The 138,823-nt window shown below is 39.0% G+C and overlaps 16 protein-coding genes and 2 long non-coding RNA genes across 63 annotated transcripts in view; 6 read left to right on the forward strand and 12 right to left on the reverse strand.

Annotated features, from left to right (window-relative positions):
* The window catches only part of LOC112288633 (uncharacterized), a 6,985-nt gene extending 4,634 nt beyond the window's left edge, over window positions 1-2,351 (reverse strand). Inside the window, exons 1-6 of the mRNA XM_090254445.1 lie at window positions 2,332-2,351; window positions 1,360-1,438; window positions 1,064-1,102; window positions 655-819; window positions 298-370; window positions 1-58 (exon numbers count right to left, since the gene is read on the reverse strand). The exon at window positions 1-58 is cut by the window's left edge and continues 14 nt beyond it. Coding sequence (XP_090110571.1) covers window positions 1-58; window positions 298-370; window positions 655-813 — 290 coding nt within the window. The 5' untranslated portion in view covers window positions 814-819; window positions 1,064-1,102; window positions 1,360-1,438; window positions 2,332-2,351. The remainder of the gene's footprint in view (window positions 59-297; window positions 371-654; window positions 820-1,063; window positions 1,103-1,359; window positions 1,439-2,331) is intronic.
* A 4,926-nt stretch (window positions 2,352-7,277) lies between these two features.
* Window positions 7,278-7,908, reverse strand: LOC141045927 (uncharacterized). Its single transcript, XR_012218519.2, has 2 exons — window positions 7,770-7,908; window positions 7,278-7,513 (listed from the first exon to the last, which is right to left on the reverse strand). It is a non-coding gene; the product is annotated as an uncharacterized LOC141045927 (long non-coding RNA).
* Window positions 7,909-7,936: 28 nt separating this feature from the next.
* Window positions 7,937-8,997, reverse strand: LOC141045977 (uncharacterized). Its single transcript, XM_073537471.2, has 3 exons — window positions 8,994-8,997; window positions 8,402-8,550; window positions 7,937-8,282 (listed from the first exon to the last, which is right to left on the reverse strand). The coding sequence occupies exons 1-3, from the start codon at window positions 8,995-8,997 to the stop codon at window positions 8,076-8,078; spliced, it is 360 nt and encodes a 119-aa protein (XP_073393572.1). The 3' UTR covers window positions 7,937-8,075.
* Window positions 8,998-9,144: 147 nt separating this feature from the next.
* Window positions 9,145-10,193, reverse strand: LOC112288570 (uncharacterized). The gene has a single exon (XM_024532863.3). The coding sequence runs from the start codon at window positions 10,140-10,142 to the stop codon at window positions 9,318-9,320; it is 825 nt and encodes a 274-aa protein (XP_024388631.1). The 5' UTR covers window positions 10,143-10,193; the 3' UTR covers window positions 9,145-9,317.
* A 467-nt stretch (window positions 10,194-10,660) lies between these two features.
* LOC112288569 (chloroplast sensor kinase, chloroplastic) lies at window positions 10,661-15,181 on the reverse strand. 2 transcript variants are annotated; one of them, XR_016505638.1, is made up of 9 exons: window positions 14,326-15,173; window positions 13,726-13,881; window positions 13,270-13,530; window positions 12,936-13,001; window positions 12,694-12,762; window positions 12,446-12,529; window positions 11,935-12,164; window positions 11,479-11,729; window positions 10,661-11,271 (listed from the first exon to the last, which is right to left on the reverse strand). XR_016505638.1 is itself a non-coding variant. In XM_024532861.3 (9 exons), exons 1-9 carry the CDS (start codon window positions 14,758-14,760, stop codon window positions 11,032-11,034), a joined length of 1,806 nt encoding a protein of 601 aa, XP_024388629.1. In that variant the 5' UTR covers window positions 14,761-15,181; the 3' UTR covers window positions 10,661-11,031. The 2 variants fall into 2 exon arrangements, 1 of the variants encoding a protein (XP_024388629.1); XM_024532861.3 differs by having other exon boundaries at window positions 11,479-11,743; window positions 14,326-15,181.
* Window positions 15,182-24,145: 8,964 nt separating this feature from the next.
* LOC112288988 (uncharacterized) lies at window positions 24,146-33,702 on the reverse strand. The gene is made up of 18 exons (XM_024533825.3): window positions 33,177-33,702; window positions 32,507-32,834; window positions 31,845-32,104; window positions 31,209-31,605; window positions 30,847-31,041; window positions 30,501-30,704; window positions 29,695-30,066; window positions 29,370-29,479; window positions 28,496-29,175; window positions 27,793-28,189; window positions 27,481-27,622; window positions 26,567-26,780; window positions 26,244-26,407; window positions 25,647-25,732; window positions 25,324-25,423; window positions 25,142-25,203; window positions 24,858-25,005; window positions 24,146-24,614 (listed from the first exon to the last, which is right to left on the reverse strand). The coding sequence occupies exons 1-18, from the start codon at window positions 33,434-33,436 to the stop codon at window positions 24,459-24,461; spliced, it is 4,275 nt and encodes a 1,424-aa protein (XP_024389593.1). The 5' UTR covers window positions 33,437-33,702; the 3' UTR covers window positions 24,146-24,458.
* Window positions 33,703-35,867: 2,165 nt separating this feature from the next.
* Window positions 35,868-46,040, forward strand: LOC112288597 (uncharacterized). Of its 7 annotated transcripts, XM_090254446.1 has the most exons (12): window positions 35,878-35,904; window positions 36,123-36,457; window positions 36,907-37,995; window positions 38,530-38,727; window positions 39,061-39,139; window positions 39,450-39,517; window positions 39,702-39,852; window positions 40,112-40,707; window positions 40,991-42,589; window positions 42,866-43,615; window positions 43,826-45,052; window positions 45,258-46,040. In XM_090254446.1, exons 3-12 carry the CDS (start codon window positions 37,113-37,115, stop codon window positions 45,809-45,811), a joined length of 6,105 nt encoding a protein of 2,034 aa, XP_090110572.1. In that variant the 5' UTR covers window positions 35,878-35,904; window positions 36,123-36,457; window positions 36,907-37,112; the 3' UTR covers window positions 45,812-46,040. The 7 variants fall into 7 exon arrangements, with proteins under 7 accessions (XP_024388695.1, XP_024388700.1, XP_024388696.1 ...); XM_024532927.3 differs by having other exon boundaries at window positions 35,868-36,457; window positions 40,991-42,613; XM_024532932.3 differs by having other exon boundaries at window positions 35,868-36,457; window positions 40,997-42,613.
* Window positions 46,041-51,867: 5,827 nt separating this feature from the next.
* On the reverse strand, window positions 51,868-56,759 carry LOC112288598 (uncharacterized). Of its 15 annotated transcripts, none has more exons than XM_073537337.2 (14): window positions 56,560-56,696; window positions 56,340-56,430; window positions 55,742-55,823; window positions 55,168-55,292; window positions 54,986-55,058; window positions 54,802-54,859; window positions 54,537-54,691; window positions 54,319-54,418; window positions 54,126-54,197; window positions 53,811-53,924; window positions 53,300-53,658; window positions 52,876-52,966; window positions 52,552-52,755; window positions 51,868-52,442 (listed from the first exon to the last, which is right to left on the reverse strand). In XM_073537337.2, exons 3-14 carry the CDS (start codon window positions 55,789-55,791, stop codon window positions 52,437-52,439), a joined length of 1,407 nt encoding a protein of 468 aa, XP_073393438.1. In that variant the 5' UTR covers window positions 55,792-55,823; window positions 56,340-56,430; window positions 56,560-56,696; the 3' UTR covers window positions 51,868-52,436. The 15 variants fall into 15 exon arrangements, with proteins under 15 accessions (XP_073393438.1, XP_024388705.1, XP_024388706.1 ...); XM_024532937.3 differs by having other exon boundaries at window positions 52,552-52,776; XM_024532938.3 differs by having other exon boundaries at window positions 52,552-52,776; window positions 56,589-56,682.
* A 5,505-nt stretch (window positions 56,760-62,264) lies between these two features.
* LOC112288949 (DExH-box ATP-dependent RNA helicase DExH18, mitochondrial) lies at window positions 62,265-67,979 on the forward strand. Its single transcript, XM_024533732.3, has 10 exons — window positions 62,265-63,500; window positions 63,736-63,993; window positions 64,175-64,319; window positions 64,458-64,610; window positions 64,802-64,984; window positions 65,221-65,304; window positions 65,602-65,991; window positions 66,253-66,308; window positions 66,477-66,537; window positions 66,922-67,979. Exons 1-10 carry the CDS (start codon window positions 62,404-62,406, stop codon window positions 67,402-67,404), a joined length of 2,910 nt encoding a protein of 969 aa, XP_024389500.1. The 5' UTR covers window positions 62,265-62,403; the 3' UTR covers window positions 67,405-67,979.
* Window positions 67,980-71,154: 3,175 nt separating this feature from the next.
* LOC112288226 (mitochondrial succinate-fumarate transporter 1) lies at window positions 71,155-73,344 on the reverse strand. Its single transcript, XM_024532211.3, has 2 exons — window positions 72,528-73,344; window positions 71,155-71,924 (listed from the first exon to the last, which is right to left on the reverse strand). The coding sequence occupies exons 1-2, from the start codon at window positions 72,933-72,935 to the stop codon at window positions 71,379-71,381; spliced, it is 954 nt and encodes a 317-aa protein (XP_024387979.1). The 5' UTR covers window positions 72,936-73,344; the 3' UTR covers window positions 71,155-71,378.
* A 2,408-nt stretch (window positions 73,345-75,752) lies between these two features.
* On the reverse strand, window positions 75,753-80,858 carry LOC112288362 (uncharacterized). Of its 3 annotated transcripts, none has more exons than XM_024532477.3 (2): window positions 80,663-80,858; window positions 75,753-79,741 (listed from the first exon to the last, which is right to left on the reverse strand). In XM_024532477.3, exon 2 carries the CDS (start codon window positions 79,500-79,502, stop codon window positions 76,653-76,655), a length of 2,850 nt encoding a protein of 949 aa, XP_024388245.1. In that variant the 5' UTR covers window positions 79,503-79,741; window positions 80,663-80,858; the 3' UTR covers window positions 75,753-76,652. The 3 variants fall into 3 exon arrangements, with proteins under 3 accessions (XP_024388245.1, XP_024388247.1, XP_024388246.1); XM_024532479.3 differs by having other exon boundaries at window positions 80,667-80,795; XM_024532478.3 differs by lacking the exon at window positions 80,663-80,858 and adding an exon at window positions 80,190-80,611.
* Window positions 80,859-82,963: 2,105 nt separating this feature from the next.
* On the forward strand, window positions 82,964-91,134 carry LOC112288173 (uncharacterized). Of its 9 annotated transcripts, none has more exons than XM_090254462.1 (19): window positions 82,964-83,721; window positions 84,121-84,802; window positions 85,372-85,491; window positions 86,023-86,085; window positions 86,276-86,552; window positions 86,670-86,808; window positions 86,985-87,102; window positions 87,300-87,359; window positions 87,521-87,573; window positions 87,833-87,975; window positions 88,264-88,441; window positions 88,630-88,684; window positions 88,892-88,942; window positions 89,104-89,361; window positions 89,550-89,614; window positions 89,767-89,823; window positions 90,016-90,109; window positions 90,277-90,417; window positions 90,773-91,134. In XM_090254462.1, exons 2-19 carry the CDS (start codon window positions 84,212-84,214, stop codon window positions 90,920-90,922), a joined length of 2,613 nt encoding a protein of 870 aa, XP_090110588.1. In that variant the 5' UTR covers window positions 82,964-83,721; window positions 84,121-84,211; the 3' UTR covers window positions 90,923-91,134. The 9 variants fall into 9 exon arrangements, with proteins under 9 accessions (XP_090110588.1, XP_090110583.1, XP_090110582.1 ...); XM_090254457.1 differs by having other exon boundaries at window positions 83,114-83,717; window positions 87,833-88,047; XM_090254456.1 differs by having other exon boundaries at window positions 83,129-83,721; window positions 87,833-88,047.
* Window positions 91,135-92,419: 1,285 nt separating this feature from the next.
* LOC112288175 (uncharacterized) lies at window positions 92,420-95,546 on the forward strand. Its single transcript, XM_073537473.2, has 4 exons — window positions 92,420-93,891; window positions 93,999-94,122; window positions 94,844-94,994; window positions 95,232-95,546. Exons 1-2 carry the CDS (start codon window positions 93,542-93,544, stop codon window positions 94,015-94,017), a joined length of 369 nt encoding a protein of 122 aa, XP_073393574.1. The 5' UTR covers window positions 92,420-93,541; the 3' UTR covers window positions 94,018-94,122; window positions 94,844-94,994; window positions 95,232-95,546.
* Window positions 95,547-103,398: 7,852 nt separating this feature from the next.
* LOC112288617 (uncharacterized) lies at window positions 103,399-109,686 on the forward strand. The gene is made up of 6 exons (XM_024532997.3): window positions 103,399-104,140; window positions 104,967-106,139; window positions 106,572-106,871; window positions 107,149-107,894; window positions 108,004-108,365; window positions 108,502-109,686. Exons 2-6 carry the CDS (start codon window positions 105,058-105,060, stop codon window positions 108,970-108,972), a joined length of 2,961 nt encoding a protein of 986 aa, XP_024388765.1. The 5' UTR covers window positions 103,399-104,140; window positions 104,967-105,057; the 3' UTR covers window positions 108,973-109,686.
* A 1,601-nt stretch (window positions 109,687-111,287) lies between these two features.
* Window positions 111,288-120,124, reverse strand: LOC112288784 (uncharacterized). Of its 8 annotated transcripts, none has more exons than XM_090254466.1 (15): window positions 119,625-120,124; window positions 118,672-118,892; window positions 117,847-117,971; window positions 117,407-117,486; window positions 116,918-117,048; window positions 116,586-116,668; window positions 116,112-116,182; window positions 115,609-115,721; window positions 115,308-115,389; window positions 115,081-115,209; window positions 114,855-114,971; window positions 114,498-114,540; window positions 113,988-114,272; window positions 113,333-113,472; window positions 111,288-111,699 (listed from the first exon to the last, which is right to left on the reverse strand). In XM_090254466.1, the coding sequence occupies exons 2-15, from the start codon at window positions 118,676-118,678 to the stop codon at window positions 111,504-111,506; spliced, it is 1,602 nt and encodes a 533-aa protein (XP_090110592.1). In that variant the 5' UTR covers window positions 118,679-118,892; window positions 119,625-120,124; the 3' UTR covers window positions 111,288-111,503. The 8 variants fall into 8 exon arrangements, 7 of the variants coding, with proteins under 7 accessions (XP_090110592.1, XP_090110591.1, XP_024389105.1 ...); XM_090254465.1 differs by having other exon boundaries at window positions 114,378-114,540; XM_024533337.3 differs by having other exon boundaries at window positions 114,378-114,540; window positions 118,633-118,892; window positions 119,625-120,090.
* A 1,191-nt stretch (window positions 120,125-121,315) lies between these two features.
* Window positions 121,316-124,542, reverse strand: LOC112288785 (uncharacterized). 2 transcript variants are annotated; one of them, XM_024533342.3, is made up of 6 exons: window positions 124,330-124,542; window positions 123,801-124,040; window positions 123,274-123,380; window positions 122,892-123,024; window positions 122,392-122,586; window positions 121,316-122,178 (listed from the first exon to the last, which is right to left on the reverse strand). In XM_024533342.3, the coding sequence occupies exons 2-6, from the start codon at window positions 123,963-123,965 to the stop codon at window positions 121,900-121,902; spliced, it is 879 nt and encodes a 292-aa protein (XP_024389110.1). In that variant the 5' UTR covers window positions 123,966-124,040; window positions 124,330-124,542; the 3' UTR covers window positions 121,316-121,899. The 2 variants fall into 2 exon arrangements, with proteins under 2 accessions (XP_024389110.1, XP_024389109.1); XM_024533341.3 differs by having other exon boundaries at window positions 123,801-124,057; window positions 124,330-124,539.
* Window positions 124,543-126,980: 2,438 nt separating this feature from the next.
* Window positions 126,981-132,706, forward strand: LOC112288853 (BTB/POZ domain-containing protein POB1). 6 transcript variants are annotated; one of them, XM_024533512.3, is made up of 9 exons: window positions 126,981-127,195; window positions 127,711-128,134; window positions 128,853-129,029; window positions 129,736-129,863; window positions 130,061-130,124; window positions 130,428-130,707; window positions 130,821-131,397; window positions 131,584-132,233; window positions 132,508-132,706. In XM_024533512.3, exons 2-8 carry the CDS (start codon window positions 127,945-127,947, stop codon window positions 131,821-131,823), a joined length of 1,656 nt encoding a protein of 551 aa, XP_024389280.1. In that variant the 5' UTR covers window positions 126,981-127,195; window positions 127,711-127,944; the 3' UTR covers window positions 131,824-132,233; window positions 132,508-132,706. The 6 variants fall into 6 exon arrangements, with proteins under 6 accessions (XP_024389280.1, XP_024389281.1, XP_024389282.1 ...); XM_024533513.3 differs by having other exon boundaries at window positions 126,987-127,318; XM_024533514.3 differs by having other exon boundaries at window positions 126,987-127,280.
* Window positions 132,707-133,594: 888 nt separating this feature from the next.
* LOC112288851 (uncharacterized) lies at window positions 133,595-137,873 on the reverse strand. Of its 2 annotated transcripts, none has more exons than XR_012218537.2 (4): window positions 135,702-137,873; window positions 134,966-135,302; window positions 134,356-134,614; window positions 133,595-133,909 (listed from the first exon to the last, which is right to left on the reverse strand). It is a non-coding gene; the product is annotated as an uncharacterized LOC112288851 (long non-coding RNA). The 2 variants fall into 2 exon arrangements; XR_012218536.2 differs by having other exon boundaries at window positions 135,677-137,872.
* Between the last annotated feature and the right edge of the window lie 950 nt (window positions 137,874-138,823).

Consider the following 138,823-nt stretch of genomic DNA (forward strand, 5'->3'; position numbering starts at 1 on the left):
TCCAAGACACCAGGAGCCGCAAAATATGAAGCCATTTCGGATATAGCTGTGGATAAGTCTGAGCAGCAATACAAGTACCTAAGTCAGAGTACTAATTCTATCACGACAATCTCATGTCGAGTACAAAATACGGGTTCAAATCTTGATTGATCTCCAATTCGAAAACCAGGAGCATATGAAGACTCGTAATTTTCAATTAGCAAGAAGTACAGAAATAGTTCAACAGGTTGGAAGTATTTATGTTATTAGCTGGTTTGTCTAAGTAATAAAATGAGGTGAAAATGAAAGAAGCTGTACCGTAAGCTCGATGAGAAACCTCAGCAGACAAGCTCACAAGGGACTCGTATTTGTTCTGCATGCCTCTAACATCCTGCGGCACAATTTATTTAGACCAGTACAGGGTTCGTGTACTGTAGACAAGTAAGAGCCAGCAGGATATTTGCAATATAAGTAAGAGTCGAAACACGTTTCACAACGGTTAGAGAAGGGATGCAGCGTCTACTCGAAAGACACACGAAATCATCCAAACGTCTACAAAAACCGGTCGTCCATCTCCATCTCTACCACAGGAAAGTCCCACCACCAACAAACCAAGCCACCTTTCAAATAAGCTCAAGTAGAACTGAAAGGCCAGTAAATGTTCTCAATAACAACCTTCATTCCCTTAGTTACGAGCTCCGCATCCTCGGTTGGCTCCATGTAGCCCACCCCATGCACCTGGTGGCGCTGCTGGCTGTCGTTGACATTGTTCTGCTTTTCCTTAGCTTTGCTCCCCTGTCGCGCGAAGTCCCGCAGCTTCTTGAACGACTTCATTTTCCCCTAAAGTCCTTCACCACGAACGCAGCTCTTTAATCTCTCTCTCTCTCAGCAGCAAAAAATAGGATTCACAAAATGACTACTTTCCTATTCTCCTACGTAATTCCCTTTCGATCTATTGCATAGCTTAACAATCGTTTAAAGGACAACCATTGCGCTATTGTTTTCTCTGTAAGCACAGTCTTATTACGTGAAACCTTAATTGTGCAACAACCAATGCCTACAAATCAATTGGGAGAAAAATTACCCCTAGAAGCCAATTTCCGGGACCGCTTGATGTATAATTCTGTGATACAAACAAGCGGATATTATGAACAGAGTCAAAAGAAGTATCTGCCATCATTTTACAGTTGAACAAGGCAGTACCAGATAAATTCATTGAATTTTCACGCCATCGACATAAGAGATGTAAAAAAGAGGCAACTTCAGAGTACACCGTTTAGAATATTAATCATCAATTCCACAGTAGAATCCTCTAAAAAAGATTCAGGAAAAAATAAATTGAAATTAAAATTAAAATTAAAAAGGGGGAGGGTGACGCACATCCCAAGAGGGTTGAACTGATTCTCTGGGAAGTAGAATGTAGGAGTATTGCAGGCATTCAGGGAGTAGTATTGCCGATCTGTCAACGAAACAGGGGACACGCTAATTATCAGGAATGACCCAATCAAATATTACAAACCTTGCCAAAGCCCAGAAAACCCTCTTATCCTGTGCCGCACTCGATTCACCTTCTAATGTACTAATTTCCCACTCTTAAAGAAGCAAGAAAAATCTGCATCTTGTCTAAACCACGGAAAATCCTTCTGGTTGAGAGAGATTCCAAAGCTGGGTAAAGATCGGGTAAGTGTTATGATTAAGCAACAGCCCTGCCTAACTCAGCTTTTTCGGGTGAAAAAATATCCTTCAGGCTGTACTCGCTGCACAAGACAACACTTTCTCAGGAGAAAAAAGTGTAGCTATCCACTACATCTCCGGATTAATTGTGAGGCAAAATGCAGTCTAAAACATATTGACCAAACACATGAACATATATCCCACGCCACATGTGCTGATAAAAAGTGGGGCTGCATCTTCTTATATTTTAATTTGATGATATCCAAACGCGAAATAGTATAGGCAAATCAATGTGATGTAATGAGTTTAATAGTACGAAGTCAGTGGCTCTAGCAGAAAGAACAACACTATCATTAATAATAAGCACTTTCAAATTTGCGTGCCAAAAGTCGCCTTTGATATGGATTACTCCCAGTCGTAGCGAACAATGAAACTAACATTAGCAGGGCCAGAAATCGGTCGGTACACGCTTCTGAGTCTAACTGAACTCAAAGTTCATCAGCTGAAGAACTAATTTCGCAAGCACTCTGCTTCCGCAAGCCTATCACACGAGCATTGCAATCTCTTCAGTACACAACGGCCTCAGAGTAGAGAATGTCCGAAATCGTTCAGCTGTTGGCATAATAAGTTGAAGGTAGGAGTGGAGCGACAGAGAACAAAGTTTTCGACAGCATTTACTTCAGTTTCAGTAGAAAAACCGAACCACCGTTCAAAGTGATTCCTCATTCATGACCCAACATTGCGCTTCCTGAAGATAGACCAACAAAAACTGCCGCCTCGGTGTTGAGATAGTCACCATCTAGCTGTGGAACCTCTAAGAGAAGAATTTAAATCTAAAGCCATTGGAGGGAACTTGAATCCGAGCGCCAGCCATCTGTTCAACCCCTCTGCATCTATCTTATCCCCTGCGGTCAACCCTACGTCTTCTCTCACACAGTGCCAGGACACATCCGGCCGCGCAAGCCAGGACGACGAAGAACTAAAAGCACTCAAAATCGCCACAGAATGAATCAATTCTTCCACAAGACTTTCCAAATTACAAACTGCGATGCACTTACCAACCCGACACCCGGTCTACTCCGTCACCTCCAAACTCCACCACCGCACTCTCCTCCCTATCTTAGCCAGCACCTTCACACATCTCGGACGTAAAAAGAATAAAAAATAAAAAATAAGGAACCTAAATAGAACACCTCGTAAGGCAAAGGCCAGAACTTCAACGCCGAAGACACTCGAAGGTACTACGTGCGGGCGTACGATGCGGCTGGTGCTGCCTAGGACCAGCGAGCGAAGCTAGGGTTTCCCCGAGGTCATGGCATGGGCAGCCACATCGCGAGTGATCAACAGAGGGCACAATGAAAACACGCAGCGCGGTACAACAAGTCCCCTCCGAATGGTCCACGAGCTCCGCAATCCGGCACTCCTCCTCCTGGTCCTGCAATGAGCTCATGGCCTCTCTCTCTCTCGCTCTCTCTCACTCACTCACTTTCATTCGCCCTGGTCCACCAGGACTCCACTCGCTGCTGCCTGGAGAGCCTTCTCTTCTGTCCATGGCGTCGTCGCTCTCTTTCTGGAGCACTCACTCTCCAGTCCTGGCACGGGCGCAAGACCAGGCTCCCTCCCCACCCGGCCCGGCCCGACCCGCGCGGTACCCTTCCTTCGTTGTGAGGAGGAGGAGGAGGAGGAGGAGAGAGTCCGAGTTGACAATGTTGCCTGCCACTTGAGAGAGAGCCACTGCAGTGGGAGTCCATGTCAGCAAATTGAATCAGAAGCCCCATCCACACCTGCATTCATGAACTGCTTTTCTACTTGTGCTGACTCTTTTGTTTTATTTTTTTATTTTTTTATTTCTATTTTTTATTCGTATGGGCCTCCGCTAACACCGTTTTATTGTATCTTATTGCCGCCGTTTTTTTTGTGATCATTTGTCAATTTTGCCGTGAGCCGAATATGGGGCTTGGTTGACAATATTAGATCTTGTTCTGTTTTGTTATTTATTATTATTTTACTTGTTTGAATGAATCATGTTGAATGTATGTTTCTCCTATTGTTGATTGATGGTTGACAACATGTGACATATGTATTTTTATTGTGATTATTAGGAATGTTGGTTTCAGCTGCTTTTGCTTGTGGGTGTTAGCGTAGATTTGATACAGTGTGTGTGTGGAATTGCTCAGCTTTCTTTTTTTCTTTTTATGTCTGTGCCTTGTTTAAATCATATGTATACTATAAAATCAAATTAGTATTCACATGTTGATTTTAGATTAGAAAATCATGGGTAATTATTTTGTATCCAATTGGGGATGCGTTTTTTCAAATGATTTTGTGAAAAAAACTAGTTATATTGCAGGTTCAAGATCTTTTTTTAAGTGTTTAAGAACTTGATATTGGATGACTTGATTACTAAAACCAACAGATAACCAAAGTGTTATATAAATGGTTTTTTTTTTTTTTTTTATGAAATATTTCCATGAAAATACTTCAGTTAAATAAAGATCAAGAAGAAAAATTAAAATCCCTTAATTTTAAACAGCAATTGAATGTTATATGTAAGCACATCTTCGAGCCTAACATTAATTACAACATTCATACACAAGGTAAAAATTAAAATTCAATCAAAGATCAAGCCCAAAAAAAGATTTCAGTAAATTCAATACCTTCAAGCATAATCCTTTTCTGATGTATATTATAAACTTACCTGATTCAAGAAAATTGCAAAAAGAATGTTTTACATACATTAAATGAGAAAAACATTTTAGAATCTTAAATGTTAAGTTGAATGTCAATTTTTTTGGTTTAAAATGTTTTAAGACTTTCAAAACTTAAAGTTTTCATCAAGTAAATATTTTTTAATTGCCTGTTAAAATCCTAACCCAATATTTGACTTGAATTATGTATTATCCAACTAAATGATAGAAAACAAAGCATTAAATCATTACATAATACCTCTCGTTTTACACTCACTTCTTCACAAAATATATTATATAAACTCCAATCATTTCTTCTTCTTTTTTCAATTATTGCAAAAACATAACATTTATTTTGTATGTTCTTTGGCTTTTACTTAAATCATGTACAATAATATATGTATATATATTATTGATGACTTAGTTTATAAATACCGACAGGTCATAGAATTGCACTTGCCTCTTGATGTCATATTTATTCTTTAAAAAGCAATTTACAATGTATAATAACTTGGAATAAATTATAATCTAGTCAGGACAAAGAATAACACCACTGTGCTAATAGTATTAAGTGTTGCTTGAGACTTTCATACAAAATCGAATATATTTTTAGCTAATAAGCTACAAAAATAAAGGCTTGATTTTTGTGTATCTTGTGTCTATCTCGTGACTCATTTAGGCTTTTGTAGAATTTCAAGGAAAAGTAAAACACAATAGCATTTCAACTAAATGAAAGTCCTTGACAATCATCCCATTTTACTTGATTTTGTTCATAAAGTTAACATGTTTATTTGGGTGTGTATAAAAGACTTATCTTTGCTAGCTTGTATTTCAATAAAATATTAGATAATAAAATAAAATAAAACACCCATTCTTCAAATGATGATAAAAATAATTCTCCATGCATTTTTATAAGACTCTAAGCTAACTATAATACTACTTCACATACATCTTTGTACACAATAATATATATTGGCTTTATATTTAAATCCTCATCAAAACATTTTAAGAATCTATCTCAAAAAAAACGAATTTCCTCAATCTATATGAAGAAATATAATCATACTTTTATAATTTTTGGATTAAATAATAAATAAATTGAAAAGAACTTTTTATTGATATTCATAGTGTTATATTCCCTTCTTTATTTTACGTCTGAAATATTTTTCTATGAAATATTTCAACTTGTCACATCCTTGACACCATCTATTTTCACATTACTTGTTGAATTCTTAACTTACCACTTTGTTTACTTTGCCTTGTAGGTTTTCTTCTTGTTTAGGGAATTTCCTTTTATATTTTCTTATGTTCTATCAATGTGGCTCAAAATTTTAAGTAGCTTAATTTATGGTCCCATTTTCTTTAACTTATGTTGTAATTATGAAGTAATTGATCATTTCTTGCTTCACCGTCTTCAAAATTATTTACACTTTTTAAAAGCCTGATTGTATATTTGAAGAAAGAGAGAAATAGATAAATAAATATATAAAATCGATGTTAAAGAATATTTGTATTAACTTAACTTCTGATCTCACCGCTACATAAACAAGTAAATAAAACACTCATTTTCTTTTACTCACGCATCTTATAATGTTATTACAAATTGGGCACAAGAGACTTGCATGTGTACCCTAAAAGATCATAAATGCCTCATTTCAATTAGTTGCCTATTCTGCCAATTTCCTTAATATTTTGGTGTAAAATGTTTTATACATAGTATTTCAAATGAGTACAAGTCAAAGTCAAAATTGCATGCCTGATTTCCTTTCTTTTCTTTCTTGCTACTTTCTTATTGAAATTCAATGACCTTTACGAATTAGGCAAAAAATGTATATATCTTTGGTGTTAAAATTTTTATTTTTTTATTCTAATATATACATTTCTTATTTGTTTGGATCCTTATGATTTCATTGGTGATGATTTGTATAATCATATTTTTTAAAACATAAAAAGGTGATGTTCTTTTTCAAAAATTATACAAAAAAAACATAATTTATTATAACTCAAGTTTTACAATAGAAATCTCAATTAATTCTAAAATGTTTATTTCCCTTCAAATTCAGATATTAACCAACTTACTGCATGAGTTGAATTTTACAATATAACCTATGAAAATACGCTGAGTTTTGAAATTCTTTGCATGCATAAATCAAAGTTTAATAACTTGAATCAATATAATTTTGTAACAAAAAATTATATGTTAACTATCTACACTGTTTATTCTGATATATATTTTAGATACATTCATTAAAACGTTTAAATTTTAAAAATCATGTAAATGTATACATTTGTTTTGAAACTAGTTGATGCAAGAATGAATAAAATTCGTGTTACATTTATTTTTTATTTTTTTATTTTTTCCCTTAAGTTACAACTTTGATTTATTTCCAAGTTCAAAAGATACAAAACTCGTTAATTGTTTTTGACTTGCATGACTAAATCAATAGATTTTGACAGTACATTGCAATTCTCATACTTAGTGGATGCTTTCTAATTAAATTCTTGATTTATGATAGAATTTCAATTATATACATGTATGTATACATGGAATCTGCGGAATGAAAATTTATTGCATACTTTCTAAGGTGATGAAATGAGATGAAGTTTTGAATAATAATAATAATCATAATTGAATCTCAGACCAACTTGAGGTTACTGCTTCAAAATAATTTACATCTTAATATCTTGATCAGTCTAATGTAACCTTTACATGATATTAATGCTTCAATTACTGATTATTTATTTTGAAACACAAGCTCTAGGAATCAATCAATGATTTTATTGTTCAAACCACATCTTGACACTTCAACTACATATCATTCAAGAGCAACATCATCTACAAGCAAATTTTTTTATGCACCACAGATTTGTTTCAAGTGGGAGTGTACTTGGAAATAGGATAAAAGAAATAAGAAATAAGAAATAATAATCAGTCAATTCCACAGAAACCATTTCATTCAACAGAATAAAATTATATACAAAGTGAAATGCCCTCTGTACAAAGGTGATCCGTCTAAGAAAGAAATATACTAAGAGCCATGCACCTACCGTTGAAATCATTCTCATTCTTTAAAGATACATGTTAAGAGGAAAAAGCTAATCCACATTTGGGCCCACTCTCCTGAAAATCAATTCTCTCCCGCTGACTAAAACATCAGCTATCTTTGACCAAACTGCAAAAATAGATTACTGTTAGATTAGCTGCTTTTGCAGTGGGCACATGAGCAACGTACAGATACGACGAGTCTAGGTTTTGAGCTTTGAAGTACAAGGGAAGCTTCTCTGTGCACATGATCATTTGTGCTGCTGGCACATCGATTTGGAACAGCGATGAGAAATATTGCCAAGCTGGAAAGTTCATTAATTCTGTGAGGAAATAATACGGGTAGAGTTGTTCGAAGAAATTCAGTGAGCTGGGCTTGTTCTCACCTTGTACAGAAGTTGCAGTCTGTTGGTGCTCCACTCTATTCTCTTCTTCCACATGCTCCCACTAAAGCATGGTTCTGAATATTGCTGAAGTCGGGAATTGGTACTTCGGAGTCATTCTTCAGCTTATCACAATTCCAAAGCAGCGTCTGAAGCTTAGCTGATTCGTAGAAGAAATGAGCAGATCTTTTGGAGAATGATGTAGAAAACGATACACAGCCACAAATGTCGTCTCGTCGCTCGTAAAATGGGTTTCAACAAGTTCAGAGGATGAGCATGACGCTGCAATCAGGACGACAGTTGGGAAAATTAGGGATGATGCTGAATTCCAGCCTGCCACGGTCGCAATGGATCAACAGGCTGTCTAGCTGGGGAGACTGATCCAGGGACAAAAGCAGAACGCTTTTCTTTCCCCATGTGCGGGACCCAGGTGTCCTGGAGATGCAGGTTTCCTCCAACGAAGCCATCAGTAGAGGAGACCAGAAATTTCATGAGCGTGACATATGTTGCTCCCATCTGTGGGAAAGTAAGAGTCAAAAATGAGGTCAAAAGAAAATCTGCTGAAGGCCGCTTGATAGACGAAGAACGAGTCTGAGGTGGAAATGACGCTGAGAGCCAAAATCAGTGAACCTTACTCGCATGTCATTTTTGCTTTCGACAAGCACAATAACCTCAGGGTCACCGTCAAGAAACTCGACTGCTGGTCCCTCAACAAATAGGGAGACGTAAAGAGCAGATACATTGGTCTCCACGAGAGAAGATACTTCGTGAATAGCCCTTGTCTCTGTGCCGTAGCATCAAAGCTACCCTGCTGACCATCCATCACTTTGACTGGCATTCAGTTGCCGCACAGGTAGCTATCTCACCGAAATTCTATCTGTTTATCGAAAACCCCAAACAACCAATAGAAGGAGCGGAATGTAGCGTAGAAGGCACGGGCAGTAATTCCGGCAGTGACTACATGCCTATCCAGCGCAAAACACTCCTTTTTTTCATTCCATACAACAAGAAAACAAAGGAAAAAACAACAAGTAAAGAAATCAACGTAGTGAAAGGAGACATAATCAATCCCAGCATTAATACATTCTATTGCATCTCTTGGTCAAACACGCCTTCCCTTCTCTCGTCTTTTTCTAGTGTAGACCAGAAGACATACTCAAAGAGTATTTTCTCAAAGAACATCAACGCAATCCTGCAGTTTCATTACTAAGAATTATCCATCCCTACCCATTAGATGAATATCAAGTACTTTCACTTAAATGATAAACCTGGTCATTTATAATGAAAATTTCTATGTACAATCCCTTTGTGTTCAGACAAGCAATGCAACCAAAGTCCCATGCTACACCACAGATGCAAAGGGCGGGGGGAGGAGAGGAACATTAAATCCCGTGTAAATTCACAAATTTTCTTCAGTGTCAAACGTGAGTGCTCTTCGCTGACATGCGATGCCCCTCTTTCACACTATTCAAGACTAGACCCAAACCCTAATCTCCATTCACTTCAAAAAAAGAAAAATATAACAAAAGAAAAAAAATAATTCCATTAAGTTTAGGTCTGAAGCAGATGCCTCAACACAGACTCCGCTCGTTGCTCGCTCTTAGGAAGGACCCACTCATGCTGCACCAAGTCCAACCCATCTTTCTCCGCGCCGAGAGTCTTGGCAGGATCCGACCCAAACCCACCCATCTGCATCGCCATCTGCGTCTGCATCATCCTCTGCGTGTCGTCCACCGCATTGTCTTCCCCGAGGATCAAACTAAACAGTCCCCGTAGCCCGAAAAGATTCAAGAAATACCACGACCGGCTGCTCACGTAGCTCACATCCACGGAGCTGAGATCAATCCCATTCTGCAGCATGGACCGGAACCGCTGGGTAAGCGGAAAGGGGATTTTGGCCGCCACGAAGCCCGAGAAGAAGAAGTTCACCCAAGCGAACGTGAGCGTCTGGGGGATGATCATCGACAAGTTCTTCTTCATCATGTCCATAGCCATGTTGGGGTCCGACAGCATCTGCGCTTGCATGTTATTGCCCTGGCCCTTCGGCACATGCAACAGCCCACTCTCCTCGTTGTTGTAGTACGCTTTGCGCATCTGGAACGCTCTGGCGGGAATATGGTTGGCACCGGCCTTCAGAAAGCGAGCGCGCAGCACGATTTGCCCCTCCTTGACAGCCTTGAGGTCGGGGTTGGGCGTGGTGCGCATCATCTTCGACACGAAGTGGCGCAGCACGCCGATCAGCACCATCACCAGCGACAAGGGCGCCAGCACCCAGTCCCGGATCTGCGTGTCCAGCACTAAATCGTTCGCCATGGCTGCTGGGTATCGCAAATAATCACTCGCCTCTCCTTCCCCTTCCAGCTCCCGCTCGTGCATAAATCGCTCGCTCGATCACAAATTTGCTCATCGATCGCTCTCCAGCTTCAGCCTTCAGCTTCCGGTGCCGGAAGGTCTTCTGGATGAATATATTACTTTGTACATTCATCCATATGTCATACATCTATGACGACGATGTCAAGATGAAGGATGTTCGGTCGTCTCGAAGAGAATATGAATGTACAGAATCTGGATGAATTTTTAGTAGTGCTCAACGTGCATAAATAGGTCGTTTGGTTGGTTAGATTTTTTCATGGTTATTTTTGCGTAATTGTTAGTCTGTTCCATCTTTACTCCAAGAAAAAATATTCTTCAAGAACATTCACAAATTTACTGAAAATGAATCATTCAATTGAAGTTTCAAAACCTGAACACAAATAGGAGGTTGTACTGAGAGAAATTTTAAAGATAAAAGAAGAAACCAAAAACGAAAATCACAAATGCATATGCAAAACGATATTTTTTAGGTGCATATACTTAACTTGAACAAGTCCAGGTAAACAATCTTTTCGCAGGAATTATACGACACAAGACAAGATATTTAAACCTTTACTAATAAATATCGTAGTAATAGGTTGAAGAATATTGTACAAAATTTGAGTTCTACCACTCCGCACCAACACTAAGCGATGGACAATTAAAAAGGCTCTAGATCAAGCAAGGGTCTGGGATCTCGAATCCAGCGCCCATATCTACGAAAACAATGGCAATAACCATAACTAATCTTGTGAACGGCAAGCATGGTCTGGCAAGGATCCAAAAACAGCCATAATTCAAACAATAAATGAAACCAATAGATATTGGAAACCCTTGGAATCCGTCACACTACTAGAAAATATGTACTGTAGTTGCCAATCAGGTGAACCTCAGAAAATCGACGTATTATGCACTAGGGCTCAGTTCCTAGGAACGCATCGTCCCCATTTTGGAAGTCTTCGAAGTTGGGAACGGCGGGAAGCCAGATTTCAACGTAAGTGCCACCACCAAGAGGCAGATCCTTCTGCACAGGAGCTAGCACCCGAAGAACACCTCCTTCTTGCTTCACAATCTTCTGAACAAACCGAAAATCTTCTCCCAAAAGTGCATACTCAAGATCTGAGCCTCTCCACGCACGGGCAGAATTGAAGCCCTGGATTTGTAGTAAGAACCAAAACATTGCAAGAAAAAAAATTAAGAGTAACACAACAATTCACATCTGTATGTACCAATTTTGTGTTCCAACAGGAAACCCACAATGTTCTATTACACTTAAGGGGAGATCAAATGATACTAATCAAGTCATTGCACATGTTGATTACAAAGGCCTAGCTACTAGACTAGTCACTTAACAGCTTACCTTGGTGCTTAGATCACCGTCCTCTATAATTATTAGGACCCCACCTCCGGGTGCCCTCATCGCGTTTGCCCTCACATATCCTCCCCTGGGTGCATGCTGAAGAGCAGTCTCAAGAATGTGACTACAAACTCGATGAAGGCTTGCAGAATTCACGGCTGCATGCAGTGGAGAACAAGATGTGATCTGAAGATTCTGCCCCCTTTTGTTTGCCAGGCCATTCGCAGCCTCTCCAAGCTGTTTCAGTACCTTAGCTACATCACATGGTCTACATTCAAAACAATTTCAAAGACTAGCCAGATGGCAGGGCGCTGGGGACAAATCGACAGCCTCAATTGAATATTAATCTGCTCATCTGAATTGCTCTTGTAAAATCAAAAGCCATGTAACCTTAAAAGCCAAATGAACACAATGGCCAAAGAGGAAGACCTTCATCTACAACAAGGCACTGATGCTAACCTCGAGATATCATACTCGGGTACAGGAGCGAGTGTCAACGGGGGCATTGGAGCTTCAACGTCAGCTCGACCATCTGAATGAGCAGCTGGAAGCGATCCTTGTCTTCTAATATTGTCAGTGTTTTCTCCATGGCTATGTAAACGCCTATTTTCACTAGCCAACTTTGACTCAGGTAACTCTTCCACATTTCCTTCCCAATCTTGAGAGGACTGTATTATGCTAGGACCACTCTGCTCAAATGTAAACGTAAGCGTCAGTGTCATACATCGTCCAAAACAATTGCACCAAAAACGCCCCAAGACATCCTCGCTGTTACTTCGGGGTGTGTAGCGAAAAAATTGCCAAGGAAAATGTCTGACGTGCAAATCTAAAATAAAGCATCAAATCTGCGAGAGTTGAAAATCTAGCCATGGCCACACGTTAGAAATGCATTAATACCTGCGATAAAATTCCTACTCCATTCTTACACTACAACCTAGTAAAGATATAGCTTCACCACACAAGTTTTTACCTTGGTAACATTTTGAAGCTGCTGTAGCACGTCTTTCATGCGGGCACCTTGCACCAGTATGTCTTCAATAAGGTCACGAGAAATCTACAAAAGTCCACTTTCAGAATCAGCCTGACCTTTGAGGGAAAAGAAAAGACCATACTTGGAACACAGCGAAGGAGAATAGAATATAAAGCAGAAGAGACCAACCAGTACAGAAGTATAGAAATATCATTTGACAAGCTTGGAGATTGGGTACAGATTGGAACCTCGCCTCTTTTGAACTGTGGAAGCATTAGTTGGCTCAATGTCCTTATTGCTTGCAAGGGCGCTTGGGCCTTTCACACGCAATCCAATTAGTTAACAGGTAGAACAGAATAAGGACAGTTTGGTGAATAAGTACATCAACAAACAATAATTAAAAGTCACGACAAAATATTAAATAAAGTTACAAATCTGCCACGACCAGTTAAGGTAGCTATACAGAATTAAGGGACTCGAGCGTTCTCACTTGTTCTAAAAGACCGTCAATTTGCTCGACTTTTTTCATGTTGGATTTCTGTAGAAGAAGTGCCCGCTGCAAAGCCACAATTCGAAAAATTCCACCATTTTAATAGATAAGATATCACTACATTCGGGTACTTGTAGTTTGTCTTCTCCAAAAATAATCTAGACATCAGTGTCTGATCCACTAACAGAACAACTCATAAAATATCATTTTTCTCAGTTCAAATTATTTTATATCAACATGATCACATTAGAAAAAGCCACAGTGATTGTAGCAGCACCGTAGCATCAAAGCGTCAAAACCCAATATCAAGCCCTAGGAGGTTATTTCAATGTACCTGATCCACAACACATGCTAGAGCCAAGGTAAGCGCAATTTTCGATAGCTCTGACAACTGCTGTTTGCTTAAAGGAATAGCAACGGGTGATCTCTCTTTCTTCGGAGGCCACACAGGTTTGATAGGTTTTAGCTTCGCTGCCTTAGGACTCGAACTCGTGCTGGACCTCGTAGTGACACCTTCCACAACTATAAATCCTATCAAAAACAAGTCCTTCACCATAGGAAGTAGGATTGCTGATCCATTCGCCACCTCCACAACCTGACCCCATATACAGTCGAGGGTTACCAGGTTATAATCGAGAAAATTGTGTCCAAGAAATATCCATTTGACGTAACATTTCCAGCCCACTAATGAGACAATTCGTTTAGTTCACTGGCACTGCAGTATAATATAAAAAACCGAAGCTGAAAAATAAACACAACGAATAAATCTTCCATTAATAATCCTCTGTACCTCTTGGTTAATAAGCTTTGCCTCAGCCAGTGAAATAGGGACAAGAGTATCTGACTGCTTCAGCACCAAAAGCTCGTCCTGATGGCTAGGGTAAACTGCAATGCAATGAAACTCTAGCTGCCCAGTGCTGTAACTTTCCGCAGGCCTGATATAAACCTGCAATTAGAAGTTCAGTCTACAGTTAAATGACTTCCAATCATGCAAGTAGAAAATACACTTCGTCTTACTCAAAATTCACCGACATCCTAGAATCAACTCACAAAAATTCGTTGATAGCGCAGGGCGTCCAGTATGTTTAAAAACTTCCAATTAGACCATTTACGAAAGAAACCTTGGTAGTCACCTTCTTTCGACAATGCTCATCACATTTGGCTTTCATGATTTGAGCTCCGTTGTTTTTAGTTGACCTTGGTGATGTTCATTCAATCCTACAGCATTCTTCTACTTAGAAACCTTACCCATGCTGCACGTCAGCTCGTGATTATATCAATTTATTCGTTTACTTCAAACTGTAAGATAGATAAACCACCAATGGAGGTTTAGACTTGTGAAACTAAAAGCATCATGCACGGACTGATGAAAACGTGTGGAGTAGTGTACCGTAAACCGAGCAGGAGTGCCCACAATGTCCTGACATAGTCCAAGCTGCTCGGTGCAGAGAGCCAAAAACTCAGCACTGGCAGTAGTAAAGAAATGCTTAGAATCAGCCGGTTTCTTAACAGCGGTAAACCCCGCTCCAATTACATCTGCAATTGCCAATGCTGAAATCGGAAGCTCCACGGACTGGGGGACAATCTTCTCTGGCACTTTCACCTCATTCGCTGGCCGAATGGAGCGTGAGTTACCGTCTGTTTGAGAAACTGGGGCTGAGGGTACACCTTGAAAACACTGAATTCCGAGTGCGAGAGCCTTAAACCGCGGACTAACCACACAGCATACTGGGTTCCGGTTCGGTGACAGATTCACGTTCAACCCCAGGGCTTTTTGAGAGAGTTGATAGTACAAAACTAGAGAGTTAGTCGTGGTGGCCGCCATAGCTACGCTTCATAAGCTTGCATGGCAGGTCAAATTCTAATCACCTAAGCATTCAATATGAATTCTCCCCGCGACCTCGTCTAAAATCCACTACTACCGTCCCTCGTCTCGTCGACATAGCAACCTCGGACGTCTCTGATACCTCCTTCGATAGGGAATAGCTTGCCCAGGCGTTTCACTTCACTAATTTTTCCCCAAATTCCCTCAACCAAACCCTAAGCGGGGTCAAACGGGATAGTGCCATCGCAAAACTAGCTACAGCTTTTCAACGAGCTCTATCAGGGGCGAGAAGAGACGGGTTCGGGCCGCATCAGTGCAGAAATCTGACAGCGGAAGGTAATGGGAGCTACACTGGATTTGGGAGACTGAGTATGAGAGATCGGTGGCGTCCAACGCCAGAATTGGTCGAGGCGATGGAGGAAGGTGGAGCTCGCTGAGGCCTGCTTGCTCAAATTGTCTTCGTCGCTTATCGACACACACCTTTTCGGATGGGAAACATCCAATTGGATGAATGTACATTATTTGGATGGATCATAGATTTATCATTGATTTTATAATGACAAAAATGATAAATTGATAAAACGATAGTAGTAATAAAAAAAAATAAAAAATAAAAACTTTCTTTGGGAGTTAAATAAAATGAATTTGTATGTGTCATATTATATATATATATATATATATATATATATTCATGATCATGGTAGTTTTATTGAAAATTAGCTTAAAAAATCAAAATCAAAATCAAAATCAAATATATTCTTCAAATACTAAGAAATATTGAAAATATTTCATTTTTAAAAATTTTAAAAATATCTCTAATATTGTATATATATGGATATCATAGGCAATGATGCTCAATGATCATATAAACAAGTATTGCCAACAATAATACTCAATGATCTCCCTTAGCTTTAAGAATTTCATGAATATCTCTTATATTCTATAAGATATTAGATATTGCCTCATCACTTTCTTTATTGGTTTTCTTAATCTTATGTCTTACATTTTGTCTCACTTATATTGTCTTATATTCAACATTATATTTAGTCTTGCTTTTATAGCCTAATGTTTTTCCTTGCATTCTACCTCACTTTTGGTCTCGCAATTTGTCTTGCATTCAATCTTCCTTTCAATATGCTTTCCACCTTGTATCCCTTTGTCAAGAACATGAACTGTAAGATGATGTATAAACCAATGAAATCCGTGTCAAAGAAAAAGTAACAAAATAGAAATAAGGAAGTACATATATTAAAAAGAAACTAGAATGGCTTATTGCCAAAAGACAAGAAAACTTGAGACTCTTGAAATAGACTAAAAGCAAAAAAAAAGTTGACAAGAATGAAGAGGGCTTCACTCTTCTCTCTATATATACTATCTAATTAGAGGCTCCGTGGCGATGTTCTATAGGACCTCCAATATGTGTTGACTTTATAGGACACATGTTTTGACTTACAAGACAAGTTTTTTTATATATGCACCACATAGTTAGCTTGTTCTTCAAGCTACCAACATGTATGGCAAAAGGTTAACTTGTTGACTAAGTTTCTAATTTAAAAGTCAATAATGGATATCTATAAAGTCAAAGCAATGTCTATGAAGCTTCTAGAAAACTTTCTTAAAAGATATTATAGAATTAACTTACTTTTATCTACTTCTATCTACTTCTACCTATTTATACAGGTAATTATTGGCTTATATGTGTATGTCTATGACATTACCCCCTCTTCTAGGAACGAGTTCCATGAAAAGTGGTTATCATATGTTGAAAAAATCTATGATGCGATAAATTTTATTTATCACATACTTAGATTTTTGTCCTCTTCAAAGATGGTTGATAGGACCTCTCAACTATCAATAGTATCCCATACTAGGGTAAGAAGACCACCTTATTATGTGGTTATTGTTGAGGCCTTCATAACTTCTTTCAAATAAAACATTTGGAACATCTTTAGGATTTGTTCATATCTCTAATAAAATGTTAGGGACATATATATTTACCTCAATAGTTACTTACATGATTAAGTAGAAGTAGGTAAAATAAAATAATTTCATAAAGTCTTCTAGTGAAGCTTCCTAGAAGCTTCATAGACACTGTTTCGACTTTAGATGTATTTGTAGGTTAGAAACTTGGTCAAAAAGCTAACTATGTATTGGTAGCTTGTGGAACAAGTTACCTCCGTGTAATAGCTTGTGGAACAAGCCAACTGTGTGGCGCATACATAGATAACTTGCCTTATAAGATAAGACATGTGGCTACCAAAGTCAACACATGTTGGAGGTCCTATAGGACATCGCCACGTGACTCTTAGTTAGATAATATATATGGAGGCAAGAGTGAAGCCTTCTTCACTCTTGTCAACGCCTTTCTAGTCTTGGTCTTGTTTCAAGACTTTTTAATCTTCTTGTTTTTGGCAATAGCCATTCTAGTTAATATTACATTACCTTTTGAGTGACTTTCTAGTTCTCTTCAGCAATAGAAGAGTGTATTTAGGATTCCCTTTCTTTGAGATTCATGTCCTTGACAGTTTGACAAGAATGCTAACATATTGTTTTTCTCTTGTTCTAGAAGTAAGTGGATAACCCCACTTCTATTATTATATTTTGAAGGTTGCAAACTACCCACCTTTAAACAAAAAATCTTATTTTCTAACACTAATCTTTTCCTTAAAGAGAGTGGATTACCCCTCTTTGTAGGATTTATTTTTAGAAGTTGTGGATTATCCTCCTCTAATTTAACTTTTGAATTTGTTTGAGTTGTCTATGGAAGGAAAGATTATGGATGCTACTCTCAATGGAAGTGAGAATAGATTTGCAACTATGGCAGACATTCATGAGCTTGTCAATACTCTAAGAATAAAAAACTCACTTATTTCCAACGTGAATCATAGAAGTACTATGCCTACACCTAGAAAAGAAATTCAGAGTCTGCGGTAAGAAGTTGTGCACTTGAAAGAAGCAAGTAGATCAACATCACAACCAAATCCAGAGAATTTTGCTTCTACAAGTATGACAGGGACAAGAATTAGTATGCATGAGAAGTTTGATGGAACAAGATCAAAATTTCGAGGATTTTTACAACAAGTCAAGCTCTATCTAAGGTTACACCCTTTCCAATATTTTGATGGATTTATCCTAGTCGGATTTATAGGCGCACTACTATTAGGAAGTATTCTTTTTTAGTTTGTACCTTTAATAGAAAAAGATTCACGACTCTTTTATAATTCAAATTCATTCCTAGAAGTGTTTACGGCCACATTCGGAAAAAGTAATCAAGAACAAGTAGCAAAGACCAAGATTTTATCCTTACGGTAAGCATCACGATCAACCACTGTATATGCAGCCAAATTCCAAAACCTTGCTTGCGACATGGATTAGAATAACAAAGCATTTATCAACTAATTTTGATATGAGTTGAAGGATAGCGCCAAAGATTTGTTATTAACAATGTCGAAAGTAGAATCTTTGAAACAATTTATTACTCAAGCCATTGCATGCGACAATCATTTATTTGAAAGGCATCAAGAACAGAGATTTGGTTGGAGAGGACAAGTCAAGTAATGGTAGTAGCTCCCAAGTTTTTTGAAATATTTTTGTCAAAGCCGGAACCAATGCAAATTGATATGACACATTTTAAACCTTTCATGAAGCAAGAAAAGACTCGACGTCGCAAAGAGAGGTTGTGTTTATATTGTGGAGAAGCTAAGCACACTGCTCAATATTGTCTAAAGAAGCAACACAATTACCAAAGAAGATAACGTGTCGAAAAACGAGTTTCTCTCGCTACAATAGACACCGTGTGGCTAGAATCATGTGCAACACCTAATAAAGGTCCTATCCTCTCTTCACACCCCTCACCTTATTTTATAATAGAAGTATATTTAGGACTTAATAATCAAAAAGTCTTTGCCTTATTAGATTCAAGAGCCTCAGCATGTTTTATAGAGGAAGATTTTGCCAAAAAACAAAAAATACCTTTAGTGAAGAAAGTTAAATCCGTACAAGTAGAAGTCATAGATGGTCATTTGTTGTCTTTTGGAAATGTTATCCATCAAACTATTCTTTTAGATATAGCAATTAAAGATCATAACAGCGTAGTACTATTTAATGTAATAAAATCTCCCTCTAATCTGATTATTTTAAGATTATCATGGCTAGAAAAATATAACCCTCAAATAGATTAGATTTCTCATAACCTTAACTTTTATGATAGTATAATCTAAGATTGTGTTAGTAAAGTAGAAGTACATAAGTCTAGTACGTCCAAACCTTTACTAGTAGGTGCAAAAGCTTTCATGTATGCTGCAAAAGAAGGATCATCTTTTGCTATATATGCTACACCCATTTCTAATGATGAAACAACGTCGAGTGGTATTCCTAAGCAATATCAAGAATTTTAAGATGTTTTTGAAAAGAAGAATGTAGATATTCTTTCCGAGCATCCACCTTATGATTGTTCAATTGATCTACAAGAAGGAGCTCAACCACCATTCGGACCAATCTATAGCTTATCGCAGAATGAGTTGGTTGCATTAAAAAAGTAAATTGATGAGAATTTGGCAAAGAACTTCATACGCCATTCTAAATCTCCAATCGGGGCTCCTATCTTATTTGTGAAGAAGAAAGACGGATCTCTACGAATGTGTGTGGATTATCGAGGACTCAAGAAGATCATCATCAAAAATAATTATCCTTTGCCTTTGATTTCAGGACTTCTTGACCAACTCAATCAAGCAAAGATCTATACCAAAATAGATCTACGAGGAGCATACAACTTAGTTCGTATCAAAGAAGGAGATCAATGGAAGACTACTTTTCGAATTAGGTATGGATATTTTGAATATAATGTCATGCCTTTTGGACTCACGAATGCACCGGCCGCTTTTCAATATCTTATGAATGATATTTTTTGTGAGTTTTTAGATGATTTTGTTGTTTGCTATTTAGACAGTATTCTAATCTACTCTAAGAATAGAGAAGAACATGAGCTTCATGTTCGTCGCGTGTTATAGAAACTTAGAGAAGCAAGATTATATGCCAAGTTGGAAAAGTGTGTATTCCACACTACTCAAGTTGACTTTTTAGGGTACATCATTTCTAACAAAGGCCTTATGATGGATCTCAAGAAGGTTCAAACTATCATAGATTAGAAGATTTCAAGAATAGTACGAGATAAGCAATGTTTTTTGGGCTTTGCTAATTACTATTGAATCTTCATCAAGAATTTTTCTCAAGTTGCAACTCCACTTACACTTGTAAAGACAAACTTGAGTAGAATAAAGAAGCAAAAGCATCATTTGATGCTTTAAAGAAGGAGTTTATTTCTACACCAATCTTATATTGCGTTGACTTCTCCAAGGCATTTTTTATGGAAAGAGACACATTAGATTTTTCTATACATGCCGTATTGTCACAAATGGGAACGAATGACAAACTCTACCTAATAGCTTTTCATTTGAGGAAATTTTTAGCTGTCGAGATTAATTATGAGATCCATGACAAAGAGCTCTTTGCAATCGTGGATTCATTTTAAGAATGGCGTCATTATCTAGAAGGCACTTCAAGTCCAATTACCATGTATACAGACCATAAGAACCTCAAGTACTTCATGTCAGCATGTGTCTTGAATTGTCATCAAGTCCATTGAAGCATGTCTTTATCTAGATTCAATTTCATGTTCACTTATGGACTCGAAAAACAATAAGGTCTATCGGATGATCTTTCTAGACGTTCTTATCTTGCACCAAAAGAAGGAGATGCATCTTTTGAACAACAAAGATCAATTCTCTTGAAGCCCGAGTATTTTCATCTTTGAGCTATAAAATCAACATTGATTGTTGATTCAATATTTGTGAAGCAAATTCAATCAAGCATGTCTTCTGATCCTCTTGTTGGAGATATCAAGGATACTTCCTCTAAGTCCTATGATACTTTCAAGTTTGAATTCAAGAATAATCTATTATATTTTGAAGGACACCTATATGTTCGAGAAGGTGAAGCGAGATTACGTCTTCTTCAAGCTCGTCATGACTTTCCAGTAGGATGACACTTTGGATAAAATAAAACTTTGGAACTAATATCCAGGGGTTTTTGGTGGTTGCAAATGTGGAAGGCAGTCAAAGATTTTGTACAATCTTGTGATGTTTGCTCAAGATCAAAAACTCCTCATCATCAACCTTACAAACTTCTTCAGCCATTACTTATTCCAGAACAACCATGGTCTTTTGTTTCTATGGATTCCATCACGAATCTTCCAATCTCAGGTTCTTATGAGTCTATATTTGTGATAGTAGATCGTTTTACCAAGATGGCATATTTTGTACTATGTACAAAATTTATCACATGTGAAGAAACAGCTAAGCTTTTCATTAACAATATCTATTGCTATCATGGATTGCCAAAGGATATTATATCGGATAGGGGGACTCAATTTGTATCAAGATTTTGGAGAACCCTATTCAAGATTCTAAAGATGGATATAAAGCTTTTTTCAGCTTTTCATCTTCAAGTTGATGGATAAACAGATAAGATAAATCAAGTTTTAGAGCAGTATTTGAAATGTACCATCAACTATCATTGAGATGATTGGATAATTCTTTTACCATTGACAGAGTTTGTATATAATAATTCGATACATTCTTCCACTCAACAAACACCTTTTTTTGCCAATTATGGTTATCATTTACGACTTGATACTTTTGACTTTTCAAAAGTTGATAATCTTGCAGCGAAAGATTTTACAAATCATTTGCCAAAGCTACATACAACAATGAAGATACAATTAAAGGAAGCTCAAGAACGACAAAAGACCAACATGGATGATTATCGCAAGGAGCAACCACAATATAATATGGGTGACAAGGTATGGTTACTTTGTCATAATATCAAGACTACTCATCCTCATGATAAATTAGATCATAGTAGGCTCGGACCTTTTCCTATTTGTAAACAAATCAATTCTGTTGCCTATCGATTACATCTACCGGAGTCTATGAAGATCCACCTTGTATTTCTTGTGTCTCTTTTGGAGCCATATAAGATAGTGAATATCTTAGAAAGAAGACAAATGCCACCTCCTCCTATAGAAGTCGATAATAACCAAGAGTTTGAGGTGGAAGAAGTCTTAGATTCAAGGTGGTGCCAAAATAGGTTAAAATATCTTGTTCATTGGCGTGGATATGATATTAGTGAACGCACATGGGAGCCATCAAAGAATCTTACAAATGCAGCTAAGAAAGTTAAAGTCTTTCATCAACAACATCCATCAAAATGAAGATAAAGAATAGCAAATCTTTGCTATAAAAGAAACAAGATCAAAGGAAAATAACATTCTATCTTCTATCTTGCATTGTACCTTCTGTGTATTTGTGATGAGATGGAACACCAACAACCAACAAATTCAATTCAAGAGCTTTCATTTGCAGACTTACCAGATGAGACATTGTGATTGTCACAACCTTAAAGACGACAGAATCGAGATGAAGATCCTCAAGAACGACATGCCTTTCCTCAAATAGATGGCGAGATACAACGTGTTTGGTATCAAGACCTTAGAAGAGAATTTTGATGTTTAGTGATTTTATTAGACGTAGGAACAAATCCTAATGGTGTTCCAAATGTTTTATTTGAAAGAAGTTATGAAGGCCTCAACAATGACCACATAACAGGGTGGTCTTCTTGCCCTCGTATGGAACACTATAAATGGTTGAGAGAACCTATCAACCATCTTCGAAGAGAGCAAAGATCGGAGTATGTAACAAATATAATTCGCCTCATCTTGGACTTCCTCAACATATGAAGATTGCTCCTCGTGGAACTTGTTCCTAGAAGGAGAGGTAATGTCAGGGACATATATATTTACCTCAATAGTTACTTAAATGATTAAGCAAAAGTAGGTAAAATAAAATAATTTCATAAAGTCTTCTAGTGAAGCTTCCTAGAAGCTTCGTAGATGCGGTTTTGACTTTAAATGTGTTTGTAGGTTAGAAACTTGGCCAAAAAGCTAACTATGTATTGGTAGCTTGTGGAACAAGTTACTTCCGTGTAGTAGCTTGTGGAACAAGCCAACTGTGTGGCGCATACATAGATAACTTGCCTTGTAAGATAAGACATGTGGCTAGCAAAGTCAACACATGTTGGAGGTCTTATAGGACATCGCCACATGATTCTTAGTTAGATAGTATATATGGAGGCAAGAGTGAAGCCTTCTTCACTCTTGTCAATGCCTTTCTAGTCTTGGTCTTCTTTCAAGACTTTTTAATCTTCTTGTTTTTGGCAATAGCCATTCTAGTTAATATTACATTACCTTTTGAGTGACTTTCTAGTTCTCTTCAACGATAGAAGAGTGTATTGAGGATTTCCTTTTTTTGAAATTCATGTCCTTGACAAGTACTTGCACTATATACATATTAATAATAATGATGAGGTTACAAATTGTTGTTTTACAAATGTGATAGAGTGACAAAATGATTATCATTCATGTACAAGGTTTTAAATGATTTGCAATATACGGCCATTTTTAGTAATATTTTGATCTAAAAATATGAACTCGCAATGTGACATGATGATTAAGAAGAGAATGTAATGATAATAGTAAAAGAGACGTACTGTTAACATTTTCAGAGAATTAGCAAAACAATTCACAATAAACACAAAAGATAGCCAAAAACAAATATGGCACTCAATCTATAAGTTCAAAAGCTATTTTAAAATTAAAAAAAAATAAAAATAAAAATTGCCACCAAATTCAATAAGAAATTTTATAGAACTGATAACATAGGTGAGAAATGTAGATAATCAAATGTATGTAAATAGTACACATATTACATAGTATGTGTTTTATTCATTTGTGCACAACATATGCAACATATTATATATATTCATTTGTACACATAAAATTTCAGAATTAAGTATAATACAATCCAGCCAACTACTCAACTTCAGGTACAAGACAATCACACGCCAAACAGGAAGCCAAACAGGAAACCAAACAGGGCACAAAGTAGGATTGACTTCTATGCACCTTTACAACGACTGCAGCATCTTTTGAGATTCCTGCGCTTCACAATGATACTTGGATTGTGCAAGATGTCAAGAATTGTTTCCATTTACGCTTGTTCATTAAAAAATCTGCCAAGGCAAAGGCTTATGCGCCGTTTTGTTCATTGAGTCTTCACAAACTCGCCGCTATTCTTGCATCCTCAAACTCTCCCTCTAAATTTAAAAAGCACGTAAAGCATTTGAACTACGTCACACAAGATAACTCACTGTAGACAAGCAACATCATTTACTCCCTGCCCCTACTGCATGCATCGCACAGTTCCGTTCAACGAGTTCTCAAGGTTAGAGAATACTACATCCCAAGCAGAATTGAGACATTGATTACACATTTGCTGAAACCTCTGCGCGAGCGCATCCTAGAAATTCCTTTTGAGTGTCATGATAAATAAGCTCCCACACACAAGATTAGCTACTGCCAGGTCTGTTTCATAACTATCATAACAATTAAAACATGAATATTGTTTTGCTGATGGCTGCTTGTTGCCATAAACCCCGGACCCAACAAGGAAATTGCTATTACGAGTCCTGAAGGGAGCATTCAAAGTGGAATACATGATTAAATCACATATAAGATACTCTGCCACTTTGATGCGATTGAAGCTTACTTGAGCATTGTAAAATTCGAAAACGTCAACTCTACTTCACCGTCTTGCCAGCTCAGATGGATTGAAACAGCCATTGTAATTAAGACACATCCAAAAATCCGACAACAATATACTGTACTGTGGCTCAGACCTTCGTCGATAAGAATACAGTTTTCGTACATGCACTTCGAATACAGATTTAACTTCAAGCACCTGTAGACATGAAATCTTTCACTTTGTGAGAGAATAGTCCCGTCAAGAAGGGTAACTCACTAATCACCATGAAAAAAAGGCATGGAAAAAGTATGTTGTTACGGTTGATTAGTGTATATTAAGCCACATGATAATACGAAATACTAGAGAAGATTGTAGTAAAAACTAATTAATCAAAATAGGTAGTGATCTCGAAAGCTGATGGCACCCGTGGTCAACAAAAACCATCATACACAAACATACCTTGTGAAATACATCATCGTTAACTGGCACAGAGTCTCCGCTGCGGTCGAGATTGGCTGAAATCAAAGTATTGCGAAAATCCAAAGTGCATTGCATGATAACGTCAATGCAAGTTTTCGCGTCTTCCATATCCTTCGATAAAAAGCACCTGTTCCAAATTATCGTGAAAATCAGACTGAAAAGACCTTTTGATGTCCCGGCATGACTATTAGCATGATGAAATAGGAATATAACACAAATACTGCGAAGGGACTAAAGACTGAAAAACAACAGAGTTCACTTACTGATGATAGGCATCATTTAGGTAAACTGAGTGCACCTTCTCCAAGTCCTGAATATCATTAACCTAGTTGATCAAGCAGAAAATTAATATCTTCTTAGCATTATTGTACTAATCGTATCAAGGATAACAACAGAAAATGCAGTGCAAACTCAATGTAAATATAGTTCTCATTCCAAAATCTACCTCATTTTCAACAGAGTAAAGAAATTTGCTCCAAATAGAATGAAGGATTTGAGACTCTGTGAAGCGTTGTAAAGTAGTCACAACATGTCCGATCTGTTGCCTGCCAAAAAGACCCACCAAATCTAGATTTACAGCAAGATCTTACTATTGAGCGAAGTCCTCCAAGCTAAAGCTCCCAAAAGCGCACAGAAGAGTTGGAGACTTCCAAAAAAAATTCCAAAAATAAAAAAATAAAAAACTTAAACAATATATATGTTTTTTTAATAAACAAAAAAAGGAAAAAGAAACAGGAGACACCCTTGCAGACAAGAATAAAGATTCACCTAAAAAGTTGGAGAGCTCGAAACTTCTTATTTTGTGCTTGATAATCTGAGGACCGTCTGGCCTTGTTGAGGGAGCTACCTATTACCTGTGGAAGCAGACCATTCAGTCAAATACTTTCAACACTCATGCTGTGTAAAGCTGTCAAGTTGACCCTGTGGGCTTTTCTGAAATGCTGTATAGTAAACTGAGAAGTAAACGGCAGGATGATTGAAATTTCTTGTAAACTAACACGAGTACGAAATTTTGCTTCATACCAACTCCTCTTGATACATATATTACTTGCAAGTGAGGCTCTATGTACGATAAATCACTAACAAACAAGACACTGCTACAAGGAATAGAAATCCACAAACAACTTTGCATAATATATTCATTTAACCCATGCTAAAGTTTTTCGTGTGCACGATTCGAAATAGTGCAAGCTTAATCAAAGAAATATTTCAGGTCAAAAAACGAAGCATAGAAGCAGTAGAAGTTTCCAATGACCTCAACGTTAAGGTAAAGAGCCAGAATCAAGATGCGAATGGTAAATGGACTAAAATTTCAGGGAAATTGATCATTGCAGCAAAGGAACTGCAGCGAAGGAAATGCACTACCTGAAGGTTGCGCCACACGTCAGCTAGAGCAGAAATTGTGAATTTCATGCGCAACAGAAATGTGAAGATCGAACTGTATCGACTTACAGCACTTGGCGTGATGATTAAACATAGTGGCCATTCTACCTTGTACCCCACTTTTATGAAGTCGAATGCTTCAATTTCTGTAAAGATATGCAATACGTGTAAGTGAGACGGTCGTTTGTTTCATTTATAATCACTACCGTTAAATTGTACAAAAACCGCGTTAAATTTTCATGGTGTGGCCGAATAGCAATTCACGAACAACAGAAACTTGACAAAACTGCGACAATGAAACTTACTGTTACAATCCACAAATGTGCCAAGAGTATGATGGTGCTTGGAGAATGCTAAAAACGGATTCCGCAAGCCCTGATTGTAGACATCAAACCCGCTCTGCACAATAAAGAGTCTATCTGCAAACTCATCTCCATCACATGATGAATTCTGCAAAGCAGTTCGCAACATACTTTGTACCTCCAGTAACTGTGGTTCACCACCTATACGATTCCATTCCTGAATACATTGCATGGTTACACCAGCTTCATTCAGAAATTGCACCAAAATTGAAGGCCAAACAGTTGCAATCAATTGTCAGCTTTTACAGGCCAGACAAGATGTAATTGAAGCAACTTAAATAATTCCAAAAACTATCTAAAGCTTCAACTTCGATTTTACTGCTTAAACTTGATATTTGCCTAGGCTCATGTGACGTCGTCTTAAAAAAATACTTCAAAAAAAAATACAAAACATTTCAGGATAGAAATAGCAAGAATTACAATAACAAAATCCATCGTTCACAAAGATCAACATTTCTTCACCCAGAATTCAAACAAAATAGAGGAGATTTAAGCACCAACACAGATCTTAAAATTTTAGAAATTCACAAGTTCAAAAGTAAAACAATTCAACACAGACAATATATATATTGGAAAGACCAATAACAAACGTCAGAAAAAATGATTGCACTAACTTCCATTCTATAGTTATCCCTATTAGAGGATTATACGATACTACGTAGGTTGTTAATTTACCACATAGAAGGATTAAGATACGCTAGGGTATACTGCAAATTTGGTACAATGAAATCATTTCAAGTTCGGAGAGAATAAACAACATCAAGAAATTTAAAGGATATTGAAATAGCCTAACCTCGAAATGTTTCTTACTAATTAAGTAACGTCAAAAGGAAAGGGGATAAAAATACGAAACTCACATATTTACAAAGTGCACCTAAGAAATACTCGGCCCAATCGCCTCTCTCCATAAAATGATATCGCCGAAGAGCGCTGAAGTGATCTTGAAGATGCAAGCTCTCCTGGAGGAGTCGTATTGTCAACGTACTTGTGCGCTTGTATCTAAAGGCTTGTTAAGTCACCAAAATGTCACGTGCACGAAACAAAGAAGCTGAATAGTTGTGCAAAAATACACCGACTATAAAATAACAAGAACATTTCAAAGTATATAGCTGTAAAAAGAACAAAAAAGAAACTAAAGCGCTGACAGACATCATTATTGTAAGGGATACTGGTTCAAAATCTCTTCCTCTATCCAGAGCTTGACTGCAACAGAGAGAGGAATCTCCTCGGCATCATCTTCATCCTCTTCGAATGAAGGAGCGTGGGAAAAAACTCCCATACCCATAACTTGCTGGTATTCGGATTGAAGATAGGATTCCCACTTGGATCCAGGTCCTGCATGACTCGCACCTGGAATGATTTGCGCACCTTCGGGAGGTCGTTCCTTCGACGATGGTTTTACTCCATCAAGGCCTGACACCTCGGAGCCCAATACAGGCGTAGGATTCAGTGCATCCACTTTCAGAGTCACCAAGCTCTCTCCATCTTCGGCCTCCAAAAGACCAATTTTCGAAAAATATATATGATTCCCGAAAACATCGCCTTCAGCAGAAGATAAGAGCTGAACTGTTGATTCAACACAGAGAGTGTCCTTCGTAATGAGCAACTAGCATGCAAGTACAGCTTTTCAAGTGCATCCACGATATAAGCGGATTATGCCAAACATCTGGCATAAACTACTCACGCTATCTTCGAACTTTTACTCTCCTCACATGAGAAGATACCTACACTTATTCAAGTAGACAGAACACTACTGCAAAAAGAACTAATAACTAGAAATGCAGAAGGTATTCAGAATGTCAATCAACACCATTTTTCTGTTCGATTGCACTTTCTTGAAGTAACCGTAAGGTAAAGAAGTCTACAACTTACAAGAATTCGGTTGCAGACGCCTCCCTATATTTCGTTGCGGTATATTAGGTCTCTGCATACTCACACTGCAACCGCCTGGCTGAAAATCAAAACTATAGGCACTTTGGTGATCATCCTCTTTCTCAAGCTGATACCCTAGACTGTCATAATCTGCCTGAAAAATCTGCTCGTCTAACCCCTGCGTAAGCTGTGTGCTCAAATAATCTTCCAAATTTTTCAACCAAAAAGGGTGATCGCCGTCAACTTTCTGGTCGTCTGATACAAACTGCGATTCTGATGAATGACACTCTTGTTCTGCCTGTACCCTGGCGACAGAGTAAGGATCCCTCCAGTGTACGTTCACATCCCAACAGCCATTGTTATCAGGAAAAATAGTATAAACGTAGCTTAAAGAGTTATCTCCTTCATCTCTGCAACAACGGAAAGGGTTTTTGGGAAGGCCTAGAACAGGCCAGCTTGTGCCCCTTTGAAATTCCGAAATGTACGAGGCATCATGTTCAGGCTTCAAACAAACTTGATTTAGTGGTCTGGATTTCAAGAACTGGCCCACATGAGCCTGCTTATTTACATCTGTCAATAAACTAGGTGTCAGCATAAGAGACTGTGTGCTTTCTGGACTTGATGAAGAACCGCCTGGAATCTCATCTACAGTTTCTGCTCTCCACAAAGCAGCCCTTGCCCTGTGAAAAACAAGTGCAGAAAAACAAATGTGCAGAGAAGATTAGAGAAGAGTTGAAAGAAAAATTGAAGCATTCGGTCAAAGTGATTACTGCAATGTGGTAGCAAGTAATCATAACAATGGAACTATGATTGAATGTCGAACTTTTGGCATCAAGCCATGCAATCGGTTTTTATATGTGTAGGTAGCACTCACATACACCCCTGATAGATGTCGACATTGACCTCTTGCTTTTTCTTCGTAGTCCAGGGCTTTTGTTCAGACCTATCTTCTGCAGCGGTAAGCCAGAATCGACTTGATGATCTCTGAACAAAAGCAAATTTCAAGTGTGCGTGACAACTTAAACGGTTAGAATATCAACAACGATGCACAGTTCCAAAAACAATGCTACAAATCAATCCCTCGTGACAATCGATCACATTCTTCCAAGGTGTTTTTGAAAACATTGCCACTAGCATTTGCGCTCTGCAACCGATGTGGAACAACGTATAGACTATCTCAGAAGAAAAATGGCACTTACTGCTTCTCGGAAGCTTTCTGTTTCTTGCTGAGGTGGACGAAATTCAACCACTCCAACAAGAGAAGCATCGTAAAACCCTTCAAAAATTTTACTGGACCTCTTCGGCTGTTGAGCATTACCCTGTCTTCCCTTTTTGCTGGAAATAGGCATCAGGCGGTCAATAGTACCCTTATCAATTCGGGTATCAGCCCAACTCGAGGAGGCTAACGAAGTGTCTTGAAGCCTGCCTGATGATTCAAATGGGGAATCAACTATCTTTGAGGCAGACGGGATATCAAGAAGCTTGGATAAAACTTGGAGTTGTTGCCCAGCTCGTAGCAAGGGTGTGCAGACTTCTTCCAAAAAACATGGTACTTTCACTCCTTTAGAAACCTGCTGCACATGAAAGAATTATTCCCCTAAACATACTGTTCAGTACTGGCTCGACCCACACTGACCAGCAACGTCGGGCAGATGCTGGATGAATAACAAAAATGAAAGTATGTCAATTTGCAAAGAGAACACGACAGACTAATACCTAAGAGTAGGATTGCAGCACGAGGTTAAAACTTCTTAAAATGCACAAAATCGACGCAAAGTGAAACGATTCCCTGCCTTAAGGTTTCACGAAAAGCACATGCCATATTTGTTTCTTAGATTCGATTTCCAAACGTACGAAAAATACAAAATATTACTTACGTGGTTTTCAAGCGTGGTCAAAATAACAAGAATCACTGAAATGAGGATAAGCCACCATCAATTAATGCATAATCAACAAGGTCAAAACAAGAAATATTAGAAATATAGCAGAGATAATGAAATCTGACCTGATATGATAACAGAGCATCCTGTTCAAATGATTTCCCTAAAGTCTTCTTTAAAGCTGTTGAAGGGAGCGCCTTTACAAAAAATTCACCAAAAGGGTCTTGCACAGAAGCAAGGTACAGCCAGGAACGTATAAACACTATGTAAGGCTGACATGCCCGCTCGAACAAAAACCGCGTAAGCTCCAAGTGGAGTGTGTCAGCAACCTGAAAGAGTTAACAGAACAAACACCACAAATAAGTATTTCTTTCTTGTGCTGTATAGATTTATCCTTCCGAAAGAATTGACGATAAATAGTTTGCCCATACTCGTGTTGCACAGAATGAATTTGAGTGCCATAAGTATTACCAAAAGCTTGTTGAAAAGGTAACTCAGCAATTCTGCTCCGCGTGGAAATTCTTTGAAAGCATTTCTGGAGGCACTAAATAAATGAGTTTCCATCTCAAACGCCAAGTCATTCACAACCCTAGTTTCGTTCCAAATGTTTTCAGAAGACCTATCTAAAGAGGCTCCTTCATTAATCCTGCACAATGCTGCAAGAGCCTGCAAAGTAAAAGAGATGAACGTAAAATTGGATGCGCAAAAGGGAGAATAAAAAGAGTGAAGTAAACTCTAAGCGTGCCAATCCATAGAAAATGCTCCTTAAGACAAAGAGTAGGAGAGTGATAGAGTAAGTCTTTAGAACACAATGCCAGGAACTCGAAGCTTGCCTGCAACTGCTCTCGTTGCTTGTGTGAGTGAAGGAATAACTCCAACAGAGTAACATCACCACAACCAAAACCGAAGACAAGCCCTGCTTCTCCATTCCCAGCCTTTGACATATGTACACTCGACCCACCCGATGCATTCCATCGCCGATTCTTGACAGATGCTCCTATCATATCAAGCGAAGCTAAATGGCCTTGCATAAAAGTTTTCACAGCTGCCGCGAAAGCTTGATTGGTATGACAGTGAGATGAAACATTCGGCCCTCCTACATCCTCCCATATTTCTGATGGAGTGTTCAAAAGTGAATCACTATTTCTCTCTGTCATAAAATTTTGACGCTTACGTTTTTTCCTGCTGGAATCCCCGGCAAGTGGATTCTGCGTTCCATTTCTCCCATCCCTGTGTCGGTCAGGAAGCAAAGAAACCATAAGCACCATAAGACTGTACGTCTCCAAGCTCAACCATAGTTAGTGAAAAGTCAAACATGTAAAGAGATGTTAAGTTAAGTTGCCCCTCTAAACAACAGCCGAACAGCTGCCAACGGATGAAGGATAACAAAATTCGACAGCTGAGCTTCCGAAGAAGATTAAGCCACTAGAGAAATGGAAATTAATTGTACAACAAACAATAGAACTCACATGTGTTGATCCGCCTGCTGATTCAAAAAAAAGCTGGTGAAAAAATCTAGCTGGCAAGCAACACGTCCAGCCTTAGCAAATTCTGTTAGAACTTTGCTGAGTGAACACGAGCTTGATGACCGTGTCCAAAGTGATGTGAATCTCTCCGAGCTTCTGTCTGCTGCTGTCGAGGAGAAAGCCGCAGCAAGTTGCTCTAGCCAGCTCACCGCAGTAGGAACCCCTTGCAAGGCACGAAGGGCAGCTCTCACCAAGTCCGACTCCTGCAAAAACCAGAGGCACACAAATGTTGCAGAGAGGTAGAGTCATGAAGATAGCCTGCATAGGATTGAAGAAAGTCCTCATCCTTATCATGCACCTCTCAGGATGCATCATAGACAAGCAGAGCGTACTCAATGACATCTTAATTTGTGATTAACGAGGTCTTGTTGAACCTATGGTTTATTCATATATCCACAACCATCGATTACAAGGACGATGTTCAGCACCTGAGCACAAAAGTTATCTTGAGCCTCTTGCATTACCGCGTACGCGATATTTCAGACATATGCAAAGACTCATTACACTCACGACGTTACGTACTTGACAATTGTTACAAACATTCACGAATGCAAATGGGTGTGATGTGCAGTAGAGAATCACTCAATGTATTGGTCCGTACATACCTGGATTGAATCGAAGTTATAATGTGCGGATGACGATTCCTCTTTTTCAACGTTGGAAGGATTAAAAATAACATCTGTGTTTTCCCTGGTCTCACTTCCACATTCGATCTTTCCGGCAATTGCAAGAGAAGTCTTGGTTCCAAGCCTTTCCTCACGCAAGTGAGTGACTTCCCAATCCGATTGCCTTGGCCGACCTTCGCTAAAACTCCCCGCCTGGAGCCAAAGGTTCGAAATATCGATTTCTGAATTCTCACTCCGACATTCAAATTCCTGACCTCGATCTTCATGATTGTGGGAATTGCCGCTATTTTGAGTCTCGATTTGGTTTCTACACACGCACTGTAATTTGAGTAGAAGAACAACAAAGGATTATAGAGTGTACGATATGCTCTGAGGCGTACTCTTGCACCAAACTTCGAACAGCAAGCAACCGTAAATTTCATGACTTCAGAACTTAAATTCCCAAAACAACAATCTCGCGCCATACTGGCACTTGGACTTTCGTTGAAACAACGATGAGCTGAACGGCTCGTCTAATGACCCCTTGAAACACTGGATATATCTTTTAGGAAAACTGAACCCGCACAGTGCAATGGGAATCACAATTTGCTTCTGACAAGGAAAGAAACCATGTAACAAGGTACTTAGCTCAGAAGGTTAGAATGCAGACCTATGACACAGAGTATCGGTTTCGATGGCAGTGTGCGACTCATTGGTGTTGGAATCCGCGGGTACAGGCAATAGCGGGAGTGAATAAGAGTAGCACGAAGGAGCGGAATCGAGATCGAAGGGGAAGGAAGGCGAAACTGATGCTGAAGTAAAATCAGACGAAGCCGAATCGGGAGAAAGCCAAGAGCCAAAGAAAGGCTGAGAGAGTTCGGGCAAACCCATGCGCAACCTGTAGTTGCGGCATTCGAAGTCGACGTCCATGGCAACACAAGAACAGAAAAAAAAAAAAAAAAAAAAAAAAAAGAGAGAGAGAGAGAGAGAGAAGTAGCAACTACAAATCCACGGCCATGGCAAAAGAAAGAGCAAAACGAACAACCCTAGCTAATGCTACTGCTGTGAAAGAAATTGAGGAATCGCCAACGATGTCGCGTGTGGTAAATGAGATACGCGATCGCTGGATAGCAATCGTCCCATTCTAGAGCTTGGTAGCAAACTGTGCGCGGAGCTGAGGTTGTGGAGACGACGCAGTGTTGCTATTGCAGCGTTGGGACTGGCAATGGCGGATGCTCGTCGACTTAACACAACGAAAATGAAATACGTATCATCTCGCAGGAAGAAATGCTCGCAGTCGTAAACAATGCGACGATGTTTTGAGGTTTGTGAAATGAAACTCTTCAGTTTTTAAGAACTACGTGAAGATAAAGTTTTATTTCAGGGTTGCATAAGTTGTGTACAAACATTTGTGTTAGTATAGTTAAAAGTAATAGAAGTGACTAAATGTGACAGTACATGGGCCGTCAATAAAAGGAGGGAAAAGTGAGTGTATATGCGTAAATGTTGTTACACATTGTTACTTACATACAATTTGAATATTTGAGAATATATATATATATATATATATATCGTATTTCTACCCTTTCAGTTGATTTTGAGCGATACAAATCAAACCTAAAATCGCATATATATATATATATATATATATATATATATGTAATGAATTTATTAGCATAAAATTGCATCACAAATACCCACAATAAAGAAATTTAGTGCATTATGAGCTTCAATTAAACAATCTGTATCTGTAACAGTGATGTGTATAATAGGTGCAATCATAACACATTTAAAGTATTAAAAAAAAGACTAATAAAACATTTGTCTTCTAAATTTTATACTTCATTTAATGATTTTGATTCTAAGGTTTACAATAAAATCTGTTCTAAACTTAAAACACAATTTTTTTTATGTTTGAGTTCTTTAACGAATTTATTGTTAATGGTATTAAGAGTATGACTAGTTTTAAATAATTGAAATGGATTAAATTTAGATATATATAAGTATATATATATATATATATGCAAATCGAGTTTAAGTATTATTCTCAAAGAAATTATCAAAATCACTTATATTAGTTACCATTTCATCTCTTGCATTAACCAAGATTATGAATTTTTTTTTTTTAAATCGATACTAAATTTTGTTCATTTCAAGTGCTTAATTATTTTTATCTTTTTAGGACTAAATTCAAACATTGAGAATATTGTTTTGAAAATTGAGGTTCTTCTTAATGCATTAGCAATTTCAAGGGACTTTTGTTTTGGTTATTAAACCAATTAATGAATTTCAATAAAACAACACTGATCCAACAAAATTTATCAAATATCCTGGTTAATCGATTATTCCATTTTTGAAAAAAATAAAATTTGGTAAAAAACTTGGAGAGCTACTTCAACACAGTTCGTTCTAAATTTGCTTTAAACATGAGTTCAACAATTGCATCTACTGTTAGTTGTACAAATTCATATTATTCCCAACAATTATCTGGTGGGAAAAGTACTTCAGGAAAATGCAAAGACTACATTATGAGTTTGGTTACACTATTGGAAGCAATAATTTTCTAGTGAATGATTTTTATATATATTTAATTATGATATTGATAACATGGAGTATAGAATAATAAAAACATAGCAAAAATGTATACATGTGTGGGCATACACAGTTTCACATATTCAAATTTTGAATGATTTAATAATCAGATCATAATAATAAGCATAATTTTATACATTTTCAGTTTTTATTTAATGAAGTAACCATTTGACATTATGGTACATTTGGGTAAATACAGTTCTCTACAATACAGGTAGATGATCTTTGCAGAGCAAACATAAGAAGTTATATTAGAATATCTTTAACAACTGAATCTACATATATTAGAATTTTCATAATTTATTCATAGTTCAATATGTGATTATTGTCAAACAACTGAGCTACTGTTGGGCTTTCTTTGGCCACTAACATGAACCCACAGGAAAGAACACAGAGAGAGAAAAAGAAAAAGAAGACATTCTAATTCGGTCAAAGAAAAAGTGAACATGGAAAGAAGCACGAGAAAGAGAAAGAAAGGAAAAAGGCAAAATGCGAGAAAGAAAGTGCAGGGGAGAAAGAAAAAGGAGAGGAGCAGGAATAGAAAGCAACGGATAGACTGCGAGCATGGATGTCCATACCGGAGATGGATGACTAATTGGATGGTTGTAGGAATGGATGGATGGACCCTGGTTTGGGATTAGGGGTCGAATCTGAAGCGGTCACGGTGGTAGGGTACACGGTAGGGGGTGGGGTGGGTGGGGGGGGAGTGGTGGGGGGAGGAGGAAGAGGAGGGCAACTTCTGCGTCCTTGCCATTCTGCATCCTCTCCGCTCTCCCTTTCCCTACCTTGCCTTTTGTTTTTTTGGGGTATTTTGCCTCCCTTTATTTTATTTATTATTTCTTCCTCCATGCGTCAATGTTATTTGTTTTTAGTTTTTTTGTTAATGTTTCATTGTTTTCTATGTATCGCTAACTTCTTTCCTGATCTCGTGTTTCTAATTCCACCTTCACTGGTCTTTCACTTACTCGCGACGCGAGCGAAACTAACCAACCAAGCTGGCCCGCCACGCTCGCCTCTCGCACAGGGGAACCGAATCCTGCCGCTGCTGATGCAGCACCGGAGGACGCGTTGGGCGGGGGATTTTTGCAGGCATTGCCGGTGACCAATTCTGCGGCTTTTGCTTTTGACAGGATGGTGGATCGGAGATGGTGGGGAATTTGGTAAGGGGAATGCGGGCAATAATACACGCGGAAACGAGGCGGACGAGGAGTGCTGGTAGTGAGGGAGGAGGGAGGTGTGCAGCAGGAACATCAGGAGGAGCAGTAGTAGCACCGGCAGAGGTGGAAAGAGGTTGAGAGGAGGAATCACAAGAGAGCTTGTGGCAGACGTCGTATGTTTCCACTGGACGGCCTTTGTCAGGTACTGACGTTAATGGCGAGGAGGACAAGTATGCTTGCATGCTTTCGAGTGGTTGTGTCTGGTCCTTGGAGAGTTTGGGTGTGATTATTATTATTATTATTATTATTATTGGTATTATTATTCTTAGTTTTTATTGCTATTGGTTTGTTTCCATTTGTTGGAGTGGGGGCACGGGACGATTGGCAAGGAGATGTTGGGTGTTATGTGGTTACTTGGAAGATGGAAGGTTGTGAGCAAGGCGGGCCTCTGTTTTAGGGTCCTGAGACGAATAGAGTGCGAAGCAGGAAGCAGGGGTTGCGAGAGAGACATGGAGAGGGGATGAGCGATAGAGGAACGAATTTTGAGCAAAGGACCCTCGCCAAGGTTTGAGCGGGATTTTATGGTCTATTAGTGGAACAATTCTTATAATGATTCGACAAGGGTTCTTAATTACGAGTTTTGTTAATCAGGATACATTAAGCAACCAATGCTTCTACTCGGCTATTCCTGGTGCTTCGCTCGTCCTTTTTCTTGGACAATTATTGCTGAGGCAATGGATCATGAAGTGGGTTTGCAGAAGTCAGTGCGGAGGATGAAGAGAAGAGAGTGGGTGCCCAAAGTGAGGAGGAACAGGTAGCAATAGTATTAGTGAAAGGGGTCCGGGTTTGATACAAGCATGGCGGAGGTGGACGTGCCTTCTTGGCTGAAAAGTCTGGCTCTGGCTCCCGAGTATCATCCTACGGAGGCAGAGTTCCTGGACCCCATAAATTATATTTTCAAGATAGAGCAAGAAGCCTCGCAGTATGGCATTTGCAAGATTGTGCCGCCATACTCGAAAGCTCCCAAACGGGTGGTGTTTCACAATTTGAATTTGTCGTTGGCCAATTCTCAAGATGTGGCGATAGCAGGAGAAGTCCCTACTGTTGGCCGGAGCATGTGTCCTGCACGGAATATGGGTGGTGGAAGTGTGCCCACCGTTGAGGAAGGATGTGGGGCGAAGTTCACTACAAGAAGGCAGCAATTAGGATGGAATGCGCGGAAAGTAAGAGGAGGAGCACCGCAGTCTGCTGTACACAAATCTGTTTGGCAAAGTGGGGAGACATACACTCTGGAACAATTTGAAGCGAAGGCCAAGATTTTTGCGCGCAACCGGTTGGGTACTTCGCAAGAGCCTCTGGCAGTTGAAACACACTTTTGGAAAGCAGCTACTGAGAAGGCAATCACAATAGAGTACGCGAATGACATACCCGGTTCGGCATTTGCTGAGCCAAGAGAGACCACCTTGCCTTCGAAACGTCGAGGTGGTTCGGCTGAAGGAACACCAACGGATTCGTTTGGGGCTAATAGTTCAGAGCGGGAAGAGGAGGACAACGTTGGTTTTGTTAAGGATGCAGGAATCTCAGGAGCTGCAGCCGAGGTGTCGAAAGTTTCAGGACTTAACGAAACCGCTGACAATGTTATGGGCATGAGTTGTAAACTCTCCAGTAGTGCATGGAACATGCGAAAAGTGGCCCGCTCTCCCGGTTCTTTGCTGCGTTTCATTCCCGATGAAGTTCCAGGTGCTTTTATACCCTTCTTTCTCTCTGTGTTTTATTATAATAATACAAATTTTCCTGTATTAAATTACACATGAAATTTAATAATATTTTAAAAATTTATTTCTTTTCTTTGTTATTATCATTATTATTATTATTATTATTATTATTAGTTATTATCTTTGTGTGTGTGGGTAATTTCCACCCTCTTTTTCCCCCAAATCCTTGATCGGCTCTTTTGAAATTCGCTTGTTGAGTTTTTTCGGATATCGCGGCTTTCGTCATTTTGTTTAGTAAGAGGTCTAAGTAGGCTTACGTGCGTATAGTCGTCCCAGCACTGCTTGCTCGCACGATATGATGTTTCTGATAACGATCGGAGGCTAGAACAAAGTTGGGCAACGCCGGTGCACGTGTGTTCAAATTTTGTTAGAAGTTGTTTGGTTTATTTGGGCTATTTGGAGCAAAGACTGTTTCTTAGAGCACAATTTTACGTTTCAGCAATTGCGGAGAGCAGTGTAGTAGGTGACTAAAACTGGATGCTGGTGTTAATTATGACAGGGGTCACTTCTCCAATGGTGTACATAGGCATGCTTTTTAGTTGGTTCGCATGGCATGTGGAGGACCACGAGCTACACAGTCTCAATTACCTACATACTGGTGCTCCCAAAACCTGGTATGCTGTGCCTGGAGATGCCGCTTCTGCTCTCGAAGAGGTGGTACGAATTCAAGGATACGGTAACCAACTTAATGCACGAGGTAATTACCATCTGCTCGTTCTTCAAGTAATGAGGCTGTTAAGCATAGCTTTAAAACCGTAGTTCTGTGTTATCTCCTTTTGTTGATCACTATTTGTAAAATTGGTCTGTATATGGCATTGTTGCCCTACCGTGATATGTTGCAATATGGGATGCACCAAGTAGAAAGAGAGGTCTCGCAGGTATTTGAAGTTACAGAGAGGTAATAAGGCAATTTGAGTATTCTGAATATCATTGTTTGTCTAATTTAACTTTTTAGTCATAGTCGAAGGCATTTTATGAGAGGAAGTTTCTGGTAACAACTTGAGGAACTGGTCGTATGTCGTTCCTGCAGATGCTTTTGCACGTTTGGGCGAGAAGACTACAGTGATGTCTCCAGAGGTGCTGGTTGCAGCAGGCGTGCCTTGCTGCAGGTATTGATTACCATTATTAAGTTGAGCTTGTGAATATGTTGTTATGGTGTGTGTGTGTGCGAGTTATTCATCTGATTCGTATCTCTCATAAGTTTTGATTCGATCAGTTGGTTACAAGTCGTACATATTCGATTCGTTGGATGTTTTCATATCACTTTTGAGATTCTTATCGATTGGTGTTTCCAAAGTGTAACATGATGAGACCAGAAATTTGTAGTCGCTTTGTTTTCGTGGATGACAATATTTTCAAATAGATTGTTCTTTGCTGCGTTGAAGGCACCCGTTTAAATTATGCCTCGCTGACTTTCAGGCTTGTCCAAAATGCTGGGGAATACGTGGTTACCTTTCCTCGTGCGTATCATTTAGGCTTTAGCCACGGTTTGTTTCTACCTATTTTCTGTTTCTTTATTTGGTTTATGAACCTGAATATTGGAGCTGTTTTGCATGTTTAATAATTATGTAAGCATTCCTTTCTTTTTAGTAGCTGCTCTTATATATATATATATATATATATATATCTTTTTGTGTAAATAATTGGAAGCTTATTTGATGTGTGTTTCAGGGTTTAATTGTGGCGAGGCAGCAAATTTTGCAACTCCGGGTTGGCTAGAAGTTGCAAGAGAGGCATCAGTACGACGTGCAGCAATGAATTATCTGCCCATGCTCTCTCATCAACAGCTTTTGTACACGTTGGCAATGTCTTTTACATCCAGGTGTGGATCTAATATAAGTCCTGCTCATTTTCGACAATTATATTTTTAGTTTCAGTACTACTACAAGCTTTTAATGTAGTTCTGTCTGTTTTCGCTGGGTACTTGTACTCTATGGATCTTGAGATTGCTTGCAATTTCCTCACCTAAAGATCTTAGACAAATGTCACCAGGCGTTTTGATGAGAGCTGTCATACATAGTTGTTCTGCTCTTCTTTATTCGATATTTGATTGATGTTTTTTTTGTCAAAATTATCGGCAGGTTTAATTGTGAAATAGCTTCTGAGAAGCCTAGCTCCCGTGTGAAAGAGGACAAAAGTGTTGGTGAAGAGGTCATCAAATCTAAGTTTGTCAACGACGTGATTCATCAGAACGACCTAATTGGCAAGTTACTCGACAATGGAGCCACAAGCTGTTTGTTGGTGAGAGATTCGAAATATCATGCCCCACACGCAAGTACTAGTATTCCAGAGTGTATCGATCCTTTTCGGGCCGACAAATTACATGAAAAGATGCAAGAGGAAGTTTTTTCGAAAGGTGATGCTCTGGAGAGTCTTGTATCGGAAACACCTACTGACATACAAGTTTTACCCAGCCCTGCTTTAGCATCGATGGTCGGTGAGGTTTCTTCTGTAAAGCATAAAGATAATGCCGAGCCTTCCGTTTTAAATGATAACAACTGTACAGTAGGGAAGGAGCAAGTATGTGGAGATGATGTCACAACCTCGGCCCTATCACGTGATTTGAGTATGTTGCCATGCGCTGCTTGCGGCATCCTGTGCTTTAGCGGTATAGCCATTGTTCAACTATCGCAAAGTGCGGCTACTAGCATTACACGATTATATTCTTATACATCAGGTGAGCGTTCAGTTTTGGAAATAACTCTGCTTCGATTATGCAGTTTTTTTTTTGTTGTTATATTGACCTGGAACTATTAATTTCGTACTTCTCCCAGGGACCTGTTTTCTTATTTGCTTCATTTTCGTGATTCTTACTTCAATCAAAGATTCAGGCTCTAAGTTGCTTGTTCTTTTCAAGCATGCGTAGATATGTTTTATCATCTGCGCTCTGCTATATGTATGCTCCTCTTACTCTATTTTTCCTCTCTCATTCCGGTAGTACATCTGGTTTTTGCTCGTAGGTTCAGGGAGTCGCAGGATCAAGGGCGTTGTAAACTTATCTTCAGGAGTGTTACCTGGCAGAGCTGATAAAAAGTCAGCTGATTTTCATATGCTTCCGAACGTGGAAGCGCAGCCCTTGCCTGAGCTTGAGGGGACAATTCCTGATGTTTTTGTAGACTCTGAACACAAGGACCACACCGAGGAGCCAGAAATTTGGACTCCTGATTTGAAAGAATGTCCCACAACATATAAGGACTCTAGCAATGACGTAGCGCTGGATGAAGAAACTCCTCAGAGTTATCAAGCATCTGCAGACTTTGAAAGGAAAGAATGTGTTTCCTCTCAGGCGGTTAATGCAGCATCATGTGTTGGAAACATTGGGTTATCCTTCAACAGTAGCGCTGAAGATAACTTGGAGGTCGACAAGCAGGACCGTGATAGTGTATCTGGACTGGGGTCAGGAGTTTCAGCCGACCTTATTGCACAGGCTTTACATGTTGGAGGCACTAAGTATTGTTCAAAACATAGCGTGCCCAAACCGGCTGTAGAGGGGGCGCTATCATCCCTACAGCTATTGGCTGCTGCTTATGATGACGACTCTGATATTGATGAGTGCGATCAAATAGAACATTGCGATGAGGCCAAAGTTGTGGTTAGTCCTCTGCCAGAGACTAAAATTCATACTGCCGATATATCTGGTGTATATTCCGAGAACCCTCTACTACGACCGGCACCTGTGATCGGTTGTCCTTCGAACTTGATCTCGCCGTCACGAAATAGTGAAATCAAGCCAATTTCTTCAACTTCAGAGGATTTAAAATCGATTTCAAGACCGTCAGTGATTATGCTTTCACCGTCAGGTAGCCAGACCCTATTCGTGAAGGAGACACCTTCGTGTTTTGATGAGCTTTCAGAGGAGCATTCAAAATCGGGCGTTGAGTTAGAAAACCACAAACAATCTTGTAGTCCATTTGAAGATTCTGCCAAGACTTTGTCTGGATTATCGAATCTTCAGTCGAACCGCAAGAGCGAACATGAGGAAACATTGAATAGAGATGAAGCAAAGCATAAGTCACCACTGTCCTTTGGCGAGTGTGTCACTTGTTCTTTGCCTCATGATAGTTTCTTTGATTCTTTTGAAGAGGCTGCTCTCAAAAGCACTGAAAATGATACTATGGAGTTGGAGAACTCTTCTCAGAAGATTAACCCTCTGGTTAGCTCTCATAGAAATTCTAAAGTATGCACGCTTGTTGCTCCTGAATTAGACTTGGAACCAAATGAGCCAGTTGAGATTCCGTGCAACGTCATAGTCAAAGCAGATAGTCAGTTAGAAGAGGCGAGTTCTGTGTCTACTGATAGTTCAAGTAAATTAGGTGAATCTTTAGACAACAATGGTTCTCTAGCTATTGCTCTTGCAATTCAGGATTCAAATGTCAATGGAACCGGAGAAATAGGTCGATTAGAACATTCAGCGCAGATAGAGTCAAATGCTTCAAGCCAATTACAGATACTTATGGGTGCTGCAAGGCCCCGGATGCTCTGCCTTGAACATGCAGTTGCTACACAGAAGATGTTGGAGTCGATTGGAGGAGGCTCCGTGATCATAGTTTGTAATTCCAGTAAGCACGATATTCTTTCTAGAGGTATCCTACCATTTGTTAGTTGTTATACGTAACTTATCTATTTTGAAATTGCTCACATCCCTGAATTATTTCTTTCATGTGACACTTCTCAAGTTTCTACCGACTAAGGTCTTCCGCATTGTGTCTTTGAACGCTTACAATTTAGCTGTTACGCTTAGCGGAAGTTCTGTTGTGAATGTGAGTTTGACAAAATCTGAATGTAAAGTGAGATTTAAAAGTTTGGCTTGGGCTGATCAACCTCTATTGTCGCAGATTTTTCAAAAGTTGAGCAACAAGCGAAAGTTGTAGCGGCAGAGATTGGAGCTCAGCATCAGTGGAGGACTGTACAGTTTAAAGAAGCAGGATATGAAGAGCACAAAGTCATAGCTGCAGCTTTAGAAGAACACTTCAATCCTGGAGATAATGATTGGGTGAACCAGTTGGGACTAAGTGCTTATGGTCAGAGCAGTTTTTTATCTAATGATATTGATGTTACTGATGGAAACCCCTTCAGTGAAGTGAGTGAAGAACTAGGAAGCAGAACTTGTCACCATGGAAGGAAAGAGGAAAAATCACTTATAGTTAGACAATGGTGTGGCAAAGGATGGAGGGCCGACCAGCTTCATCCTTTACTTGGTGGACGCCTTTCTATCCCTTGGCAAGTCGACAATACTTCCGCTTCTGTAAGTTTACCTGTCTCCGGTGGAGTTTCTAGTCTTGGTGAGAATGGGAGGTCACGTAAAGTCATGCGACCTGCTCGGTTAGCGGAGTACACTACAGATGGTCGTGCCCCGAAGGGAGAATCGGGTACTAAAAAGTCCTATAATAAGAGGAGAATTCTTTTGGAAATGTCAGAGGACGAGCTTGTTGAGCAGAACAGTCAAGCAACACCATCAAGATTGGGTGGTTCTGGTGATAGTCTATTTCCTCAAGCAACTCCACGCGATAGCAGTGGAGATAGCCTCTGGCGAGAAGTGCCAATAGTATCTACTGACTCTTTTCTGCTTTCTCTTCAATTACCTGGTTTGTCAAAATCTTTACCTCTTCTAGTTTTCTTTGAAAGTAGTATGCGGATTGTCCATTTCAGTTTATTATCTGATTCCGGATAGTTGTTTACTTATCATTTTTGGACCCCTGAGCGTCTTCCGTATGTTTCAAGTGGGTGCTTTTGTTCTTGTTTACTGTTACAAGTTCTCTTTTTAAATGTGTTACGCTCATCAAATGTGCTGTTAGATGCAGAAATGGCTGCTGAAAGAGGTTGTGATGACTTTCTCTTCTTTTCACCACACTTCCGCTCATCAAAAGAGTTGCGGCTTGCTTGTAGTCAAGTCAATACAAGCCTAAACAATGCTTCAGCGCAAAATGTAGCAAGCCAGTCCTGTGCTGTTGTTGGAGGCTTTCTCCAACGAGGTGCTAAGCTTCAGGCACTTCAAAAGCTGTGCAATCAATTAAGTACAAATGAAGTAATCTCTGTTCCATGTACTCCTCTAACCACCCCAAGTCGATTTGCTTCTTGGATGAAGGCGAAGTCCAATCCCCATAAAAGGATATCTACGGCGAAGTTGGTCAATCGGTTGAAGCGGAAGTCCACAACGGATGAGCTTTCTTGGGATGTGAAAAAGCAGAAGTCTGAGGTAATGAATAAGCACAACAGCATGCTTCCAGCTCTGAGAAGAGAAAACAGTTCAGGTCACCATGACAATGGAGAAGGATTTGCCGGCAATCTTTTAATCTCGAAGAAGCATGTTATGTCCGTAAGCGGTAAGGAAGTTAAAGAGGATCTCTCGGTAGACCATGGTGCGACAAATGGAGGTGATAGAGGTTTGAGGATTGATATGATTAATAATTATTCTGAGACTAGTGCAGGGGATGACGAGCGGAAGCATAAATCAGAAGAAGAATTAATGGAAGAACAGTATGACAGTGATCTACAGCCTGTTCAAGATTGCAATAATAGATTTTTAGAGAATTCAACCAATTCAAATCCGATTAAAAGCATTTTGCAACGATGCCTAGATTACGGAGTTGAGGGATCGCCGCAGGAGTTAAGTCGTTACCCTCCTGACAAAATATTTCTGCAGACACCAAACATACATGGTCCCAACCCAGTTTCGATTACCACTTACTGTACAGAGTCCTTACCTCAAGGTCCTGGTGAGCTAAATATACAACGAGATCTAGGGCTGCCTTCTATTAAAGAGGTGTCACTTTTAGTGCCCCGCAGGGTCAGAGCCAAGCGGACGAAAAGTAGGAGTTGGAAAAGTTGTATACAGATTACCCCGGCTTCATACTCGCCACAACAAGACAACCTTGTGTCCTCAACCTGTGAGGATGGCAATCCCACGAGTGAGGATGGCAGCAATGATCCCGCCGGGGTGGATCCTAAATTGACCGCGGAGGGATGTGATTGCGGTGGTCAGGCTGATCCAGATTATTTCTCATACTTGGGCTGCTTGACATGTGAGAACCTAACTTTGGAATCCTTGACCTCCTACTACACTATTGTGCTACAGTTCTAACTTCAATTTAGCTGCATTGGAGAATGACGAAAATCACCACAGGACTTGATTTAATTTTAATGTTTTAAATTCGTTGAATTGTATGCTGCAAGCTGGTAGTGAAACTTGAAATTGTTGACTTTGACAACTGTCAACTGTGGGTGCAGGTTCAACTGCTAATGTAAGGAGACGGCGTATGTGCACCCCAGATATGAAATCTGAGTGGGGAGTCGACACATCTAATGGAAATGAAGGTGAAGCTGAAGGTGGCGCCAACCAGCTTAGTGCACAGCAAAGCGCAAAAGCTGTCAAAAAGCGGAAGAATGGCAATAAAAAACCCCCAGCAACCAAACGATGTGAATCTGATCTGGAGGGAGAATTTCAGTGTGACGTGGAAGGCTGTATCATGGCATTCGACTCTATCAATGACTTGGAACTCCACAGAAGGAATCGTTGCACGTGGAAGGGCTGTGGGAAACACTTTCACATGCACAAGTACCTTCTACAGCATCGAAGAGTTCACCTCGATGACAGGCCTTTGAAGTGCCCTTGGAAAGGTTGCACTCAAGCGTTTAAGTGGGCTTGGGCTAGAACGGAGCATATCCGTGTACATACGGGGGAGAGGCCCTACAAGTGCATGGTCTCTGGGTGTGGACAGACCTTTCGGTTTGTATCCGATTTTAGTCGACATAAGCGCAACACTGGACACAGGACTACTTGATTAGCTGAGTGAGAGGGCATCTTCTTCAGGTCGGCATGAACTTTCCTGAAGAGGCATTTCACTATATTAGCAGCGTTAGTTTCGGGTGGGTCGTTTTTCATCTATTCTTGGAAGCATGGTTGTGGATATTGGATTCAGTAGATTAGGCTCACGTGGCGTTTATCCGACTCTTCTTTTGAATCAATTTAATGTTGTATGCCATTTACTTGAAAGAGAGACACTTGGAAGACATTCTGCCATGGATTCTTTTCCTTCCAGATTCTCCTGAGAGTTTTCTTCGGCTTTCCTGAGAGCCCCGACAACAGGAATAATTGCAAAGGTAATATCTATGGCCATGTCTTTTCAGTCAGGATTGAAAAAAATAAAAATAAAAATAACAAGGAAAAAAGGGCTTCATCTGTGTGTAGATTGCGTACTAACTCCAGTCTTTGTGAATCGCTGCGTAATGGCCTGGCAGTTTAAAGAAATGCAACTGACAGTTAGGGTGCAGTCAGTATTATCACAACACTACCCTTTTCTTGCACCCTCCCTTCTCACCAAAAGATCTAGCATTTTTCGATCATGTTTAGCCAGAATCAAACCTGTAGTTGGTCTCAACTGCTACTTGAGTTACCCATCAGTAATGCTTCAATTGTGTTCCACCTCGACTTTATCGATTACTGAGCGCAAATTATTCTATACTGAGATATACAATATTGCATATTTTGGATATGCCCAGATTCTCGACGCTGACATTTGTCAGAAGCCGAAATAAGTCTAATCAGAGGAATATAACCGAACAAGAATCTTGTTCTCCGCCAGGTTCAATGGCAGCTGCTAGACTTGGACTGAATCAACGTGACGATTCCCATGCTGCAAGCGAAGCTCTGGCATTTTGGTGAGCACATCGTCAGCCATGCTCTTCCTGCGTTAGCAACATGCTTCGGACTAGTAATGTCCCCTCATTCTCACACCCGACCACTCTTTTTCTCCTGTAAAAACCATACTCCATCCCCTTGAAATCTCACGACACAGAATTCTCATGGCCCGCCGCTACGTGCTGCCGCCTTCCAACGTCTTGGACAAGAACTGATGCCGCAGAACAGGCCAGGTTAGATTCTCTGGAACCCCCTCGATGGCTGTTCAGAGCTGGTGGCAAAGGTGCTTGGACAGTATCAAATAGTATTTGGGCTGTTTTTCTAGAGCCACAGGGAAGCAAGCAGTTGCTGCAGAAAATCATGCCGAAGCGGCGGCTCTCCTACTTCTACTTGTCAGCACGGGGGGGACTGGTAAGGGGCCATATAATCACATTACTCCTTGCGTAGCCATGCAAAATTACTGTGAACAATGAATCCTGCATGGCAATGGAATCGGAAAACCGGGTTGCAGCTCTGATTCTAGAAACCAAAGCTGGCGATTCTCCCAATCTCGTCTGATCGTTGATGTACATTCACGTAGCGGTACATGAACCAGTCGGAGCCTGAGGTCGGTGCTGGATTCTATCGATTAGCTTTCCCGAAGGCGATTCTTCGTCATGCTTCGAAGGATCTGTGGTAAAGGAGAGCGAGATCTAGAGAGGATTTGAAGTAAACTACCGACTTCGGGGTGCTTGGTGCGACCTTCGTTGCCTTGTTTCGTCGCCTCCCCGTGTCGGTACATTCGTCACGTGTGTTAGGATGAGTTCAAATGGGTTCTTCTATGAGCTCTAATGGTTTTTTTTTTTTTTTTTTTTTTTTTTTTAATTCCTTAATTTGCATTCTACATTTGAGGAACAATATTTTTAATTATTAATTTAATATAAAAAATATATATCTTCTAAATTATTAAAGTAAAAGATGCGTATTTGTATATATGTAGGGAAGGTGTATATCTTTAGATTTAGACATAGGTTATCTCATCCAATGAAGTTTTCAAATTACATAGTGAGAGTTTTGGTTATGAAGTATAATTCCATGTATGTAGTTTTTTTCTTTTTCTTTGGTTTACAATTTCTTCTATATTGTTATATTTTAGATTATATACTTAGACTTTAATTTGTAATTTTGTTTTACTGACACAACTACAAGTACATATATTCCCAATTCAATTAGAGTATAGATTCAATTATGAGTAATTATGTTCATTAAATACATTTTTTGAGATTATTTCTAACTATTGTCCACAATGTCTCCTCTCTCCAAATAGCATGCAATAGAATTGCTTATTTGAAGTATCATACTCAAATCTTACTTTTCTTCTATTTTGGAATATAGAAAGTTAATGTAAACAGCTATGCCACAAAATGTGGTAGAAATATCCATTAAAGCTTGCCCAATCCATCGTATATTCTTATAAGATCTTCTTTTGTCCACTCTTTTGTGCATGGGAAGTTTCAGCCTCCAATGTTTGCTATTCTTTGTTGTCAATGAGAATAAAACTTCTTAATACCTTCTTTATTAAAAAAAGAAATGTTTGTTTGTTATCTTTGCATCCACGTGTCTATTTGTCTATTGATATATTTATGCCTCTATCAACATTATATTGATCTTTATTACACTTCAATGATTTTTTTTATATGTTACTTCCAAAAGCAAAAGTAAAATCCCTTATGCTAGTTTATTTATACATACATTTTTAAATTATTATTAAATTTAAAAATATTATTAACTTTGTTATAATGCATTAAAAAAATCATCTACATACATATATTTATTTAAATTTAACAAAAAATATACTATTATTATTATTATTAATGATATTAAAAAATTATTAAATATTTACATAATACAATATAAAAGTATGCATCTATAAGTAGTATTAATTTAGGGAACCATTAGATAGATACATTCCTTTGACTAGATAGATACTCCATCCCTTCTTGCCTTCCTATACATTTTTCTAAAAAATAACTAGTTTTGATTCTAAATGGTATTTATTAAATTTCTAAATTAACATTATTGAATGATAACAATAATAAAACATAATCATTTATATTTTATAATTTAAAAAGTTAATTTGAAAAATATTTGTGAGAAAAAATAAATTAAACATTTAAATAATATAAAGCCATAGAATACAAATAGATAAGATTATATCAAATTTTGGTATTAAGTTAATAAATATAAAAAAAATTAATAAATACCATTTAGAATCAAAACTAGTTATTTTTTGTGGGAGTATGTATGCAAGGGGTATCCATGTGGAAAAAGTAGAATGTTTACCTAGAAATTCACTTAATTTGATATTATAGTCAATCTACAAAACATTGGCATTGCTTAGTTAGATCTCATATATAATCAATATTTTGTTTTCATATTTAATATAAATTTAGCTGATCACAATGTAATGCAATAGTGTTTATTGAATTACAATTAAATAGATTAAAATAAAATCTTACTAAGCAAATTGTAACATTATATTTGTGTCAATATTAGGCCGTGGAGGTGAAATCTTCTTGAAGATAGGAGGATTGCATACTCAAAGCTGTACTTTATATTCAAATGAAGCACCAAGGCAATTCATTGTTAAATTCATTTCTACACCTTCTATTTAATTTTAATTATTTTTCAACAAAAATATTTTTTTTTCAGAAAAAAGATGAATTATTGACCAGTTGCACTTGATAATAGTATATTTCATGTGTTGATCATCATCTGAATTCAAGAATTTTATTTTTATTGATTGTTGTATTTCAACAATTATCACACAAAAGTTTTTTTTATCTCCATTTTTACTCCATTTTTATTATCAAAAGAATTCCCAGGATTTTATTTTTTTTAATGATTATGCAAAATCTAATCTTAAATATGTCGAATACTAAAAATTGTGTTATAATTAAGTGAAAAATGGAAATATCACACTTGATATTATTTTATTCAGAAAAAGAACTATAAATCATAATTCAGGCTTTAAAACGCAGGCAAGGCAGGTGCAATTTGTGTTCAAGGAAACAAAGGACTATAAAATAAAACTGGTATATTCAGTGGTTATGTAATATTGATTATTACAAGTTTCCATGCTAATTTTGGCTGATTGAGGTGGAGCTGTGTACATTTAATATGCCACCCCATATTGCCAACACCTTGACAATAAGAATAATAATAATAAGAGAAGGGGGTCATTTTAGTTGGAACTTCAAACCAATACTATGCTTCACTAATATACTATACTTCATTTGACCAGAAATCAAGAAAATATATAAAAATATACACATACACAGAAAAGAAATATATATATATATATATATATATATATATCATTTTTAAATTATTTATTGTATTAATGTGCAAATATGTATATGTGTGTGTGTGTGTGTATATATATATATATATATATATTTATATATATAATGTTGGGAGGAAGATGGTAGAGGGTTTGTAAAATTTTGTTTAAACAACTGCCTTTTTTACAAAATTTGATGTAAATGTCAAGTAATGACATTATTTATGTCATGTAGAAAAAGAATGCATTCTATCTAATATTTTTCTCTCTAATATTCTACCTAACATTTTTATCAATTTCTTTTTTAATTATAGAAAAATCATTAATAATAAATAATTTAATATGAATCAATCACAAGCTTTAAAAGTTGTAGCTTTTTGCCTTCTCTCCTAAACATAAAGACCTCAAATTAGCATTGCAAAAAAATAGCACTATTACACATTGTCTAAAACAGAAGTATTGACACATTATCTATATCAGCATTACTATAGATGAAATGTTCTTAGTTACACAATAAAATTGGTTTCATTTTTTTTTCATACACTTCACACAAAAAATTATATATTATAAAAATCAAGGGTAATTTCACAACTTTCAAACACTGCATATCATCATAAAACAAATGACATCGTCACTGAAGTTTTCTCTTGAAAAAAACATGTTATAAATCCACAAAGCTGACAAGTGCAATGGGTGAAAACTACTCACACAGTCCATTTTCAATTGTCCATTCAAACTTCTCTGAAGATCTAACCACCTTCACTATCCTCAAAGATCAATTAACACAATCAAATTTCACCACAGAAACTCACACGCACCATTACACCTGAACTTTTTCCCTTGCAATTATCCTAGTTTCAGTAAGAAAACATTCCCCTATTCTTTCATATCCTGATCAATAACATCAAACTCATTGATTACTACGTTTAGAGAAAAAAAAAAAAAAAAAAAATGTGTTTCTGTTAAGATGATGTCAATGGTTCGCCTTGCATTCTCCTGAAACTGATTTGTCTTAAAGGCTCACATGTGGGGCTGTAGTGTCTACTATTGGGCTCTCTGCCAATTAAGTACATTCTTACAACTTGATGTTGATTCTTACAGTTTGCTTTTATGTACAGTTTGCCTGAACTGGTGAACGACACTGCTGCTGTTGAATCTGGTCGTCAACAAGGTTAACGTATCACTCTCGGTGCATGGAATTCCCAGAGCAGTCGCCTTTACCAGCTTTGAGCTTTTGTTTTGAAGGTTGCTATTGGATAGGTTGAGAAGATGACTATCTCACACCGAATGCAGGTTGTGTCAACCAATGACGATAGGTTGACCCCATTTTCAACAGCAGTTCAGAAATTCGGGTTCGATGAATGGCACTGGAGTTGGAGTCGAGAACGTGTGTCAAATCCAGGGCTTCCGCTGATATGAACTTCTGTTAGCTGCTCTGTGAGCCAAGAAAACACAGAATCAAAATAAGGGATAAGTACTGACCGAAGGATGGGATACCGAAACGCAGAGGTCCAAGGTTGTGATTCCGTGGGAATCACTCGACACGAAAGCTCTCATTAAGAATCTGTGCAATTAGGCGACTGTGCAATCTGGTAAAGGCGACTGCTCTGGGAATTCCTTAAGCAATTACTGGTGCAAAGTCTTCTTCACCGCTCACAAACAATCGGGTTAAAAGATCCAAAAAAGAAAAAGTTATGACATTCAAAAAAATCAGAAAATCAAAATAAATAAACTGCCAGATAACAGTAGGAGCATAATCCACTTGAAGTAAAAAAATCCTCCAAACATGGAAGATCAATCCTGCACACATATCCGCCGTTCAAGTGCACAAGATATCACAAGTAAAAATGCAGACTCTGTTCATCCAGAAACGTCAATGATAATAATTTGTCCGGTAGTATCCTAAAAAGATGAATTGAGGATCTCAAATAAGTTCAAGTGAATTTACACATGAACAGTTCAAACTTCGTGACTATCAAATCCCAGAAGCTCTAAGCTCCGACCAGATAAAACTTTGGCTACAAAAGCTTGGCATCCCAAGGTAGCAGTAAACTCTAATAGCGATAATGATCTGCAAATGCAGCGGCTAAAACGACTATTGATGAACTGGTCGACCGTGGAAACATTGCACTGATAAGCAATAACCACATAATTATACCTTACATTCAGCACCTCTATCAATACCAGGGATTGTCGCACTGTTTGAAAAGTCCTACCTTAGCCTGAACCTACACAACCAAAAAAAATCGCAAAGCATTCACTATGCGATGGGACTAATGCCTTCATGCATCGGTCACTAAGAAACGACCCGTATGATTTCGGCACCTTCGCAAAGATGATCTAAACGACGATACTCTCCATGTGCTCTAAGAACACTTCCTGTTGAATCATTTTGCCTCACTCTGAAATATTCTCAGTTGCACATCACCGACTTGCTCCAGGCATACTATGTCTGCATCCAAAAACATTACACACGAAATGATATTAGACCTAGTCACATAAATCAAAACGTCACTTATTTAAAGGCTTAAGAATTAGATGCGAACGTGACTGATTCGTACCGACGTTCTGTATGGGAGTCCCCGAATCTTGGCTGATGAGGATGGCTCAAACGATGAAACAGATGCAGGAGAACCAGTCAGGCCAGCAGCTTGGCGCTGATAAAAGCTGGCAGCAGCTGCCGCAGCATTCTGCATATCCACCCAGCTGCCTGTTGACGCTTGAGCACCCATCAGCCCCGTCATCCCAAAAGCCCCAGCGGCTGCCTGCACAGATTGGTAACCAAGCTGCTGTGCAATTAGGGGTCATGAAAAACAGTGAGTACATGTAGCAACATGTCTTAACAATAACCCATGGCCATGTTGTCAGACCCTGAGGCAGCATACCTGTTGCTGTAAAAGCAGTAATTGAACACTTGGATCCATAGGTTGTCCCATACCGAAACTTGATAATCCCCCTGTCGCAAGCAACATTTCACTGCAACCAAAAACAATACTATCAGACCTAATGGCTATGAATGAGGCCCATCTTCTTTAATTCCTTCAAGTTCGTTTCAAATTCTTAAAATATTTACACTGGGCAATTCACCGTCATTCGTCATCTAGGTTTGGTTGAGCCAATTCAGATATCAAGGTGTTAGAAATCTCAGTGCAGTCACAAAGTAGTGATACTCCATCCTAAACAATTGCACAGGACTTCGGTATGAGAAATGTAATTACAAAGATTGTTTAAAGATGAAACGCACTCCCTGAAGTCACAAACTTCCTATATCAACTGTCATAAGGCTCAAAAGAGCATTCCAGACATTACCTTTTAGTTGCTCTAAACAACTCTATATAACGTGAACCAATATTTTGTCGGTGACGCTCCATTGCGCGTTGAGCTTCATCAGAAGACATGAACTCCACGAATGCCTCACCAGTGGGACGATCTGTAGCTCCCATAACAATATGTATTCCGTTTGGCAAAAAGCTATATCCCTCAAAGAAATCCATTATCTCCCTCTGACCAGCGTTATAAGGAAGCCCTCGCATTTTGATACACACATGCTCGGATGTATCAGATAGACCTTGAGGGACGGTCATACTTCCCAAACCGGCGGCTTGCACAGCGGCTAGATTCATTCCCGTCAAACCCTGAACTCCAAAAGCTCCCATCATTCCCGGAATCTGAAATCACATACCCATTTCAAGTAAACTTAAGGCAGCCTCGAGTAATGAGAGCCGGACTTCCTCCAAAATATCATGACCTCCAAATTCTACTTATGGAAGATACACTGTCAACGAAATACACTAGATCCAAATTGGCTTATCTCTCTCACCTGGCCAACACCAAACTGAGAAAATCCTCCAGCACCAGAAAACATGCCATACATTCGCTGCTGCACAGCTGTCATCATTTCTCCTTTCGTACTGCGAAAGAGTTCTACGTAACGCTGCCCAACCCAACCCAATGCTCGTCAGGCTTTAATGCCAAAACATGAAAGTTTCCATTTCGCCGAGGATAAAACATGACGATATAAAACATTGAACAATGTATCATTTAAATTTCAGTTCAAATTATACAACCATGCAAAAACAATAAAAAAAAAAATAATAATAACAAATAACAAAACAAAAAAAAGTGAGGAACTAACCGATCCCATGGGTTCTCTGTGCAGTTGCATCGCTCGTGCAGCCGTTTCTTCATTGACAAACTCAACAAATGCCTGCCATACCACAGATCCAAAGGAACTAATAAATCCACTGGAAATATTACCAATGCATGCATCAAACAGGTGAGATTCGCAAACAACAACCAACGTCACACTTAAATGAACAAGAACTTACCTCTCCTGTTGGGCGCCCATCGGCATGAGTGCAAAGGAAGATGCCATCGGCTACAACCTGCATCCCTTTGAAGAAAGCTGTGATGTCTGCAGATGTACAGCTGCTCACAAAAACGATATAGATCACACGTCAACTCTCAAGTTCTTATCAAGATCAAAACAAAAAGTCAACATTGATAAACGACAGTAATTATTCGTGGAATGTTTAACACTACTAACCTGTAAGGCATGCCACGCATACGTACCACTCCAGTGTAGCGCATATCTGGATTCCCAGACATACCGGGAATGCCCGTGTTGAGAATGCCTCCGCTAGCAACAGCACCACTCCCTGACACAACCCCACTTCCTCGGCCCACCATACGCAATGCTCCCTGCAAACGGATTCCCGTCTCTATGAAATCCACTAATAGTTGACATCATTCAATTAAAAAGTAAAGCAAAGAAGATCCAAAACGAATCGGCAAATCCAGACAGAACACACCTGCATGTCTGCTGGATGGCCTTTGAAGACTTCGATGTACCGACTGCCAATATGTTGCCTGCGATTCCAAGAAAGTATGAAACAATCAATAAGCACGCATCTCAAAATGAAAAACGATGATCCAACACATGATATAGGAATTCCACTGATCTTGCATGAGAGGAGACGCCACAAGTGTGCATACCGATTCCGTTCGAGAGCCTTGTTCGCAAGCTCTGCAGACGCAAACTGCACATATGCTTGCCCGGTAGACCTACCTGCGCGCATGAGCAGTCGGATCAAGTAATGAAACATACATTGTGAACAGGTCATAAAAGCTGGAAATAAATATTGGTTCCAATCGGAACTATGGTAACTAAAACGCACCTTGAAAGTTAACACAAATAACTACCCCATCTGGCCCCATCTCCAACCCTTTAAAAAAATCAGCAATGTCCGACTCAGTGGCGCTAAAAGGAAGTCCCCGCAGACGGACAACATTGCTCCGCTTCCTGTGAGCCCAACCGGAGACAAGAGGAGAAAGTGAAAGTCAATTGACAAAATCACCCAAGTGTGCACACAACTTTGCCATGACACAAGACTAATGCTCCAAGCCCAGAACTACGATGGTAAGAAGCTGGTTCAGGATAACCGAATGTTGTCGAAGGCCTTGCCAAGAGGCTGTTCTTCTCATTATTCTCTTCTTTTCTTACGAGTCAAGAAAAATGGAAAAACAAGAAAACCGAAAAACAAAAAACAAAAAACAACAATTAAAATTTAAAAAAAAAAAAAAAAAAAAAAAAAAAAAATTACGAGAAGAAGAAAGAAGGACAAAAGAGGAGGGGAGAGAAAAAGGGTAGTGGCAATAAGGAAGAAGTTGCTAACAAACAACAGGAGTAACGAGGAGGCACTCGTCCACAGGAGCCCATGAAAATGAAGTCACTCGGACCACAACACTCACAATTCATCATCGAGAGCACTTCCTCCCACAAGCCCTCCTATGCCCGCCATGCTGTGCCACCAACCCTAAAACCTCTGATGAGCTGCAAGCCAAACGCATGAGTCACCACAAGCAAGCACCCATAAGCCATCCAGCCGGCAGTCCAGTCAACCAAGCATCCAGCCCGCCAACCCTTGCCATTTCTACTCCCTTCTGGTGCCCCAAAAACCTCCACCTCGTGTTTCACCTCTACTGTCCACAGCGAGAGCCCCGTCCTCATTCACCAACACCAAAACCACAACAACAAAAACAACAACAGTAACGACAATAAACAACAAAACCTGACTCCCCCGCCCTACACCCAGAGTCGTTTCTTCTTCACCACCACCACCACTTCCAAACCCTCGCACCACCCGCCCCTCTTCCTTGCGACCCTCAGCACATTGCTGCTCCTTCACACAAAGCTTCCCAAGCACGCCGTCATCCACTCCCACTCGCTGAGCTTCTCTCCTCCTACCTCCCCTGGCTTTCCTCTTTCGTTTTCAGTTCTTATTTTTGTGTTTTCACTCTACCCGCTTGCGACGACACACGAAGAGGAAGAAGAACCAACTCCACCAACCTTTACTTACTTCCACCGGCGCCTCTCCCTTCAAAAACCTCTTCCCGCAACGATCCCCGTGCGAGTGAATTCAAAAAACCAGTTCGAGGTTCTTGACACAATACAAAGTAATCAATCAATCAATCAATCAATCAATCAATCCGACTCCTGGCTTCTGGCAACGCAGTGCAAGTAATAGAGAGAGAGAGAGAGAGAGAGAGAGAGAGAGAGAGAGACTAACTTTAAAATGGCTATGGTGGTTATGGATACCAGCTTCACTGCGAGTGTTGCTTTGCTTTCATTTGCTTTCCCTTGGCTTGGCTTTGCTTTGCTTTGCCGCACAACAGCGACGTCGGAGAAGACGACCCCTGCTTCTGCTATACCCGTGCCACAGAACTCGCTCGAACCAGTATACCTGCCCCTCATACCCGCTCTTTATACTCGGTCTGATACAATCCTACACATCTTGTTCAATGTTGTGGATGAAGAGGGTATCAGGTGCATTGCCGTGTTGCTGTATACCCGTGCTGAGGGTTCCGTTTCCGTCAAAACCGATTACCTTGCGAGTTGGGCTTTTTGAACTCATTCCGCGAGGCTGGTTTCGTCTTGTAATACCGTGAAGCGTGAGCCCGTTGGCCGCGGTGACCGGAGTCACTAATCGTGGGTTTTGGTCTTGCCACAGTAACTCAAATCTGGTAACATTCAGAATTTTTAATTTACTTGGTTGGTTAATTAAATAGTTTTCGCAACACATTCTGCTTGTGTTGGGTCATAGACTTCGGAAATCTTAATGTTTTTTTAGTGAACACCATATTGAAATAATTTTACAATGTATTTTTTCAAAGTTTTTGATATTTGAACACACACAAAAGTAAAATTCAATGTTAGAGGAGTAACTGAATTGAAATTATAATCAGATATTATAATGCTTGGAATTTTAGAAAGTATGTATATAGTAATAACCAAGTTGTATAAATACAAGATAAACTTTAAATCTATAAACAATTAAAAAGCATGTAAAAACATGTTTGAACAAAATCATTCTAAATATTTCTGTGAAGTATGTTTGTTCAAATTTTGCAATCAAACTTTTCTTGATCAAAAAAAATCTATTATAAATGTTAATATGTTAGTGTTCCAAGAGATTAAATAAAAATAAAATAAAATAAAATAGTACATAAAATTAAAAATAAAATATTTAATCAGTATTCAATTTGAAATTTAAATATCATATATTCCTCAAAAGGAAGAAAAATGAAAATTATTGTTTTTGTAAATCAAATATTAAGTTCGGTTCAAAAAAAATTACTTAATTTCTACGAAAAAACTATGAAGTTATATTTAAGAAGATTTTAAAGTTCTAAAATAAATTGAGTATCTTAGTTTAAATAATTGTTGGAAGTTTTTATTTTAGTGTTTAAAAAAATCAATGAAAACATCATTAGAAAAAATTATCCATCTATTTAATATTACTTGCATTAGATATCAGATGTGTTATGATATTAGCACCTAAAAATTAAAATGCATCTTATGCACAACAAAATTATCTTAGACACAAATGTAAGTGATAAGAAACTTACTTGAATTAAAACTCTATTAATCCTTAATTTCATTAAAAGGATAAATGAAATTCTTACATATACACTACTCTTAATTTAATTTGTAACTTCTGAAATGGAATGTTAACAATGTTATAAAGATATAAATTGATATTTAAACTATTCTTTAATAACCTTTTAGTTGCCTTTAAACTAGAAATAAAGTAGATTTGCATGTAAATACTTCAATCATTACAATTGCAATTATATTTCTCTCTCTCTCTCTCTCTCAATATATATATATATATACACTAAATTTTCAATAAAACCACATAATAATTGAAATGAATGTTTGTATGCAAATAGGAAAAAACAAACGTTTGCTTCAAAACTTACCGAATGATAATATCAAGTCATAGCAAATTGCACCAAAATGCATCTTTATATATTCTAATTGTTAATTATAAAAAACTCAAATACTTTGATTTTTCCATGTATTTTTGTAAACAATTTTAATGAAATCAAGTAAAGCTTTGCAAATACTTTTCTTTTTCTTTTTCTTTTTTTCTTTTCTTTTTGTGCACACGTTAGCTTTATTTTTATATTTATTTTGATACTCGGCCTCTAGTATTTGTCTCTTGTAATTTTCTTACCTCACCCTTCCTGTAATTGCATATGTGATCTAATATAATCTTGTTTAGAAATAATGTAGCATCCAAAATACCATTGCAATAAAATAAAAAATAAAAAGTTAATGTTAATAGCTTGAATTTTTTCTACATTTATAATGATCAAAGTAAATATATATATGTTACATTAGGAATATTCAGTAATCCTACATACATGCAATTTGTTACAAATTATTACAAATATACTAAAATTTACCATACGGTATACAAATCCATTGCAATGGTTAAAAAAAACCCAATGACACTTCTACCACTAAAATTACATGGCTGAAAATATATTAAATGGATTACTAATAATACACTCTTTCAAAGCTTGAAAATTTGTGCTATGATGGTTGTAGTAAAACTTTGAATGGATTAAATCTTCAAGTATATACATATCTATCTATATATATATATATATATATATATATATAATCACTCTTTAATGTTAAAAGTGTCGTAAATATTTTTAAATAAAATTTATTAAAAAATTTTAAAATTTTTGATTTCTTACAACACTTCAAATACTCTTGAACCTTGCATTGTTTTACTCTTCAAAAAGCGTAAACTCATGTTTCTATATTCACTTGTAATAATATAAGTTGAAAATTTGGACCCAAGTCGGAGCTGCACGTGACAATTAGGGGTCATTGACTGCCGCCATCACGTGATCCTACGTGTCAATCAATGCAGGTTCCTGGAAAGAGCCGTCGGGACCCATGACCGCCACCGCCACCGCCACCGCCACTAAGCTCCTTTGACCGTGCAGTGCCTGCGTGTCCTGAGTTTCGCTTGTATTTGGTCTTTTATGTTGCATGTCCCGAAGTGTTTTGTTTTGTTTTGTTTTTTTTTTCTTGGATAAATTGCTCCTATATGTTAGCAATCTCTACTACAGACAGCAGTAGTTTCGACCGACAACGGTGATGGGTTTTGGAATGAGGGTTCATCGTCCAAGAATTCAGTCAAGGAGACAAGTAGTCGGTAAATCATGACTGATTTTGTGTGTGTAGAAACAAAAACTTTAATGAATGAAAGCATGAAAGAACGGATATGTTTGTAGTATTTTTTTTTAATTATATATATTTATGTGTATATATATGACTCTGATTAAACAGCATGACTGTATTTGAGAATAGTTAAAATGTGCAGTTTATTGTGAGGATAACGTCAAATATTTGCACAAAAAAATGTTTTTTGAAGCGTTTGATTGTACTGCTGAAGAGATTCTTAATAGGTGATGTTGAGTTCAAGGCAAAATTACAGATTACATAACTATGATGCATTACTAAAATACCTAGCTTTATCAAGTGCAAAATTTCACAACAACTGCTACATATAGATGTCAACTTTGATTTATTGTTCTGAACAAGTTAACTATATATATATATATATATATACACACACACACACACCCCATCAAAATGCAATAACTGTGAAATTTTATTTTATAATAGATATCATGTTAAAGCATATATCTCCAGAAAATTAGTTTTTTGCTAATGATTTAGATTACTTGTTTGTTGTTTTTATTTTAAATACAATCAACAATCCTGAGCAAAAATTATTGCTCACAAAAAAGAAATTTTAAAAATATTGTCTTACTACAATAGATGTTTAAAATAAAATAAAAAAGAAAACAAAATACTTCTAATGTTTGCTGAGATTTTTGTAATTAAATAAAAATTCAAGCCGCACCATATTTTGTATTCACTGTTAAATACAAGTCATGAGAATAATTGCAAATCATGGTTTATTTTCTATGTTCTTTTGAAGTGTTATAGAAACTTCAAAAATTATGAATATGATGATTCCTGTGTTAAAATAAATAATCTTCTTTAGAAATACATTTGAAACCATCTTTTACATGTGTTGCTGAAAAATGGCTTTTGACATTGAGGTTAATGCGTTTTAATTATCCTAAGAAGTTTTTCAACAACAACAAGTCAATTTTATTATTCAACAATGTCAAATAACAGTGATGTTTATACTTTAAACTTAACTATGCATTTCTATAAAAATATAGAAGCGATGCTTTAATGATTTTTTATTTTTATTTTTTATTTTTTTGCATGCCAATCACACTGAATAGAATTATTTTAATCATGCAGTTTTGATTTATTTTATGTTTCAAATCAAAGATGAACAAATTGTATAGAATGATTTATACTATTTCTATTAAAAACAATAGCAAAATACTGCCAGTAATATTTCATGTCACCTATGAATTCAATATAATAAGTTATAATTTAATGTGTTTTGTTTTGTATTTTACAAAGCATATGCTTGCATGTCAAATAATTTGTATCATCCTTGCAATTGATCAGAGGCATCAATTACATCTTTTGTTTAAAATTTAAAAAGTACAAAATAATTCCAATTTTGAATCAGATGTTGTTTGTATGTGTATTTGAATTTTGTACTCATCTGCAGAAGAACCTCTTGGAAGAGTATTGTAGATAAGATATAAAGGAATTTCTAAAATAACAAAAATAAAATAAAGTAACATAAACCATAGTCATATATTATTTTAATTATATATATATATATATATATATATATATACTGCAGAATCTTTCTTTACTTGAAATTTTTTCAACTAAAATAATTTTATGTATGCAAAGTCTGGAATTCGCTTGCAACTCATTATTTCATTTTCTAAAAGTATTAACATAAACACAAGAAAATAATTTGCACAAATATGGGACTTTATATGCTTAGAATTACTCTAATATGTACATTTCTAGGAACATCATAAAATATTACTATAATCTATGATTTGATTCAAACCATGTAATTTAAAAAAGATATAATCCAACTTTTTTAGGACATATATATTTTGTTGTTGTAGTAAAGTGGGTTTTAGATATTAAAAACCCGTTTTCAAGCACCATCAAATTCTATTAATAGGACATTGTTAAAAATATTTGCTTTTAATTTTAATAAATCTATCCATTGTTTTGTTTTTGTTTTTTTTGTTTTTGTTCAAGATTGTGATCTAATATTGATGTGCATTAAAAAAGAGAAAGCATTATTTCAACAATCAGAAACTCGTTTTTATGAACTGTCAATTACCAATAGATGGTCAAATTTCAAGTAAATAGAAACATGGTTAGAAATATCAAACCTCCTTTCACACCAAACATATCTTGACATATTTGCGGAGATTATGACAAATGCAATATTGCACTAACCATGTCCCAATTTAGGAAAATAGTTTACCACTACAATTTCAACAAAATTTCTCCTTGTTGAAATTACAAAATTGCCTTCCATTATAAAAATCACCTTATTCAAAATCGCCATCTCAAAAACACAAACTCTGTAAAAAAAAAACTATACATCATGTTATAAAATCATCATACACAACGTTCCTATAAATTATTGGGGCCAAGAATAATATGTAAAATAAAAAAATAATATATATTGATTTATTTATATGCGGTGAAGTATGTGAGAAACTATTATTAAATATTATTAAATTAATAATTGTTAAAATATTTAATTATTCCATGTACGCTCACACACATAACGACCCCCCCAAATGACGTTTGGGGTTGCGGGTATAGGGGGGAAGTGGGCATGGGGTCCCTTAAGTCGGGACCCAAAGCCGAAACGGGGATAGGGGCGAGAGCGAAGTGGGCATGGCCCCAGCAGGTCGAGACCCAAGGCCGAGGCGGGGAAGGGATGGAGGGAGGAGGTCCATGACCGTGGTGATGGAGCTTTGTGCATTTGCGACGCCCTAGAGCTCGGCTCCGTCGCCGATGGATGGCTTCTCTTCTTCACATAGAGACACACACCACGGCGGTGCCGCAGCGGTGCGGGATTATTGATTAATTGATTGACACTTTCCCCCTCCTTGTCTCATTCAATTTCTCAATGGCCATGGCGATGTTGTTGCTGCGGGCGTTGGCTCGCCGAGAGGCGGAGAAGAGATTACCGTCTCTTCTCGCGAAACATGCCTCGCAGCTCGCGGCTCATAGCGACAAGAGGCGCGTGGAGGAAGCGGGCGCCATGGCGGAGCGATGCCTCTCCACCATCGCCAGGGAGGCGGAGGATCTCACGGGCAAGGGTTGGAGTGCGGTGGATGTGTTGTGGAGGCGCGGGTTTAGTAGCGGGATCGGGGAGGCGGGAGGAGGAGGGGGCGTCGCTGAGGCGGGGAAGAGTGGAGGAGGAGGAGAGGCGGATGTTGCTTTAGCGGAAGGGAATGTCGAGAAGCCGAAGAGAGTTGGGCGGCCGCGGAAATTAGGCGAGGATGGCGGTGCGAAACCTAGGAGGAAGCCGAGAGCGACGATGAAGAAGCTTGAGGCGGAAATTGCAGCCAATGAGGCTGCTAGTGGATCTGGGAGTCCGGTTGTGAAGTCCAGAGTGACGAAGAAAAGATCGGCAGCGGCGGAGTCCGTGGCTGTCAAGGATTCAGTGAATGCTGCCGTTTCTAGCTCTGATGTTTCTAATTTTGACACTGGTGTAGTGCCTCAATTTGGCGAAGGGTTCGGTAGTTTTGATAGTCAGGAAGAGATTAAAAATCGTGTTTCTAGTGAGTTGAATTTGGACACAGGTGAGAAAAGCTCCAATGCAATTTTGTCGTCCATTGTGGAAGATGGAGACTCGTTTGCGCGTAGTTCGAGTTCATCGGAAATTGCTGCGAGTCATTTAGAGAGAGAAGAGTTGAGTAGCCTTTTGCCCGCTTTGAAGGGAGCTCCGCAGAATGGAACGAGTCAGGAATCGAGGGACGGTCCTCCGCGCACAGCACCTAGATTCCCTAAGCTGGATCTTACTTCAAAGCAGCGCAGCAGCAGAGTGGAGCTGGACGGGGAAGAGAAGAGCAATGAAAGGGAATTAAAGGTCGAGGTCCCTCCTCAGTACAGTGATCCGCACAAAGTGTTCCAGATGCTGCTGCAGGCTAGACCGGGGGCCTACACTAGCGCAGAGAAAGCTCGACTCAGTTGGATTTTTCATCGATTTGCTGAATCAGGGTTAGTTTGTCAGTCGCTCTCGGGCTTGCATTACAATTGATGGGAGGTGGGTCGTTAACAGTACGATACGACAAGGAGAACGAACTTTTCTTGTGCTGATCTTCACAGCTCTAGCTGAACACTATTCAGTAGGGTTTTACGGTTTTGGCACATCGACATTTATTAACGAGTGTTACGCTTTCTTCAGCACTTTTATTCACTTACGTTACGCTCGTGTCTGTTTCCTTGAGAGCAGGTGGGTGTCGGACCAAGCATTGGCATTGTATATAAACTCGAAGTTTTTTCCAACAGCAGTCTCGCGCTTTCGGAAATTCTTTTCTAGCCGAGCGACGCCGGAGCTGAGAGGACTTCTGATACAAATGGGCCCCTCCAACGCTGCTCTCAAATTTCTCTTCCCAATTTTTGCAGAGTTCTGTATTTCAGAGTTTTCTGCTGAAATTAATCGATATCGAGAGCTCGTTAGTACAGCTGATCTCACCAAGCCGGATGCTTGGTATGGACCTCAACAAACATGCGTTTGACTATCGTGCTCCGTAGCTATCTTTTCGATATTGTTGATTGTGCTTACCTTATACTCCTTGAAAAGATGAGGGTTTAAGGACACAAACTAGTAGCATGCGGTTAATGCGGTTTATGTTTAGCATGCGGTTTTAGCAAGGTGGATGGGTTTGCAGGTACCCTTTTGCCCGGGCAATTAAGCGGAAGATTATTTATCATCAGGGTCCTACTAACAGCGGGAAGACATATATGGCTCTCAAGCGGTTCATGGAGGCGTCTAATGGAATTTACTGCAGTCCACTACGCCTTCTTGCTATGGAGGTCAGTTTTCCAAGCATATTTTATACGAGGCAGCTAGTGACACAATGCACTGGGGTATTGGCAATCTTTAGTTTGTCTTTTCAAAAAAAATCGTGCTGGAACATTAAGTAGGGTTTACATTTTAAAGCATTTTGACAGGTGTTTGATAAGGTCAACGCTGAAGGCATCTACTGCAATCTTCACACGGGACAAGAGAAGAAGGTTTTGCCTTTTGCAAATCATCTAGCATGCACTGTAGAGATGGCTTACCTGAGCAAGCAGTGGGAAGTTGCGGTAATTGATGAAGTTCAGGTACTGAAAGCGACTTCTTACAGCTTATTTGATACAGTTTTACACTTTACACGGTGAAACCACCCTAAAATCTTATTTATTTATGCTGAAAGTAACATTTTCAGTACTTGTAGTTACATGGCTGTACGTATGTTGTTTATGGATTAACTGTGCAGATAAGGGTCTTTAATCCTTATATTTCGTGAGTTCAGATGATGAGCGATGAGTACAGAGGTTGGGCATGGACACGAGCATTTCTAGGACTTCAGGCGGATGAGATTCACGTCTGTGGTGATCCAAGTGCCGTCCCTTTGTTGCGTAGCCTGTGTGTTGCAACCGGAGACGAATTGATTGAAAATGAGTACGAGCGATTCAAGCCTTTGAGATTGGACTCTGTAAGTACTTTCTCTGAATCTGTGAATAGCACATCACCATTGCCAGGTTTCATAATTATCAATATACTTTTGTCTATTCTTGCGTCAGTTTTTCTTGTTGTAGTTCTTGATCTAATTTTGAGCGATGCAACTAATGCTCCTTTATAAAATTAACTACGTCAGAAATGTTGTTGTTTAGACTCGCTAGTCAGTTCAGTTTTCACACAATTCATTTCTTTCTTTCATCTTTATTGCAGAAATCGCTCAATGGTGATTTTTCGAACGTTGAAGCCGGGGACTGCATAGTTGCTTTCTCTCGGAAGGATATCTTTGATGTGAAGGTTCGTATTTTCTGGACGTAATGTAAGGACAAGCATTTTGATTTTATGTGAAACATGGGAAAACCTGGACTTTTTGAAGAGGATTCAAGTAGAATGCTTATGCTGATTTCTATGCCCATCATTTTCCAGTATGCTTGTTTCCGCCTTATTGTCAACAGCAGTTACAAAAAACGAGTAGGTTACAGATGAGCTTGAAATCTTATTGTTGGGAAAATCCCTGAGGTCACATGCTTTTTAGTATTTTATGACAGTTCTTACTGACAAATTTCTATATTCTTGACTCACTGTCGGCAACAGCGGGAAGTGGAACTAGCAACAAACCAAAAGTGCTGTGTCGTCTACGGTGCCCTTCCACCTGAGACAAGGACTCAGCAGGCCAAGTTGTTCAATGACCCAAATAGTGGATATGACGTCCTTGTTGCAAGTGATGCTGTGGGCATGGGCCTGAATCTCAACATCAGAAGAGTCGTCTTCTATTCTCTAGACAAGTTTGATGGTGATGCAAAGAGGCCTATTCCAGCTCCTCAGGTGAAGCAAATTGCGGGGAGGGCGGGACGCCGAGGGAGTATATTTCCAGATGGTGTGACCACCGCTTTCTACTCGCAGGACATACCGTATCTGGAGCAATCGTTACAGCAGTCTTTTGAGCCCGCCACTGCGGCAGGTTTATTTCCTGTATATGAACAGGTTTGCAATTTCTTAGTCCAATTTGTTGGCTTTCAATATTAAATTTACTAGATATACAGAGTTTTAACATATTCATCTGGTTACCAGTTCAACAATGAGTGGTTTTAAATATGCTTTCTTTGAAGCCAACACAAAGCGATTCATGATCGTTTTAAATATGCTTATGTATTTACTACAGTTATTTGCATTGACATAATTATCGTGTCTCGACGTTTTGTTGCGTGATATTTGATTTGCAATTCATCTTTGTTTATATGACAGGTTGAGCTTTTTGCAAGTCAATTGCCGGAGATTTCATTTGCTCAATTGTTGGAGAGGTATGATCAATATGTACCACGCATAGATTACAAGATTACACATTGTTTTATGTATTTTCATCGGTTTTTCTTTGAGAGTACATGTATACTGCGGTGAATTTTGGCTCCTGCAATTCTGGAATGTTGTGTTTTCTGCGAATGTCCTTAAGATCTGCTCTCTGCTTGTAGATTTGCGGAGACATGTCGGTTGGATGGTTCATACTTCCTTTGCCGCTATGATAATTTGAAGGTAAGTGACATACTTTCTGGAACGTCTTGTATTGGTGTCGTCAGAATACGTTTCTAACATACGGAACGGAGTGTAACTTCGTTACGGCCCAAACGAAGTTTTTATGTCATACCGAACGCTGCTTTTTTCTTTTGATTAGTTTCCTTTAATCGTTTTATCCTATTTAGTTGCTTTCAACCTGGTTTTTTAAATAGGCAGATTTCGCTTGCAGAGGCTGGACTCTGGAACCTATTATGTCCAATGATTATTTAATTTCTTAATTCCGACTGACCTTTAAACCTTGCGTTTTGCCCCCTCGAGAATTTGTTGGGCTTATTATTTTCTGCAGACTATTTTTTTCTGGTGATCATAAAACTCATATTTTATCGTTGTCACGAATTGCAGAGAGTAGCTAGTGTACTTGACAAGGTGAAAGGACTGTCACTGGAAGATCGCTTCAACTTTTGTTTTACTCCTGTCAATGTCCGGGACCCGCAGTCTTTGGGCGCTTTGTATCGTTACGCATTGGCATTTAGTCAGAAGATACCTGTGGTTGTACAAATGGGTGCACCTCTCAACTCTGCTCGTGATGAGTTTGAACTTATGGACCTGGAAACTCGACATCAGGTGCTATCCATGTATTTGTGGCTAAGTCAGCATTTCCCAGAGGAGCTTTTTGTTCAAAAAGCCAAGGCTGCAGAGATGGCTACTCATATTGCTACTCTTTTAGGCCAATCCCTTGTGCAGTCTGCTGGACGGTGGCATGGCAGACAGAGGAAGGCGGGTCCGAAGAAATCTGGTCGTTCTCCAATGGCGAAGCCAGGCCTGAAATTCAAGCCTTCATACAATAACGAGAGACAATTGAAAAACGCGTACGCTGTCAGCTGAGTATGATGACATTTGAGGAATCAGCTACTTCATTTCTGCTCCCTTCTAATGGTGCTTCAGTCTTTCGACTAAGAATCTCCAGAGTGTAGCGAATTTAATTGGAGCAACTCATTGCAAGAGAGTCTACAGGCTCTTATGAGGGGGAAGAGCCATTAAAAAGGAATGGCGAGACTGCCGATCCATGGATACGGGGTTCACAATTCTGCTTCCTTTCAAAATTATTCTTGCAGGAAATTTACCGCTGAGAGTCGAGACTTTGCCGTGCCCTGAAGGAATAGGTGCTTTTCATAGCCTTAAAACACCTTGGAGCTGGCTTCAGGAAACATTTTGTGGGTTTAAAACTTGGCAAATCCTCCAGTTTCATTGGCAAAATTTTCCAGTTTAACTATTGGACGTGGGCTTAGTGCACTCCGTCTCTCAAAGGGGTTTATATGTAAACCCAGATCAAATTCTTCAATGAAAACCTCATTCCAACTGAAGTCCCCTTAGAAAAGGGTGAGATCACAGTCTAACTTTCTCTTTAATTCAAATGATTGAATGCAAATTGTTTTTGCTTCAGTTTCAACGTTATTTCAGCTTTGTTCCAGTTTCTGTTGGACAATAATTCAAATGTCCACGAACATCGCAATTCACTACATGTGAAGTGAGATTGTCAGTTTGAAGCCCTAAAAAATTTGAAGACTACCTTTCCAATGATTATTACCCTTCATATTAGAACCATTATCTATCTCTTGTCTTCCTGTGGTTGTATACAGGAAGAACGTAAATTTACAGAAGCCATTATTACATAATAACATACACGCATTGAACCACCAAAATCACTTACGATAAATAATAAAGAAAAAAAGCCCTGCTTGTGACGATGTTCTGTTGCCGTTATGGCCCTGTGAGCAAATTCTACGTTCTATTTTTATTTTGGATGAATACTTCCGAAGAGCATATTATATCTGATTTGAACAAAAGTAAATGAAATGTATGCATTTTGAAACATAGAATCTGATTCACAAATTTATTTCTAAGCCATGAGATTTAGGGTTTAGCTTTTGTCACAAATGATTCAAATATTATTTAATATTTGTATTTTTGTCACAAATGATTCATGAACTTAGGAGAAGAATTAATAAGAAAAAAAATAATCTTAGTATTATCTTTATATGTGTTGACACACTATCAATAGGTCTTGTAGTCCAATTAATTTATAACACTCAACAAAATCTACTAAAATGAACATGAGAATAAAGATTGACAATCAAACCATCAAAGAAACTTGCTAAAATAAGTATTTAGTTAAATAATTAGACATGGATTTTTAGAGAAGCTTTGTCACAAAAACTAACCTTATGATATTTAGTATAAGGTTCTAGGAATTATTACAAAAGTTAAGAAGGATCTTGTGGTTTGAATAACAATCATTATTTGGCAATAGATTTTTTTTTATGAATCTTCAAAATAGTTTAAGTAATAAAAACCAAGTTGATACAAATATTCAATAAGAACCTTTCAAATAAACTTAAGTATAACTTTGATAGTGAATTATTTTTGGATGTATAATCTTTAAAAAACAAAAAACTTTATATATATATATATATATATATATATATATATATATAATATTAAATGTTTCTTTAGTAAAGTTTAGAAAAAAATTCCTCTATAAGAAATAAGCTTATCATTAACTGTATTTGTGTTTTTTCAAGTAATTTTAAACTTAACATTTAATAGTATAGATAGTTTGTGTCAAGTATTTTTAGGTCACAAGAAAATAAAATAAGAAAACACTTAGAAATTATTAGAAATAATAACATATTGCAAAATAATAAGTTCACTAATTGTATAATATTCTGGTTTTAAAAAATGCATAACAAAAGAATTAAAAAATTAAGACTAAAAGAAATACAAAAAATTTTTAAATTAATATTTCAACTTTTATATTTTTATTTAATTAATTATGGTTAAAATTTTATAATTCATCATAATTCTACTCAACATCTATATATATATATATATATATGTATATATTTATATTTATTATAAATAATTTAATATGATTGTTGTAATTGTTGATAAGGTTAAGTAAGATTGTTATGTTGAGAGAACCAGTTGTTTTAAAAGGAAGAATAATGTAACTAAATATAAAAAAGCATTGATAGAGACATATAGATTATTACAATAATATTCATTAGATGGTTGATTAGAAGGATGTAGTAATGAGTCATGAAGAGTTGTTTGTTTGTATAAGAATTTTCATATACTTGTTTGGATTTACTGTTTGACTTTGTGAAATTGTTATTATTCTTAGAAGAATTTGGATTGAGATCTTAATTAGTAAATAGTATTTATGTAGTTCTGTTGCTAGGACTTTAATGTTGATGTATTTCTATTTGATTTCTTTGATTTTCTGAATCTTTTTGTCAATTCAGTTGTAAGAAAAAAAAAATTAAATATATCTAAATCTTATGGAAAAAAATAATAATTATAATCAATAAAATAATATATTTTAAATTTGTAAATAGACTAGTAACAATTACTAATGGTTTCTAGCCTCAATTATTGTTAAACACTGATATAAATCTTTTTGCTAAAGAATCCACCTATTTTTTTAATACAATATAATATATAATTGGTCAAAAATATGTTTTAATGGGATCTACATTGGAAATTAGTAAATCATATGCATATTTTAATTGAGTTTTAATAGACTTAGAAACAATATTTGAATAATTTATATATGTATATATATATATATATATATATATATATATATTTCCATACATATATATTAGCTAAAATGTTGTTGTCAATGTAATCATTGCAAGCAATTTCATGCCAATAAAAATATAAATATTTTCATTGCATCTCACATGTTTTAAAATTTTTATGTATGTAATTTTAAGTAACAAAAATTTCAAATAGAAATGTTCGTTACTTTTATAATGACTTTTATAAAAAAAAAAAGTCTATATGTTGCTTTCAATGAATCTACTATGATCTAATTAAGAATCATTGCCTCATGATTTGCTTGAGCTAAAATTTATAGCTTTGATATCTATGAACAATACACTAATATATTGTAAAACAAGACCACTTATTTCATTCCCTCTATTTATATGTACATGTTGAGGTACATATATATACTAATTTAGATAACACTACAAAAATAATTATCTAATAAATCAAGGTATGCATTAATTTTTTATTTTTCCTACATAAAATACTTAGATATTATGACCAAACATTTAATATTAAGGCAAACAATATTCTTTACCATTCTAACTCTTAGCCAAGCAAGATAAAAGGAGAAGATCCAATCATTATCTAAGTTTTATTGGTGAAAAAATGATAAAAATTACAGTTATAAACAAGAATTCAAAAATTGAACACTGGCAGAAATACTACTCTAATGCTCCCGACAAAAGCCCCCTTCAAGTCCAAGAGTTACATTTAGAATTATATAAACTTTTGTGCACCCTTACCTGAACAAAATCTATCCCTTCGGCAAGTTCTATTCACAATTATCTCAACACCACATTGATTTTATTCTCCAGTGTACAGATATCATAATTTAACCTACACTGATATGCATCACAACACGTACCATGCATATCAAACGAGACATATTCTTCACGTCACAGTTAAAAAATCATGCCAACACACTTCAAGGTTCAGCTTCCAACATCTCGTTGGCCGGCTTGCTCAAACCCTCAACATTATTTCTTTCCATTTTACTAAACTTCAGGTTACCGCTGCCAGTGCAATTCAATAGTCGCATGAAGAATTTATTCCACGTAAAAATGAACTACCAAACGTCTGAATGAACTACGAAACATAGAATGTAGAAAACCTTTTTTTTTTCATAACCGTTCCCAAATCAATGGTCGATAATAACCTCGAAACATTAAACCTCTCAAGAGTGAAGCAACTAGATCTACAAAATGATAGACAGGTAAGAAAGTCCCATCCCTTCATTTCCATCTCTAGGTGGCTGCGTTCAGGGACTTGATATACCTGCGCTCGTAGAGGCCAGTTACCTGATCTGCAACTGCCCACATGATGGCTTGGCCTGGAGGTATACGCATCAAACGAGGTAGCAAACCCTTCCACAATGCCAACAACCCTTCCTCAGCATATATACGAGTGATGGCATGCACCAATCCTCTGTATCTAACTTCACCAGTTGCATCTCGACTTTGTGCCATAAGACGTGTTTTGACTACATCAAATGGTCCTGTGGCCACAGGTCCAGCGAAACCTGCCAGAAATCCTGACACCATCGACTGCCATGGTAAGAGAGTGACACCATCCCCCTCGTATTTCTTCCACAGTAGCTGATCAACACCGTTCTTCACTGAAAACATTACAGCCTGGTTCGTTCCGTTCCGTAGAATGGTGGGAGCAACCCCTGCCCAGAGACCCCTCAACCCCTCTTCACGCACAATTGTCGTGGCACAGTGCACAGGCCCCTTATACTTCAGCAACTCTCGCCCCAATCCTCTCTGTTGTTGAAGCTTGATTTTCACAACCTGCAAAAGTAGACCTCCGTGTCAAATAGAATCGTGCAATTGACTTTCCAGTTTAGCAATTACACAGCTAGCAAAGATCAACGATACACACCCAGAAGATAGTCCATGAAGTAAGCTTACTATCGACGAGTTCAGATATAACCACAACTAGGTTACTGTGCTGGCCAGCAGAGAGTGAGTAAAAGGCATGTATGGTCGTAAAATACAAGACAAGGTATGTATCATAGGAGGACGACCCTCACCACGAGAAATTCGGCCTTAGAAAAAGATAGAGCCTCGAAGTACTCGAAGAATAGACACACTTCGTGACTATTCGAATTCGGACCCATGTTCGATCAGCTTTCAAATGAATTAAACTGGTGGATATCCACAAAAATTTAGGTGATACCACGAAAGTTCTAGCTCTAAGCAGACACAGGCAAACAACAGAACACCAAACAAGAACGCGATATGTAATTGGTGAAATTCTCGAAGAGGAAACCACACCATCCACTCCACGCGACGAGAATTCCTAAAAACCCTAATAACTCTGAAAACAGAGCAAGCTTCAAAAAAAAGAAAAAAAGTAAAAGAGAGAAGCAGTCACGAGACGGTGACACAAACCTCGAAAGGAGTGACGATCACAACAGCTTCCAAAACACCTGCACCGAAGCCAGCAGCCATACGGCCCGCGGCGCTAAGCTGGCCGGTCTTAGAATCCGCAAGCGCGGATTGGAAGAGGGCGTTGGAGCCCATCCGCAACGTGTACTTCAAGGTGAGATGCGTGGCGAAGGGGGTCAAGCCCTTCCATAGCGCGCGCGCCCCTTCACGCTCCACAATAGTAGACCCACAATGATAGATGCCTTTGTACTCGCGTCGGGGGTCGAGCTGCAGTCGCGTCTTGATCACATCAATCGGCTGTAAGCAGCAAGCCTCCACAAGGCCGCCCAGAGACCCGGACACGGCCTTGAAGTAAGGAGGGATGGCCACGGCATTGTCCGCCTTGTGAGAAGAGGAGGAGGAATTGCGCATGGATGCGGTCTCGGTTCGTCGCTCCCTACCCCCCAAAAAAGAGACACACTTCTCCGGAGGAGAAAATTCACGGCGCCGGCGAGAAACGAGCTAGCACATTCGGAACTAAAAGGTCAACAGACTACAAACAAAGCAACTACCAGACAGAATGCGAGGGAGATTCAAAGCGTGGGGAAGGGAGAAAGTTGCGAAGACGAGAAGCAACAGAAGAAGAAGTGGATGCAGTAGGAGAAGGAGAATGTTGTGGGTCACATCGATTTCTGAGTGAGGCCTGCCCTGCAGCTGCGGCGGTGCCAGCAGCAACAGCTTCGGTGGAAGGGCAGTACAACAGAAGACGATGAAGGAGAAGACATGGACGATGGCGAAGGGGTATGTTGAGACGTTCGAACCATTCTCTCCTGCCGACACAGAGATTCGATCTCAGGTTGTGTGAAGAAGCCCTCCCACCCCTTGACCGATGTGGATAGGAGCGTTGTAGGCGAGGCGGGGGGGGGGGGGGGGATTATTCCCTCGTTCACATGATTCCGAACAGATGCCAGCTAATTAAAAATACCTTGACCCCATCCTCCTGGAAAGAAACCGTCTTTGAAAGAAACGTCTGGGAAAACTATATCGAAAGGTCAGTGTTTCTTTTACTCGCCGTTGTGTGTCTTATATAAAGGGGGGACTTTTTGAGTTTTTGTTGCGTTTGGTTGCTGTGCTTTTCCTTTGTGATTACGTGTGATAATAGATGAACCATTAATATATATATATATATATATATATATATTTAAAAAATTATGTGTGCATCGTTTTAAAGATTGTTCTGATACTCCTCATGAAAAAGCCTTTTTTTTGGGGTACTCTTTCTATAACTGCATTTTTTTAAAAACAAGATTGGCTGTGTGTATACATGTGTATGTTTTGATCATGTCAATTTAACGTCGATAAATAAATGATGAGTTTTGTGTCAATGACACGTTTCTGTGTGTTGAAAGTGAAGGGGTGGTGGTTTTCTGTGCTGTATTTCATAATCCCGTGAGATGTTTCCCCAGTATTGTTGTATCGAAAGATTTGATCTTGTAAATAACATACATGGTTCAACATTTGAGGCTGCTGTCTGCATGTGTTGACACTTCAGACATCCCTTCGGCACGTGCAATACTATATATTGTCAGGCATACGTATTTCCCAAAACTGAAAGCAAAACACTTTAGTTGCACACATTACATTCAGCAGCATCTGCGACCCTTGTCAACGACGCACATGTATTAACAGAGTTAGCAGGTCACAGGTGACATTTATTGACCGAATTATTATCAATGATAGCAGGAGCAGTGTACTCTCCCGAAAAATTCACGAGGCATATTCAAAACTCTAAGTTGTATATGTTACTCTCACGGGCTATTGATTACCGTTTGAAATGGACCTCCACACTTGAAGTGTCCATATCTCACAAACATTTGAAGTACCAGGTAACATCTCTTCCTTAGTAGGTGTAGGATTTACAATCAGCTATTATGATGAGTTAAAACTCTCAGTGTACGTTTCAGATCTCTGCTAGGTAGCTAGCAACTATAACGACAGACTAACAATTCTGGGGTTCGTTACAAGCTATACATGGTCTCATGGCGAAGTATGGACCGCAGCAGCTATAATCAAGGACCTCGTCTAGAACTACCATGCTAGTCCACACTTGCTTGGAAAGAAAGAACTGATTACATAAATTGGCTTGATTTCGCCTCATTCATAGCAGCTGCAAGTGACAAAAAGCACAAAAACCAATGGAAAAGTACAGTTCCAAAGCAACAGATCAATTAAATGCTTACCACGCAGATCCTTCACTTGCCCTGATCCTAGTTTGTAAACAATATCGCATGTACGTAATTATCGACATTACTAAAAAGGTGTAAACCAGCTCTACTTGTAGGAAGTTGGATACTCAAGGAAATACAGCTACAGATAACCAGCCGAAATCATTTGTACCATGCCGCTAATTGTTTTTAATCCTTGGCTTTAAGGCCTCTCAAGACAACAATAACCATATGAAATCACGGTAAAAGTCTCTTTACCTTCAAAATCGGAATTGCTTCATTCAAATCCCATTAAAATAAATAAAATAAAATGAAAATCGACCAAAAACACGATTATCAGATACAGGAGTAGTAAATAAAATGCAGTGAAGATCACACAACATAAACTGCTATCCTCTTAAAAATATCCAAAATAGACAAAATTAGCTTCCTGTCAACTGGAAGAATGGATCCGTCAGTCCATACCTGAAAAAATGAAGGGAAAATACAATGATATCCTGGACATGAACAGTTAGATAGGAAGATTACAAGGCACAGCGAAAGACGCATTCAATCTTACAAACCATCGAGACTAGTCGAGGGTTCGGCCAGATTCATGATCTAAGTTTGGTAGAGACAAGATCCACAAGTAACAATTCATTCACAATGACAACTAGGATTACTCTGACTGTAACCGCAAGGTGAGTCCGGCACCAAAGTATATCTGCAATTCAGTGACATCACTGTTTAAAGCACCATAAAATATGGGGCATGGAAAGGTCGAACAGCACGTAAACAGCCACTTCATACTGGTGAAATTAGACTAACAATTTGGTAACGTCAAAAAAACTGCTATCCATCGTCTACAACAAACGAAATAATTTAAATCCTCGCAAACATTGAAGAGTACACAACAGTGAAAAAACAGACAGGGCTAGTCACCAAATAATACACAAGCGTTAAGGAGAATCCTGGATAATACCAACAAAAGTACAATTTGAGCTTAACCCATCTCAAAAATCACAACAAGGAAGCCAGTACCACGTTAAGCATCAACGTTAGTATCACACGAGAAACATGTGAATAACACGCAACTTATGAAATAACATCCATATGAACTTATAGTCAACAAGACAACCTAGTACTAAAGCTTGATTCACACTGAGCTCCTATCAATACTAAACGTCAGCCCTGCGATAGAAATCCCGTCAGCACAGCTGCCATCAGCATTCTCAACACTACATGTCACAAATCGCCGCAACCTACATCGTTATGCACTTGAAATAACAAGGCAGGTACCATAAAAATTTGCAGGAACTGGCATTCTATTAAAAATCTGCCCATACTCAGCATCAGTATTCCACAGGAACACCACGTTAGGATCCACGCCAAAGTACCGAGTTAGAACATCTCTGCACCAGGTCTTCAATATCTTCCTGTCATCAAAAGATTCTTGATTTTGCAGCACAAAATCGTCCACCTGCTTTGGTATGAACTTCGAGAAATTGAGGCACCTGCGTTGCTTCCAGTCTGGGACAGTTCAATCAAGTCCAACAACCTGATAAACAAGCTGTGTAGTACAATCTGCGATAATGTCACAAAGGCTGCCTCTTCTTGGTGGCTACAGAGAACAAGGGTCACGTAATTGTTGCATCTCTACACTACCTCCAGCATAGATTGGTTCCTATATCCTCGACATAAGCTCTCGCATGGATGGACGCCACTTCAATTCATAGAACGCCCCTCCATAAACCATCTATTTCACGATTGAAGGCGGTAAGTAAAGCAACGACCGCTAGCTCGTCAGAGTTTACCTTAACCGCAACCCAACCGCCTCCAGCATAACGTCCAATAATACGATACACGACAGCCATGTAAAGACCCGACACCCCAAGTTGTTTATATCAACCAAGACCTACCATTTTTGTTAGACTCAATCGTGGTATCAGCGCCCCATCTCTGACATAAACCTTTCATACTCTGACTCAACTGCATTGCTCTGTCCGCTTGAAACCGGAGTTACACCCACGTTCCCACCCCAACTGGAAGCAGCTGTGTCTCCACCAGATGACACAGAAGGTGGAGGGATAGGCGGAGCAGGTTTTGAAGGAGGGGGAGCATAGTAACCATGGTATTGAGTGGCAGCGCCGTAACCTCCTACTGCCATTCCTCCAACAGGCCCTGTATTACCTGGCCTTGGGCCCATTCCCCCTTGCCCACCTGGTGGCATACCGCCCATTCCAGGCCCATGAAGAGGCATCCCATGCACTCCAACATCCACACCGCCTGGCTGCCCCTGAGGACCACCCTGAGGGGGTGGTCCACCAGCGTAGCTATTGTATGGACCACCGTAGTGACCAGGAGGGGCACCATGATGACCTTGCCCTTGGGGAGGGGGACCGTAACCTTGGCTGATTGGAGGACCGTAAGAATTAGGACCAAGTGGGGGAGGACCATATGGATTGTACTGAGGCATAGGACCAGGTGAGGTAGCCCATGGAGGAGGGGTCATATGGCCACCTCCTGGAGGTCCTCGAGGAGGCCCACCACTTGGTAACTGAGGGGCATACCCACCCCCTCCCATAGGATCACCATTTTGAGGAGGCCCTCCATTTCCTCCACCCACACCTCTAGGAGGTGGCGCTGGTCCTGCCACTCTCACAGCAAGAACTCTACCTTCTAATCGGTAACCATTCCGGTGAGTCACTGCGGCAGTTGCAGATGAAGGATCAGAAAATTTCACGAACCCATAACCCTTGGAAGCACCAGTAAGACGGTCCCTGATAACCTTTGCGTGTTCCACAGCACCGAAAGGTGCAAATAGACGCGCTAGACCTTCATCGTCAACTGAGCTTGGCAAATATCCCACGTAGAGATTAGCATCGTCATCCTTGTTGAACTTGCCACCCCCACCTTTCGGTCCACCTTGATAAGTATTTCCAACACCTTGTGGTCCCCCCAAACTGGGAGGACCCATTGCATTCCCTCCACTGAAGCCTCCACCTGGAGGACCCCCTTGAACAGCACCAAGACCTGGTCCGCCCGGGCCACTCCGCCCTCCTCCTGAACCCATGGCAGCACCACCTGTTGTGCCTCCGGCCCATGGAAGGCTGGGACTTCCTTGAGGCCCAGGTAATGCCAAAGTGGGACCTGATTGACGAGCGGAGCCGACCTCCCCTCCGCCACCCCCAGTTCCAGCAGGTGAAACGCTTCCATCAGGACCACCGCCGCCAAGTTCAGCTAAGAAATTCTTGTATTCATCATCCATCTTATTCCCCTGCGCGGACCCTTTCAGCGGACAATCGATTGTTGGATGACCACCGTCTCCGCAAATGCGGCACGAAACATCACTTTTGAAAGTGGAGTGTCTAGCAGGGCAGGCATACTGTCTGTGCCCAGGCTCCCCACATAGCCGGCAATACTCATCATCCCTTATGGTTCCATTCAGGGCTGCAAGCTCCCGCAGCTGTGCTCGTTTGTGTTCATTTCGACCTTCCTCAACCGGCACCAATAACTTTTCAACCATACCTGCAGCCTTCTCTAAAGCATCCTCTGTGTCCGCTTCTACCAAAACGTGTAAGTCCTCATTCTCAGAAGGATCGGGCTTTAAGTCTCTCTTTTGAGCGGACCGCCCCTCTTTGACTGAACCCTTTCCCCGTATGACAATCTTAGCTCCCGTTTCTTTCTCCATCCGCTTCTGAGTATTGCCACGAGGGCCAATTACCAACCCGATGAAGTTGTACCCCGGATACTCTTTCACTGGTATGTAGAGCTTCTTATAATGTTTCAACGGCTTGTAATCTGCCGGAGGCTTGAAGGCAGGGTTCTTTTTAATCAGCATAGCAATCACTTCCTGTCTCTCACGTGTTAACTTTTCCCTGGCCCTGTATTCTCGCGTGTTAATCCTTATACCCATGTTGTCATAGATGGGCTCAGGAGAAGGAGAACGGTTGCCATCGCCAACGGGGTCGAGCACCATACCAGTTTGCAACTTACGGTTAATATCAAGAAGTTTAATATTGAGTGCTTGCAGTTCTGGATCGAGGTCAACTCCACCTGTAAGCTCCTTAACAAAATCAGGAAGCTGAATTTGACCAAGCAATGGAAGGTTTGGTTCTTCAGCAGCCCATCGAGACTTCCGTTTCTTGCCCCCTGACCCTTCGGCATCGTTTCCTTCTCCTTCACCTTCTTGAGGACCCCAGCGGCTTCTTCGCTTCTTACCAGAACTCCCATCTACACCTGCACTAGCATTTTGGTCACTATTACCATCGCTCCCTCCCTCTCCGTTAACCCCTCTTGCACCTCCATTTTCTCCTTCAACAGCATTATGGTTTTCCACAGGAGCTGCTCCATAATTGTAATGCTTGCACTCTTCATTGCTACTTATCCCTGTACCGAACTCACTAGCTCCATTGTTTTGACTATAGCCCGAACCTCCACGTCCAACCATGTCAATGTAGCCATCATAACCATTCGTGCCTCTTTCCCCACCGATACTTCCACCTGCTGCTTCAGACCCATTGGCCGAGTAATCCTGCGATTGATTTGATTGATGTTGGTCGTATGCTACTGATTGACCATAAGACTGTTGCTGCGACCATGGAGCTTGAGCTTCACCCTGACCATAGGTACGATAGCCCATTCCATGTCCATTGTGAGACTCGTAATCCCCAGAGGCATATTCATTGGGTGCGAAGGCATTCACTTCTTGCTGCTTCAGATGTTCAGCGGCTGCTTGATTCTCAAGCCCAGCCAAAAATGCATCGGCAGCAGCTGCCACATTACCCCTGTCCATTTTCACGCAAATACTCTTCCCAAAGACGACTATGAGTTGATAAATCTGGCGGCCGAAACTAACACCAAGTATGGTCGTGGAAGCATAGAGTAACGACAACGCAGTCAGCACAAAGTTAATCAGCCGCCCACAACCGCGCAGCCGTCCCCACACCAACTGTCAGGACCACGCCGTCACCTTACACTGTGGTAGGTCGCTCGTCACAGCAGGTAAGGAAGTCGCCCGCTAGTCCGCTTACCCTGACGATAGAAAACAAAAGTTTAGAAACGATAAGAAAATTTGAACAAACTCATCACACTACGACCACCCTCTCTCACTTCACCACTCACCCTAACGTTTCTAATCCCGCAAGTTGACACCCCAGCTCGGACGAACGACTTCGATAATAAAAAAACCATGACAAAATAAAAGAGAATCTGTCCCCAACAAAAACTATCGAGGAAAAAGGCGCGTGCAAGTGAGCAGGTATCCCAGGTGCTTGAGAGAAACTAGGAGAGCCTGGAAAGCCCTAACAATGCGGTGAAGAGACCAAAAGTCACAACATACTACAGGGGGGGGAAAAATTTAAAACTGAATTCAACAAACAGAATAAAACAATAAAACTCGACTTGATAACCAAAATCCTCGCAGAAGCGCAAGCTCCAGGTAATGTGAGGGTGAAGACATGAAAAAATAATGCGCCCATACCCTACAAATAGGCATCACCAGCAGGAGACGTTCGAACACGAACATCAGCAGCTTCCTACTTGTCGATGATTCCCCGATAAGCCTTCTCAAAGCGACACTAAAGGGAGGCTACCTCTCTCACGAGCTAGCAAAACCTACTCGCGACGCATTTAAGGACAAAGACCTCGATGGTGTGCACACGCCAGACATACACAACGCGATGTGAACTCTCATACTATACGATCCTATAACCTCCGCGCAGCTACACTGTCATCTCGGCCCTACGGAATAGAACAGAAACTCTAATCGAATATTGCCGCATCCCGCAAAACACACTAGAATCCTAAGAAGCCTTCCGACGGGCAAAGAACCAAACGCTCGCGAACTCCAACAAAAAACCGATGAGACAAAGAAAAGTAACGATAATCTAAAATACAAGGCCGATGAAGACGATAAAAGAAACTGTAATAACAGTAATAACAAATGTGCGTTACCTACGGAGCACGGCAGAGGACGGAAGAGGCAGCGGCACTGGCAAATGTCGTGAGCGACGAGTTCAAAAAACGGCAGCAGCAACAGGGAAGCTCCTTAGACAGGGGACGGTGGGGGGGGGGGAGAATGGTAGAGACGATGGCAGAAGAGTCTTGGCTCCAAAGCGTCCATACAAACCCTGCCCCATTGCGAACCCTCGGGAACCTGCGCTCTCGTGGTCATACGAGATCTTACCAACGCCGTCTATATCCATAGTGATGGGTCCCCGTCCTGTCGCTTTCTCTGACTCCCCTTGGATGAATGAAAGTGATAGTAACTTCCATCCATATTGTATCGTTCATCGCCTTACATTTAGGGTTATGCTTGAAACTGTTCGAGTTTTCATGGTTGTTGGTGGAAGTGGACATTTGACTAAGATTTTGTTGGTTTAAAAAATGTCTAAATTCGTAAATACATATTCATATATATATATATATATATATATCCACACACACACATACATATATATGCAATTTTAATTAATACAATGAGGAGTAATATTTTTTACAAAAATTTATCTAATATTGTGACCTGTTAATACTACTACCAAACCTATAGCAATTTTTATACCTCCCAGCAAAAATTATAGGTTATGAAGACACCAAATTATTCTCTGATCAATGCTTCACTTGTGGTATATTTTTCATCCAACTTTATTCAAGACTTCTTGCTTTTTAATATGATTGGGTATCTTGTGTCAAAACCACGTGAAAGTTTTGCTTGTAAAATGGGTTAAAATATTACAACGCCTTTAAATGACATCACTACCAAATCACATTTGATAGCGTCACCACATACTTGTTCATTTGCCTCAATGAATTGACATCTTCTCTAAATACTGTCATCACTACCAATTGAGCTCATTCTCCAAAACATAACGAAAGCTTCATACAATTTTTTATTTTCATTATCAAGATGTAATATAATACATCAATATTCCAAAATATGTCAGATTTTTTTAAAGCTATGCCATATTCATGTTTACAAAGCGTTTATTTATCTTACTAAACCAAACATGAAAAACTTATGTTTTCTTTAATTTTTGAAACAAGGCGGTTTTTAACATTTTAGATTTGTACATATACAAGCTATAAATGTTAGTTTAAACTAACATTTAAAGTAATTTTATCTTCTTATACAGTAAAACTTCTTGACGAGCAGAGCATAACATTAGTACACACGCAAAATTTTAAAGTGCAATGTAAGACATATATAAAGCTTGACGAAGGAGAGATTTTTTTAGATTAAATGAAATTAAAACCTTATATTAATTGATACTAAATACAAAATGAATTGGTAATTGTCAAGTCTTTCTAATATAGGACATTGTTCTACTTTTTCTAGAACTCAAAACTTTGACTAATAAAGGGCATGAAAGACATTAGTAGATGTTAGTGAATTTAAGCCTAATAAGTCAACATAGAAAAAAATAAAGTTTATTTTCATCAAGTGAAGCAAATGGTATTGTTTGGCATGCAATGCCCTCTCCAATGAGAAATTTGTTAAACCACATTTAATGTTGTTATCTCACAACTGCCATCTTAATATAAGACACATTTTTTTATTATTTCATGAAAAACATCATACTCTAAGCAAAATGTCCTACATTAGAAGAATGTGATCATTATTTACATATTGGATAATTCAGTAAATGATAATTTCAGATAACATTTATAAGACAAAATATTTGGCATTAAAAATAAATAAATTAAAACATGATATTTTTAGGCTAACAAAGTTTGATTCTATGTAGAATGTAATAAAGTAATAATTTAAGTATTAAAGTTAAAATGTTTAATATTGCACTTATTTTAAATAGTAAAATCTTCTTACTAATTGAAAATATGTTGAATTATGCATAAATTCACATTAGACACAAACATTTTTAATATCATTTTAAAGGCTTGAGTTTGTTGAACGTCAGCTGAAAAGAATAATTATCACACACAAGCACAAAAATAATTTTCTACAGTTCCTTTTATTGATAAACATTAAGGTAGTAAAGAGATTTTAAAAGGCGGCGTGAAATCGGGCCGTCACGAGAGGAGTGACATGGCATCCAGCCTGGAGGCACTAAGGGAGATAACGACGTGGCATCCAGCGTGGAGGCATAAAGGGATGACATGGTATCCAGCGTGGAGAGTGGAGGCGAGAAGTGAAGCAGAGGGGGAGAGGGGCGAATGGGCTTTTATGGGAGGATGTGGAGGGAAGGCGGGTCCGCCTATATTTGTGCCGAGGCTCACTCGGGCAATCAGGTTTTATGCAACAGATTAACGTGGAGCTCCGACCCAAGCAACCAAGCGAGGTAAGGGAAGGAAGCAGCATCGATGCCGACGAAGCACCTCGCATCTGACGCAGCGGCGCCGGCGACTTGCAAATGCTGCGCAGATATCTCTCCCCTCGCTCGCTCGCTCGCCCGCCCGCCAGCTAACCAGACTCATAATAAACTCGCGGAGCCTGGACTCGCGTGCGGAGGCCGACCTGTCATTCATTGACTGACGTCGAAGGAGGGGGATGGATCCACTCCGACGACGCAGACAGGTTTGCGAGTGCCCGCCCCCGCACCCCCGCGCCCCCCCGCCCCCGCCACATTGTTTGCACCGCGAGGGACCCCGCCAAACGCGAACGAACTTTCGGGGGCGACGACGGAGACGGAGACCTCGACCCCGACCGCGACACAGACACAGACAGCGGGGGTTGCGAGCGAATGGACGACGCCGAACCTTAGGCCGTCGCGCTTCGGAAGCGCCCTCACCTTCGAAGTTGCAGCAGGACGAAAACTCCGGCGGAGAGTGGACTGAATCTAAGATAGCGATCGATTAGTTCTGGCCGGCCGGCGAGCGAACGGCGCAATGATCGCCATACCGTTTCATTTCCGCGTGCGCGTGGATTAGGGTCTGGCCACCGCTCTTGTTGGGGGAGAGGGGCACGGAAGGGAAGGACGCGCCTAATGGCCACGAAAGAGCGAGACGGCAGGTGAGCGTGCACGGAGTTGCGGTGCACGAGCAATCAGGGAACGTAGGTACACTGCGACCGCCGATCGCTTGCGTGTTTTTTTTTTTTTTCTTTTCTCTGGAGGTGAGACTCCTTGCCGCAGAAGATATGCTTTTGAATTTCGAGGTGCAGGGAAGACTGGAGTGCTAGGAGGGGTTTGGGCGATCGTAATGATTGTAGTTTTCGTCGAGACCTTGGGCGGGAAGTTTATTATTATAGTTAATAATATTTTTCTTTTGTTTGGGGTTTGGATGGCACTGTGGTTCCTGACTGGCTGCGGCTGTCGGGGGGTAAGCTTAAGCACTTGTAGGAGCATTCTCGAGAGACTTTGTGGCAGGCGATCATAGGAGGTGATCGTGGGGGTCGTGCTTTGTGTGTCTATTCTGCTACGTAGAGGATTGATCTGGGATTTGGTGGACTGCTGTAGGCATTCCTTTGTGTGGGAGATTTCTACAAGTATCACAGCCCTGGAGTGATTGCTCTCGTGTTCGACCGAGGTTTGAAGTCTCGTGGAAGACATGGGCGCACAGAGAAGCCCTGAGGAAGACGTGGATGACCTTGATATTGTTGTAGACATTAGTCGGGATAGCAAAGTCTCACGCACAGCGCCAAGCAGGCCCGTCAACAAGGAGACTGCGATGGATGAGTCGGATTCGGAACCTTTACAACGAACATGCTCATCTTCAGGTACCACGGGCACTAGTGTGGGAACTCATGGGGGAAGCGAGGGTCATAACCAGGAGGTGAGCAGAAATATGATGGAGGAAAATAACCAAGAGTCGTTGCGTGACTCGCCTGTGAAGGCGACTGTTGATTCAGCGAGGAAAATGGATTCTCATGAGGGTGATAAGGCTTCTCCAACTAACAACAGGGGACCGAGTGACGGTCGACTTTTGAATGGAGTGTCGGAGGAGAGTGATACTCCCGTTAAACAAAAAACAGGCCGAAAACGTAAGAAGACAGTACACTACAGAAATTCTAGGGTGCCGCATGCCATTCCTACTTTGGAAAGTGAAAGTGATAAAGAATCAGATAGTTCCGAGAAACAAGAAGGGGCGGAAGAGTTGCCATCACGGTCTGCGCCAGGTTCCCGTTCATCTGCTTCAAAGGTTTGGTTCTATGTCGATTGGTCGCTTCTGTATTGGTTGGTACTACATAAATATACTTTTACTTACCGGAATTCACATCAAGTACACGCCGTATTGTGCTTGGGGTTGCTATTAGCTGAAAATGTCTATTGCCGAGCTAATATTTCTGACATGACAGGTCGAGACACGAGTTGATTGTGTATCTGCTAACTCAAGTACATGATATTTTATGAATTTTAATAGGGACTAAGAAATTCCATCACTGTATGACCATGTCTGTAGTCGTGCGGGGCTAATTTACTGAACAGACCATTTAGTTCCAAATCTAGCTCTGTGTCTCTAGCAATAAGGCATCATTTGGAGTGTGAAGTTAGTCGCGTTGGCTCTGACAATGGTAGTCTCCTTGGTCCAGGCTGTGTTGTTTTTAACCACGTCATACTGAATTCATGCGGGTTGCCTTTATGTTTGCGTTGTCAAACTAAGTTACAGGACTGTTCAAATATACGAACAAGTAACAGAAAAAAGATTATTCTCCTTAGAATCGTTTCATTTGCTTCTTACAGTAATTTGTATGCGTGGTGTGATGGCAGCTGAAGGCCATGGTACCTATCGGTAACAAATTGACAAAGCCTCCACGAAATGCTAAGGAGTTGATGGCAACAGGACTTCTTGAAGGGCATTATGTGCACTGCTCATGTCGTGGTGAACAAGTAATATATCCTGACCACAATAAGAAGGCACTTTCATTTTCGTGATGATTTATCTGCAGTTTCAAATACTCATTCTACGTTCCTTTACATATATATCACTGTGTCCCTGCCTCGTCAGGTTGTCGGACTTTACTGTGACGCATAGTCTTTCAGAAATCTTTGTCTTTCCTTCACAATTTCGTAGTGGATCAGAACCTCACATGGAAATTTGTCCTGGATCGTCTTTACCATATTGTTATGCGACTGTGGTACTGAGCGTATTGAAGTGGTTTTTCCATGAACCTCGTTTGTTCTTATTGTGACCTGGTTGAAAGGGTGATTCAGTAACTTCGTGTGTCTTGCGAAGTTGTCGCAAAAGAGTAGCTCAGAAGATGTTATGTCTACTGAGGATAAAAGAGAGCTTAAAGTTCCGACTGATTTCAGTTGTTAAATTTGACCTTCTACTGAATTATTTAATTGTCAAGATTGATCTTGTGAATTCTATAACAATTTAATCTCTTAACTAATTTTTATTTTATCTTGTGGGAATAGCTCACAGGTATTTTTCAGGATATGGGCGTGGTGTGCAATTGTCGTATCTGCAAAGGGACGCAGGTATCATTCATTCTTCTGGAGTCAAACTCGTATGCATTGATTTGCGTTCAAGTCTTATTACGGTTTTCGAGCACAGTGTTTGCTGTTGCACTATAGTTTGTCTTGTCTTTATTAAAAATAAGAAATTAGAACTGACTAAAATGAAACAAAGCAATTGTGTTCTGTGTTTGATATGTTGGTGGTTTGGCAGGTGGTTTCTATCTCAGCGTTTGAGGCACACTCAGGGAGCACTTCTCACCACCCAAGTGACAACATATATCTAGAGAACGGAAAGAACCTTCGAGACATTTTGAGTGCTGGACAAGAATCTGCAGATTGTGGGGATAATATACTAAGGGCTCTTCAACATGCCATTGGAGAGATTCAAGGGATCTCAAAGGAAATGACATGTGTGAAGTGCGGTAAGCATGAAGGAGGGGAATTTATCTCATGCAAGGGAGCCAAGTGCTCAGCTGCTTATCATGCAGGTATTTCAGACTCCTGTCTTAGTTCTGTTGCTCAGGGTTAACATACTTTGTAAGGCACTTGATGCAAAATCAAATCTTACTTTTGCAGAAGCTAATTTTGCTGTAATGTTTGATCAGAATGTGTTGGAGTCAAGAGCCCACATCTTGAGGATTGGTTCTGTGCGAAGTGCGAGAAAACACAAGCAAGAAAGCCGCAGCCACTTCTTAAAGTGAAGCGTTCACCTGCTGGAACAGACAAAGAAGATGCTCGATCAAAGTAAGGGAAATGATCATTGTTAGTTTTTTTCATAACGAAGAGGCGATACTTGTATTAGATTGTAATCTTTGACTATATTCGCTTTATGTGATAATCTTAATTACGTGAATTAATCTGGATTGAAAATTAGCACAACTACTGATGCGTCATTCGGGGGTCATGTTGTGGATATTTAGAGGAAAAGAACAGACTATGATCGCGAGGTCAGCTAGAGATGCACATCTTCACAAAGCTCTTTTCCTGCCTGGTGGTTTGGCTGATGGCACTGAGCTTGGGTATTACGCTAGAAATCAGGTACTAGTTGCGAATTAATTTTTCGTCTTAGTTAGGTGGTAAAGATGACCATTACTAGAAAAGCCGTTTGAATATCTCAAGGTCCACTTACTACAGTGAATGTGCTTCTCACAATTATTATATTTTTTTATATTGATAGTTTTAGAAATATTTTTTTAATTTCACAAAGTCATCCATTGATTTCATAATTCATGCAGTGTATTCTTAAGGGCGTGAAGCAAGGCGGAGGTATATGCTGCAGTTGTTGTAATCAAGAGGTGAGTCCTTAGGGATATAGGTCTACTTGGACTGATGTGAGTTGGAGTTGTCAGGTTTCCCTCCTGCGTTCCATTTTTGTTTTATTCTATTAGCTTGAAGTTACTGTTCGGTTGTACTGAAATCTGTCAGAAACTGATCTAACTGCTAATTTTCAATCCAGATTACTTGCTCTGCCTTTGAGCGGCATGCTAGGTGTGAAGCTCGACAAAACCCGTGAGTCTTGTGTTCTTTCTGTGCTTTTATGTTTATTTCTGAATCATTTCAGAAATTCTGTCGTGATCAATTGAATGGCTTAAAACTGAAACATGACTGTGCTACTTGTTTATATATTAAGATCGTACGAAGTATTTTTATTTAAATTATATCTTCTTGTTCGGGACACATATGGTGTATTTATTGTACTATGTGTTGCAAAGAACAGCATAATGAAGTCCACCAGATATCTTTCTTACGTAAATGATCAATATTGCAGTTATGGGAGCATTTTGCTAGCAGATGGTCGTTCTTTGAAAGATATGTGCAAAGAGTTAGCTGACCAAAGCAAGCTTGGAAATAGAGCCATTCAAGTTCCTCGAAATGGGAATGTAAAGCCATGTCCTGGTTGTGGAAAGCAAGGTGATCTAGAATCATGCCAGGGCTGTAAATCTGCATGGTGTCCCAATTGTGCCAATCAGTTCTCTGGTCTAGGTCAGAAAATTCCCTGCAAAATATCACAACTTTTCGAAAAACTTTTGGCCTATGTGCATCATCTGGGAATGAAGTGTTTGAAACCTTTCTACATGTGTTAATCAGGTTTTATTGTATGGACATAAACTCTGTTTTTATTACCGCATGGTGTTATCTACTGGAGTGCTGAGATAGCTGATATCTTTTACTTTTTCGTCTCGTGGATTGATTTAACAGGAAAACATTCTGGCAAGTCGTGGTGCAAGACATGTCAAAAGGACATAATGAAAGGTGCGCATAGGCTGTCAAGCAAATGTGTAGATATAGCTGCTAATATTCCAGTAAGAGATGACGGGATGCGCAACGTACGACATTTTCAAGCACCTGATTCCTGTGGTGGTTGTGCCATCTGCAAGTAAGTAGTAGACAAGCTTTGATTTAACTTATATAATTTATTGCAGTTGTTTTATTTAATTTAGGTGGTGGTTAGGGGAATTTGGGGGGGGGGGGGGTCGGGGATGTGTGGTGCACTTCTTCTGAATTAGTTAGTTTGGTTTTGTGTCTGATGGTTTTGACTGATATTTCAAGCTTCTATTCGTGCAGAAAATGGACATTGAAGAAGTCTGGGTTTGATATGACAATGTTGGTTTGTGACCAAGTGAGTCAACTTCTCATTTGTAGTGCAGTGTTTTTTTTCATTTATGTTTCAATTTGTTTCTGGTTCTTCTTTTTGGAAGTGATCGGTTTTACAAATTGAATTTTATGTATTTATTGTTGTATCTTGCAGCTGGATTCCTTGTTCACAGTGCTTGACAATGTCTTAGGAAAAATACTGAACTGATATCTTTCTGTTTTCTTTACCCAGTGTGGACGAGAGTACCATGTCGGCTGCTTAAGAGAGTCTGGGATGGAGGATGTAAGTTCTAAAAAAATTACGCACAACATTTCCTCTGTACCACGTTTCGTTGTAGATAGTGCGTCGGTGACATGTTTCAAGATGATCTTTGTTGTAGTTTACCCATTGTGCATGGTCACATTTGCTGGTTGGGTTCATCATCATCATTGTGCATGTGACAGGAGCTACCAGAGGCCGATTGGTATTGCCAGCCTGATTGCCAACAAATAGTGCAAATTCTATCACAGCTTGTGGCAAATGGGCCGGAGTCATTATCAGAGAGCATTGTCAGTGAGTTACTGGAAAGTCGGCAACACCAACAGGGTGTTATTGAGATGGCAGAATCCAATAGCCCAGTTTTTGGGTGGCAAATCTTACATGGGGTCAATAACAATTCTGTCAATGCACGGACACTTGCTCAGGCTGTGGATGTTTTCACAGTACGTACATTTCGCCATGTGTTTCCTGCGCTTTGTAATTGTGTCCTATTCGATAGCCCTGTGTTTTGACTGCTGTCAAGTCCAATGTCTATGTATTTGTTACTTCAATTCCGTCCCACAAGACTTATGAGTTAATTAAAGCATTCTTAAAGACCTGATGACCGTTGGTCATACCTTTCTTTTTGTAGGAATGCTCCGATTCAATCGAGGATGCCCCATCGGGACAGAATATGATTCCCCTAATGGTCAAGAGGTTTGGTGCAATATTTCAAAAATAGTTTTCGTTTGGCATCGGATTTCCAGTTTTTTTCCTTCTTTAATTCGAAATAATGTTGCCACTTACCCCGGAATTCTATGGCTTTCTATGGTGATTTTGATTTGAACTTGTGGTGTTGTCTCTTGCAGCCAGAATTTTAAAGACTTTGACTTCGGCGGCATTTATTGCGTTGTTCTGAAGCTCAAGTAAGCTCTCTCGACCTTTGCGGTGCATCTTTTATGCTGACTCTGTGCTGAGCAACTATTTAGGTTGCATTTTGAGACTGCAAGTGAGGAAATGGCTTTTCTTTCGTTGTTGTCAGGTGTTGAAGATCATCATTTTCCACACACTTTTCTTTTCAAGCATTTTTATGAACACTCATGCTGTCTGTGTTTCAGTGAGAAGGTGGTGTCGACAGCTTTACTGCAAATTTTTGGTCGGGAAGCAGCTGAGGTCCCCCTTATTGCGACTAGCGTTGGTCACCAAGGCCAGGTGCTTGGTGATCTCCCTTGTTTTCAGAGTTGACCGGTTGATTTTTCATGTTTTTATTATTCTGCAAGTCGCATGACAATAATCTGTGACATGCCATTTCACGACGTTTAGACAGGGAGTTAATGTAATGTGTTCAGTCTCTCATCTGTTTCATTTTTTGGAATCAGGGTTTCTGCAAGGCACTGCTGACCACGATAGAGAGGCTCCTGGGCGTGCTTAATGTGAAATGTTTAGTCCTCCCATCAGCCAAAGATGCAGAGTCTGTTTGGATCAACGAGTTTGGATTTTCTCGTATGGACGATGCACAGGTACCATCTGTTATTTTTAATGTTTCTTCGATGTGTTCGACAAGGTGATCGGTTCTGTTGTATTTTCTGGCAAGTAGACTAAGTACTTTCTGTTGAATTCGTACATCACTAATGTAGTTTTGATTAGGAGGAGGGTCAAATGTAATCGAACTTGGCAGAAATCCATCGTTTTCCCCTACTGATCACGACTGCGCACTTTTGTGCACTGAATATTTAGCTGTTGAGTGTATTTTTTTTTGGATGAGCCCATATGCACCATAAGGTTGTTGGGTCCACATATGCTGACTCTTTGCGATACGGACTGGCGTTATTGTTTTGCAGCAGTTAATAATTTTGTGAATATTTGTGTTTGCAGCTCAAACAACTCCGTTCAGCGATGAGGTTGATGACCTTTACTGACACCTCAATGCTTGTAAAGCCCATTACTGTGGTGACGCTTGAGAAGCCTATTTCTCTGGGGAAGTTCGACAAGTCCAGTAACCATTGGGGAGCGAAACGTCGGTGATTTGCTTACTTGCCACAGTAGATGTGCCTCTGACGCACTTGTCCAAACTTCTTGTACAGCCCGCTGTTTCGTTGACATTTGAGTCTCTGTTGCAACTATAATTTTTTGGTCAAGCATCTTTATGCTGTGGATAAGCCTTGTTTTGATGATGTTGATTGGCCACAATAAGGCCCAGGAACAACCCAATTTCAATATGTGTTTGTTGACCTTCATATTTCCGATCACCATCCTCTATGTTATATACGTTCTAAACTAGCTAATAGCCGAAGAGATAGAGAGGCCCCCAACTAGTTTCATCAACTAATGATCGTTTTGCAAAAGGAATGTGAGATGCTAGTATCCACCGTATCGATACTTTGAGGTTTTGAACTGTGGTTCCGATTCCCAGTATGTATGAACTTTCCTTCTTCATTTTTCCCCCACTAGAGGTATTAATCGCTATTTCTCAAATTCTAGTCGTTACAAACTCTTTATGTATGTTGCATCTGGTGTTTTGGACATTTGTATGTTATTACAGAACAAATGATTGAAATAATCAATTATATTTGATTAAAAATCCGAACTTTCGATGATTTTGCAATATCAGGAGTACTATTTATGTAGTTTGGAATGCGAATAAATTTTCACGTGCACAATCGTTATTTGTTTTAGAAAAGAAACAAATAACATCAACAATAATAGTAGGGAATTGATATTTCGACACCCCAAATTTACTATTCCCACACCTTCGTGATCGGGATCAGGACCGAGATACATATTTGGCATACGTGAGGTTGTAAAATCACACCCTGATATCTCGTCTTGAAAAAAAAAAGTAAAAATATGTTTTCAAGGAGAGTGATCATCACGCTTTTGTTCGTGTTGTATGCCTTTCATCTTCTCCTGTCCTTGGCGGTTGCTCTTTCCTATCTCTTCCTAAGTTTCCCATTTCTGTTTCCGCATCAACAATGGAACCACCGCCACAATGGCAGTTGTCCAAGAATTTTCCATCACTCAAGGCTATTCAGTTGTCAAAAGATGCACTGTCGAGAACAGCAAGTGCTTGATTAAGTGTGACCGTGGTGGAGCTAACGACAAGAGGCACCAACTGACCTTAGATACTAGACAACACGCGACATCTTCCTGCCTCATTGGTTGTCCTTTTAAATTGGATGCCCGTATACTTGGGATCGATGGACAATGGCACTTGAAAGTAAAGAATGCAGAACACAAACATGAACAAGATCAACAAGTTTCGTATGCCAATGTTGCATGTTGTGGGAATGACTCCTTTCAACAGTACCTCTACTGTCTGTTTCATATTTCTTAAAGAAGAAAAAGAGGTTCACTATATATGGGCACTACGACAATTGCATACGATATTTGTGGTCATGGGTTTACCCTGCACCATCACCACTGATCGAGAATTAGCCCTCATGAACGCTTTAGAACAAATCTTTAGCACCTCAGCGCATCTCCTTTGTGTGTGGCATATTCAAAAGAACGTGACTGTAAACTGTAAATCGGCTTTCATTAATGGAGATGAATGGGTGAGCTTCCTTTAAGAAGGGGCTTAGGTATATCATGTACCTATTATACATCTCTCTGTGCTGGCACATTTTCTGATCATACCGTGACTACTTACAGATCTGCCGATCCGAAACCAGTGAGGTACATGCGCAGAGATTGGGGGAATTCAGCACCAAATATGCAACAAAACCCACAATCCTGGAATACATATGCACCACTTGGACTCCTTATAAAGAGAGATTTATTTCTGCATGGGCAAACCAATGTCTCCACTTTGGCAATGTTAACACCTCAAGAGTTGAAGGAGCTCACTCTACTACAGTCAAAAGTTACCTAAAGGTGTCTACTTTGGATTCACGCGATGCTTTCCAACGCTTAAAGCTGGCACTGGAAAATCAATAGAAGGAATTTGAAGCTAAACTATCAGCTGAACGTATGCGGGTATATTACTACTATGATATTCCTTTCTATCGAGAGGTGGTAAAAAGAGTTTCTTTGTTTGCACTGAATGAAGTGCACAAGCAGCTGGTGATCGCAAAACGGCCGTCAACCGAAGCAGATCCTTTATGCACTAGCGGATTCTCAGCATCTATGGGCCTGCCTTGTGCACACACTATTCGAGCAAAGCTAGCCACCAACCAAATTCTGCATCTCGAGGATTTCCATTTTCATTGGAAGCTTACAAACCCCACACCTGCGACCATACTTATCCTTCTCGGTGAACCTCCAAAACCTGCAACTCTTGAACTCCTATTGGCATCAATCAATGTGACCTACCAGCAATTAGCTCCACACCAACAACAAGCTACACACTCTCAACTATCACAGTTGTCCAGTCAAACAAAGGAAGTTTCGACCAGTCCAGCCGTAGCTCGCACCCGAGGCCGACCACAAGGATCCAGCAATAGAGAAGGACCTAGTACCCGTAGAGATCCCTCTGCTTTTGAAAGAATTGGAAGGACCTAGAGACGTTGTAGGGAATGTGAGAGTACAGAGCATGATCGGCGGCATTGTCCGGATGTAGTGCGTGAATGATTCTTGTAGATTCTTGTAGGGGTCGAGTCTCCCTCCCACTTCCATTGTCCTCAAACCCCCGTTCCTTCCTTCAATATGGCTGTGTATCGGCGCCCTCTAACTGAAGCACGCTCGCACGTAACGTTGGAATACCTTAAACCGTTACCTGCCCCTGAACCACCAACTAGCCTTAAGGAGAAACCGGGCGACCAGGTCCTTTCACCGCGGAATGGCACTGGGAGGGTGCGGGACCACAAATCTGATCTGAGCAAGTTAGCGGCTGCATGTGCCGCAGAAAAAAGGACTGTGCGGTTCACTGACATGGCAAAGGACAGAAATAGGAAAAACCTCTGCGGCTCACGAGGAAGCCAGACACGGTTTAAGAACAAGGCCGCACATACTTTCGAGGTTTGCAACAAACAGTTTTCAGTTCGTGCTGTGAACAGGTAGGCGGTACAGTACGGAATGCAATTTGTTTAGTCTTTGAGTCAGATCTGTACTTTCGGCTTTTACAATTGATGAAAATTTGAGAATTTTTTTGTGCTGTGAACAGGTATGCGATGCACTACTGAGTGCTAAGTTTGCCAAAAACGACTGGCTTTGAACGTGTTGCTAGATCGAATAACACCAACTTCTGTGGTTTTTCACTGACAAGAACCATAGGCGCACAAGGTTTGGTAAGTGCGATGTACGTATTCGCATGGTTTGATGAGTTAAGATCCTCTGAAACCACCCGAGAGCTAGAGAATCAAGGCTGGATTCTCTAGCTCTTTTTCTAGCCACCCGAATAATTGTAACTTTCTTCCTTGTATCCCACTTTCTATTGAATCAAGGTGGGTCTCAGTCTGCGGCCAGTCTAGAGGCTCTTCTTTTAGTTTCTCAGACTGAAGTGCTGCATCAAAGGTAGCACAAGCAGCATCTGCATTTCCCTGCTCACAATTTCACGCACATTCAGCCACCGCAAATCCAAATCTTAGCAAATTCGGGAAAGCATAACACGTTAATGTAAGTCTACATTAAATTCTTAAATGTGAAAAATTACAGAGAAGGCAAGTGTTTGTTACCTGACGGTGCTCAAAGTTAGCTTGTTTGAGAATAACGTCCAGGAGTCCTAGAACCAACTCATTTCTTAGGATTTCGAATGCTACTCGAGCATCTTCCACATAACCATGCTGCTCATAGAACTTTGTTGCAAAAAGGTGAATTCTTGTTTTGTAAGTTCTTAGAGTTTTCCATGATGATGTTTAATGAAGGTTGCATCGGACCTTCTGCTTTAAAAGTAAAATCTTGGGGTGCATTTGTTCGAGTCTATCTGTCGGCTTGGGTCATTTTTGTAATGCTATCAAGAGGCCCGAGCTACTGTTGGAGGCTGACGGTGGTGTTCTAAATTTCCCACAGTAGGTTTTCTTCAACGCTGTTTTCTGCATGGATTACTCATGTTGTGGAGTGCATCTGTTGAGAAGATGAGGAGAATACCATTTATTGGTGCTCAATGGACACAATAGTTAAGTTACGCTCCAAGTCTGCTCGCAATATTGGCTTAGATGTTGTAAGTTTGCCATCCCACACCTCCCATTGCAGTCTTTGAATGTATCGATTCACACCTCCCATTGTAGTCTTTGAATGTATCGATTATTAAAACTTTCAAGCAATTCTTCAATCAATATAGAGATTATTGGCTACTACAAAGGATGTGTTGGCACAATGGATCTTCTTGCATTACGAAAGGCACTAAGTCCATCAAATATTCAAAGTGGTTTTTTTGTTATGGGAATTTATCCATTAGACAAGGAGGTCGTAAAGAAGCACATGGGATTATTTAAGATCTATAAGAATGCTTCTACGGACACTTCTTTTGAAGATGGTGGCACTTTGGAGCAAGTGTAGGGAAGCAATGCCATTGACTCACAAGCCATGCTGGAAGAAGAGCAAATGGAGTAAGATAGAGGTAGGAAAGATGTGGATTCTTTTTATGTAAGAGTCTCTATAGCCATAGGGTAGTTTAAAGTTCAGGGTAGACATGCTGAGAGGTAGAGTGCCTCAACAATACATGTTGTAGAAACCTTACTATTTAATCAAGTAGCACCACTATTATTAGCCATTGGATTGCAACTGATGCTTCTTCCTTTAAATGGATTTTTCTCTTGTCATACACAAGAGCATTGAATGAATACAAATCTTTAACATCAATTAAAGTATATGTATAATTTTAAGTAATGTAATAGATGACCTTCATAAAACACTCTTAGAATAAATTGCACGGCATATATATATATATATATACAAATATTATTCTTTGTAAATAAATCATTTGAATATCTTAAGTATTTCCAAAATAATAATTAAAGATTATATTGTTAAAATAATAACATACCATTGATTGTAATAACAACACAATGAAATACTACACATATAACCTCCAAGAAAATAGTAGACAATTTATTTTGGTTGAATTCATAGAATTTTTTAAAAAAAATGTTACAATATATTGAAAACTTTTAAGTCTTCCATGTACACATATATTTTTCCCTCAATTTAAATTACAAATGTTTTTCTTCTTGATCATCAAAATTTTAAAAAGTTTTGTCAAGCAACATTCTTCTCTGAACAAAACTATGAACTCTTTTAATTTTGAATTTTTTTTTTGCTTGACCAAAAAATAAAGTAGAAGATTAAATTACGTTTCAGGCTGGAGATGTAATAAGATACTCTATATAAATATGTAAAAAATCAGACATAAATACTCGATTTTGATATTGATGTGTTTGATTTGAAGAACAGAATTACAGAGGATACTTTACGTGCTCCTAAAATTTTACTATACTGATATATGTTTTTTTTAACCACGAAAAAAGAAAATAGATCCACCATTTGTCATTACTTCGGGCGGTGCAGGTGATGGAGTAGGTCCAGGGTTTGATGGGTCCACGGGGCTCTGATGTAGAAATGGCAGAGGTAGGGAGGGCGTGCATTCTCCTCGCATTCCCAACACTGGCTTAGAATCACATCGGCAGCCTCAAACACGAAGTATTCGGCGTAGTGCATGGTTTCCTCCCAGATAATGTCTACGCCGATTGCATATGCTTTCTTCTTCACTGAGATTACTGTTGCTGGCGCCATGGCGCCTAACGTGACAAGACTCGCAGTGTTTCCCAAGTACTCTGACGATAGGACAATGCTGTTCTCGAGAATCATCTCATACTTGCTTTCCCTGGATAATTTCCCCACTGATATGATTTGAGGTGGGGCTGTTTCCATGAACCAGTTTTGAACTTCAATCCTCTCCATAGTTAACGCCGACTGTATGGTTTCCTACACTGCGTGTTCTTCGTGGTGTAATTTTCAACTCGTAGCAGGTTTGCCCTAGCAGAAAACTCCACACGTGAACAGCCTTCAAATGATCACAGCTCAAGGAAACTTTTCCAATGGAGTTATTAGAATTGTTTTCATTGCAAATGCAACGGCTGTTTCGGAAATGCGATTGGAAGCTCTTTCAAATGCATGTCTCTGACTCAATTCTGCGAGTCCAGTTCAAAACTCCCGCGACGTCACAGTGACAAGCACGACTGATTCTCCAGCTCACCCCAGTACTTCAAATCACATCCGATACTCAACTTCGAGCTTGATCCAAACAGATGAATCGCAACGCCAGCAGAGTCTTGTTCCTAGTTTAACATGTACTAAGCAAGCGGTAGGCATGCAAAACAAGCTTCTTCACAGGAAGCCTAGAATTAGCGACTGATAACCCACCTTCACAGAATCAACGACAGACAAAAACCAGGAATGAGTTCCGAATTCTCTGACACCGAATCTACTTGCAGCAAAAAGGACCCCCACGCTCGCGCAACACAACCCAGTGAACACCTACGATACACAACAACGCTACTGAATTCAGTATAGAATCAAAACTAAATGGTGAACTAATGGCTGCATTGACAGTCTTCGATGTCATTGGCAAATGTGCAACGGAAACAAAATGCCCACTTCTCTGACACATGACAAAAATGGATAGAAACATGCGGGACAAATTACAGAATGACAAACAAATCTTTCATCATCCTGCTCCACAATCAACACAGCAGCTTATTTTTTATTTAGAAAATGGACCCTTCGTCGTCATCGTAATCGTCTTTTTCTTTTTTTTTTCTTCTGGTTGACGTTACTTGGTTGTGTGGATTGGACATGTGGATTGGTGCGGGCCCCATAAAAGTTGGGTTGTGAGTGGTGGAGGGGCTGAGTTCTACGAGTGGCGGAGTGTGGCCAGTTACACACACGGATTTGGGACCCGATTTCTTGCCATTCCGAGCAGGCTGACAAGCGGAGTGTGGCCAGTTGCACACGCAGTTTCTGCCCCCCCTTTCGCTGGTTTCTGGTTGCACCTGGGCACTGGCTTCTGTCCAACGTGCATGTGGATCGGTGCCCGCATTGTGCACGGAATTCAACCCATGTAGTCGCAGATATGGCGGCCTCTTGATCCCAAGTTTTGGTTTCTCAACACACAACTTTGCTCAAGTCTACGACTCGGTTTAGGGGTAAATTGCAAAAAACTGGCTTCAAACATTTTTATCAATTCAACCACTGCGTCGATTCAATTTTTTTCTTCTGGAGCACATCAAAACCTTATTTCTCTATCCAAAAAATCCAAAAAAATAAACCCCCCGAGATAGCTGAAAAAACCTTAAGTTGACGGTTTAAGGTATTCCTACGTCAGATGCGAGATACTCGTTGGTTGGTGGTGTGTGCCCCCCCAAATTTGAGGGGAAGGGAGGGGTATCTTTGTTCGTTGACTGCTTTGGAGGCTGGCAGTCACTGCTCCTCTTGCTATTTCACGACACCGCGGGTCCTAGTAGTGGCTGCGGAGCACTGGGAATCCTGCGTGTGGCGTTATGTGGCGTTACGTCGAGATTCCCAACACTGGTATAGTCCAATCTAGTACAGAAGACAGCAGCAGAGCTTGTAAATGCTTTCGACAGTGTTCAGTATTCAGTGAAACCCTATTCGTCGATTGCGATCCGAAGCCACTGGGTGCTTCAAAAGAGAAACCCTATTCGTCTCGGACGTGGTCATAGGATCGATCCTTCGGTTCGGTCATAGGGTTGATACTTTGTCTCCGTCATATTATTTGGATCCTGTGTCCGTGGGGAGTGTGGAACCGCGCTTCTTCCTCGTTGTCCTCATGGCTCTTGTTGGGTCAGAGCTCGTTGACTCACATTTTTTGTGGCGTTCCAATGCTTGTTTGAGACTGAAGAAAACATGGATTACTTAAATTTGGAAAGATCTTTTCTATGGAATAAGAATCTTACAACTTTATCATCATAGAATATATTTCACATAAAAAATAATTTTTTAAAAAAACTTTTTTCAAATTCTTTATTTTTATTTTAAAATATGACAATTTTCTCTATTATACAATTAAAATCACTATTTGCATTATTAAAAAAAAATCAAATGGATCAAAATGTCAATTTGATCGTAAGGTATTTGCAGTTCATACAACACAAAATTATTAGATAAATGTAAAACGTTTTTGCTTGAAAATTTAACCCACCATTAGATTCTGTTTTTAGTTTTCCATTTCTATTACACTATTTAGCTAATTCTTTGGTGTTTTTGTTTAGAATGATGGAATGTGTTCAACGCTGTTTTCAATTGCAACTAAACCTACTTGCATATTCATAAATATCACAGTGTGATTACTTCTTAATTACAAATATCTTGAAGAAGTACAGTTTACTATGAATAGAAAGTTTTGGTAACAAAATTGATTGTAGTTACCTAATCTATTTTAAAAAAATAAAATAAATAAATAAAAATAAAAATTGACAGTAGGTTTTTTTTAGAATTGACCATGATATAAACGTGAATAGAACATTAATATGATTTTTTTTTATTATTTTTTTATTGTCTTTGTATAAAGTATGAAAGAAATTTAAATTTAAATTTACATGAGCTTAAAATGCCAAATATATATTTTTTAAATTTTTATTTTAAAAACTAAACATACATCACAAATTGGATGGGACTATAATAAAGTAGAAAAATAAACAAAATGGCACAACCCTAAGAAAAATACCAAAGCTTCATGAAAGCATAATTTCATTACAACTTACCAGTGCCTAAAAAAAGAATATGCGAAAATGAGTTGTATATAAATAGATGTATATAGTTAAGTGTAAATAGATATAAATAGATGTATATAGTTCAAAAAACTTCAACCACATTTGTTCTTAAACTTTCAACTTTGTTTTATTTTACTTACTTCTAAGAATTTTAAAAGGAGTGTTTTTTTTGCTAATAATTAAGAAAAATATAAGAATTATGTTTTAAAGACAAAATTTCTATTCAAGAAGAACTATGTATAAAACAAAGTCATCATAAAATCCTTTCTAGATACAAGATATTGAATATACCATAATTTTAAAATATCTAAATAATTTGAGTCCTTTAGTTACTCTTTAATAATTTTATTATTTTAAAATTTAACAATTTAATAAGATATATAAAGTTTGAGTGCCAAACATGGCTAATCAAATAGCACATTTAGTTTATAAAAATTATGAGTAAATTTAAATTCTCATATTTTTGTTTATGATGTATATGTATAATTATGCTATCATGTATGAAGAATGTTTTAGCTTAATAATTCTAGTTGTGGTATGGTATATTTGATTTGATTTGATTTTTTTTTTTTTTTTTAAATTATGCTAAAATTATCATAATATCTCTTTTTAATTTACCCAAATTTGTTCTATATTAATCTTAACGATTAAAGATTAATTAGAGTAATGTACCAATTATAAAAAGATGCTTCTAATGTTATGATATATATGATTGGGTTCAAACGTTCATTGAAAAAAATATTTTTGCAATTTAAACACAAAGTGGGAAGTTTTAAAGATATTAAGTATAAAATATTAATACAAAAATTCACTATATATATATATATATATATATATATAAAATAGAATAAACATATTTGTTACAAAATTAAATTGAAAAGTTATTAATTGTTCTAAAAACATCCTTACACAACAAAGATATTTAATTGTTCTACAAACACCATTATGTTTATGGACTTTTTATTTATGAAGACTTTTTATTATCTTTTTTGCATTCTTTAATTTTTTTGTTCGGTTGTTTGGATATGCACAATACTTGCAAGTACCTCGGATTAGTATGATTCGATTTCCAATTTATTCAATTGTTTTTTTTTTCAAGATAGAAGGCATAAAGGATGAAGTTTTATTCTTTCTACTTTTTCCTTTTCTCTTCAAGAATATGAAGTTTATGTGTTTAAAAAATATTATAAATATGTTTTGCAAATGTTTTTGAGCCAATTTAATCAAATATGGCGGGTCTAATTTCACTTCAGAAATCCAGAAAATTACCTTTTCAGTTTTATTCTTTCTTATGTCAAATGATATTTGTGATTATTTCAGTTAATGTCATAGTCTTAATATATATATATATATATATATATAATAGTGTGCCATGAAAATTTTGTAAAAGCTATGTATTTTTTTCTACTGCCACATAATGGCATTAGCTAATTGTTTCAAAAATATGATACAAAGAGAACTTATATGTTACTTCTACTCGACATACAATAAAAATTATTAAAACAAAAAATAACCCAGAATTTGACAATAAAACTGGGAAGAGGAAGCACGGCTCTCATGTGGCAATCATGGACAATAGTGTATTTGCCTTCCACATTGATATTACATCAATGAATCTCTTTCACAACATTTATTTATTTATTTAGAATTATTCTTAAACTGTTGTGTCTCTCTGCACTTGTGTGTTTACTGCTTGTGATGGGTCTTATAAAAATATGGCCGAAATATTTAAATTAAATTGAATATATTCTTTTGTTACAATTAAGAAAAGTTTAACTTATTTTGACTTGAAGAATGTAGCATGATTTTCATTTCCCGTGTTCAATTATGTGTTGCTAGATTAAAATATCACAGAGCCATGTATGAAAAATAAAGAAAAAAAATCCACATACTCATTTTAAATAAATTTGAAACTTTTAAGATAAAACATTTATAAATATATATATATATATATATATACATACATACATACAGAGAGAGAGAGAGAGAGAGAGAGAGAAAAGAAGAAAAAAGCAGTAGTTATGTATGTATTTATTTATTTTTACACACAGTCTTTAGTTTCTTTGCATATATGTATATACTCGTACATGTATATTCGTATGATTATAGAAATTTACTATGGGTTTTAAAATAAAGCAACAATTACACCTAACATTTCTTTTTGCAAATCTTACTTGAACATAAAGTATTTGATGTTGCACATGGTTTTAATCGTTTTGATTCTTTCAAGTGCTGTAATACTCAAGTGCTTGTATGAAAAATAGTACCAATCATTGGCATCATGCACAACTCACAACAATAAAGTTTTTATACTACATTATTCATTTTGAACATTTTTTAATAGGTAATATTTTACACAACTACTTTACACCATCCAATCATTATAGATTCAATCCTCGGCTACAACAATTTGATGTGTACATTAAAGAATATAAGAAAACATTATTATCGAATGAACTTTTTACCTAAGATACAAATGTATATACACGAATAGTGGCAAAATACAGAAGTGTCTACAAAGTGAAAGGCAAGAACAAAAGCACAATGAGAAATAAGAGTAGTGGTGCTCAATTCCTAGCATAAATGTGGAAATGTGTGGCAGAATCAAATTAGGGAAAGGGCCAAGAGTGGTTTCCTTCCTTTTCCTAGAGTAGAGTAGTCATGTGGAATGTTCCCCCCCCCCCCCTACCCCCCTTCTAGAGTAGTAGGGCCCAACCCAACCCAACTGCCCCCAAGTACTTCTATTACTACTACGACTACTACAACTTTAGGGCCACCTTGCGTCCTTCTACAAGCAACACCAACAATTTGCTTGCTTGCCAGCGTCCCGAATCACATTGGTTCTCGCGGTGGCCACACACTCACTTCCAACGAACAGATTCCACGAACCTACGAATTATCTGTTTAAACGGATGAAGCATTCGTATATAACGAATGATCGAACCAGGTCGTGTGCGAGAGAGATGAATTCCGTGGTCGAACGAACGAACAATCGCGGCGACGGAACGGACTGACGGAGGAGTGGTGTGGATGTAGGGATGTAGGGAAGAAAGGGAAGAGAGGATGGATTGTGTCGAGTCAGTAGGAGGCCAAAGTGAAGCAAGGCAAGCCATGCAGTCAGTGGGGAAAAGGCGTACGAAGCCATGCAGTCAGTGGGTACGGGCGGGCGTGCGAAGGGGGGTGGGGGAAAGGCGGGCCTGGGGGGGAGGTAGTGCTGGTGGTGAGGAGGGACGGAGAAGGAACAAGGGCGAGAGGGAGGGAGGGAGCCCGCACAGGGCCACACAGGGCCGCACAAAGGGCAGGCCGAATTCGGGCCCGAAGTAGCCCCCCCTTTGTGGGTGGGTTGGTGGGTAGGAGGATGAATAAAGGGGCCGAAGGGGGATGGATGAAAGGGGGACAGGGGATGTCATGGGAAAGCCCAACAATGCTGGTCGCAGGGGCATCTCAGTCCGCACTTTGCTCCCCCCCGTGGGGGACGGGGAACGAGGAGGTTGGGGGCAAGATGGAGAAGAGGAAGGAAAAGAAAAAGAGGAGGAGGCAAAGCAGGCACCCCCCCCCTTACTTCTCTGGGGGCCCTCTCTTTCTCTGTTGTTCCTCCTCCTCCCCTGCCCTTTCTTTTGCATGCCTTTTCTTTTCCTTGGTCTCTTCTTCTTCTTCTTCTTCTTCTTCATGACCCCCCCCCCCTTTATTTCCGATGGGTACCCGTGCCCGTGCCCGGCACGCTTTGTTTCTTTCTCTTTCTCTCTCTTCAGATTCTCATTCTCTCTGTCTCTCTCTGTGTGTATTCTTTTTCTCCGCCCTTTGCTCATCTCCTTGGGGCTTTTCTGCTTTCTCTTCGGTGCCCCTCGCTCTTCTTCTGAATCCTCTCTTCCTCTTCTCCCTCCTTCTCCTCTTGCTCCTTCTCGGCTTCTGTCTGTCTGTCTTGTGGACATGGGGTGAGGCGACTGGCAGCGTGTGCGCGTTGGGGATGTTTCTTTCCCACCTTTGTAGAGAGGGAGGGAGGGAGCGAAAGCGAGAAAGAGAGAGAGAGTGAGTGAGTGGGAGGGAGGGGTGTTGTGGGGTTAAGGAGAGGAGGGCTAGCAGTGAGGAGGAGGAGGAGGAGGCTGGTTTGACGTGGAAGGAGAGGGAAAATCTGGGATGGTGCGAGGTGATGGTGGGTCGAATCGCTGAGATCACAGTCTTGTTTTGCAGAGGAGATGGGTGGTAGGTTTATTTGATTGTGGAGTGTCGCGGTGAGATTGAGCCAGGGATGCTTGGTGGTGGTGGTAGTAGGGGTGGTGGCATCTTCGACAAAGGAGTGGAGGTTACAGGGAAGGAGTTTGACTGGAGAGGTAGCTTAGTATGCAACCGACGTGGTGCGCAGTGAAAGATATTCCGGTGGGGTTTTGGGAATCTAATTCGTTAAGGAGGGTGAATTCTGAAATGGAAGAGCCATAGCTGGGTTTCTTTTTCTGGTGAAAGCCAAGCTAACTATTCTTTAGTATGATTCGTGTTTTAATTGCAATGGAAGCGGGTGTTCTCAATCAAAGGTCGTCGCGAATGCTCTTGGGTTTGTGAGTCGCATTCCTCCTCCGAAGTACGTCTCGAACACTTGTATTTTTTTATTTTTTCATTTGTTCATTTTTATGTTTATGTATGCATGTGTGTACGCGTGTGTCGTGTTTGTGAAACAATAACTAAGTGTGCAAAATGGTTTTAGTCGATGACGCGGATGATTTGTAGCATTTTCACTGATGTGATTTAGGACTCTTTGCCGCCATTCTCGTGGCTTTCCTGATGTTTCTAGTGTAAATCGAGTTTTATACTTTTGGTCGTGCAACTTGAACCTATGCCTTGTTTTACCTTTTTCATGATTTTCATTTGTCTTCCATTCCCAGTTATTGTTTTATCTCCTCTTATTACAGTTTTATGATAGAATCTTTCTCCCAGCGAACTGTCAATAATTTGGTTTTAGCGATGTCACCACTACCTACGTGCTTCTCCTTCTCGGGATGTCACCACTACCTACGCATGTGGCTGTAACCTTCTGCGTGTCACGTTTCTTTGGGCCTCTAATTATCACCTTCACGAAGTTCTGTGGTCTCTTGATTGGTGGAATACAATCGTTTAACTCGGTTGTTTTCTTTTGGTTGAGAAGTGATGGTAGCCCTGTTTGGCTTTTGCTTCGTTGTCAGGTGTGAAAACGTGCTCTAACATGTAGGTGAAATCTTGGAAAAGTTTGAAATGGAGTTTGGACTGAGAAATTTGAGCAGAACTACTTGGTTGACCATGAGTGCCGAATGATCACATCGCTCGGCTGTCGTAGTCGATGCGAGAATGATGCCAGTTGATAGCTAAATTTAACGAAAACACAACTTTTTCTACTTGGGTAACGTTCTGATCTTGCTCGAGTGTGTTGGCAGAGATTTGAGAACGTCTACTGCCTGGCAGCATATCGTAGAAGTCCCTCATTTAGACCTGTTCCAGTACGTCGCTACATCAAAAGCGTAGCTTATGGCTGGTTCTCCCATGACAACTTTATCAATTGGAGGGATGTCACCTAGTAATGGTGTAAGAGAGCACCATAGTTATGAAACGATGCTCAGATTGAAAAGCTACGTTCCGGAGCTATATCCCACCGACCATCTTCACGATGGCACTTCCACAGGCGAGGTGGAAGCGTCTAATGGAGTTTTAAGTGGAAGTCATAACTCGAGCAAGGGTTTGAAGAGAAAGAGACCGGAACATCCTGGAGCACAGTCAGCTCCTGTGTATGATGGCGGGGAGGCTAAGATTGTATTGGGTCTGGGCCAAGTTGACGATTCCAGCAGCATGGATGAGGACTCTGGTGTTGTTCTTGGGTTGGGCCAGTCAGACACTAGAGATTACTCGGGAAATCTTTCAGGAAGTGCGAACTTTTGTAGGAGTATGGGTGGGGATGAAACAGTCCACAGTGGAAGCGCCGTCGCGGAGATGCTTTTGGCAAGGGGTCAGGGTCAAGGGCTGAACCGTATAGAACCCGGTGCCCTTCTCCGTTTGAACAGCATGGGAGATCTACATTCGGGGGCTGCTGGAACTGGAAGTCAAGGTTGGCACGGGGATGCTCGGCGATATAACAGCCACTCTGAAAATCAGGTTGGATCACACCTGGGATTATCTCCCTCTTGTCCTGGTTACGCTGGCTCGTCAAATGGTCGGAAGTTCGGAAGCGATGATGGGCTGCTTTTAGGACTCGGTCAAGGGGCTAAGGCTCACCTTGGCAGTAGCGGACATTTTCCTGTTGTCGACGAAGGGTCTAGTACAGCTCGGTTAACTTATGGCGGCTACATGCCATCACTTCTGATGGGTAGCCAAATCTATCCCACAGTGGCTTCTGATCGGCACCGTAGTGATGCCCGCGGTAAAGGGCGCAGCGAGGACGAAATAGTCGAGCACGACCTTCTGATGAGCCTACGTGCAACTGCAAGCGGTGGGACAACATCTACCAGTGGTGCTTCTGGCTCTGATCGAGTCCCAAAAGTGTGTAAATTTAGGGGATGTGGTAAGGGTCCGAGAGGAGCTTCCGGCCTATGCATCGCGCATGGGGGCGGGCGGAGGTCAGTATCTATACTTAACATTGAACCTGGGTGTTCAAAATATTGTCTTACATTTGTGCGTCACCACTAGTACTCATGATGAAAGTTCAGGATTATTTACCCTTAACTTATTTAGTCGTTTGGGTCTCTGATTTATCGACAACGTATGTCCAAACCCTGGGTACATAGCCTATACGACTTGTAGATTTATCTTTCTCACTTGATTTTTAGGAGTAATTATCGTACTTGCATCGAATTCTGCGTGAATGGGTCAGTAAATTTGTGGTATATCGACTTATTTGAGAAGAAGTCTTCAAACGTGTAGTTAGAGGTACATGCTCTTGGCGTGATGGTTTTTCCGATTCATTCCAGTTGAATTAAAGGAAAGTGTACATTGCATACATAATATCATGCAAATGAAACTAAATGTCACTCTGATTACCTCAAGTGCAGGTGCCAAAAGCATGGGTGCAATAAGGGTGCAGAAGGACGCACGGTGTACTGCAAAGCGCACGGAGGCGGCAGAAGATGTCAAAATTTGGGATGTACGAAAAGCGCTGAAGGCAAAACTGATTACTGCATAGGACACGGTGGTGGCCGCCGCTGTAGCTTTCAAGGCTGTGACAAGGCTGCTCGTGGTCGCTCAGGTCTGTGCATCCGTCATGGTGGTGGGAAGCGCTGCCAGATTGAGGGGTGCACCAAAAGCGCCGAAGGATACTCTGGGTTGTGCATTTCACATGGCGGTGGACGAAGGTGATTTATTTCCACATTGGAACATTGTTGATACCAGGGTGATGTATGAAAGGGTAGTGTTAACTTTGCGATTATAATGCAGTGGGCAGGACTAGCTCGTTCCACCGAGTTACGGTCGGTTGCGTAGCATCCCTCTTATGGTGGTTTGCTTTTTGAAATATTGTAGGGACTGTCGTCTTTTATCGTCTTTATTGACGCTCCAATGCCGTTCCCTCCCATTGCAGTGGGAAGTTAGGGTTTCAATGACAAGTTGATAGATATACTTTGCCTACTACAGGTGTCAATTTGCCGGTTGCACTAAAGGAGCCCAAGGCAGCACTATGTTCTGCAAAGCCCATGGAGGTGGAAAGCGTTGCATTATACAGGATTGTAACAAGGGTGCTGAGGGAAGCACTCCACTCTGCAAAGGCCATGGAGGTGGGAAACGTTGTGCTTTTGATGGTGGTGGGATCTGTACCAAAAGCGTGCACGGAGGAACCCTCTACTGTGTTGCTCATGGAGGTGGGAAACGCTGTGCTGTGGAAGGCTGCGGAAAAAGTGCGCGGGGCCGAACAGATTTCTGCGTTCGACATGGAGGTGGAAAACGGTGCAAGATCGAGGGATGTGGAAAGAGCGCACAGGGTAGCACAGATTTTTGCAAGGCTCATGGAGGTGGTAAACGATGTCAGTGGGGAGCTGAGGGTTCCAACTTTGGTGACCTCTTGAAAGACAAAAATGGAGAGCCCGTTTCTGGGTCTCCTTGTGACAAATTTGCTCGAGGCAAGACTGGTCTTTGTGCAGCTCACAGTGCTTTAGTTACTGATCGACAGGTACACGGTGGGAGTGTAATTGGAAGTGCAATTGCCCCTGGATTGGCCCCTGGTCTATTTCGAGGTTTAGTAGCTGGTGCAGGGCAGAGCCGTCCTAGCGGTTTGGCTACCACAAGTACAACTGCAGAGACGGCTGCAACTGGTGGTAGCAGACCTGTCGGAAGTGTTTCCGCTGAAATGAGGAGTGGAGCATCAGAGACTCCAGATGCATCAAGTACTGTTGCTACACGTGTGGTGCATTCAGTGTCTCGCTTTTAATTGCGCTCATTCTCTACCATGTTTCAACTAGCTAATTTTTTGGACCTCGTTGGTTTTTTCGGCAGGCTCTGATGCACCCTCAAATTCTGCTCGAGCTCCAATTGGAATTTGGGTTCAAAGGGGTTCAGCACTTTCCAGAAGTTCTATGTCACAAGGGTTTTCTGGTAGCATGGATACTACAAATCCTTCCATGGTTAGCGACGCCTCGGGCACTGTGCATGGTCCTTATCGTGGCGGTATACTGGGTACTTCTCAAGGTGGCAACCAGCTTGGTGACGGGAGGAATTTGAATGCATCTGGAAATCCTGGCGTTGGTGGACTTGCTGATTCCACTGCTGAATTGGATTTGAATCCTAGAGCCCCAGAGACTACTATGCAGCCAACACCTTCGTCACTTCCTTTTCACCAACCCCTCATTCCTCCTCAGGTGATGTGCACTTTTCCATTGTGAGAGGCGTTTCTTTATTTAATGTCGATATTAGCATTGTGCTTATTATGGTGACTCCAGCAGTTCTTGTGTTCCGGATGTTATGGTGCTAATTTCTGATGTGGATGGCTTCCAGGTTTTGGTGCCTTTATCAATGCAAAAAGACATACATTTGTCCAACAAGTCTAGGAACGGGCGGCCACCTCGGCCGCAACTCTCAGATGCTGATGAAGGAGTGTTCAACATGGGTTTGTTGTCACTACCCGAGGGGAGAGTTCACGGAGGTGGGCTTATGCCGTCGCTTTCTGGGAGCCGTGTTCATGGAGGAAAGCTAACGCCTGCTGTCCCTGAAGGCCGAGTGCATGGAGGTGGTGTCATGGACAACGTAGGTGACGATTCTCGTCATCGTGTAGACGCGTTCAATTTCAGGATGGATTCTTCCAGAACTCCCACGTATAATATGCGGTATCCAGTTCATGGACACTCAATTCCAGGGTCCTGTGCATCGGACAATGGATTGCTACGACCTGATTTGAGTCTGGAGAGAAATAACTCTTTGGGCATTGATGTTGGGCAGTTCTTGGCAACTGGGGTTGACTTGAATTGACCTTCACATTAGCGATGTGGAGATTCTGGATGCTTGACGATTTGCAACATGCTAACAACACTTTAGAGTGATGAGTCTTGTGGCCAGGACGATTTGGGTGATGAAATGGTGGTATATTTCTTTTGTGAGTTTGAGAGACCTTTGGCGTGCAAGGCGTTGGGGTTGGGTGGGGATTAGGCTAGTAGTAAATAGAGTTTGTTTAGAGTTATGTTGAGTTTGACAGTGGTAGTGGGAATCCTAAGACGTCGGTTACGCCTGGTGATACAGAGATGCATCAGTGTGAGATGTTGGCCACGCTGGTCCTGTTAGCCTTCCCTACTTAACAATATCGTCTCTTTGTTATCATGTCTTAAGCTAAGTCCAACTTCAATTGTTGAGCTTCGTCTGCGCTGGCATTTGAGTCCACCATGAATTCAAAAAGGTGGATCTAAAGAGGAGGCAACAGCAAAGGCTCTAACTTCGGCCTTCATCTGGTTTCAATTCCATTATGCAGTGTAATGACAAGCAAATGACAAGGTGAACATTATTTAGATGAAGGATTCGGTATCATTCCTCTGTAGCAGGATGCAAGTGGATAGAGCAGATGGGTCTTGTACATTCAACTAGGGTTATATTGTAATTTGGACGAGCTGGTATGTGGCTCTATTTGTAATTTATGATGGATGAAGGATTTAATTACATTCTGATGTGTTTCTTTGGGCCATGGCCCAATTATATTGGTCTAGCAAGTGTATCTTCATTTTTAACAGTCTTTCCAGGAATCTGTAAACTATGTTAATTTAACTTGATACTACAAAATAAAGAATTGCTTTGAAAACTGAAACATTTGTTTTGCAGGCATATCTTATATGTATCTATTGCTGCTGAGGACTTTCATGTGAGTGTTTAGAAGGAATTGATGTTGGGCCTCGAGTGGAATTGTTCAGTAGATGTTGCCTGTCTTATATACATACATATGTGTTTTTGCAGTTCATGGAAGTATGTGATTTGAATTACATAAGCTTGATTTTGAACCTTTACTCATGTTGCATACAACTTCAATTAGGTATTTTTAAAATAGTGAGAAATTTATGAAACACGAAATAGTACAGCACTGATTTTGGCGTATTATCCATGTGACCCTATGTACAAATGCCAAAAACCATTTAACAAATATTCATTAAAATTTTGAAATGTAATATCTTTACCTCAACAAGACCCTTACTTAAATCTGATTTGGTTTGAATATTAGTAAATAAAACTGTTCATACAGAAAGTAACAAAGAAATATATTTCCTTGCAAAGGCAAAATAAGCTTTCATTAACATACCAAATTCCAAATGTTAATCATTTGAACTAAGATTAATTATAATAAACTGCATGGTATTTGTGCCACCCTCAGTACTATAAATACGGTATTACTGTAATTTACATGACTGCATTAAAACTTACATAAAAATAAGTAAAATTTGAATAATTTAAAAATAAACGTTTATCCATCCACTGCTTTAAGATAATAGTTGATATAATTATACATAAAGATATGAAAATCTTATTAAATAATACAAAAACATTCTAAAATGTTTTTTAAACATTTCTAAAAGAAAAAGAAAAACCAAATCAAATCAAATCAAAAAATAAGAACAAGTTTGAAATGTTTTTCAATGTCTTAGATGTTCCAAAAAAATAAGATCTATGGTAATTTGAAAAGATGGTTGTTATTTGTTTTTCTTGTTTCTTTTCTGCGTTTGTTTTTTTGTTAGAGAGGTTTTCTGGTTAGTTTCAATAAAACATGCTGACCAATAGTTTCATGATTTAACAAAGGCAGTAGGAACACATATGTTCAAGTTGTAATTCTTATTCACAATTTTCCAAACTACACAGAAATGGAAATAAAACATAAGCAGAAAGTAAATTTTTAATGTAATTGGGAACTTCATAGAGACTCTCCCTGTGAGCATATTTCCCATGTGCAAGTCTAAATTATTATTATGATATGCATATTACATGCAAATTTAAAGTTCCCCAAATGTACCTCATCTTAAAGTCATGAATGAAGAGATTTGTGACAAATAGGTTTTAGATGATGTAACTACCCTAGTCCAACACTAATTCAAAATAAGCATGAATTGGATCCCACACCCCCTTTTGTTTCAACCTGATAACAAGCCCATATGTCAAGCTTGGCAGCAAAGACCACCATACTTAAATCTACTATTAAGTGTACAGGAAGTATATTTTCAATTTCAAAAGAAAATGAGCTACACAATATGTATGACCTTCTGCACTTTAAAATGCATGTATATATCATTCCTGTGGAAAGGCAATAAAATGTCTAGATTGAACTGTGAGTAACATTATTAAGTAATGCTGATCATACACATCCACTTGGATCATGTTTCTGGATCATGGACCAGTGGTTTCCCAAGTCCCCCACTCCGTCCACAACAAAACCCATCCCTAGTTATGAACAGCATTTTCATGGGCTGCTACTTTGAACCTTCCAAAAAATAACAAACAAAGTGGAGTAGATTGCCAGAACCCATACTCCCTCAGTAAATAAGTGTTTTCTGGTATTTGAAGTCTGGCTGGTTGGATCTACCCAAGCTGAAGTAAGTTGTGGAGTTTTTGCACTGGGGGAACTCAAGGCCTTTGTTCTTGCTGGTCTGGGGCTCTCCACCTCCTCTGAGTCTGACCTGCTTAGAGTCTTCTCTACTTCCTGATTGCAAGTCCACGAGCTCCTTTGATCTGATCAGTAAATTTCCATGCTCATTGGTGTCAAGAACAACTTGAGACTTGTCAGTCTTCATCATGACAATGTTTACTCAATCACCCAAAAATAGATGCTTCATATACTGAAGGAAACATGTTGAAAACATGTAGACATTGTGTAAACCATGGCATCAGAACATGATTTAAGAGTTTCCAAATATCAGGTATTTGGTGAACAGATCTTGGCTTAAAATTAGGTTTTGGTTAGGTTAGGACAGGCTCCCCCTGATGGTAAGTGGTAATTTCAGTACAGATACAAAGTAGTGTGTGACCATGTACTTCAAATGTAAACCACGAAACTATTTCAGACTTAATTCTGAAATGAATTAGGCTCTCTTTGCTTTGCAAGCAATAATCTCATAAAGCTGCAGGGAAATATAAACATGGAAGGAGGAAGCTCAAGGCAGATGGCTGCTTTTATATCTCTGAGAGTAAGGGCTCAAATACCTGTCATTCCATCCCCCACCCCCAATGACACACACTGTGTCATGGCAGGTGCAGTCACTCATCCAACAGCCATTTTATACAATTAATTACAGAGAACATGACACATGCACAACAGAAATATTTCAGGGTTACCATCCTCTACCTGGATGTAACAGTCAAAGGAACATCATTAACTTGATCATACTAATAAAGCAATTCAAATTGAGTTCAAAACTTTCCATTCAGAAAGGATAATATGTTGTAATGGTGAACTCATCACAATAATCCTTTTCAAAACCTAGAGTCTTATGGGAATGAGTCACAACTACCTTCTCCCTTGCAGAGGAGAACTCAGTTTATACCCTTCTCAATTCTAGTTCATGTTGGATTTTTAGACTTCAACTAGCTATTCATTACTAATAGAATAATGAAGTAGTGAGAGGAAGGTCCCAATTAATTTCCTTTTCAACTAGGTGAAGCTCTCCTGAGGACTGAAACATTTGGGAAAAAACAGGAAGAAAAGCCCCACTTGACCAGACAGTGGGTATAGTGGGTAGGTGCAAAACATTGACCAGATTTCAAGATTATGCATTGAAAATTTACATATCCAAATGCACTAGGAAAATCATGCTAATCGGTAGATTGATAAAGCTTGAGGACATGTTTGACATGTTCTTCCTCACACAATGGTCCCAGGTCTGGAATGGCAGGTGTTTGTGTTGCTATATTTAGACTTAACCTGCTCTGAAAAGAGACTAGGTTGTAATAAATTTCCCATTACTCTACCCTCTTTACTCCTATCCTCTTCTTGAGAACCATGTCTGCAAAGCAGAGACTTGGAGCTCCCTGAGGTGACTAAGTAATCAATCACAAAATTGAACCTTTTAAGGTTATGCATGAGTTGTGACATGAACTTTGTCAGCAACATGGGGTCCCACACTACAGATGGTGCTGAGTAGTTGGGACTTACCAAAGCATGATTAGGAACCTGGTAAAATAAATTGTAGTAGAAGTTCATGTTTTCACGCAGTGTTCTCTCACAGGATTTTAGTGAGAGGAAAATAAGAGTAATCAGACGCCGTCCAATATTCAAAAGAATGAGAATTGCGAGGATGCGCGGGTTCATGAGACACAAATGGACGAGACAGTAACGATGCTGAACAGATGAGGGATTATATCTTACTTGCTGTTATTTGCCCGCTTCTTGTAGGGAGGTGGTTCGCCAGGCTTGTAGGTACCTACTGTACTCTTCGGTGAGAGCTCGGGAAGTGCTCGATGGCTCTTTGCCCCTTTCAAACTTTTAGTAGATTTTTGACAGTATGCCTGCAGTTGGATAGTGTCACCGAAGTAAGCATGTAACCTTGTGTTGTAGGGCTCAGGGCTTAGAGTCAGGTGTACCGCCCATGGTGGAGCATGTTTGAGAAAAATCCATTCTCTATTTGGTTTCCTTGGATCAATACTTGATCGCTTAAAGACTCCCATTAGCTAAAATAAGGCCTCAATCCTGGATTTGAAAAGAAAAGACACTAATTGAGGATATACAGGCTTCTACTGCTTTTCAGCAAGTACTCCTGACGTCTGCACTATTCGTCTTGTAGCTCCTTCATGTTTCAAACTGATGAAATTACTATCCAGGAACAATATTGGCTACTTAAAGAGTTCAAAAGGAAGGAAACCGCATTCTACACGATTCGTCAACCGTCGAAATTAAAATTTTAACTTATTCAAGTGTAAAAAATTAAAATTGTTTCCAAGTGTCTAACTTTTTGGGTTACAGGCAGGATGACAAGGGGGATGACGCTGGTACCACAGCAGAAAGTATTATATTGCTGGCATACCTTTGGAGTCTGCAGTCGCTGATTGTTCTTGAAATTGGAGCTGCCATTGTTTTGACCAAGCAGTTTCGGAGAAAGCGTAGGATTGTTGTAGCTGCTTTTGATGGGTGGTAAAGCATGGCCAAACTCCATGCAAGCCTCCTCAGAGTTGTCTCTTTGTGTAGGACCTACTTCAGGAGCCACATAATTGGAAACTGCTGATCCTGAGGTGTATGTGGCCGGACTATGCATGTCTGCAAAATTGGAGAGAGGGGTCGAGTCTCCCTCTTGAAATATATCCCTCTCATCCTGCATGCGACGTGCATTCTTAAATAAGTCTCACGTTTCTTAGAAGTGTTTTTCGAAAGCAATTCGTCTTTGTTGCAACAACAACGATGTCCAAGCAGTTTTCACCTCCTTGGCAGACTTGGAGGTGCTGCTCATGTTTGGGAGCTGCAAGACACTGGCCATGGACTGTGGAGAACTGCTAGAGCTCAGACTTTGGTTGTTGGGAACCCTTTCGTTGATACTAACCTTCACTATGTCTCGCTGCTTTGTATTCTCGTGAGGCACCACCCTGCCAGCCACATTTCAATTCCCCCAAGCGTTCCATTGAGTCATACGTCACAAAATTCTCACAAGAAACCTTGCTGTGTCTACAAAAAGAAAACTGTGTCAGAATAATGCATATTAACATCTAAAAACGTCTCTCAAGAAATGATGCTTCTAAAGAAAAACAAAAAATAAATAGAAATAAAAACCTCAGACTATTTCGACATTTAGAGAATGAGTCTCAAGGAGGTCGCATCAAATTAGGATCCAAGCTGGAGAAAAATAAACTTAATTTTTGCATCTACATTCAAATGCGATGTCAAGTAATTCATAACTCACCGAGGGGATGGGCGTACGCTATGATTGCGATTTGCGTTGTGGAATGCTTGTTGTAACTTGTCTTTTTCTCGTAAGTCTTTAAAGTAGATGTGCCTTAGTGCTTGCCTGGCAGACAATCTGCAGTATTGAAAGTAAAAAGTGAGAGCTCATTGCACTTCTTAACTCACTTAACCTTCACAAAAGCTTGTAGGACGCCATTGTCACAGGAACTTTAATGGAAAACTACCGGTCGTCAGGATTGTATGCCAGCAGCTTGGTGAGGAGATCCACGCATGAAGCTGAGGCATGTGGGACCAGCCGAGCGATGCCTGTCCCATCCTGCTGAGAGAACTTAAAATCCGCATGTTGTGACCTCCTGCTAAAAGCGCCCACTTAAGCTTTGTTATTACTTGAAACGTCTTGATTTGACAATGCCTTATCTCGCCATCAAATACATAAGTTGCAGCAACTTGCCTTTTCATCTTCTCCAGCAACTGCTGCGGTGGTGTCCCGAGTATCTTGTGTATCTTCTGGATCTGATCTAACTCGTTGTTGCCTGAAATGTCCACCAGCGTTAAAGATGGCAACTTGCGTAGGAGACCATAAAAAGCATGCTTAGGAGATGAATAAAAACAATACGTGCAATTTGAGATAGCGATCTTCATGTGTACATATTTATCAATGTAAGACTTCTTCCATCAGAAAATAGACTGCAATGCCTACGGAGGAATTGAGTTAATGCTTGTTAAAGATATAGTCAGTCAAAATAATGTACCTGGGAAGAGGGGGAAGAGGCTGACAATCTCAAAGAAGACGCATCCCACACCCCACATGTCCATCTTATAGTTATAATATCCGTCCGTCAGCAAGCATTCTGGTGCTCGGTACCTTCATCCATTCCCAATTATATTACGTTACTAAAGTTCAAAATTAATTGCTGATCTTCTTAAGAGTGCTAGAACTAAATCTTGTGCATCACTATTCACAATATTGAGGATAGCCAGCTTGAAATCGTATGCTTCTACTTGTGAAAATCTTGATTTTTGGATGGAACTATTTTAGGTATATTTTCCATCGCGCACCACATGATATTTTGTCTACGACATTTCGTTACCGAGAAACATACTAAGAGATGTAACAAGATCAAGTCTGAAAATCTATCTAAAATAGTTACCAAGATCAAGTCTGAAAATCTTCTTTCGGGTGGTAGAGGATGTCTGAAGTTAGGCATTTTTTCATTTACCGTGCGAAGGAAGAAAATGTAGAAAAAATATTTACCAACGTGTGGAGATGTACTCCGTGTAAGGCTGCTTTGAATACACCCCGCGACAACTTCCGAAGTCCGCAAGCTACCCACACCCTCATAACACTGACAGCATAAGCTTCTTTATGCTCTAAGAAGAGAAAACGAGAAGAACCAACTCATAGTTATGCCATCTGTCACACTAAAAATTAAGATCTGAATGCATTGTAGCGGGAAGCTTTGATGCCAAAAACATGATCTGAATGCTTTTCGGAAAGCATTGTTGCGGAAAAGTTATGAACATTTTCACGATTAAAAGGTAAATTTTTGACTTTTTCAACAGAACGATCTTCAGTAACAACCAACACACACAGAAGAGTGAACACAATGATCACCGTGGAGACAGCATTGAGAGCACCCAGGTTGTAGTATCTTTTCAATATCTAGAATGTCTCAAATTAACTCAGTGACATGATGTCTGCACGATGAATGCAGGTAAAGTAATGCACCTTGAGCACTTCTTCCATGATAAGTATATTTTCTGGTTTTATGTCCCGGTGAAATATGCCATTCCTGTGCATATGATCCATCGCTGCCCAACCACCAGCGAAGGCACATAACTCAAACTTCATTAAATTCGCATTCATAGAGTTTCTTCAGAAGGGCTTCGTGCCGTGTTGAGTTTTACAAATCGAATGGGACAGATTAAGGTGGAAGATAAGCCTGGCTCACAGGGGGTTGTTTTTCAAAGTTCATTTGCTTCAGTGCAATAAGTATTTGTGTGTGTTTTCTATGTAGAGTGCAGGACATTGCAGTTATCAGCTGAGGAGCACGACCAAACCTTTCATTAGCTGATACATGTAACTTTTTATCCGATCTTCGGCCACATAATTGCGTCGTCCTCGAATGAGCTCGTATATGTTCATGTCCATAAGCTCGAACACCAGAGCGAGTCTCCCTGTTGGCTGGTCGCTGCGATTATAAACAAAGGTTTTATTAGTTTCTGCAAGTTTAAGTGGTACGTTATCGTTTCTTCATTATTTATTTATTTTCTGTTCGTTTGTCGTCTTCTTTTCCTTTTCTTTTTTTATGTGTGATTTGGAGGGGGGGGGGATAGAGGGGTGTTGGGAACATGTTCTGAGGAGAAGTAACGTCGTTTAGGCAAGTTCTAATGTTTTCTGATAAATATCGAATGGTCTTCAAAGCAATCGAAGGTATTTGCTGGTGTAACTTATTCCTGATCCTTTTGAAATTAAGCTTTTGGTTAATATTCCCTTTCTGATATAATTTTAAACCAAGCATGTCAATGCAAGGGAGCTTGAAATCGTACTAAAGGACTTCGAGAAGTTTGACAACATTGGGATGAGGAGAGAGCCTCTGCAATGCCTGAATCTCCCGTAAGCTGGTCACCTGGCCACAGACAACCTCCATGTTACATTCGAAACCCTATCAATTTGTAAAGATCGAAAACCAAATAAAGTGACAACCTTCTCTTGATGCACGTTTCCATGCAAACTGGACTTCACAAGTCCAGTAGGACATGCAGATAAGCTTCAGCTTTTTGGTGAAACAAATGGGGATGATCTAAGCCTACTAAGAAAAATGTAAGATTCAATCTGTGACAGATGACCCGGTGGCTGCCATGATACCATATTTATCACACTCCTGGAAAAAGGCAACACAGTGATGCAATGTAAATTCCATGTACCTGACGTAATCAGATTCCCCTCCTCGACGGATGAATTAAACATGGACTAGTTAAGTACACACCTGGTCTATACTGTTGAAGTTGCTTTTCATACACTTGATGGCAACATATTTGCTTGTCTTGATACATTGAGCTTTTAACACCTCTGAAAATGTGCCTTCGCCTTTCTTTGCTAGCATACGATATTCTGTTCGACAGCCACCATTCACCAAAAAAATAACTTAATAGAAGTTACATCAAACCCTCATTTCTTTGAAACACGCAAGCTCGATCTTAATCAAAGCTACGAAACTTCTCAAGTAATGGTGAGAACTTAGTTTTCATTTGTAATGTCTTTAAAGAGTTTGAGGAATTAGTCAGTAAAGATTGGTATTTTCACAACTCTTCGCCTAAGCAGTGCAGTTCGTGAAGAGAACCACAAGATAATGATGTTTCTCAGGCCTCAAGCTTGATGAAACCTTCATGCATAGTAGCTACACGGTCACCTACACCTATAGTGCATTGATTACATTGGGATAATGTAATTCAACGCACTGTTAGTTAAACTGCTGGGAGTGCAAATCTTGATCATGTTCTTGATCACAGGGCTGTGGTCCAGTCGGCACATGTTGATGCTTCCTCTACATATTTTTAAAATAATTTCCACATGCTTTCATAGACAAAGCTTCGCCATGGGAATTTGAATAAGGGAGAGGATGTTCCTTCACAAACGAGACCTTATAAGAACTTTTTTAGGAAAATTTTCCTTTTCAGATCTGATAGGTCTCAAACCAGCCCTTGACAGTGAGTTTCAAGCCAAAAACTTGCCCATGATTGAACCTCTCAGTACTAACATCCGCTGGACTTACAATCATCACTTGTAAAGGGGTGCATCAAATTTCCATTACTGTGCATTGTGCTTCCGTTGGAATAAGGGAGATATTTGTCGATGCCCAAGGTTGCTGCAGCAGAAGGGCTCCGAAAGGGATTCGAGGAAGATCAGCCTGGACATGGCGCTCCGCACGCACTGCACTCTCACATCCCCAAATCGCTCCCTTTGTCACCCTCAAATGCTTCATAGCCTGTCTCTTCGCCTCATGCCCCCTGACCGTAGATATAATTCGAAACCCTACAAACACAAACACACAAACAAGCAACATACCATCTTTCTTATATACTGCAAAATTCCAGACAAGACGTACAGGAGATAAAAATTTCAAATAAATAACACTCGCTCCCTCCCCTTCCCTTCAATGGCAGAGCAATCACAGTCTCCTCTATCTTGAGACATAATTTACTGGTTTCCATGGATCTACGGAATGTATTCACCATCCTTACGGATTTTCTCCAAAGCACATAACCAGAAGAACGATGAAATATATTCCGAGATTTCATGAGGACAAGTGAATTATGTCACTTAGCAATCAAACCCCTGATAAAAAGTCGACGTCATTGCTACGGAGGTACAATGTGAGTGATTGTATCTCAATTAGCACACTATTGTGGCATCATTTACGCGATCACAACAAGAATACCGATACGAAAACGCACTAAATCCACGGAAAATATTGCTTAAAATTTGAAACAAATAGAAATGTTAGACTCACGACAATAACACCCAGGAATAGGAGAACAACCTTGGATAAGAGTAAGGCGGAAGGGTGAAGCAAAACGATACTTCACTTAAGTTAGAGAAGAGTTGCTGGAGAAGAGAGAGGCAAAGAGCATGGGGTATGTACATTTCCAGGGAGTGTTCTAAAGCGGTTAACCATCAGGATGGATCCGATGAAATGAACAGCGTTGGATTAAAAAAAAAAAATAAGCTATTTGTTGATTAGTGCCATGGTTAGTGACTTCTCACCGGAACTAAACCCGCTCGGTTGCGACGTCCGTCAATTCCGAACAACATCGTCTCCGCATCATCGACTCTTCCCGCTCCTGCAAGGAACTAACCACTTCTCTTTTCCTTTTTGCACCTCCCCTTGCCATCTCTCTCTCTCTCTCTCTCTCTCTCTCCATTCCTTGTGCCTCTCCACTGCCAGCACTTCTTCAACAATGCAGTCTCCATGGAGTGTTCTGGTACTTCCTGGCCACGCCTTCCTCGCCATCTCTCTGCAAGCCATGCGTTGTCTATGCGATATGTAAGATTGCAGGCACCGAAAAGTCCATCACTACTCTCTCTCTCTCGCTCAAAGTATCTCCATCCATAGTATCAGTCATAACAAGTTCTAATTCTCTTCCGCGTCCATAATTCTCTTCAGCACTGGTGCAACGCGACGATGAAGCGGAGGGGTGCAAGGGAGCTATGGAAGGCAACAAATTATTCCGCAACAGTGGCGATGCAAAGCTGATCACACAGAGCAACGCCGAGGTGAAACTTCAATTGACGGGCACTCTCCTCAACCCCCTAATGGATGGATGAATTATTGGATTAATGTTTGGAATAGTGGATGGATGGATGGAGTGATGGATATATAATTTTCCGTCGACGTTGGATGTGTTCGTTCATCTTTCATCCATATCTCTGTTACAAGACTTCTTCCTGCAGTTTTGTTGATGCTGATTCCGGATTACCCATAAATTGTTCTAAAAATAAAGTTTTTTATTTTATCTTAGCTAGCACACAGAAAAATAGGAATAAACTACGATCACAATAGTATTTAAAACAAACTGAAACCATGTAATCTAATTATTTTGGGTAAAATCATATGTGCACATAATATTTAATAACAATTAGTTGTCAATGTACCTTTTTCATTTCCATGATTTTTATTATTTATACCACAAATGATCTAAAACTATATTACAATGAAAATAGATTAATGTATGGTTCTCTGTCCATTTACAGACAGAGATAAGGTGGTGACCAATACGCATATTTGATTCATATATTGTTTATTCAGCATTGTTGGTAAAAACTTCACAAAGACTGAGAACACGAATCTTAGAATTGCTTCAAAGCTATGAATTAAATTCAAACATGTGTTTTCATAAATAAGTAAACAAAAAATAAAATAGGCATGGAACAACACAAATCTTTACTTCCATTTCATAACATAATTCCACTTTAAAGATATCTACCATTACGATTTGTGATTGAAGTGAATAGATTTTTACTTCAGTCACAAATGAATAAAATACAATCCTCTCTGTTAATTCTAAAGATCCTGATGACGATTGTCGAAAAAAACATAGAAATGAAAAATATTTAGATAATTGTGAAACCATTATGAGACATGGAGCACCACAACAACAATCATGCGAAGAAAAGGTGGAAACGAGTTCCATGTTGAGAATCAAATGACATTTTTGCAGTATGAAATGATCGAGAATATCCTTCCATCACTTTTGAAATGGATTCCATCACAACTGCACCAGCTTCCACATGTCTCAACACAATCCACATGGGATTCTCATACGAACTTTGAACCAAACTCATTTACTTTTATAGCCATCATTCTCGATAAAGATGGCCCATCCCAATCAAGGTGCCACAGTGCCAGAGGGTATGAGGGCAATAAATATTCTCCTAGATATTTCGACTCAGGAATGTGACTGGTAACCAAGCAACATCAACCTGGATTAAATAAAAATCACATTTCAATCTCAGAGGTAAGCTTCAATATAAAAAAATGGACCAAAAAAAAAATTAAAGCTGCACGTCTTCAAAGCTGTTTTGAAGTTTGACAGTGTGAAAACTAGCAGCTGCGTTACAGTATGCAGAAACTAATATAGAAAAAATAATACGTAGCAACCAACATTTCCAGAAGCCGCTGCTCAACACACTAGCCATCTACAGAAGGGGAGCGTAACGACTGTTCGTACCCATTGATTATAATCTAGAATAGTCTCAACCACATCTTGGTTCACGTCAGCAACTCTTCAGCTGTTACCCCGGGAGACTAAGTGGGACGACAATCAAGACACGAATCTGGTCATAGTAACGTCCATTTACATCAAATTTGATTGTCTTGTATTGTAAACCACCTTCAACATGCAGGATGTGATAACGCTGCGAGGATCACACACCTAATCCATGATATCATTCCAGCTCGATTAGTGCTCCTGGACCACACTCTCCGTCTAGCAGCTCTCAGGTACAGACATGTCCGTCCATTAAGAATGGAGCAATCAGACTAAGAGTCAACGCATGTAACTCTTAGAACAGCTTGGGCAGTAGCAGCTGGAAGACTTTTAAAACAATACTGCTCCCAATGGTCTTGCTTTGATGTTGGAACTTCACTTTCTGGAAAGTTTGAAATTGTGATCTCAGGGGAATTTCTGCAATATATTACATGCAAGTAAAGTAACAATTTACGAGAGGCATCTCGAGCTTCTGGGAGCCTGTCATTCAACTGCGCAGCGGCAATCTTTAATAAAGACTCAAGTCCAATTTGGTCGATGTCCTCAACCCCCTGTCATCATACACAACGGTTTTCAGATACGATAATATACATACATTATCAACTAAAAAACGTCAGACGCACAATTCTACATTCACTTAAAGATACAACCCTATTCGACCCTAGATAAAGCAGAGAAACACATTAGGCATAACTGTTCAGATGGTGAACGACATTTTTTGAGATATTCATTATAAAGAGCACCATGAGCAAGTGGGTTCGTACCAGCCTTGTCGCCGAATTGTAAACACACACAGATGCTTTAGCCCGTATTTTTGGATTGTTGTGCTTAACGTATGGCTGCAACTTTTGCAACATAGGTTGAGGAGGAATCCAAAGGGTCATAACTTCAAGAGTTCTCTCAGCTTCTTCGCAAACAAATCGTTTGTCTTGTGACGCCTTTAATAGGAGTTGCAACAACTGTAGAGACACTTGCTCATGTCAAACTTCGTAGTGAGCTTAGCAGCCACATAACCGGCAAAATCCAGACCCATAAATACATCTAGATGTTTCCTGTGACGAAAACTAAAGTAGAGCGAAATAAATTAAAATAAGTGTACACAATCTCAAACCCCATTAAGACCCGAAAAACACCCAGGGGTCATAAAAAGCCTGCACTAATCGCAATTTAAGAGATCGAGATACGAAGGAAGCAATTAAAATGAAAGATAATGATCAGCATTTTTGCAGGTTCTGGAGAAAGAGAGCTTGAAGCATGCAAGTACCAAAGGATCCAGAATATCAAGCAAGTGCTCGTGGTAGCTCTTGAAAATATCTGCACACGCCATAATTGCCGTCTTACACAGGGCGCTCCGCGGATTCTTCACGGATTTAGTCACCAGCTGTACAACTCCACCTCTGGCAGCGCAGAACTTAAATTTTTTAAAAAAAAATACAATCGAACGAAGGATTGCTAAGATGGTTTGGGAAGACTACACGTCTTTACGTAACCACAAGTTAATTTCGAAAATGGAGCTCTAAAAAGTAGCACACAACGTCAGAAACCTGCACAAAACAGAAATGCGCTTCAAGAATTACACCAACAGATGAACCAGTCACATAACGGCATAGGAACTCTTCAGACTTTAAAAAGGAAATCGAGCTCACAATATAGGCTGCATCAACTCCGCGTGAAAGATGGCCAGTTGCCGAACATTGGTAAGAGCCTCTAAGACCACTAACCAATCTTTTGAATCGAGTCTTTCCAGCAGAGTCTAGAAGATGACAACAGGTCATTAGATTATCGCTAGCACATCCAGCGCACTCAGGTAGCTAGCAGCTACAAAAGGAGTCAAGGTGAATGTGCCATGTGCAAAAAAATTGAAGAGGACGGCTAGACCTAACAACCAATTGCCTTAATACATGTAAGATAAACGAACAGCGAATGGAACTACATTTGAGAAAGACAATCTCACTGTGACAAAACGCACAAACGTGTCTGCAGACAAACATACGAAACCACGACACAAGAGCCAGAGAAGGCGATGCTCGGTTTCGAAAGAGCTACTGCTACATGTTGTCCAAAACTCCACAATCCACATCGTTGAAAATCAAGCAGAGTGATTTGACGATTAGCTCTGGGATACTAAACGTGCGACGATGCACGAACGGGAGGAAAAGGAAAGAACACTTACTTCAAGTTGAGTGTCAACGTCACTCAAGTCTTTCAAATTCTCGGACAAAACATACTCCACCTCAGCCAATACTGGTTCAGCTGAGGATTCAGCAGAAGGCGCGGGGGTTGACTTCAAGGTAGTGGCCATCTCCTTTTCATTGGTAGAATCCGACTTGGCTAACATCGTTCAATGCTACAGAAACGCACTCAAACTCCCCCGTCCTGAGCGCAATGTCGGGCAGAGACGACCCTGTGCTACCTAATCAAGCATGGCAGCTGCAAATCGTCACACACGACACACACACACACACTCCGCCTTAATCGTTTGAAAATGATGACAGTGCTTGTTAACTACCCGCTGCACAGTAATGGAGAACTACCTACGCACAAAAAAAAGCTGACTAGCGACATGTACTTTCACCAGCACAGGACAACATTCTGACAACTATCATTACTCAACCAAGCTCAAACAAAATATACTAATTCATGCAAGAAGGCTCAAAGGATGTTTGCGAGGAACGTGAAGGGGAGGGGAAGAGCTTGCGGACCTGAGGATGAAGCGCGAAGACGTTCCGACGGCAGCAGAGAAGAACACGCAAACTCAACAACTGGAGCAACCCTAGCAAACGTATGCACACATCATGCGAAAGAGCATCGAGAAGAAACAGCAAAAGTATCGACGGCGAAAAGGAGAAGAAAGGCCACAATCGATGCGAGGGGGGCGGTAGAGTTGGACCAAGGGGTCAGCAAGCGAACAAGGGAATAATAATAATTATAATAAGAAGAATAAGAAGAATAATAAAAATAAAAGAGGCGAAGTGACAACAGCAGCAGCCTCTCCGCGGCAATTTTGAATTATTAATCTAGGTGGACTGACTTCCTCTGTTCCCCGAGTTCCCTTCCTTCGTTCTCTTGTTCCCTTGCCGCTGTTCCCTTTCCATGGATGACGACGCTTTTCTAGGAACATTCCTCGTTCCCACGGAGGAGACCCGGTCCTCATCCTAAATTATTCAGTTTCATCCGACGGATTTCATGGAACGCCACATTAATTGAAGGAAGCAAACAAAATAAACTAACAACTGTATGAACTCAAATGTGGACCTAAAAATGAGGAATGGTGAAGAGGGAAGAAGGGGATGGATGTGATTGTTGTGACAGCCAATCCGATGTGATTGGCAAGGGAGCAAGCTGTCAGCAAACGAAGACACACGCTCCACCAAAGGTGCTCATGAGTCCACAAACAGGGCTCAACTTGGAGACGGCGCGAGATGGCAATGGGATGAATCCCACCCAATATAGTATAACTACACTGGAAACGTAGAGCACTTGTGTACCCCAATACCTGCCAAGGCCCTTGTTCCATGCGGTTTTGTCTTAAAATATTGGAATGGGCAACGTTCTCACTAGCCCTACAAATTAGGTTCTCGTACTGTCCTATTGGCTAGCACTGGATTTGTGTTGAGCCCATTTCTTATCTCTACAAATGGTTGTTGTTACTAAAATCCCCCTTTGTTGTATTTTTTATTAGTTATGGTTTGATGAAAATCAAAAATCAAAAATCATGTATTTTTTTACTTTTAGAATATTTGAAATACAACCACGTTGAACTAAAAGATATCGAACCATAGAGATATTTTTTCTGAGGAATTGGTTCCCTTTACTATTTTTGTTTTGAAAATATAAATCTCATTCTTGGTGATGTGCGGCATTCTCCCACAAAAAAAGGTTTCACTCATTAATAACAATGAAAAAAAATACCCAATTATCATTTAGATTTGAGTTTTTTGAATGATGCAGATTTGAAGATTGTATGAAATTATACACTTCACAATTTTGCAAGAGATATGATTATATTTTCAGATACTTAAATTCCCATGAATAAACTGTGGGAGTACTTTTGAAGATAATTAGAAATTCAAAATTGTAATACTCAAGCAATTATTAAGTATGTAAAGAGATAAAATCCAAACATTCAATCAAATATAGTACTTGATAACAAAAAATTAAGTACTCAAAAATCCAAAAATCCAAACCAAAAATAGAAGCTTTTTTTTGCTTTTAATAATCTTGATGATAACTAACTAACTAACTACACACACACACACACACATATGTATATATATATATATATATATATATTCATGAATAGATAAATATACTTGAAAATGAATCCACTTTCAGAGCTAACAAGTTACAATTTCATAGCATTATAGAAGATTTCTTTAAAATATACAAATAATGATAATAATGTCTTAATAACTTCTCATAGCTTTTTTAACATAAATATACAGCATCTATTATTATTTTTGGTTATAGATTAGGATTCTACTAAAATATTCAAACATATTTATTAGTTGTAAAAAAAATTACAAAAGCAAAAAAAATTTTAAAAATCTTTCAATGATTTATAACTATTATATCTTTCAAAACATTTAATAGAGTGTGTTAAATCCTAGGTGTGTAAAGACATATATAATCAAGTGCAAATAACAAAAAACAAACATAGCTCAAAATTTCTAATAATTTCCAAATATCAATATGTTGTACATATTTACCAAGAATTTTAAAATTTCAAACTGCCAAAGTTGATTTTGTTAAATTCAATTCAAATTTTATTTGAGTTGTGTAGGAATCCAATGTTTTTATTAGAAAATTGTTAAATTTACCCAATTATTTACTAAATTGACCCACCCATCCTAACCATTATCTCAAAATTCTCCACTATCACATCTGCATTGGTCAAAAACCAATAAAAGGGTCCTCAACCGATGACCATAGGTGGGTTGATTTAGTAAATGCATGGGTAAACTTAACAATTTTATTGATTTATTTGATTTTTTAGTTTTTTTTGTCAATACGTGTTTGAAACTTGAAAGGTTTGGGAAAAAGGAAAAGGAAAATAAGATAAAAAATAATGAGAAAAAAAATCCATTTATATATGTATTGATGAAAAACTACAAGGACAAATTACACACGCTGAAACGGGGCAAGTGTGAACAAACGAATGAAAAACATCCACGCACATATAGAGGCGCAGCGCCAGGAAGACACCCCACCAAGGCACGGCACACTGAGTTACCGTCCACTGCAAACAAAGCAAGACCAGTTAAGTAAACCCGCTAAACCCTCAAAAACCGGGACGGAAAACGAACTCTATTCACACTGGCATGCATCGGAGAGTGGCATCGAGCCGTGCGGAGTGAAGAGCACCGCAAGAGCACAGAAAGCATGCGGGAGAGAGAATGAGTGCAGGCAAGAGGAAGAGGAGGAATCTCACCAGTGCGAGAGAGCGAGAGAGAGCGGGCAATGGATTGCGTTACCTTTCCTCGCCTCTTCATCGCCCTCTTCTCTGTTGTGATTCTTCTCTGTCGCAGAAGTGGAAATTTCCAGGCGTGATTTTATGGCTTTCTTTTGGTATGATTCTTCCGATGCACCTCTCTGTTGTTGCGAGTAAGGCCATTGTCGCATTTGAGCCGGAGAAGCCATTGTGGCTCCACAGGTGGAGTTGATTTTCATTCCAGCAGTTGCTTCCCCATCGTGAGCGTCTTGTCCTGGCTTGGCTTTTGCTCACAGATTTTACAATTTTGGGTGGGGGGGAGGGGGGTGGTACTTGGAAGCAGTTCCAGGTTAGGGTTCGACGTAGTGTGTGAGGTTCAACGATGGGGACAAGAAGGCGATATTCGTCGTGTTGAGAAGGAGCAGGGTGATTTGTCTAGACTGGCACTGGTCGCAGTTGGTTCGTAATTGTGTCTGGTCCCGTGGCATCGTGGTGGTTGACAGAGTATGGCTGAAGAGTGAATTGGGGGGTAATTCGTGGAAGTGCTCGTTGTTTTTTCTGTTCCCGTATTCGAGAGAAGTGGGTGTGTGGTGCGCTAGGAATGATGGTGTGAGGATGTAGCTGTTGATGAAGAATTTCTGATGTGGAGCAGGTGAAGTTGTTGGAGATTTCTAGCATTTGAAGTCATGCCGACAGAAGGATATTATCGGTGAGGAATAGCTCGGTTAGGTGCCTTGTGTGCAGCTCCCAAATTGGATGCAGGGTGGGGCGAAGAAGCTCTGGATTGGAGAGGCGTGTAGACAAATTCATCATTGTCGGAAATTCATCTGTAGAGGATGTAAGACCCGTCTCAAAACAAAGACTGATATAGGGGGGTATTGCGTACATGGATCATGAAGGTTGCAGTAGTGGGGGCATGTCAGCCCCAACGACATACACTTTTGCATTCAATGACAGTAATTTTTCGGATCGGGTGCTTCGGATCGAGGTGGTGGCCGTGTCGGAGAAGAACGATGCAGGTAGTGCAAGTTCTAGACAGAAGAAACGGCGACGTGCTCATCGCCATTCTGAAGCAGGTTCGGTCTGCGGTCCGCGTGGATATAATTATTGTTTGAAATGATAATATTCTTTACTTGCGGCATTATATGGAAGCAGTCTTTTCCTGAAGAAGAGTATTGGTTAATGCGAGGACGTGAAAAAATATTTCACAGTTGTAATTTAATCATCAGTTTGTGCTCTTCATTTTTTCCCATTTTGTTTCTCGTGTACGTATCGACAAGGAAAATCATTTCGGGATTGAATTGCGAACTTCCGTCACCTTGCTATGACCAGTTTTCTCTGGACAACCCAGTAATTCAGCTTGAAGAACTACGCGTCTTGATTTAGATACTAGAGACGAATTATGTCTTTGTAATGACACATCGTGCATCTTGCCTCACGATTACTAATAAGGTCTACACTGACCCAACGTCTGGTCTACCGCTCTTTATCACTGTGTTGCTCTCGATAACGTAGCTGACATAGTTTGTAACATTGTTGATTTCTTGTCTTGATTATTGCGGAAGGTTTTGTCCTGTCGATAAACAGAGACATAGAGTTGGGCTTGCCCTCAATAAGCTTAGTGCGTGACATCAGTTGACTAATTTCTCGTTCAACTGCTGGGACTTGTGACCTTTCGAGTATTTGTTGTGTTTGAATTTCGTAGCGTATTGGGTGCAATTGAAAAAGCTGCGAATTGTGTAAATCATATGTTTATGTATGATGTAGCATGCGACTGATTTGCTTTCATGGCAGTCGTGGAGGGCGTGTCAAAGTTATTAGGTGGTCCTGTGGAAGCTCAACTAGGAGAGGGACAAGAAGAGCAGGTCATGTATGTCGGTGAAGATGTGGCACCTCAAGAAGCCGACGAAGAAGCCGTGGCCATGATAGAAGAGCCACATGGAGTCAATAGCATGTTTTCAGCACTTGGAGGTGAATTCTTTATGCTGTGCACGAAACCCAAACAATTCTATTGCATTTTCTATTAAGCAATGCTGAATTTGAAAGCCTTTGACAAGGTTTGCTGAAACTTGTCGCAGACTCTTCGTATAGTTTTTCATCTACTAAAGATGATAGCAGTGTCTGTATATGTTTACTCAGGCAACTTGATCCCATTTTCTCAAATACATGATCGACGTGCCGGGTTTAAAAAATCATTGTGTACGATACCCATAGGATTCAACCACCTTCGTAACATCAGAAAATTGGAACGAACTCTCGACAGAAGTCCTGTCTAGGTTTTAGGATTATCAGTGGCATCAAATTAAGGTTTGGTTGCCAAATAATTTGCTGAAGCCAATTGGGCCTGATTTAAGATACATCATATTCCTATAGAATGATGCCCTAAATTATTTATGTTGACGGAAAGGTACAGGATGAATCATACGAAAGCGCCCTAGTGTGTGGTTTGAGCACATTTTGTATGTGTAACGGCTTTTGTGCATGTCAATGTTTTGATCCTGGACTTGTATAGCTTTACCAACACGTGAGTAGTTTGCGTTTTTAACTCCCCGCCTCTGGATGCTATGACAATTCAGACAAGTAATGTTTGTACTTGGAAATTGCGGATTTTGCCTTTCTACTGGTACATTGAAATATAAGGGGAGTTTATAATAAATTAAGCACAGATTCTTAATAGATTCTGCAGGGGACGACGGTGGGGCATCTTCAGGAACTTGGAACATGGATACATCTGTTGTTCTTAGGAGCAAAACAATACACATCAGCTCTGCCATTTTGGCTGCCAAAAGCCCTTACTTCTACAAGGTGTTCATCTCTAATTTTTCCTCATGATCAATATCTGTTCTGGTCAGTCTGCAGCTTTCTGTGTAACTCACCAAAAGTTTTTATTTTTTATTTTTTATTTTATTTTATTTTATTTTTTTATAGATGTAGCATGCCTCTTTATTGCATTAAATGTGGCTCTTATTTTCTGGTCTTAACTTTATTCCTTTTGGGTGAAGCTCTTTTCTAATGGGATGCGAGAGTCAGAGCAACGTGACGTTACTCTTCGGATTACCCAAGCAGGTGGGCATTTGTGTGTCTGTTTTCTAGGATTCAGTAGCTTTCCTACCAGTAACCTTCTGTACTCCTGTCTTCTCTGTAAAGAACCGACTGGGAGTAGCTTGGTCGTATTCCATTCTTGAATATTAAGCGTGATCTGTGAGCTAATTTTCATCGAATCAACACGAGTAATTTATAAATGGGCGTTCTGCGTGATATGCAAAGGAGATGCATCGATTGCAATAGATTTATCCATAGACAATGCCTAATACGTTGGGTATAGGTTTGGTCATTTTAGTGCTAATTTGACTTGGTTTTGACCTACAGAAGAATCACCGTTGATGGACCTACTTCAGTTTATGTACAGTGGAAGGGTTCAGGCAAACACTCCAGCCACTGTGCTAGATGTTCTTATGGCGGCTGATAAATATGAAGTAGCAACCTGTATGCGGTACTGTAGCCGATTGCTCAAGAACATGCCAATGACATCAGAGTCTGCTTTACTCTACCTTGAGCTTCCGTCAAGTATTATTCTTGCTGAGGCTGTACAACCTCTGACAGACGCAGCTCGTACTTATTTGGCTAATTGCTACAGAGACATTACGCGGTAGGGAGTTCAAACTTGTGCTTATTGTTCGCTCTTTTAGCTCTAGAATCATTTTGTTATTGGCTCGACTGAATAGATTAGTTGATTGGGATTTTGTGCTTGTTGTTTTGCAGATTCATTGACGATGTTATGGGATTACCTCTTGCTGGAGTTGAAGCAGTGCTTGCAAGCGATGATCTTCAAGTTGCCAGTGAGGACTCAGTTTATGATTTCGCTGTACACTGGGCACGCCACCATTACCCCAAACTAGAGGAACGTCGAGAAGTGTTAGGCTCACGACTAGTGTGGCTGATTAGGTTTCCTATGATGTCAAGCCGGAAACTTCGGAAGGTGTTGACTTGCACAGATTTTGAACATGAATTGGCATCGAAGTTGGTCCTCGAGGCACTCTTTTTTAAAGCTGAGCCTTCACATCGACAACGTCAGTTGGCCATGGAGGAGACTATGCACAAACGCTATTGTGAACGGGCATACAAGTATAGACCAGTAAAAGTAGTCGATTTTGACACATCGTCTCAGTGCTTAGTGTATTTAGACTTGAAGCTTGATGAATGCCGTGCCCTGTATCCTCAAGGGCGTGTCTATACCCAGGCTTTCCATTTGGGTGGCCAGGGCTTTTTCTTGTCTGCTCATTGCAACCTAGATCAGCAGGGCCAGTACAAATGCTTTGGACTCTTCCTTGGGATGCAGGTATTTATCATAGGCCACCAATTTACTGGTGATCGTGAGTTTGATTTTGTTTTAATGTTCTCTTCACACAGTTTTTTTTGGGCCAGTTTTCTACCTTTGGTCTTTTTGGGGTCTAACATGGGAAGTCTTTCTTGTATACATTCGTATCAAGAGCGCTGAAACCATTTCATTCACAATTGTCGACAGGAAAAAGGGTCTGTGAGCTTTGCCGTTGACTACGAGTTTGCAGCAAGAATGAAGCCTACCTGGGAGTTCACGCCCAAGTCGAAAGGTAGTTACGTATTTACGGGTGGCAAGGCAGTAGGATATCGAAACCTATTTGGAATGCAGTGGCAGGACTTCATTGCTGAGGGTTCGCCTTACTTCCGTAACAATATTGTTCATCTGCGGGCAGAGCTTACCATCAAGAAGTCGCCAAGCGGATGATTTTCGAATGCCACGCATATGTATAAAATAAACAACTCAACCAGGTCAAGAGCTTAGATGCTTTTCTTATTCTGATGACCCGAAAGAAATCACGATGGACATCAACGCCCCATTTTCACTCTACTGAACCCTCGATGTTATGAGACACATTTTGCTAGCTTTGCTGAAGGATGGGATCAATTGTTCTTTTGGGGCCGTACTAAGAATTTGCACGAATGATCAAGTGGTTGTTCTGTCAATGATTCTTTCGTACTTAAAAAGTGATCCTTGGAGGTTTCGTTATTGTTTGATACATTGGTGCCCCAACTTTCGCTATTTTCCGGTATACATGCTTCGGTGAAGACCTCATCCTGGGAGCTTCTTGTTACATGGAATCTCTGGCTTCACCGTAACACCTACACCTATGCCAAGTAAGTGGGTTGTATTGCTCGTTGGACTTGGTGATGAGTTGCAAATTGAGTGCAAACTTGAATACATGTGATGCTTCAAAATGAAGCACACGAAGGTTGATACTTAAAACCCTTGTTGGAAACCAAAAGAGAATTGAATAGTGTTTGGAAATCTCTCTTTTAATTCTGATGAATAGCTCTAGCAGACGATGAAACTTGAGAACTCTATTTCGTTGCAGGAATCATCACGATGATTTGGAGGATATGCTAATTGATCCGAAATGGGTGTTTGCAGATTTGTTTTGTCGTTGTCAGGATCTAAAGATCCTGTACATAAGGAAATTTTAGTTTAATATTTTTGAAGATCAACAAAAAAAATCGTGCATTTATAGTTCAAAGAATATGTTGAATATTTCGCATAAAAGTTATATGTAATTCGCTCAAAGCTATTTTTGTATCTTCTTGTGAAATCAATTTCAATCCGATTAGTAGAATTTACAGGTGTGTATGTAGTAAAATGGAGTGTGTTCTCTGATTGGTTGAATTCTAATTGATGAAGAGTCAATTTTCTGAGTGGCTGAACTCCAACTGAATTTCATCTGATATGTGACTGGCCGATTTTTTTGAACTATTTTTATTTATAATTTTTTGAAATATTTGCCAGAACTCATGATTGCAAATTTTTCAAAAAAATTCAGCCTATAACATAAAAAAAATTCAAAATATCTACAATGGTATTGACATATTATAGTCTATAAATGATAAATAGTTCTATTGAAGAATAAAATTCTTGTAAGGCTCAATTAGCATGGCCTGCTAAATGGATCTCATTTCTAGAATGTATGTTTATACACATTCATACGTGAATGTATTAACTAAGCATGAATGTAATTAGCATCTTCAAACTTGTATTTCTAAATACTGTCATCTGTGGAAGCATTCTGTGTGTTAATAGCTTGAAAACTCTGCATTGTTTTTAGTTTTATCTACAAAATCTTACATATTAAAATGAAAACTCACCAGTAACTGTACTAAATTAAGGAATGTCCTTTGTTTATCAAAATTTTAGATGTTTTATAAAATCATAATAAAAGAAGCCATTTCTAATTTTCTAATTTTCTAGTCTTGAAACTTATAAAAATTACCATAATCTACATTAGTACAAACGATTCTTTATTCACACAATTTTTACTAGAAATTTATTTAAATAAAAACAGATAGGTCGGGGTTCTCTCAACACTTATCTGAATGAAACAAATGTATGAATCAAACTGGTTTTCAAAAATAGAAAAGACCTATATAGGCACTTTCTATAAACCAATACACATTAGCAACATGCTAATGCATTTGCTAGAAATGCCATTTTACTCTACATGAAAAGCTTTGTTTAATTTTTTTTTGCATATAAAAAAACTTGTGCTAGAATCCAAATTATTATTAATCATAAATGACGACAAGATTATCATTTGGGTTGTGAAAATTTCTTTTCGTGGTAGTTGTAGTAATTTGATTTGAAATATTGGCATTTTTGGATTTGAGCTCCAATTTGAGCTTGAGACGCTTAAGTTGTTCTTCTGTTTGCAAAAGAACAAGTTTCCATGCTTCTACTTCTTTTATTGTTTCTTGTACTCCTGCAATGTCATCTACTGCTTGTTTCAAATAATTTTCCTCATTTTCTTGTAGATTCTTGTTTTGGTCTACAAAATATTCCATTTTTATTCTTATTAATGTTAATTTCTTATTAAAAATAATTTAAAATTATAGAATTATATACCATTGTATGTGTAGAAATAAATTTTATATAGATGGAAACATTGTTTTTATAATTAAGAATGGAGCATTTTATTTATGTCAAGATTTAAATATATATATATATATATATATATATACATACACACATATACATATACATTTATTTTTATTTTTTCCAGTTTTATGTCCTTAGCCTAATAAATTCTAAAGGTTATTTTTTTACCACATGAAAATCACATATTGATTACATTCACTTTTGTTTTTTCGCAAAACATTGTTATGAGGTGTGGCAATAAAACTGAAATTCCTAACATGTATGAGTCTATCAGATACAATTTAATTGATCTACTGTGGAATGCTTTTGTTGCTAAAACAGGCATAATTTTCATACCATCATTTCCTTTTAAGTCATTGATTGATTCAAAATTTTTACATATAATTCCAATGAGAATTTGAATATCAGCTAATTGAGCACCCTTAGCAATTAAACCCCATGCTTCACAAACAAGAATTTGAAGGTCTTCATATTTTGAACGCTTTGTATTTTTCAAAATTGACATTGCACAATAAAGTAGAAGTTCAAGCCTAGATATATTGTCACATTGACTTGCTTCTTTTAATAGTGATTTCCAGTATGAAATGAGGTCTTTCTGTACACATTTCAAGTAAAGTGATGTAATTATCATACAAAACATAAAATAAAATAAAATAAAATATTTTGAATAAAACTAGAATGCATTTTTTAAAATAAACATAATTATATTTTATTCATAAATAAATAAATACAAGGTAAGCTAATTGCTTCTGAGGTATTTTTTTAGAAATTAGAATTAAGGTATCTTTTATTACAAAGAGGACCATGTATTATATATATATATATATATGAACGTAAAATGCATATACATTATTTTTAAAAAAAATTAAGTTTTCTACGTTGTAATTTATTAATATTATTATTTTGTGTAGAAAATTTAATAAGGAAAGAAAAATATGAATCTAACCTTTGCATCACAACTTTGGCACCAATATTCTCCATCAAGGTTTCTCATGGAATTGAACCCCACAAATCCCACCTTGCTTGCACATTGTAAGTGTGTAATATGTATACATTCTACACATTTTAACCAAAATATAGGCTCTCGAAGTGGACCTGTATCTTTGCATATTGTACACATACATCCATGGCAAAAAGTATTGTCATTGCTACAAGTAAAACATGGACAAAATGTTTCTTGAATTCCTTCAAAAACATTAGATGGTTCTTTATTTTTGTTGTTGCACCAATTGTCATCTTTTTCATCTTCATTATTGCAAACAAGTTGATTTTGTTCTTCAAACCTTTAGATCAATGTACAAGAAATGATTAATTCAATGGTTACAAAAAATAAATTATTGCATCAAACAAACCTAAAAAATAATAATAAAAAGACTTCATTTTTAAAATAACATACTAAGTATCTTTATCACACAATGTGTGTGTGTGTGTATATATATATATATATATATATGTCAGTTTTAATAAACTAGAATTATTTCTCTTGCATACTGTAAAGACTTATCAATAGTTTTATAATACAAATCTGTTTCTGAAATTCTCCCATATGTGTAGAACACTGTGTTGTGTTTTAATATGAACTCATTCTAAATTTGATTGATATGACATATATACGAAATTTTAATTATGTTGAATTTTAATAAAATATAAATCATACATGAGTTCATTGCTTAATTTCATACTTTGTTTGTCATTTATAGATCCATTCAAGTGTGTATGATTACTGCTTGATGATTCACTAGAATATAATTTCAAAGTATCTTTTTTTGTAGAGATCCATTTTACGGCTTTATTAAAATTCTTAGTTAATAAACCGGTATTTGACAAATTCAAGCTTTTGGGTCCATTTTCCAACAATTCACTTGATTTTTTTTCAAAAATACAAAAATAATTTTTGTTTTTGCATGTCCATTCTGTACACAATTTGATTAGTATTTTTTTATGAAAGTTTAGAGGAGGTTGTTGATTTCGAAGCAAATATACAAAAGCCCTTAGCACAATTTTTGGGTAATATTGCAACCTATCATGAGTTAATGGCTCATTCAACAACAATTCACGATACTCATTAAAATCCTTTGAATCTATATTCTTCAAAATTTTCGAATCCTCCAAAAAGTCTTGAAACATTGAATTTGATGATTGAAACCAACGCCAATTTGATGAAGTTGTTATTGATGATCTTATATTTTGTGTATGAGTTTTAAAATCACAAGACTTTTTGGGCCAAACATCTAAAATGGTTTGTCCCATTTTCCAATTAAACTTTGATTGGTATAGACAACATGGAATGTGTTGCGGAGTAGATGCATGTTTACTTTCACAACTATTACTTCTTTTAGAGGATGAGTTAGGTTGAATTGTTTTCAATCTAAAGACTTCATCATCTTTATTTTTGTATTTATGTTCTAGTTCATCTTGATGCACGGGATGACTATTTCGCCTTCTAATAACCCTTGATGATAATGGATGCACTTGGGATTTTAATCCATGATCCTTCATACAACATGCTTTGGATTTAGTTTTGATATTAATCCAACTTAAAAATGACCAACATGAATGGGTTGGATTTTTATTTTCTTCATGTGGATGATGAAAAGAACGAAATAAGCAATTCCATGGCTTTTCTTCTTGTGGTGGCAACAACGACCTATTTTCTGATCTTGGTTTTTTAAATTGTAGCAATATACCCAATCTTTCCACAGCCATTACTTTCTATAATCAATTTTATTGATCTTTTGTAGTAGTTTTGAAATATAAAATATGATGAATAAAAATCATCAAATATCTCTTTCTATTTATGTATATATATACATAGATTTGAATTAGTTGGTTGTTTTCCAATAAGATAAATTCGTTGAAAAATGTTCCATAATTTACTCTGGAGACCCATGATTCTTCTGTATGTATTCAATTCTTTGGCAGAGTATGTCATATATTGCATTGTTTTGATTTCTTAATTGTTTCAATTTTTTTTTTTTTTTTTTTTTTTTTTTTTTTAACTATTTGTATACATGAAAAGATTTAGACTTACTGTTGCAGTTTGAGATGAATTTTTACATGCTCCATGAGCTTTAGTAAGTAGAGTGGCACATATGTATTTGCTCACTTGTTTTGCTTTTAAAAATACATTTCAAATAATCTTTTATGCTAAGGCCCTATATTTGAATTGTCATTTTTAAATTGAATATTAAGCTGAAGTGAATTTAAAGTAATTATTAAATAGTAAATACCATTTTAACGTGAACATTATTCAATTTGATGAAATTTTAATATTTAATAAGTGATAAACTAAGATATTTATACAGTGATTGAATGTAACACTCAAGTCTTTATCTTTAATTTTAATTCTTTCAAATACATATTTTTTTATATTTTTACCATATGAAAACAAATGCATATGGAAAGAACAAATGAAAAGTCAAGTTAGCTTTTGGCAAGTTGGTTATTCATGTTATCCTTTATTCTTTTCACTGATTTGAATCTTTTGAAGGATGATCTTGGGATTTATAAAAATAATTTAAGAATTGTGATAGAACATTCAATCAAAAAGAAATGCTAAAACATCCTCATGCAAATTATTAATTTTCTCCAAACTTTATTTACTTTCACCACTAATTTTGCACCTTCCAATCTTTACTTTGTAGTCATTTTTTTTTTTTTAAAAAAAAAAACCATTTTTTTAAAGTAACTTTTCTTTTTATTAAATTTCTGATAGTTTGATTTAGTAAATAAATAAGTAAATTAAATCTTACTAAAATTTTAATTGTTGAAAATAATTACATGTGATGAAAAACTACAATTATTACATTTATGAGACCTTGATGAAGCAAAGGTTTCTTCAAATCAAAAAAATACTTTCATTTTCCAAAAAAAAATAGTAATTACTTGAAAAAAAAACAAAAACAAAAACAAAACCAAAACCAAGTAATTATTTTGCCAAGAATACTTCTTAGAATATTTGTGTTATTAATTTCGACTAAGGATCAATATAGGTACTTGTAGCTTAGGAAATAGTTATAAATTTTATTAGATCTAGTAAATATTGAAAAAAAAAAAAAAAAAAACAACAACAACAACAACAACAACAACAACAGAATAAGAAACAAATTTGTTAAAACTAATTTCTTTACCCCAAAAGCAGTGGATCTAACATAAAAGGTACAAGAATAAACAAATTTAATTAGCATATAGAAAAAATATTACTTCTTTGAATATTATTATATAAAGTTAGGTAGATTTAATCTAATAAATCTATATTATTTATCAATATTATAATTTAATTTAATAAACCAACATAATCTTTTGATTAATCTAATAAAATGCATTACATTTAATTTTATAAACCAATACATTTTTTCAAAATTGTCTTGTTGAGTAGAATCTTAACAAGGACTTCTATCATAGAATCAACAAGTTATTCATTTTAATAACCCTATTTCTCAAGTATATATAATAAATAGATGTAATATATGGATATATATATATATATATATATATAATCCTGGAGATTAGAAAATTTTTTAAAATAAATAAATAATATCATACAAATTCATTGATAAAGAAACAATTACATCAATATTATAGTAATTTTTTTAAAACAATAGAGATCTATATTAGTCAAAATTACTAAGAATAGTTGGACTTTGAACATCATAAATATCTTACTAAAATCCTTAAATTTGTGATTGAATTCTCTTAAAATTGTTAATAGAATACAATTATTCAACAATGTTTTTAATTTCTTAAAAGTCCTAAATAAGAAATTATTCCAAGAGTGTGCAATGCTGTGCAGCGTGGATGTTTT

The sequence above is a fragment of the Physcomitrium patens genome, chromosome 11, assembly GCF_059467195.1.
Source record: "Physcomitrium patens ecotype Gransden chromosome 11, ASM5946719v1, whole genome shotgun sequence".
Classification (NCBI taxonomy): Eukaryota; Viridiplantae; Streptophyta; class Bryopsida; order Funariales; family Funariaceae; genus Physcomitrium; species Physcomitrium patens.

Coding starts and splice junctions, on each gene's coding strand:
- LOC141045977 (XM_073537471.2), bottom strand. Junction 8,283..8,401: donor AAAGCAAAAATGACATGCGA/GTAAGGTTCACT, acceptor ACTTTCCCACAG/ATGGGAGCAACATATGTCAC.
- LOC112288570 (XM_024532863.3), bottom strand. CDS start 10,142: ATGCACGAGCGGGAGCTGGAAGGGGAAGGAGAGGCGAGTGATTATTTG.
- LOC112288569 (XM_024532861.3), bottom strand. CDS start 14,760: ATGGCGGCCACCACGACTAACTCTCTAGTTTTGTACTATCAACTCTCT. Junction 12,530..12,693: donor CACAGTTCAAAAGAGGCGAG/GTTCCAATCTGT, acceptor GGACTTTTGTAG/ATTTCTCGTGACCTTATTGA. Junction 12,165..12,445: donor AGCTTCAAAATGTTACCAAG/GTAAAAACTTGT, acceptor ACATTTGAGCAG/AGTGGTCCTAGCATAATACA.
- LOC112288988 (XM_024533825.3), bottom strand. CDS start 33,436: ATGGACGTCGACTTCGAATGCCGCAACTACAGGTTGCGCATGGGTTTG. Junction 32,105..32,506: donor ATAACTTCGATTCAATCCAG/GTATGTACGGAC, acceptor TGGTTTTTGCAG/GAGTCGGACTTGGTGAGAGC. Junction 27,623..27,792: donor GAGGAAGAGATTTTGAACCA/GTATCCCTTACA, acceptor ACAAGCCTTTAG/ATACAAGCGCACAAGTACGT.
- LOC112288597 (XM_024532927.3), top strand. CDS start 37,113: ATGGCGGAGGTGGACGTGCCTTCTTGGCTGAAAAGTCTGGCTCTGGCT. Junction 39,518..39,701: donor TCATTTAGGCTTTAGCCACG/GTTTGTTTCTAC, acceptor TGTGTGTTTCAG/GGTTTAATTGTGGCGAGGCA. Junction 43,616..43,825: donor GCTTTCTCTTCAATTACCTG/GTTTGTCAAAAT, acceptor ATGTGCTGTTAG/ATGCAGAAATGGCTGCTGAA.
- LOC112288598 (XM_090254448.1), bottom strand. CDS start 56,744: ATGAGGGGCAGGTATACTGGTTCGAGCGAGTTCTGTGGCACGGGTATA. Junction 55,293..56,559: donor ACCACCATAGCCATTTTAAA/GTTAGTCTCTCT, acceptor TTGGGCTCACAG/GAAGCGGAGCAATGTTGTCC. Junction 53,925..54,125: donor ACAGAGAACCCATGGGATCG/GTTAGTTCCTCA, acceptor TGGGTTGGGCAG/CGTTACGTAGAACTCTTTCG.
- LOC112288949 (XM_024533732.3), top strand. CDS start 62,404: ATGGCCATGGCGATGTTGTTGCTGCGGGCGTTGGCTCGCCGAGAGGCG. Junction 64,320..64,457: donor TACGCCTTCTTGCTATGGAG/GTCAGTTTTCCA, acceptor GCATTTTGACAG/GTGTTTGATAAGGTCAACGC. Junction 65,305..65,601: donor AGGATATCTTTGATGTGAAG/GTTCGTATTTTC, acceptor TGTCGGCAACAG/CGGGAAGTGGAACTAGCAAC.
- LOC112288226 (XM_024532211.3), bottom strand. CDS start 72,935: ATGCGCAATTCCTCCTCCTCTTCTCACAAGGCGGACAATGCCGTGGCC. Junction 71,925..72,527: donor TGATCGTCACTCCTTTCGAG/GTTTGTGTCACC, acceptor CTACTTTTGCAG/GTTGTGAAAATCAAGCTTCA.
- LOC112288362 (XM_024532477.3), bottom strand. CDS start 79,502: ATGGACAGGGGTAATGTGGCAGCTGCTGCCGATGCATTTTTGGCTGGG.
- LOC112288173 (XM_090254457.1), top strand. CDS start 84,212: ATGGGCGCACAGAGAAGCCCTGAGGAAGACGTGGATGACCTTGATATT. Junction 86,086..86,275: donor GTATCTGCAAAGGGACGCAG/GTATCATTCATT, acceptor GTGGTTTGGCAG/GTGGTTTCTATCTCAGCGTT. Junction 90,418..90,772: donor CTCGTATGGACGATGCACAG/GTACCATCTGTT, acceptor TTGTGTTTGCAG/CTCAAACAACTCCGTTCAGC.
- LOC112288175 (XM_073537473.2), top strand. CDS start 93,542: ATGGCTGTGTATCGGCGCCCTCTAACTGAAGCACGCTCGCACGTAACG.
- LOC112288617 (XM_024532997.3), top strand. CDS start 105,058: ATGGCTGGTTCTCCCATGACAACTTTATCAATTGGAGGGATGTCACCT. Junction 106,140..106,571: donor GCGCATGGGGGCGGGCGGAG/GTCAGTATCTAT, acceptor CCTCAAGTGCAG/GTGCCAAAAGCATGGGTGCA. Junction 106,872..107,148: donor TCACATGGCGGTGGACGAAG/GTGATTTATTTC, acceptor TGCCTACTACAG/GTGTCAATTTGCCGGTTGCA.
- LOC112288784 (XM_024533334.2), bottom strand. CDS start 118,391: ATGTGCCGACTGGACCACAGCCCTGTGATCAAGAACATGATCAAGATT. Junction 116,669..116,917: donor CATGTATCAGCTAATGAAAG/GTTTGGTCGTGC, acceptor GTGGTTGGGCAG/CGATGGATCATATGCACAGG. Junction 115,210..115,307: donor TTGCTGGAGAAGATGAAAAG/GCAAGTTGCTGC, acceptor CGCTTTTAGCAG/GAGGTCACAACATGCGGATT.
- LOC112288785 (XM_024533342.3), bottom strand. CDS start 123,965: ATGTTAGCCAAGTCGGATTCTACCAATGAAAAGGAGATGGCCACTACC. Junction 123,025..123,273: donor GAGTTGATGCAGCCTATATT/GTGAGCTCGATT, acceptor CTGCGCTGCCAG/AGGTGGAGTTGTACAGCTGG. Junction 122,587..122,891: donor TTGATATTCTGGATCCTTTG/GTACTTGCATGC, acceptor GTGTCTCTACAG/TTGTTGCAACTCCTATTAAA.
- LOC112288853 (XM_024533512.3), top strand. CDS start 127,945: ATGGATCATGAAGGTTGCAGTAGTGGGGGCATGTCAGCCCCAACGACA. Junction 129,864..130,060: donor AAAGCCCTTACTTCTACAAG/GTGTTCATCTCT, acceptor TTTTGGGTGAAG/CTCTTTTCTAATGGGATGCG. Junction 130,708..130,820: donor TGCTACAGAGACATTACGCG/GTAGGGAGTTCA, acceptor GTTGTTTTGCAG/ATTCATTGACGATGTTATGG.